The sequence below is a fragment of the Pleuronectes platessa genome, chromosome 15, assembly GCF_947347685.1.
Source record: "Pleuronectes platessa chromosome 15, fPlePla1.1, whole genome shotgun sequence".
NCBI classification, from domain to species: Eukaryota; Metazoa; Chordata; class Actinopteri; order Pleuronectiformes; family Pleuronectidae; genus Pleuronectes; species Pleuronectes platessa.
The window spans coordinates 13,652,791-13,785,379 of record NC_070640.1 but is presented as its reverse complement, the minus strand read 5'-3'; the positions used below and the strand labels follow the sequence as shown (position 1 = coordinate 13,785,379).

The following is a 132,589-nucleotide window of genomic DNA, read 5'->3' as shown; positions in this document are numbered from 1 at the left end:
CTGTCCTTCAGGTAATAGTATTTCTCAGATCACCATTACTTTCCCGCAATATTGTGTATTTCCACCGTACATAAACAGAATGCTCAGCAAAGTAGCAGAAAGCATGTTTCATTGAACTGAGAAATGCAGATTTATACTTGTTCCTCCACACCAGGAAAGTGCCATGTGAATAATGAAGTGTCCAGTGACATGTAGCTTCTCAACCCAATGCCTGAGGAGGAAATCCCAGGCGAACGTCGGAATCCTGTTAGTTGATACTCAATTGGAAAACACCCATGAAGACATCCGAGGAACAAGATTTTAAAATTCAGGAGAAGAGGTAACAGCGCCAGGAAACTTCAGATTGGCTTCTCTCTCACCTGGAGGATCATCTTATTAGTCATCATCACCAAGATTGTGGACACGGGGGCTTTTCTTGATGGAATACAACCCTAAAACAAACTGACTGTCAGTGGGACTTTCCACTCTTTCCCTCTCCAGTGTGATAATTTTCATGAGCCTTCTGCCCTGATATTGTCAACGGTAGAATGTTCAGATGGGGATGAAATGTCCAGCAGTGACACTGATCTGGAAACACCCTTGGACCAACGAGTCCTTACTTGCTCCTTGTTATAGCACGTAGGGTTTTCCCACCACATACAGTGAAGCGGGAGCAAAATGTGAAGGCAAGCGTGACTGCCGTCTCCAGCCTGACACAGACGTCTTTCTCAATCATACTGCTTACACAGAGAGCATGGTGTTTGAGGGTGAAACGCAAAAGCCTATTCTAAAAAAAAAAAAAAAAGTGATGTTTGACTAATCGGTGAAGCTCTTTTGACACAAATCATTGAACTGCTCGTTTCCACTCGTCAGATTCTTCAGCTGCCGCCTCCAGCTGAGCTGCGATGGGAGGTATCCCTTTTTTCCTCTCCTTCTCTTCCTCTCTGCTTTGCTGATGTCTGACAAGATGTGTGTTGTCCAAAAACAATGCCAGATACTTGAACTGCTGGCTGGGCAGTTTTTGTGCCTCTGAGCTAGAATGATTTGAGTTTCCTCTGCTTCATTGTTTGCATATACACCTCATGTCAGCAGACTGTACATGCTGTCTCTCTCTCTCACACACACACACGTATACACATGCACGCAAACAAACATATATACACACACACACACACACACACAAACACACCCTTGTAATGTTTAGAAACCTGCCTTTGTCACAGGGCAATGCAAAATTTTACAATAGACTTGCTATGAAATATTTCTTACTCAAACTATGCTACTTAGTAATCCTTATTATAATGCATAAACTTATGTGAGCATATAATCAATGATTGTACAGTGATATGTCATGCTGTAAACAAATGTACATTCGCACTTTTCAATGTATGTTTAATCTTTCTTTTTTTTTATTTGGATTCAATTTCCTTTTTATATCTATCTATGTGACGAGTGCTGCTTGAAAGTATAATGGGAAAAACAGCAACTGAATGTTGCATGATCACTTTAGGAATGAAGTTTATGAAATATGAAATTTCAGAGAATAGCATACCGAGTTTTACTCCATCATCCAAATGTATGTACCCTGCGGTGTTCGAGGAGACGCAAATCCTCTGCTTTCTGATGAGCGTTTTTAGAATCTCTGGAATCAATTGTGCATATCTGGTGTAGATAAAAAAAAAGAGAAAGAATCACAAGTTGTGGAAGTAAAGTAGAAGTAGGTTAAACATGCCCGATGGAAGAATAAACAACCAAAAGTATGGTTGTGTAGCTGATGACACTGGTGGTAGGGAGCAGCTGGGTCAGAGAGAAATCCCTGATCTGCCTCAGTGTGGTGGCAGCAGGTACTGATCTGCACCAAGAGTTGGCTGCAGCAGCTGAGGCTCGGATTCTGTCATTAATAGCAATAGTCACCATTGTGTAATTGAATTGTTACATGTATACCTCCCACTGCTGTGGCATTAGATGTGTATATGTTTTGTAGCAACAACTTGATTAGAGTCATTTTGTTCCTATAACTGTTGTTTTATTATGTGCAATAACCATCCAAAGTTTAACTCTGTGAGACCACCTTCATGAAGAGAAATGTGATGCTGCAATCCGAACTTTTTCATCTTTTGTTTTCACTTTGGTATCTGTTGCTTCAGTTAACTTAAAATTTGGTGGACATGCTGACAACATAATGATTTGACAAGGGGGGTGAGAGCACACGGGCCCACGCTGCCACTTCATTATCAGAACCTGTCAAAATAATTGGTTCTCAAGTCAGTGCAGGAAACTTTATAGCACAGGGAGAAGTCATGCATAAAGTCAGTTTTAACCGCCAACACAGCAGATATTAGATTAGATTCAACTTTATTGTCATTGCACAGTACAAGTACATATACAACGAAATGAAGAAATATGTGTTTTAACCTTCCTCAAATTATATCAAAAATCCATGAGCTCATAGCGGACCTTCAGCAATGACTTTGTAAAACAAAAAACGGAATTTAGAAAAGAGACAGCTCCAAGCTGGAAACAAAGCGGAGATAATTAGCAAGTGCTGAAGTCATTAACCAGTCTGGGAGAGTCTCTGCCTAAGGTCTCGAGGCCTGTGGTAACAAAGAAGAAACCAATCATCCTTCCTCTGCTGCAGGATTTGAACTCGAGTGGGTGCACGTCGCTGTGAGATTATGTCAAAGTGTTCTCATACATTTTCGGACCAAAGAGAGATCTGTGAAAATGCATCCACACTGTTTGAAGGGGACCTTCCCGATTTCTGGATTTCGGATCCTCTTAAAATGGATTGTGTCTATTGACATGTGTTTTCCAGAGACTGACAGACCCAGTTCAGATCCATGCACTAAATAATTTCATCTGATACAAAGTAATCCTGTGTAAATGAGTGATCATGGAGGTGTTTCTGCTGGATGTAGCTGATGAGCCTATTCACTTTCTTTGACGCTTTTATTCATCAAGCCACTATTTGCCTGCTCGTCATAATAAGCCACCGGATTCTAGTGCACTCATTGCATGGTGAATAATAATATGCAGGCGATCCTGACAGAAAACTGATTGAAAAGTTAATATTGCAATGGAAGGCTGTTTAACACATGTTCTTTTTGTTTATTTTTTGTCAGATATAATTTGTTTAACATTTGCATTTTAATTTATGGTTTCTCAACTGAAAAAATGCAAATTCTGTGTAATGAATGCTGTTCCAAGGATTATAATAAAGATTATTTATAACCTTTGCCCCTGATTAGTGAGATGATTTGCTCAAACACTGACATTTGTGAATTCACATTATTTACGATATATGTATAAATATATCTTTATTTTCAATCAGATATCTAACAAAAGGGACGGTAAGTAAACTGAAAGCTTTTGTCATATTTTCCAGGCCAAAGGGTTTCAATGATCAAAGATTTGGTTTGCTTTAAATGTAACATTTCATGCATAACACATTTTTGTTCACTTACCATGTATATTTACCACGAGATACTGATTTTGTTGCACTTAACCCAGACAGCATTCTCTCTCTCTCTCTCTCTCTCTCTCTCTCTCTCTCTCTCCCCCCCCCCCCCCCCCCTCTCTCTCTCTCTCTCTCTCTCTCTCTCTCTCAGGTTGTGTTTGAATTTATCAAACAAAATATGTGAATACATTTATTATATGTTTCTAGATCAAAGGGAGTTGTAAGAAGTAGTACTATGACAACTATAGGAGTTTAAAAGGTTTAAAAGTTGTTGTTACAACTATTGTTTGTCACCTGCAGACAAACATCATTTGACTTCAAGATCCCGACGAGAGCAGAAGCTTCTTGTGAGAAAGAGTCCTTGACAACCACCAACCAACAAGAAAACAACAAGCAACTTAGCAAACAAGAGAAAACTGCATGTGCATCAACTGTTTGAACTTGAGCACAAGTTTCTTCAGAGCGTCATCAAGGAAGTAATTAGTTCTGCTCTCTGCTGTGAATCATGCAGCATGAGACCTTGTGACGACCCTCAGAGCTGAACTCCTTCATGCCATGGGTGAATCATTTTGATGATGAAATGAGTCTTAATGTACAGATAAATGAATATAACTTTCTCCCTTATTTTTTCATTGTTATAAAAGTTTACTTGATCACTATTAGTTTGTAAATGTGATATAACATATAACATATATACATATTTAGATACTATTATTATTATGAAACCACAGGAACCCCACAAAAGATCTTAATTTAAAAACAATATAAAGTTCACACATAAACTAACATAATTCTGTTAAAGACATGTGGGAAGTCTGTTCCCTTTTTAGGACAGATTAATTTATAGACAACGTTGACCCCTGGTGGTAAGAAATGTATAGGACCAGTTCACTAAAAGACAAAAGACAATACGGCTTCTCAACCCATTCAGGTGCACTGGGTATAGTCAGAGAAATTATTAAGTTCCAACCAAATTCTGCATTAGAAACAACAATGTTGTCAACAACCCATTAGCAAGAATATTAGTTTTTGAATAATGGAGTACTTTAAGTTCTACACACACAGGTACAGAGTTGGAACATTAAAAAGTTGGATCTAAAGACAGATAACTAATACATAAAGCAAAAAAACAGCTAATTAACTAAATATAGATGTTCAGATATAGTTCGGCTATTATTGCCTCGTTTCCGGGTGCGTTTTTCTACTTCCGCTCACCAAAGTGGCCTTTCGATGTTTATCTTGCTTTTTGTTTCGTCTTTGACGTGGACCGGCATTTTCCCACAACACCCCGCTGCTGCTGCTGCTGCTGCTCTCACTGATGACGAAAATGGCGGACAGCGGATCGTCGGTAGGTTTCCTAAAGATGCAATTTTATATTAGACGTTTCTCACGCTGTTTTGGTGGAGTTTGACGTGTTGTCTTCCCACAGGTGGAGATTGTGGAGGGCTGTCGCCTGCCCGTTCTTCGTAAAAACCAGGAACACGAGGACGAGTGGCGTAAGTATTGTCCGGTTCTCTTCCCAGTGCTAAGCTAATGCTAATGCTATGTGGCTAATCTTAGCTGTTGTTAACGGGCTCCGCTGCTCAGAGCAGCGTAAACACTCCCAGGGACCCATGCTAGGGTAACGACTTTAATTTGAATGCTTACCAAGACACTGCTACATCCGATGAGTCGTTAACAAGTCATGTCCTGTGGGTGTTTTCATAAATAATACATTTTATCCCCAAAGAGAGGAAATCTGTGTGACAACTGGCCTTTGTTTACAAACGTAAAATACACCTGTTCAGGTGAAACATCAGTTTATTTGAATTCTGTCTGGCTCAGTTATAAATGTCAAGTTCAGGCCAAAGTTGTTGTGGTTGACTCTACTTGTTTCTGGCAAGAAGAGAGAAGTAAGAGCCCCAGTAAGATCTTAGTCGACAGCCCACTGGCTCTTCCTTGTATCTTATTGATACACTTCTACAAACTTATTATGTGGCAGTGTTACCATTCTTACATTTCGATACACATGGACAGACTGACAGTTTGTAATCTCACATCATTGCGGGGATTTCACAGTGTTGTGACCCGTATAACCTAAGCACTAACTATAGACATAGTCTTGTTTTAGAGCTTAATTTTATAATATATACACTGGGTGTGAAAATGTATAATTATCTACTCTTACAGAAAAGATAAAATAATTGAATAAATATTGTAAATAATTTCAATTCTTATTTCCTCCAGATTCATCTTATTGAGCTAATACTTTTCATAATTCTTTACTTAATAACATTTTTTTTAAATGGCAAAACCCTCTAAGTGCTTAAAATGAAGTCTTTAAATGGCTTGTTTTTAATCAGTCTTTCATTGAATAATACTAGATTTGCAATTATTTAAACAAACCAAACAGTCAGTTGCCATTTAGTTTTTTTCATTTAAATTTTCTGTCTCGGTGCCATTTACTATTACCTCTGACCCATACATGATGCTTCTAACCTATAATATTGGTTGTGAGATATTAAATCTAAAATGTTATTAACTTCTCTTCATACAGCATTGGCTGAAATTCTAAGTGTAAAAGAAGTCTCTGCGAGGAAGCTCTTCTATGTTCACTACATCGACTGTGAGTATTTGTGCATTTGTCTCGCTCCTTTGTTTATACTGGACTGTATAATTGTTATAATCGCTGTATTGGCTGTATTACACATCACAAAAACATCACAGCAATTGTGTTCTTGTCTGTGTAAAATGACTTGTGTGAAAAGTCAACAAGCGTCTGGATGAGTGGGTCACAGCAGACAGGCTGGACATGAAGAAGCTTCAGTTCCCCAAGAAAGAAGCTAAAACTCCAACTAAGAATGGTCTTCCAGGCTCCCGTCCCAGTTCTCCAGAAAGAGAAGTGGTAAGCGTGTATAAGTACTACACAACAAAACGTTTATTTTAAACCACAAAATATTGACAGTAACTCAGTAATTTCAAACTTTGTTGTGAATATTGACAAGTGCCTATACTAACCTGTATTGCTGTATATTAATATTTGTAAGCAGTAGTATTTACTTTAAGCATCTTAACACTAGTTAATGAGAATAATTGTTATCAGAACTTTTATAACAAAATTTCCACATGGTTTTGTTTGTGTGGTAGAAAAACGAAACAAACTACAATATATCAGCCACCAATCTTATGGTCACCCTGCTAATGACTTACATGCTGCTTGAATGAAATGTTGAAATCTACCCACAAAATGTATGAGTTGTTTCCGAGCCTTTATATGTTAAAACTTTTTGCCCATAAAACCCATGACCCTTTTATGTACAAAAAAAATCCCATGGTAGTGCAGCCTATAGAGTAGTCTTCATTCTTAAGTAACAGATTTTTTATATATTCCTATTTCTGTTTTACTAATTCTTCAGATCTAGTTTTGATTCAAATAACTGCCACAGAAACTGTTAAATGATCTGTTTATGTATACAGTGATTAATTATTATTTACACCCTCTGGTAACATAACTGTGAGTTAACCCCGTCCTTTCCTTCCTTTCTTTTTAATTCAGAGGAAGAGTCTAGATCTCAACGCTCAGTCTGCCACAGCCCCTTCCAGAGGCAAAACTCTTCCCACACCGGTACAACTTGAATTTACCCATTCCGGAAATGACTGAGACCTTGTCTAAGCCTGGTGTTTAACATGCATCTTGTATGATCATACAGCTTTCGAGTCATACCGAATTGCACGGAACTCCAGAGACAAACAACCATGACACAATAAAGGAAGAGGATGATCCACTCGTGCAGATCAAATCTGGAAGTGATTTAAAACACAATGTATCCAAGTGTTTGTCTGGTGTACGCACTGGACTTGTAAAGCCAAATGTCAGCTTCAGATCTTTCAAGGTAGCTGGCATCTTTTTTCTTTGTTGCAATCTTTTGTGTAATTATACTGAAAATGTATTGTTTTTCTGAGCTTTAATTGTCTGCAGACATAAAAAGAAACAATATAAAACCACATTCACAGAATGTATTAAATAACACAACAAAAAACAGTGGAGATTGGTTGATGCAGTTGGTATTTTAGGAGGGGTAATAGAAAATATATATTGATAACTTCTTTGTGATAACATATTTTTTGTTACATGATCTGTGTTTGTCGCATCTTAATGCCAGGATAACATGCAGATATTGGACAAAGTTTTATCTGACTATATCAATGAACAGATTGTAAGTAATATTTAGATGACACCCCTCTATGAACTAGAACTGGAACCCCCAAAATGTAATTATTACATTGGTGATACTTTAAACATAACCACCAGTGTTTCCCCTAGGTTTAAAGCTTTTGGGGGGGGGGGGTTGCTCGTGGGCAGGGGCGGATGCTAGGGGGGGGTGTCCGCTGGAGGGAGTGTGTTCACCTGTGTGTGCGCGCACGTGTTCGTGTGTGCGCATTGGGATGGAACTCCGCTGTGCGCGATACAGAGAGCAGAGGAGTAATCTAAACACGCGACTATGTAGAGACGGAAATGACATGCCGTTGTATAAATAAGATAAATAATTTAGTTTGTTTAGGAAATGTAAACTTCAATGATTAGTGTTGAGATCTGGCGCTATAAAAAAAAGATATATATATATTTTTTTTATATATTAGGGGCGCCCCCCTAATATAGTGGTAGGGGAATTACTGACCACATGCCTCTTGTCTGGCTTGAATCAAAAAATATCTGCAAACAAATATTTTCTGATTCAATAATGAGTGTGTTCTGTCTGAATTTCAAGCAAAGTGTCTTAACAATATTTGTCTGCTGCAGAAAAGGAAAGTCGAGCCTGTCCCCATGGTGACTCAGGTACCCCCAGCCCCCCCGGTCCCCTCCCTGCCAAGTTCAGCTGAAGCCACTCAGGCATCTGTTTTTCCTGCTGTGCGGGAGACCAACACCTTCAAGTCCCGCGAAGACCATGACCAGCTCGCCTCACTCACAACGGTACATAACATCTTCTTGGGCTCTTAAATGTTTGAGCTGAAGTGTTTTGCAGGTTCATGTGTAACTTTTCATTTCTATGCAACGATAGAACGGCACTGCCCGACGGCTCATCCCCCCTCAGCCCGGAAGGAAAAGGAAAGCTAATTGTGGGGGAGCTGATGAGGTATGAGGCTAATTATTTTCTCATTTCAAATGTCAGTCTCTTCATTATTTTAGTTTTGAAGATGCATCATTATATTTCAGTTTGAAATGTGCCAACTAAAATACAAACATATTTTATGCTCACCTCTGGTAGCTTTATCCATGTTAAAAAGTGAAAATCTATTTAATTGGTGCACAGTATTCAATTATACATCACAGTCAAGTAACAAACTATATAAATCTTAATGCTCATAATGTTTCTGATGAAACACATTTTCTTAAAGAAGTAAAACAAAGACATTTTTTGTTAATGTTTTGTCTTTTTGTTTTTACTCTTCACATTTAATTTTTCACCTTTGTCATATCTGTCACCATTAGTTACTACAAATATACAAGTGCCTTGAAAACATATTTACTAATAATATGTTACTAAGTAGCATGTATTGCTGGGTTACCGTAGGTTACTGTTTTAGTTATTCTCTACATTTTCTCGTGTCTTTAATTTTCTATTTATATTTAATTTTTGATTAAGGTTATATTGGCCTTGTAATTGTTGCAGGTGAAGAATTAACAAATTTAAACTAGTCATTTTCAAAGCTATTACACCCAAAAAAAACTCCCCCAAATTCATATTATTATTCATCTTAAATTTAAGCATTTGCAATTTGAATTTCTGAATGTTTATGATCTTTTAAAGAAATGTATGATGTTGGTTGCATAATCCAGAAGGAGAGCGGATAATATTTTGGCCTATTTTAATTCATACACATAGCAAAGCAGTGACTTGCACTGGAAAAAAACTAGCAGATAAGAGTTGCCATCACTCCATCAAGCTTCTCTCACACATTGTATGGAATGAGAAAGTTGCTGCAGCTGATATATCTGCTCACGTCTCTGATGACCATGGCCAGTGGGGTTGTCTTATAAGTGAACTAAACAGCCTCTTCAACCCACTTGAAATAATTGGTGGTTTTGTGTTTGCACTTTTCCTCACTGTTCATTCACAGTTTGACATTTCTATCATTGTCAGAATTGCTGGTCGGCTACTTATGAACCCACCCTGAAATGTACTATAACTACAATGTTACACTAAAGTCCATTATTGCTTTCAATCTGTCCCCTTAACCAAACTGTTCAGTGTAAAGAAGAATTGTTTTATTCCCCTCTTTAGTTTCCTAAATCCTGTGTTTTTGTCTTTTTTCCCTCTGCTAGATGATAAAGGTTTTGCAGTATAACAACCCTCAAAGTGCCAGTGTCTTTCTACCGCCACCAGAGGTCTGTTTAATTTCCTGTTTCAAGGTTGATTGTGTGTTGCGGTCCAAATTCAGCTGTGCCTTAGTGGGTCCGATAAACCTGACGGGAAAATTACTTCTGATCCAAGTTTAGTTTACAAATTCTGTAAAAATACATCAAATAAAAGCATCTGCTCATTTGATCGAGAAGCTTTTTTGTTTTTAAAGAAATAGCTTCAACAGGAGGGTCTAATATTTATAATGTCCACATTGTTTACTTCCAGGATTCCCAGGACAGTTCGGATGGCATCCCATCTGCACCCCGCATGACAGGGAGTCTGGTGTCTGACCGCAGCCACGATGACATCGTGACCCGGATGAAAAACATTGAGTGTATAGAGCTAGGACGTCACCGACTGAAACCCTGGTACTTCTCACCATACCCGCAGGAACTCACCGCCTTGCCCATCCTCTACCTCTGTGAATTCTGCCTCAAGTATCTCAAAAGCCTCAAGTGTCTACAGAGGCATTTGGTAAGAATCATCCGTTTGTTCTTTGCCTCTGGCGGCTTACGCAGATTTTACACAACACCACAGGGGACAGGGGGTCACACACTACACAGCTATCACCAGGAGAATCCACCAATTGGTCTCCAAACTATGTTCAATTCCTCCTGGTCGTCTCTGTCATGATACGTTGGAGGCTGGAGAAGAGATGAAACTCTCAATTTACGTGGATATTGGTTTTATAGAATAGAGGCAGCACAGGTTTTTCTGCCTGACCCGAACCAAACCAAGAGACAACGAATCGTTTTTTTGGTACAAACCCAAACTGACCCTAATGCAGGTAATATAAGCTGTGCCGAGCAGTCTTGGGCAAGTTACTGAAAATTTGTAATTAGTTACAGTTACTAGTTACTTTTTCTAAAAGTAATTGAATTACTTCACCAGTTACTGTATATCAAAAGTAATTAGTTACTAGGGAAAGTAACTTTTAAGTTACTTTTATGTCTGCTTTTTAAATGTAATGAATATGAATAGTACTGAACAGTTAAACACAATAAACATATTTTTTGTAATCAACAGGGCAACAGGCCTTCAAATAAAGCAGTAATACAAAAATCCCTTTTAATACTTAACTTAATACAAAATAACTGTCTCAGTCATTTAACAGTGTTTTTTTTTACCACATTAGGCCCAATGAAATAAAAGTGAGGAGAAGCTTCTCAAATGTATGATCTGAGAGCCTATTTCCTCTTTGGAGAGAGAATCAGGCTCACCTTGCGTACCTGCCTGTAGCTCTCACGGAGCGGACAGATTTAATACACACGCCAACGCTGTCAGTGTTTCCCCTAGGACTAGGTTTACAGCTTTTTTTGGGTGGGGGGGCCGCGGAAGCTCTCTGTCCGCTGGTGGGAGTGTGCCCACCTGTGTGTGTGCGCATCGGGATGGAACTCCGCCGTGAGCGATACAGAGAGCAGATGAGAAATCTAAACGCTCGACCATGTGGCGGGGGGGGGGGGGCGAAAAAAAGAAAAAGAGCTTTTACATGCGCCGGAGCGTCCTCATGACTGCCTCTTGTCCAGTGCGATCGTTCCACACTTCCTTCGCGGTCGACCGGTAGATCGCGATCGACGTATTGGGCACCTCTGCAAAAGAGAGTAACGCGAGTAACGAACTCATTTAAATTTCAGTAACTGTAACTGCGTTACTTGATTAAAAAAAATACCTCGTTACCGCTAAAAGTAGTGGAATTACAGTAACGCGTTACTTTGTACTGCGTTACTCCCAACACTGGTGCCGAGTCAGTGTTCCTGTCCCAAACACACATAGTAATCGCTTGATTTCCCAGATACCAGATATGTGCAGTGTAAAAAATCAGGGGGCACCTCACCATTGTCCGTTGCTCTTTTTGGCTGCTGGTGTCACCGACTCCGATCATCAGGTTGGAAATCTGTCTGCGACCTTTGTAATCGCATCTTTGACGAAGATCGACTGCTGATCCGGCGCAGATCAGGGCTTTCGTCTGTGACTTCCAAAACACAATTGAGACTGGCAAATCGGGCTGTAAATCATGTAGTGAACAAAACTTTTGAGATTGTTGGACATCGCTCTCATCCTCTCTCATCTTTACAGACAAAATGTAACCTGAGACATCCCCCAGGCAACGAGATCTACCGCAAAGGCACCATCTCATTCTTTGAGATTGACGGCAGGAAAAACAAAGTAAGTGACTGATATCTTTGTCTCTCCTCAACATTTGTAAAGCATTTATTATGTTTATCATTAATGTGTGCATTTATTTTTCAGATGTATTCCCAGAACCTGTGTTTACTGGCTAAATGTTTCCTGGATCACAAAACCTTGTATTATGACACGGACCCTTTCCTCTTCTATGTAATGACGGAGTATGACTCCAAAGGCTTCCACATAGTGGGATACTTCTCTAAGGTACATAAATCATGCAGACGGTTTTGAAATAACCTCTTTTTTATGTCCTTGTGTCAAAATCTAAACATAATGAGTATTTACTGTGTGCAGGAAAAAGAGTCAACTGAAGATTATAACGTCGCCTGCATCCTGACCTTGCCTCCCTACCAGCGGAGGGGCTATGGCAAGCTGCTTATTGAATTCAGTAAGTGTAGTAACAGAAACAGTGGCTGAGGAAATAGTAGTAGTATTTTGATTTGGTCATATCTGTGTTCTCATCTGCGCTGATTATCTCCTCACTGTGTTTGTCAGGTTATGAGCTGTCCAAGGTCGAAGGGAAGACGGGAACTCCAGAGAAGCCACTTTCTGACCTTGGTCTTTTGTCCTATCGTTCCTACTGGTCACAGACCATCTTGGAAATTCTCATGGACCTTAAACCTGACAATGGTGAAAGGCCGCAGATTACCATCAAGTATGTGACTGGTGCCATTTTATCTCAACTTAAATTCACCTCTTAACAAACCTTTCAGATAAAGAAATTCATAGTTTCCCTTCTGTCGTTTGACCCTTTCTTTTTGTTTTCTCAGTGAGATCAGTGAGATCACGAGTGTAAAGAAAGAAGACGTCATTTCAACTCTTCAGTACCTCAACCTAATCAACTACTACAAGGTGAGAGACCCCTGCTATCTGTTAAGAAATTGATGTTCTGATCTAAAATTATCTAAAAAGTAGAGCCGAACGATATATCGATATCAACATGCGCAATAGACGTATCGCAAAAGACACCGTGGCGCTGCGGTCGGGCTGTGCCCCTTCTCCTGGCCAAAAAGCTGCTTGTGGTCTTTGCCTCCGTAGCCAGGGACTGTTTATGTTTGTTAATCGCAAATCATATCGTCTTCGTGATATTACACAGCGTTCATATCGCATCTTTTCCTATTATAGTGCAGCCCTACTAAAGAGTAACATAAATGGTAATGGAAAAAGAGCAGAAGTTACTAACTGTGGCATTTTCCAGGAAATGTTTTTCAACTCTAAACCTTGAGTTTCCTATCATTGAAAGAAAAATTACAAGAGTATGGAGTCAGCAGAGGACTTTCATGAATATATATATATATATATATATATATATATAAAAATTTAAAAACATCCTGTTCTGCTGTAGTTATTTCAAATGCACTACACAAAATATGAACCTATATTAGAATTATCTCAGTGTGAACAAAGTGGTGTAAAGAAATCACTAGGACATGTTTTGAATTTTAAGTTCAAGAATGTTTTCAAAGTAAATATATTTTCAAAATCCGGTGACAAGGAACATTGCTGTTTGATTTAATTCGTAACTTAAATTATTTAAAATGTTATTCAATTTGCTGTGGAGAGTATGAACTGACTTTGTCTTGTCTTCTGACTCCAGGGACAGTACATCCTGACTCTCTCAGAGGACATAGTGGAGGGGCATGAGAGAGCGATGCAGAAGAGACACTTACGCATTGATCCAAAATGTCTTCACTTCACACCTAAGGACTGGAGCAAGAGGGGCAAGTGGTAGAGCCCGAGCCTGGTTCACAGAAAACCATCCCAGACTTTCAGATTACAGACTTAAAACAAATAATGGATCAGATCAAGTTTTTTTTTTTTCTCCTCATCAAGAACCTCAATCAGACCAGACAATGAACATAAACTGTGACTTGAGAAGCAGAAGCTTTTATTGTGAATATTCATTGTATATTGTGAGGATAGAGTAAACTGTTCAAACCTGCGGACAGCAGAGAGACGGTGACTGAACAAAAAATATAGTGTAAATTAATGGTTAATATGGCAAAACATACAGACCACCTAATGAAAAGGAGATTTCCTTTCCATGAATGCAACAAGGACAGTTTTAATTTCCTGTTTTGGCCGTCATAAACCTGAACGTGTCTTTTTTTCTACAGTCTTTGTATCTGCAACAAAGTTGTGGAAGTAGAATTAAAAAGTCATCCGAAATATTTATATATCCCAGAGAGTTTTCAAAATTCCCTCTTTGACCTAAACCAGAAAAATCCCTTTTTTTATACCAGCTATAGTTAGAAAACCTCGTTCACTATGATAACACTCATTAAACAATGCCATAACTCACAGTCCAAACCTTAATCATCACTTTCTACATAGGTATTTTTCTGGTGTGCAGACATCCGAACCTCTTCCTGTGTACAAAGGTTTGAGTAGTAATAATAGTGATTGGAAACAATACCCACTGATGATAGGACTGGTTGTATTTATATATATTTATATCAATGACTCAGTGTGATCAGTATTGGGATTGCGTTACAGGAAAGAAAGTACAAGAAATCAGACTCCACTTCTGTTTTCAGAGTAAAGTTCTGCCAAGTCAAGCTCCTCATGGCACACAGTGCTCATCTGTTTATTGTGATTCCACTGGCGACGATGCCTGAAGAGGAATAGAAATATGCTGCTAAAGGCTTCTGGATCCTTGTGTCAAATCAAAGTCGATTATGCTACACGTATCTCTATATATACAAATATATATTCAGAACTATTTGGAAACAGACAAATATTTAAAACTAGACATAAGATCCGATGTTTTAATGTTGTTAATGTTCAGTTCATGTTTATCTTTTACAATAGAAGCTCTGCTTTTCATTTCCATGTATTTTAAATTGTTGGAAGCGTATATGATTTCTGTTTGTGACCATTCAGGTGAATAGTTGGTTTTTCCTGTTCATCCCCCGTTGCGATCATCTGTACTCAATGTGCAATGAGACAAATCCATAAGTTAAACATGTTGCTTGTTACTGTACATACTGAACCTGATTATTAAAAAAACTTTAGAAGACAGAAGCCATGTTGATCTGTTAGAGGAATGTACATTTTCTGTACAGTTGTATTTCTTTTTTACTTGATGTAAACTAACAGGCCTCACAATAATTACAGGACAAGACCTTAAAGTGATATCTTACTTTCAAGTTTGTGTTTTTATGTTTACATGTGAAATAATTTAGCATATCTATGTGAAACACAGTTGGGAGTATGATTTGAACCTTTGATTTGAAAATCTTGTTGGATTGATAAAAAAACATTGTAAAAACCCCTGTAAAGTGTCTTTAATATTTGATTTTAAAAGTGTGAATTTCCCACCACAGCATCCTGTATTTATTATCCCAGAGTTCTGAGAACCACGTTGAATAGCCAGCGAAACTCGATGAACGTCACTTACATTAATAGTGTAGTGAAGTTAAAACACCGGTAAGTATTGGTACCTGCAAAATGTATGTAGCAATGCATAACTGCTAATTTCAAATTTAAAGAGATAGAAGTTAAAAAAGACCAGACTCGCATAGAAGATTGGAAAGACGACGTCATTGTATTGTACAAAACACAGTGAAGTTACAAATGCTACTTCTAGTTAGCACAAGAAATTACACTACATTAAATATCAGTGCTATAGCCAGCATATTAGTAGCTTCTGATCTCTAGCTTCAAATGTACTTTTTTTAATTTGTGTATTTATTAAATTGTGACCAGTCTTTGGGGAAAAAACTTAAGCGGGAAATATAATCTGGAAAAAAGATTCTAGGTATTCAAAATTTAAAAAGAACACTCGAATTGATCTTAGTCAACTTTTAAATATAGAGAAACATGCATTTTTTATCTTAAAAATAAATAAATCTGGCCAGTCCTAAATGCTAGTTCTCTCATTTCACTGTGTCTATATACAGTTTGTCCACCAGGCGGCAGCAGCGTGAAATTTCTTTCTTTTTGTGAAGTTGCATTAGCTGAGTTCAGACCGCGAGCTGAAAGCGGGAATGAGTGATGCTCGTTTGAAGCCAAATGTAAAAGTGCAACCTGATCATTGTGGCTGTGTTACAGGACTGACACTCTGCGTCTGATCAAATGTAGAAACCGAGGCTACAAGATGAAACAACTGGACTGAGGAGGAGAAGCTGCAGGACAGAGCAGGTGGACAAACACTCAGGTCCAGATTCTGCTGCATCTGCTCCTATTTGGATTGATGCTGTTAAATGGGTGTGAATCAGGTCTGAATCCTCAGCCTGTGTACTCGACATTTCATCACACACATGTTCCTACTGCACCTGGCAGAGCTACACCAGTCCCCATGAGGAGAGAGAGAGAGGAATTTCACACTCATCTAACATCCTCCTCCTCCTCCTCCTCCCTGTTAGGCTGTTTCTGCAACATCTGGACCTCTGAGAATAAATAATGTTTAATTCTAGCACCATGTGCTGTCATAAAGTATAACAGAAAATATTATATATATATATATATAGACTAGAGCCAAAATAATCCATTGATAAATCAATTAAGAGAAAAGTGATACAAATTGTACAATTCAATTGCTAAACATTCAGAATATCCTCGGGTTTAGGCCTCTTTATGTGAAGATTCCCTGCTTTTCTCTGTTTTCCATATTTCACAGAATATCACATTGTAATGAACAGATCAGGCAGTTTAAATATGACACAGTGTGTGCAAGAAAAAAAAATCAGATAAAACAATAAAAGAGAATCAGTGTTAACAGTCAGATAATAGTAGATAATCAAGATTATTGGGTGATGGAAATATCTGTTCTTCACACAGTTAGGAATGATGATTTAAATGGAGAGTTCATTGTCTGTCATTGTTTCAAGTAGCACACAGGACGTAACTTTAAAATGTCAACCATGTCTCTCTGCAGAGCTGCAAATGTGACTGCAGTCTCAGCGGGACACGTCCACACGGTGTCACTGTAGCACCGATCCTATGAGGCCTTTTCCTAAATGACCTCTAGTGAGATTTCCGGGTGATTTGTGATGGTCTGAACTTTTAAACTCTTGTTTACATCAGAGGTCGTGACCTTCTCCAAGGAGGTTACGTTTTCAGCCCTGTTCCTTGGTTGGTTTGGAAGCAAGATCACGCAAAAACATCTTAACTGATTTCCCCCGAAACTGTGTAAAAGAATGTGGTATGGGTCAGGGAAGAACCCAGAAATGATTTTTCACTTTCTATAACATTGTGAGATTTGGTGTGTTCTTTATAAGCCACGTTTAGGTATCAGATTTCTGTGAGTGTGTTAAATCTGGTGCAATTTGATTGAATTCAAGGCATCTGTTGGGCCCTGGCGGAGGTACACGTTCTAATGAAAATAATATGGCCTTTTTTCTACATCGATATAATGTCACACATATATAACTTTACATCCTCCAGTATATAAAGAGTACCAAGGAGTATTGGTGTTTGAATTTAGTTTCATGGAAATGTAGGTGACATCTCTCCTGATCTGAATGTTTAAAATGTGATCTTATAATGAACTGGTTATTTGTAGTGGCTTCTCTTTGTCCTCTCCTTTCTTTAAAACAACGCTGAACCCTGGAAGCCACAAACTCCCTGACGAACACGCTCTGAGGTAGGTTGGTTTTAAAAGAAAACTGTTTCACTACTATCAACCAGTGCCTGTGCTCTTATATTTTCTTATCTCTCCAAGACACACATCACCGTCAACACAGGCTTGTCCTCCTCCTACTCCTCCTCCTCCTCCCCACCCCCAACCCCAGACCAGAGCCTCTGACCTGGTAATACACACACACAGCCACACACACACATACACACACGGCCATATGTTACAGCCAGGACGAGCCTCCAACCAGTAATTAGGGGGATGGTGCCGGACACTTGGCTGCGCCGCTGCAGTGGAGGTGGAGCAGCATGATTCATCTTCTCCTCTCCTGAGCATCATGTCGTGGTGAAGCCGCGTTCACAGGTACTTGCTCTATGAAGATGCAGGGGGAAGGATAGAGGCCGAGCTGTGTTGTTATTCTCCTGCGCTGTCATTGTTCCAGAGCAGGTCGCTTGTTTGTTATGGTCTCGAATCACACTGGCTACGTTTGGGGAGTACACAGAGGTCTCTACAAGTAAACACACTGTCACACACACACACAAACACACACACAGCCATTTTCACCTTTGCCCTTCGGCCTTTATCTCTGCTGAGCAGAAATGTCAGCTTTTGGTATCAGAGGAGGAGACTTCAAATGAAGGTGCTGGATATTACGATCAATATTCATCTGGCAAAGGGTTCAGTTCAAGCCAAATATGAAGGTTGAGAAATTGTGTTCATATTGTGTTTTGATACAACCCTGGATCAGCGTCTATGCGGCAACACAGTCCACTTGTGCATGTCCTCTTTTGAGATCTTGAAATTCACGCTCTCTGGATATCAGTTTTAGACACAGAGAGCTTGGCCTGTCTCTCTCTGACTAGGAGCTGAGGAGGGGGAGGAAAGAGAGAGAGGCCGGGTAATGCTCTATGTGTCTGTGTGTGAAAGAGAGAGAGAGAGAGAGAGGGAGAAGGAGGAGGAGGAGGAGGAGGAGGAGAAAGAGGGGGTTGGCTCTGGTGTGATGTGAATGGAATAGAATCAGCACGAGAAAGAGAAAGAGGGAGGAGGACAGCACAAATCAACCTGCCTCTTGACTCCAACAGCAGAATAGAGGAGCCGGCACAGACACACATAGGGAGATCTTGAAGTGTGTGTGTGTGTGTTTAAATTGTATTTCTGGACAGAGGAAGGGGACGGGAGGAACTGAGGGAGGAGGAAAGCAGCCTCACCGTGGAGATAGATAGCAGAAACATGCTGTCATGGGGAGAGAAGGGGAGGGAGTCGGCGGAGAGGAACAGGATGACACAAGGCAGGGTCGAGCAGAGCTGAAATGTGGAGGTAAGCTTTTTCCTTTCCGCGTCGGGATTAATGGAGGATTCAGATTCCAGCCGCCCCGCGTCCTCTCTCTCTCTCTCTCTCTCTTGGTGATAATGAATTCAGGAGGATGGATGTGCGCACCGTGCCACGTTACCCGTGTACAGGCACGCGTGTGCGCACACCATCCAGCCAGAGACAATGTAATGAGAGCGACAGAGGATGTGCAGTCATGGCCCGGTGGTATCGTGTCCTCGTCCGGCTTCCACCTCCGTGCCCGTTGTTCAGTTGTCAGCTCTCTGTTTTATTCTGCCGCGCAGCGAGGCCCGGATCGGATCAAACCGTTTACGCGCAGCGATGTGGGTTTAAATCCAGCTTCCAACCTTTGTCGCATTTCATCCCTGGCCTCCCCCCCTCCCCTCCCCTCCCTGTCTCCCGACACTCACTCCCCCCTCCATCACCACCACCACCACCACCACCATCATCTCCCCTGTCTCCCTCCATTGTGCACCCTCTCCAAACCGGGCAGGGTCGTCTTTTAACACAGTGTTGTGACATCGCCAGGACGCCGGTGAGGAACCTGGTGGCTGCAGGACTCAGGGGGGATGAGGGCAAGGTGGGGGGAGGAGGGGGATGGAGGGACACTGAGAGAATGAAAGAGAGACGGAGTGGGGGGAGAGGAGATGCATGAACAAAAAAAAAAAGAGAAGCGGGGATTTAGATCCAGATACATATTTTAAAAGCCACCAGTCAGGGGGGGGATGTGCGGCGGTGGATGGGTGGATGGGTGGGGGGGGGGGGGGGGGGGGGGGATTTGCGTGGATAAAGGGGGTTGTAACGTCCCTGCATGTGACGTGCGCACACAATGATGGAATGGAGGAGCACCAGCCAGGAATTGGGGTGTTGTTTTCAAGGTGGCACAAAAATGAGGGATGCGGGTGTCGCCCCCCCCCCCCCCCCCCCCCACACTTCCCCTCCCCTCCCCTCCTCACCTTCCTCCCTGCCTACCCAACTCACCCACCCACCCCCTGCACTCTCTGGTTTAGGGATGGGGTTGTGTGTGTGTGTGTGTGTGTGTGTACGAGACGTTTGGGTTTCAGGGGCAGGACGAGGCTGCTGCTGCTGAAGGGAAAGAAAGGCAGGGATGGAGGGGGGGGGGGGGGGGGGGTATTAAGCAGCACCAGCTTACATAAGCCAGTGCACTCAAAGGACAGGCCATTTAATTTACATTGAGCCGCATGGTTCCTCGTACAATGTGGTATGCACTGTGGTTGACATGGGCAGTTTGAATGATCCAATGCAGTGGGTCCTGACGTGGTGGTTCGGGGGTGATGTGTGATGACTGGACGTGAATCGATTGTGTTTGTGTTGATGTTTTCCATCAGGGTCAACTCTAACTGTAGGGCTGTTACTGGTTTTCCGGAGGACCACTCACAGAACAGTTTTGCCGTTCACACCTACAGTCCGTCTATTAGCTGCTCTTTCTCTCTCATATACACATTCACTGCATTCGCAATTGTCAGGGGCAAATGTGGGATTCAGTATCTTGCAGGACGGAATCAAACTGCCGACCTTCTGGTCAGTGGACAACCCGTCCTATCTCCTGAGCCACAGCCGCCCTGTGTGTGTGTGTGTGTGTGTGCATGAAGTTCACTGACAGCAGGCTGCTAACAAGCTTATTCCTCCTAAACTTCACTGCTGCAGACTTATGTGCTGCTGCTGTCCACTGCCCTCACTGCATTTACAGTTTTCCTGTAAAAGCGCTGAGACTCTTAGTTATGTCTAAATAGTAAAAAAGTGCCGGTGTATGCCTGTGCACAGATATTGTATCGGAAACCGACTTAAACCAGAATAAGTGAAGCCTCTCTAAAGCATCATGGTGTAATTGTCTTTGCAATCCCCATAAATTCAGAGCGTCATCTTTATTCGGCTTAAAAAACTCAATCTATGAAGAATTTATTTCTCAGTTAAATTGATGGAATCTTTTGGTAAAGTAGTGGTTTTCATATGGTCACATAATTGAACCATCTCTAACAGTAACATGGATGACGTTTACCTGTCCGCCTGCTATTACTATGTAGTTACATCCTTGTTTGCCATAACGGACAATAGGCCTTTGGATTCAGATTGCACTTCGAGTGTCTGTCTTTATTACTTTCCCAATCAGTGTTTCCATCTCGTAGAATATTAGAAAAGATTTATAAGTCATTATTTCACCGAGCACACTCAAAGTCAGAGATATTCAGTTTACAGTCATTGATCATCACATTTCATCACCTCTTAAAAGCTAGAAGCAGAGAAAGTTTGGCATTTAAGCTTTGATTACTTAAGAGAACAACTTTCAAAATTGCTGCAGTTCATTGATGGACTAATTGTTTCATGGGGGGATACTGTGACTTTCAGGATATATTTTTCAGTCTGGACCCACGTTCAGTCCTCATGAAGTTTCTGCATGAACATGCTAGGACCAGTCTGTTGCTCCTAAGCTCAGGGGCTGTTATTCATTTAATATGTGAAACTCTCACCCAATTTATTTAAGTGGCCAAGGTCACCGATGGTCCATGAGCAAAAAACAACATACGTGCGTTAGGATACTGTCATTTCTCAGCAGAGTAATTTACAACCTGTGTGTCTTTTCTCAGATCAGTTTCCTCTGTGGGTTTCGTACTATTCCAGGTCGAGTAGGAGGGAAACAGTCAGAGGAGACTATTGAATCGATCGGCCTACTTTTATTTCCTGCACCACACAAAAGCCAAAAGAGCTCGACTGGGTACCTGTGTCATGTTATGGATTCTTATTGTCCAACACAGAGACAGAGCTGTGAATATATACTTTAATCCCCGACATCAGAAACCAGTGTAGAGCTCTAGGAGACGGCTCTGTTTATCAGGGTCCGTAAATGCAGGTGCAGTAGTGACTAACCTTTCCACTGAATAATGATAATGACAGTCCAGCAGCATCACACAGTCGTGCAGCACGACTGGGTTACCCTTCAGAGCCGGTAGCTAATATTATCTGAAGCAGTTTGTCGGGCAGAGTTTAAACTTCGCTTCTCGTTGTTTGTCCTGTTTCTGAACTGATTGATACTGTGACTCCTGAAATGACTCCTCACCCACAGAGCCTCAGCCTCAGCCGCCAGCTGACAACAGGCATCAGTTTGCTTTTCACAATAAATACAAAAAGATGGAGATGACATAAATGTTATTTCTAAAGGTCTTTGTTCTCACGAGGATCCTTATGTGTGTATTTTAGCAAAAACTAGAATAGATTTGAGAATAGTGACTCTAATGCGCTGTTTTGTGAAGATCACTGTGGGAATTTAGATGAACGAGTTGCAAAGTTACCAGGCAGATTTTGCTCTGCTCTGAGTCAGCATCCTATCAGTCCTCTCATTTGGAGCCATTTTGCATGGCTACACCCCGGCAGGCTCCCTGTGGTGGCTCAGCGAGGAAGGCAGTTGGACAGGCGGAGCCTTCCCCTCGTTGGATGGCAGGATGCCGGCAGAATAAGCCACTGGGTGGATCCTCTTAGCTTGTGCTTGGTTGTCACCTGGCCCCTGTTGGCACTGGCTCTAATGGAAGATCAGGCCTTATTGCTTTTATTTAAGTTTGTTGCCCTTTTGTAGCCATCCAGTTGAACTTTCCACTATTACAAAGGATTGGAAAAAACAGCACAATCACTCACTCCCAGTGTCAAAGTGGGATTGCAAATTTTGAGATAAATTAGTGTGACAAATATTCACTGAAGGTCTTTATCATTCGGGGGAATGTTAGTCACTGTGGAGACGCTATTCTCTTTCTGAAATGCAGCACTTAATGCTTTTTAAGCGTTTGCACAAACACAATTCTGTCAAATGCTCAAAATTACACGTGGGAATAGCAGCCATTAATGTCACAGCATCCAGCAAAGAAAGTGATGCGTTAAGTACAAAGAAAGTCATCGTTGTTGATGAATGATGTCGCTAAATAAATGATGTAGTGAGATCCTTGTACGCAGAGAGACAGTAACTGAACCAGGCACATCTAATAACAGAACCCTGATGTAATCGTCCGAAAATACGTGGATGCTTCCGTCTTTATGAGACATCTTTATGTAAGCATGTGCTGTTAATACTTGTGAATCTTTCGGTTATATTTACACAACCCACGTTAATAAAAAAAAAAATACTTGACCCGCGTTCACACAATGCCCCTCTCTGTTATGTCACACATACATAAAACCATCCAGTGGTGCAGCAGCTCCTTGCTATTGTCCACGTTGCTATAACAGGAAAAGTGCACTCACGGGTATTCAGAGGCATTGAAAGCAGACCAGGAACCATCATTCATGGTTGCACCACGTCATGGAGATAGAGATCAAAAAGGCAGAAAAAAAGGAGAGTAAAAATACCATCATGAAAACATTTCTGTTCTCGGGGCCAATGCATGAAATACTGCAGGTTATACATTTTCAAACCCAAGGGCTTCATTGTTCTGATACATCTTCGTGGAGGTGGTTTCAACCGTATCGGTTCCACATCGGTTCCGTCATGACGTCCACATAGACGTCATGACGAATGCAGAAGTGAGAGCAGTCTACCTCTCAGTTCTGCGTCGTGTGTTGACTCTTACGTGACCGAACAGCGACCGCGCACACACAGGAAACTGACTAAGAGATTTTACCTCATGAAGTAGCAGCGACGAGGGCTGGGGGGGGGGGGGGGGGGGGGTCTCATGTTTGCTTTGAAACGAAGGTCAATCTTATACCTAAGTGAACAAAAACAAAATTAGCTGCAGAAATAATAATAGTGGCCCCCCCAGCCTCTAGGCAGAAAGTTAAATTGAGCAGGTTCTGTGCATAATGGCTCAATGAATCATTTCATGGAAACCTTGGTGTTTTCATTCACAGGTGTAAAACCACAGACGCACTGAAGCTGTTCCTTCAGTAAAGCAGCCTATGATTACTCTCGTGACAAATCAGTAAAGAGAAAAGGTCAGAATTACCATTTGAGAAACAAACACAAGTGAAAAAGGATTCTGTGAATATGTTATAATCAATCCACATGATTCAGATGTTTACAGTTTAAAGCCTTTATTTGTCTCTTCATAGATTAAATCGGTTTTTAATGCATTTTTAATGGATGTGAAAGTTTTGCCAGACTGCCAACTTTTGAAAGCATAATGCAGTAGTGCTGCTTACCAACACGTCCACAAAAGCCATAATGGCATTAGGGTTCAGTACTGATTCATAACATCTTGATGGCCTCATGTTCTCTTTTATGAGATGTATTTGGAGATTTGTGAGAATATGTATGACCAGGCCATAGTGCTCTGGGACTGAGCACCCACCCAGACATGCCAAGCGCCCACATGCCACACTCAGAAGTAATATCTTGTACCAGAAGCAGTCAGAGTGGGTCACCATGAAGGGAGACCTAACTTCACCTAACCAGTGTGTAATGTGTGACGGGTTAAGTGATCAGCACCTCGTCCCAGAGAAATAGTTCCAACCTCCCTGTATGAAATTGTGCAATATTAGTGTATTTCACAGTGGAAGACATGAAGTAATAAAAATGGAGGTAGAGACTGAAAAAGGGAGAAGAAATACAAATCTCCACATAGAGAAGCTTTTTCTTCAAGGAGTAACAGGTGTAGTTTAATCTTCAACCTGGCCTTGATTTCCTCCGTCAAATGTGCCTGGTTTCGCAGCACGGCCGACTTTACCGATTGCCCAGCGCTGTGAGAGTCTATTTCTCCAATTAATGTGTCCTCTGAAATCCTAATGGATATGGACCGGACTGGTGCAGATTGTGAGTTTCATGACGTCCATTTAGAGCCGGCCTTTCCTCGCCGCCGCGCTCCCGAGTCGTCAGCAACGCTTATCGAGAGCAGCTGAAGACAGATTTGGGAGATTTTCAGCTGAGAAATGGGAATGAGTTTGGGCTCCGTCGGCTCTGCTGTCGTGTCGCCGCCACCCGGCCACATTTCGGTGGACAATAGTGATGGTCTTCCTCTGTAGGTGGGGGTAACATGCAGTGCCCTAAGAGCAGTATTGGGCTGTTTTCCTCGCCTCAGAGCTTACACAGATGACAGGGGGGGTAACAGTGAACCGTTGAGCTCGACATAATAGATACAGTCATGAAGCTGAGGGTCAGTTCCTTTCCCCGTCACACACACACACGCCTACTCACAAACGTGCACACACACACACACACACACACACACACACACACACACACACAGGGGGTTGCAAAGGGACAGCTGCACTTCCTGTCATGGTTAGGACAGTGTGCCGCATCTTTAAAGCTCGGATACTTATTTTATAGAGTCAGCAAAGACACAAACCATCTCTCAAATTTCGGCCTTAAATCTGCAAACACACACACACACACACACACACACACACACACACACAGACATGGCCTGCCACAAGGTGTATTTTCAGCTACACAGGAAGTGGCAGTGCTCTGCCAGTACACAGGGTTGATGTCATGGCAAATAACACGTCAAACAATAGTAGTGTGAGTTCGGTACTTTCTTTTAGGGAACATGCACGTAGCTTAGATGTCAGAAACAATAGCGCTTGATAATGTTTTTTCTAGAGTGCATCACTTTTAAGTCGGGCTATTTATTACAAGAGGAAGTGAGGTTTTTAATAAGAACAATACTATAGAAGGAGCTCTTCGGAACAGCTTCCTCTTTGCATTTATTGAAACTGGGGGGTCACTGTTAATGCATCCGCTTTGAGTAGAACAAAAATAATAATAATAACAATGTATGCACTGATTGTTCAACTATCAGATTAATTGCAGACTCCCAGTGACTCCCGGTGTCTGACTCTACTACACTGTAGCAGCTCATTTCTCCATAGAACAAAAGCAGCCCTAAAAAAAGAACTGAAACTGTACCAGATGACGTTAAAGGCACGTGGCGTGACCTTTTCCATATTAGTTTACTGTAAAACATGAGCCAGACGTGCACAAAGACACAGACGTTTGGATTTAAATCATAACAAATCAGCTCTAGTTTGTGTGCATCCTCGATGGTTCAGGAGTGGACGAGGGAGCGACCAAGCCATGAATAATTAACATCTTGGTAACCCTCGCCCCCTTTCGCCCAGCCTCATTCATAATGTATGGTGCGGAAGATTTATTTTCAATTTTTGAAGGACACATTTTAAAGGGGAGCAGCTCTCCTTGAAATTAAAGTTATTTGATTGTGCGGAGACGATGCTGTGGCCTACTGTACAGCCCGGGGGGAGGTTTGACCTCCACATACGACCATAACAACGATGCCATACAGCAGAGCAGATGCAGACAAAGACGGCTTTTCATTGACCCCTTTCTGCTGATTGGTCCTTCTGCGGGAAAAGGCATTTAACATTTCCTCTGCGTTTCCTCTTTCTGGAGCTAAATCCTGGTCCTTCTTTGAAATGGGAAATGACGTATACATTAAGGGGAAAACCCATTGTGTCCTTAAAAGATCCAGTCAGCATCAGTATGCTGTGACAAAACTGTTAAAAGAGGGGACAGGTGTTGTGAATGTTTGTGTTGCGATGCTCCAGTCGTCATATTTGAAGGAATAACTGCCAACCAGCCTGTGTCTGCTCTTTTATCTGTCACCTTGACAGGCTGTGAAAACATTGTTAAAGCAAGAATTCAGAAATCAACAATCACATTATCTCCACTGGTGATGATACATGCATAATATACATGAGGCAAAAAAATGTGTGGAGAATGGCTCGTGCAAAAAGGAAATTATTGTGACAGAAGGTTTTTTTGATTTTTTGAGATTTTTCAACAACCTTCTCTTTTCTCTGCCTCCTCAGCTGTTATATAGATACCGATATACCTGCATATACATATATTTAACCAGAAACCTTTTAATAAATATTTGCAGGTAAAAAGAAAACACATACACAACCAAAATAGACTGAAATTCACATATTTTTTCAACAAACATAAACACAGCTATCCCTGTGATGTAGCTCCCTGGCTTATTTAGTTTTTGCAGGTATTGCAGACAACTGCATCTCCATCTTTGCAGTATAAGTTATAGTCTCTGAACTGCATTAATTTGATTATTTAGTGTCGACCAATACCCACTTTTATTTTAATTGAATTATCGCACTGCTGAGCTGATCTGTTTCCTCTCATCACCTTTCATTGTACTGTTGTTGACCCTGTGTTTACTTGCACATGACAAATAAAAAGGTGAAACTAATATTTAACAAAAAAATATATATCGGCCAAATTCTTTCCGATGTCGATACTCACCTATGTTATCGATAAATCAGATGGCCGCTATCCTTATAACACCAGCCCATTGGACACCTGGTGCCAGGGATGCATGCTTGTCTTTGGGGACCAATAGCTCAGACTGACATTTGCCAACCGCTTGAACGAAGGAGGGAGATAAAACACATGACAAAAAAAGACAGAGTGCTGCAGTACCATCCACTTAGCAGCCTCTGGACTTGGCCCAGTTCACTGTCCGCAGTGTGGTGAAGAGGAGGGTGGGGCCGGGTAGGGGAGGGGGGGACGGAGGATGCCTGGAGCAAGTGTTGGGCTTCAGAATTAAGTCATTTCCTGAATCGTATCCAGCCACGTTAATACCTATTCACTCTCTTAAAAGCATCGCAACCAGCTAAAGTTCAGATTCTCTTCAGCAGCGAAGCAGGGATGCAACCTGATCTGAAATGTAACAGGGCTGCGACGGATCAATAGTGAGAGTGGGACTGAGTCTGGCTTTAAATTTCCCAAAATCAATCTCTATTAGGGAGTTGATTTAGACCTTGCGGTTGAGAAATCGGCAAGCTGGCTTTTAACTATGAGGATGGACAGTGACACTCGAGCAGCTGACCCCCGCACCTTCTGAAAGAAATATTCACTGAAGTGCAACAACATGTATGTCGGCAGATGTTGGTGTTAGTGCCGGATTCTTCAGCTTTACGTGTCATTTTAACATCACATGTCACACCAGTCGGCTGCTTTGAAACACTGCTTGCACAACACGTGGAGGCCTGCAGTGTATTTCACAAGTCTTTTGACACAAAGACGACATTATGGTGTGAATCTTAACAGCTGCTGCAACTTGACAGAGTGACGTGACGGAGTTGATAAGGCACAACTCATGTCAGCCATCACATCTAATTGCTGCTAAGCTGCTAAGCGGATTTCCACGGCCTCACCTGAAGGGGAAAACAGATCAAATCTCAATCGTCCTCCTTTTTCACCATTAATCGGTGGTGGATGTTAAAAGTTAATTCCAGTTACTGGCAGAGAGCAAACAACTGCTCATTCATGCTGCAGGGCAGCAGCACAGTCCAACATAGGTGTGGAAGTGTTGAGTTGGAACGATGACGACACCCATCCTCTCAGGGTTCAGAAGCCAGTTGTCTCTTCCTGTTTCACAGGACGCAGGCTTGCATGAGCGGGCGCAAAATAAGTCCAGTGGTCGTGACTTCCCCAAAACGGTGCAAGCCTAATGCAACTCTCTTCTGTCTTCGGTTTGTGTCCTGACGGTTTACGCTAGAGGCCCGTTGACCTTGTCCTGGGCTCAACGTGGAAGTGGTCGTCATTTGTTATCATTAGTTAAACCAAACACGTTTCCCAGGCAGCTGTGACCCGTCCAAGTGAATCTGGTGCAAAAAGGACAAAAGAATATTGTCCAAGCGACAAGATACAATCCTGAAAACAGATAAACTGATGCTGCTCCACCGGGTCATTTCACATTTCCTTCCTTTTCTTATCCAAGTGTTAAAAGCAGATCCTTAACTCTCTGTGATGTAACAACTTCAAGAACACGAAACTGGAGCTGAGCACGCAGAGAAATATATTTGATAAAATATAGATTTATATTTGTAAAACATAGTCTAGTTGATCCAGGACCATGTGAGCACGATACTGCGATCATTACAGTCGCTGCACTGGCTGAGTTGCAGGAATAAACACTGCTGTCTGCATGCATTATTGAGTTTCTCTGGCACAGAGACTGGCTCTGGTACCGTGAGGGAATCTGCAGAGGGCAGCCGGCTCCCAGTGGTCTTAGTGGATTCTCTAAATCTTAAAATAAAAAATCCTGGAGAGCATCAGTAGGATGTGTGTGTGTGTGTGTGTGTGTGTGTGTGTGTGTGTGTGTGTGTGTGTGTGTGTGTGTGTGTGTGTGTGTGTGTGTGTGTGTGTGAAGAGGAAAACAAAGTCAGTTTTTATTTTCTCTATTATTTTTCATTGATAGTTTCAACAATTTGAATAACAAAATCTGCAAAATATTGAGCAAACAGCTGTTATTATGAACGAGTTTGACCATGTGCCTATATGTCAGCGTTCCTATTCACGATTTCATTCATGTGACGTTTTTCTTTATTAGTTAAGATGACACATGGAAATATCAGTGATAATACAACCAGATAATAGCCAAATCCATCCATTATCTACACAGTTTATCCTTTGAGGGTACTGCACTGACATTGGGCGAGAAGCGGGGCACACCCTGGACTGGTCACCAACCCATCACACAGAGGAGTCCCACAGAGACAAACCATTCACACCTCCATTTAACCTAAGCTGAATGTCTTTGGGCTGTGGGAGGGAAGCTGGAGAAAAGTCACATATTCACAGAGGACACGCAAACTCCAGCTGACCCAGAGTCTACTTTCGCTGTGAGACAGTGCTGACCACTGCATCACCCTGCTGCTGCATGGCGTAATGTGAGTCAGGACAGAGAGGTCAGGAGGTCCTCCTTGAGGCCATTTAATACAAAGTGTTTAAGATGCTCCGGCTAACCAGCTGAAGTGAAGGAGAGGCCGTGTTGCTGTTGAAGTGGTGGTGGAGTTGTGGCTCAGGGAGCATCAGAGGTCACACACAGGTTTCCATCATCTCATCCGAGCAGCACTGTGGACATGGGGAAGCTCATCCAACTGTAACTGCGCCAGGTGTTTGTTTCCTAATGTGACCCTGTGGTTACAAAGTTATCCATTTAAGACCATATTAAGGTTTAGTTGATTAAAGCTGGTAACGTTGTTTGGTATCATTGACCTTTATGTTTTTTTCATATGAAAGCAAGATATTTGGATCAAGAGGTAGTTGTTTAAATGATGAAGCTTCACTGGTTTTGAGTTGGGAGGATGTACGGTGCAGTGACATTTAAAATGACTTACTGAAATCTAAACAATGGGTCCCCAAATAGACAGGAACCCATAGACAGCAACCATGAGGGGGCAGGGACAAAACCCAGTTCTGCTTTTCTTTGTACGTCTCTTTAAGGTATGTCACACACTTCTCTATAACACACACAGAGGTCAGCTTCTAATCAAAAGCAAGCCACTTTTGCAGGAATTACTATAATATATTAGTATTTAATATATATTTAACTGGAGTTTTCTGACTACCTGGTGAAGATTTTATTTTTTGCACATCAGAAATGGTAAGAAAATGACTATTTAGCTTTTTAAACGTTTGGCGCCTGCATGACTGAAACTAGATACCATCACTTTCTGTTCCCGTCTTTGATTCGGCTTCAAGCTGAAAGTGTGTATCACCCTCACCCAGCGGTAAACACAGATGATTACTAACTTCATAACACAGGACCAGATAGAGGCGGACACGCCAGTCACACCATGTGGATGTGAATTATGGAAATGACTTGGTGATTAAATAAAAGTTTTCTGTGCCATATCTCTTGAAATCAGGTTCAGATTCTGTCCTGAATGATAAGCCAAATATAACATGAATGATAACTAACTGAATGATAACAAACCTTTTCAAGTCAGTCAACATTAGTTGAGTGTTTTATGATCAGGCTGGGATTCGAAGTAACTTATCAGGAATACAAATGTTTGGCGCGTTGCACGTTTTGAGAGAATTTGTCTCATCACAGGCATAAAACAAATCAGAGTTTCACGCTTACATGTGGTTGTTTTTTTAAGCTTGACGAAACAGATTAAATCATGTTTATATTTATCTTTATCCACGACCTTTTTTCATGTGGCCGCTCAACCCATTCAGGGCCCTGACACACTTATGCCAATGACTCACGTTGAGCTCTTAGCGAAGCCACGCTGCGATTTGCCTCCCCACAGGAAGTAAATGTTTTCTATCGATACATTTACATGTGTGTGCGCCCAGGCCCTCGATACAACATCTGGTATGAAAGATGAAATGTGAATGAACCTGAACTTATTCCGTCAATCATCACTATCTTGTTTTAAACGGTTAAATCACGACAGGATCATTTTTTCTGCCTCGTTGCTTCTTGTTGTATTTTTGCTCAGGAGTAAAGACCAAGGTCACCGACACAGATATCATCCGTCCCGGGCCCATTTGTCAAAAAACCAAAACCTCTTCTCCTCCTGAGTGAGGAAACCAGGGTGGTTATAAAACACTGGTGGACTGGACGCCTCCTCCAGAGAGGGTGGCACCGGAGCGGTTACTATGGAAACAAGGACTGATTCACGGGTCGGGGTCTGAAGAAGCTCAGGAACATGTGATTGGTACAAAGGCAGTGATTGAGAAGTGTCCAAGCTCAACCCTCGCTGTGTTGCTGGACAGCAGGAGGGCTTCTCTCCGACCCTGGAAGTTCCGTTTGCTGTTGGAACAACATGAAGGCGATCTGTGATTTTTAATTAAAAGAAGAAGAAAAAAACAGTCATCCGCACCCCCGCTCGGAGACAGCGGAGAAAATTGATTGCTCACACTTGTTTGAGGGCTTTGTGAAACATGCAGATGATGCTGCGCCTCCCGATTGCAGATAAGCCTCGACACACACCAGCTGAACTTCTGCAGCATCCCTGTGTCATTTGAAGCGCATGTGACATGATGAAGATTAACAGTCTCTCAGGCACAAAAGCAGGTTATTCCGTCCAATGCTCCACATATTGATCATACATACATGACCACACTGTCACATTATAGCAAGAAGGGTCCTGGTTCAAATCCCAGCCCAGCCACGGTCTTTCTGTGCAGAGTTTGAGGTTTTCTCCCGTTGTCCCAAAACGTGCACATTGGGTTTTGGTTAATTGGGGTCAGACCTGTCCAAGGTGAACCCGCCTCTCGCTCAATGCCAACTGGGATTGGCTCCAGCCCCATGCAAGCCTTGAAGGATAAGCAGTATAGATAATGGATTGATAGATGGAGGGGTTATACACTTTCTCCACCAGACTTATATTCCATGCATTGCAGTACAGGTGTTATGGCCTCAATATCACAGGGATTAAACGATTAAAGATTTGGTGAGTTTCTTTTAGTCTGCTAACTTTCCTAAAATATTACATCTCAGCTCAAATGTGAGCTCAAGGACGACCAGTGTGGCTTCCATGAGAAGAATCAAATGAAAGTCCAATAAATGATCTCATTTTCATCTTCTATTAATATTTGAAATGTTGTATGACAGTGAAATTGAAAAAAATTAAAAAAGTTAGGGCTTCAGGTAAATTATGATAGTTTACCTACATATTTCATACCTTTTTTAGAGCTCTACACTGCTATTACAGACTGAAAGGAGAAAATAGACTATGTGAAACAATAACATGTAATGTAATGTCATTTTTCTCTTCTCAAAGAGCAGATATAATTCAATACAAAGAACCTTTAAGATAAACTGATTACATCTTCATCCAGTGCCACTTCCTGGTAACAGAGAGCAGCCTCGCGTGTCAGCGAATGTCTTCTATGATAGAAGTGCATGTTTAAACCTTGGCACGCATGATCTCCTTACACCATCAAAACTGCTGATAAATATCCACTGATTGTGCACGGCTTAGAAAATTGCCGTGTTCTCTCACTGTGATGAAACAGACAGTGTGAGAGCAGGGGAGGAAGGAAAACAAACAGTACTTGTGACTTCCTCACTTGCCTCTATAGCATTTTTTTACGGTATGTGTGTGTGTACGTGGTAGCAGCTCTGCACAACTGCACCTGCTCTTCGAGGCTGCAAACGCGAGCGAGCAGATGCGTGTTAAAAAAAGAAAAGACGCTACAGACAGGAAGAAGCCTCTCGTAGCTTTTTGAAGCAACAAAAGGTTCCAGCTCGAGCGGGCTGGCGTCAGTTCGGTCAGGGACGGGGCATCAGGGACAGATGATGACAGGAACTGGTTGATCTGTGCCTGACACGCAATCCACTTTACTGGTAAGTTAGAATGAAAACTTGTACTGCGACTTAAAAAAAAAATCAAAAAAAGGGGAAGCACACAACTTCTTAATCCAAATCTCTTGTCTCTTTTCATTGACTCAGTGAAAAATGAAAACCAGTCTTAACAACTGCTCTAAGACCTCATACTGATAGTTAGCGATCATGTCTGTGTGTTGTTACACCATAACACCATGGAACTACTACACTGTGTTAGTGTGAGTGAGGCTGAGAGATAGTTTACGCTTATTTCTCTCGTAGGTTGGCACACTGTCAGTAAGCCAGGAAGCCCCCCCCTCCCCTGTGGTAACACTGTCCATTGTGAGCATGTGCAGGGTGGACGCGGGGAGCTTTAAGTCTGGAACTATTTAGGGAAACTTTGGAGCGGAAAGTGTGTAACGGAAAGAATAATAAATGAAATAAAACAGAGGTACAGGGCACTACTCAACAACAAAACACATGGTGGACCGGCTCGCTGCTTTACTGCTGGACTTCAACACTTGTTTTCAAAGCCAGTCTTTTCTGTGTACTCACTGACAAGCTGCTATTGGGCTGAATGTAAAGCTGTTGATTAAGATAACAGCGGTTTGAGAGAGTGATATGAAAGACTGACACGTTTCATATCTCTTTTTTTTTTCTTTCTATACAGGTGGGCAGGGGACGAAACCAAAAGGGAAGCTGCGGACACTGAAGAGCGCAGGCGAACGGATGCCATGTTACAGGGGCTGATACACAAAGAGCCTCTTCTGCACGGAGGACAGAGAGTTTGGCTTCAGTGATGATCCCTACATCCTCACGCCACAGGAAGGAGCACCCCGCGTCCGGATTCACAGCAAAACACACATCTGCACAACGGGACGGAACCTTGCAACGAGAAACAGCCGAGATTTGCCTTCAGTCGTTTGCGTTTACGCCCATTGTGACTTCAAAGTGCGGCACCTCGCGCAGACGTCTATGAGAGCCCAGCGGGTCGAGACGTTTCAGCCATCTGAAGTGCTGTGAATGAGGACTGTTGATTTCCCTCAGAGGGGGTTTCATCTTCGTTAACACCAGCACCATAGAGACCAGGACAGAAAAGTAACTGGGAGAGCAGAAGGCTCTGGGCCAAATTGGAGGGACGGTCTGGTTTCCCTGGCACCATGCAGTCAGATGACCTCTTCATCCGCAAGTTTCGCCGTCAGAATGTCCGGCCGCCGATTGCCTCCGTCAGCTTTGACCCCAAACGGGAAGAGGGAGTAGTGGAGTGGCCGCCCAGGAGGGACGGCGACGGGGTGGACGGCGACAGCCTCACTCCGAGCCGCGTGGGCCTGACTCTGAGGTCAGTGGGCCGGGGCCACATCATGCAGAGAAGTAACAGCGATGTAACCCTGGGGGACCTGGACTCCTCTGGTAAAGCAGGGGGGAAAGCAACACGGGCGGTTGGTGAGAAGGTGGGTGTGGGGGCTCAGGGCGACTCAGGGATGCTAATACATAGGGAATACGGCAGCCTGTCCTCACTGGAGAGACAGATTCAAATCCAGGAGTTGAGCACAGATGACCAGGGGCCCCTGAGTCCAAATGCCCTCAGGTTCAAAGACCCTTTCCTGCTTTTAGGCCTGCAGGGCAACCCTCCGGAGCCTGATGGCTTCTTTCGGGGTCTGTCTGTTTTGACAGGGGACTCCCCAAAACCTGCCAAGCCACCAAAGCCTGAGGGTCTGGGCAAGAAGTCCAAACCTGGGCCCCTGCAGATCCCTCAGCCCGGCCCTAATGACAACATCGGGGGCGGGGCCTGGGTGAGGAACTTTGCCCACTACGATGTCCAGAGCATCTTGTTCGACCTCACCGAGGCGGCCACCAACAGAGACAGCATTGGGCGGAAAAAGAACATCACCTCAGGGGCTTCGGCCGCCTCCCAGCTGCGGCCCCTCACCCAGGCCACCCCCTCCTCCCCGGCACAGGGCGCGGGAGGCAACGGGGGGAATCCAGAAGACCCCGAGCAGTCGCTGCTGGACGAAGGGGATGGCAATGATAACGAGCTGCTGCTCAGCTGCCCCCACTTTCGCAACGAGACGGGGGGAGAGGAGCAGGTGGGCCTGGGTCGATCCCAGGACCGGCGGGGACTCTGGTTAAGCCTGCAGACCCCCAACGATGCCGTGTCGGTTCTGGAGGAGCCCAGAGAGAGTCACATCCAGCAGCAGGGCAAGAGCAACTACTTTATCGGGCATGCAGATCTGGGAGCCCATTACTATCGCAAATATTTCTACATGAAAGGTACGTGTCGATTCTGCTGATTCTGTTTACCTGAGTTAATTAAGGGAATAATATTCTACAATGTGGTCCTATTCAATCATTGATAAAATAACATTTTAACTCTTTTTTAATCTTTATCAAGGTATAAACAATTTTTTAATGTCAGTTTTATTTCCTTCCCTTGTAAAAGTTTATATTTTTCATCAGCTAGACCTCAGTTTAAAATTTGGTCAAAATATCCAAAACTCCTTGGAGGGTCTTGCTTTGTTTTAAAAACTCCAATACATTTCACACAGTCCCATATTGTATTTCTTTTTAACCCCAACACTGTCCCAGTTGCTGCACTTCCATTATCATTCTTCACACTTGTTATTGACGTGACTCCACTTTCATTACAGAACACCAGAATTTCTTCGGCATGGACGACCGCCTCGGCCCGGTGGCCATCAGCTTCCGTCGAGAGGAGAAGGAGGGATCCAGTGGAGCTCAGTACAATTACAGGATCATCTTTCGCACCACGGAGGTACGTCTGTGCTTTCCTCGCCTCGGAGCTCCCTTCAGGTTCAGTGTGTGTAAAATGGATTTTTGGACGGGATGTGATGAATGTGAATTCCCTCAGATGAAGACGCTGCGAGGTTCCATCCTGGAGGAGTCTGTGCCGTCTGCTGCTCGTCACACGACCCCCCGGGGCCTGTCTCCCAAGAGGCTGCTGGAGTTCATCATGCCCGAGCTGAACCTGCACTGCCTCCGCTTGGCCTCAAACTCGCCCAAGGTCAGGGACACGCTGCTGAAGCTGGACGAACAGGGGGTGAGTGAGGACACGCCTGTGGATGCTGGAGACTTTCTGCATGCACGGACATCTTATGTTGTTATTTTATTTGAATGTCCCACCTTAGAATCCAGAGTAAAGCATCCAAAGCAAGTACAGTTTTTTTTATAATCTCTCATCCACTATCCTCTGTGATCGATCACTGTGCTTCAGTGAGAAAGTGATGTCATTAGATCCGTGTATTCTTACGCTCTGGGCTCTATAGTTTCCTCCTGTTCACTCAGCATGTAGAACTACACCTAATGATTTTGTCTGATGTTACCTACTGATGTCAAATAGGTCATGTAGTGTAAAAAAAAAGCTTATGTGCAGTAATCTGGAACTTCAGCAACTCTACAACCTTTGGTCTACTACAGGAAGGATTGATGCTTTGTTGTTTTCTTTAATGTTAAATAATTTTAACAGGATAAAGTTATATATTATGAGAATGAAATTGAAATTTTATGAGAAAATCAAACTGCTGCAAGAATAAAGTCGTAATCTAACAGAAATTATTTTATAAAAGTGTAGGAATAAAATAAAAAACATTCTTAAACAAAAAAGCAGCAATGTGAACCCTTGCTTGCAGGAGTTCCACGCCAACTGGTTCTCAAACTTCGATTACCACTTCTTTGAATATCACTCAGACGAAAACAACAATTACCTCACACTCGACCTATACCAAACATGACTTCATCCACAAAAAAGACAACTTCCTCCAAGTCGCTGTGTTCATTGGAATAGACAGTTTCTTACACAATCGCTTCAAAGTCCAGATACTTGCTGATGAGTCAAAAGATGAAGTATTTGTTATTTTTGAAACCTAAAGATTAACTTAACAAGATGTTCCACATTTCTCGTTTATCACAGTCTTCAGGCTGATCTACTGACATCTTTCCTCTAAAATGACACGCAGCCTCTAATCGTTACTTTATTCTCTTGAAATTGCAACTTAATATTTTAAATAAAGACTAATTTCTGGTGAAATTACGACCTAATCTTCAAAGGCTGTGGCCCTGGAACTCAGTTGTAGTTTTCCTCTGTTTTATTGAGCGTAATTACCTTTTTAGGGTTTTATTCATACAGCTACATTTTATTTTATTATAATTTCAATTATTCTGATATGATAATAATGAGATTGTCCATTGCCATCTCTTTTAACTTACAGTTGTTTCTCAGAGAAAACATAAAGTGCTGCATTCTTTCACACGAATAGAGGCTTTATTTTGATGATTGTATTGCTGAGGCTGCTGAGCACTTAAACTCACCCACAACAGACAGAAACAAGCGGAAGCTTTGACATGAACTAGTTTAGAGAAGCAATGAACAAGACAGACAAAATAAAGTGTCTCTCTATTTGAAGCACTGAGCCGCCTGAATCCTGATGTAAAAGCTCAAGGCCGTTGATAGGGTCAGTAATATAATGTGTGCTGCCCAGCCGGGTTTCATTTCACCACTTATGAGCCTTTTGAGCTGCAACATAAGCTATCAAATGATGAGCATCCCTCAATATATGTAAAGTCTTGGTAGTTGGAATGAAAAGAAGGAGAAGATGTTATAAATATGCATATTTGACTCTTCTCTGTCTCTGGTTGCAGCTGAATTTCCAGAGAAAGGTCGGGGTGATGTACTGTCGGGCTGGCCAGAGCTCAGAGGAAGACATGTACAACAACGAGAGCTCCGGGCCGGCGTTTGAGGAGTTCCTGGATCTGCTCGGGGAGCGGGTGCGGCTGAAGAGCTGGGAGAAATACCGGGCGCAGCTGGACATAAAGAGTGAGCTGAAAACACGCGTCACCCCCCCCGATCTATTGGCTGCATCTCACCTTGTCGCAGGGCCGTTATCCGAAGGGCATCAGTGCGCTATTGAAAGCCTAAGATAACTCCTATCTGGCCACATGTAATCTGAGTAATGCCTGCAAATAAGCACAGCGACTGCTGATTATCTCCATGCTGCTTTCCCCTCACTGAGCTGCAGAGACGAGGCAGATCTCACCCTGACGGCGACACTTTGTTTTCATCTGCAGATTTTGACTGATTTTCCTTAATCTCTCCCTCTTTGTCTCTTTGCGTTTGTGCGTCTTGTGCAGCCGACTCAACTGGAACACACTCCCTCTACACGCGCTACCAGGACTACGAGATTATGTTCCATGTGTCCACTATGCTGCCCTACACAGCCAACAACACACAACAGGTAAAATAAACCTCTAATTGGAATGGAGGCATAAGGGTTCCTCGTCCTGAGCTTTGTGTTTCTCCAAAACCAAGTTCTACTCTTGGGAGGCCACGGTTCTCAGATGCTTCACCTCTGTTCTTTGAATCTGCAGCAGTGTGGGTTCAAGCTTCATTGACGATCTTTGTTCACAGTGTCATGCTTTAGTAAAAGCTTAAGGAAAAACCTCTGTGCTCTGCAACAAGCATGACATAAAAATCCTGCCCCCCAGTGTTCTCTCCCACCATGAAGGGATTCACTGTGCAGCCTCCCTCTTCAGCTGACTGTCACTTCTCCATGTGCCCCCTATCCAAAGGCCTGCCATTGTGATGCAGCTTAAAAGTTTATTTCAAAATAAACTTGGGGATTAGACAGTTTTCATCTAATGATATAATCATTCGGATTTTAGATTTTTTTTTTTAAAATTTTTTTATTTGATACAAGTGGCCTTTTTTCAAGTTATAAAATATTTCTAAATGTATCGTCATCTTGACCAAATCCACCCCTTGAATTTACAATATTAACTTTAATGAGTTGACTTCAACCATATTTGTTTATAAAGTTAACTTGTTTTTTATTTATATTATATGGTTTATTTGGACTTATTTCTCCTCCCAGAGTCTATATAAGACAATACATTCAATCACAATTACACCCTACCATTAAGTATTGCACAGTTACAATATCAACATTGTATCCACAATTATATTACATAGAAAACAGACAAATACAAAACGTTGAATAAAAAATAGAATGGTCTGAATGGTAAAACAGTAATCACAGTGATCATTTATATCATATTAATGATAACAATCAGGTCTTTTTTCAAGAATAACACAATTCTGCTATTTACCATAACCTTTAATTTGTCGATTATTGAGTCTTGCAAGCTGTTCCAGTGAGTTAAGGCTCGTTCTCCTCTTAAATTAATTTTACTGTGACTTTGGCCTTCCTGTTTAGTAAGATTCTGTGTCTTGGTTTTGTCTGGTCAGCTGCTGAGGAAGCGACACATCGGAAACGACATTGTGACGATCGTTTTCCAGGAGCCAGGCGCTCTGCCCTTCACTCCCAAGTCCATCCGCTCCCATTTCCAGCATGTCTTCATCATTGTTCAGGTTCATGAGCCCTGCACGGAGAACACCTACTACAGGTAGGATTCTGCCAAATGCTATTATTGATTCACAGGCCTATCAATCCAATACATTTTTAGCTCCCATTTTATGAATTTTTTAAGGGAATGAATTCATCGGACACATCACATGTGTCTTCATAGGCAGTGGTGAAGTAAAATGAGATATGGAAAGATCTGAACTCCAAGGAAACACAAAAAAATATATAGTTGACAGAAGATTTACTTACCATATCATCAACATCTATCTTCATATGAGTAGCAGTGCACCTCAGGGGGGGAAACAACAGCAACAGAGTCATTGTAAATGTTTGTTATTTAGGAGACATTATCCTGCACAAAGGAGACTTAGATTGACTGTTTCCAGAGAGCCTTTCTCTCACCCTGTCATTACATTTTTTCTCTTCTCCATCTCAGGGTGGCTGTGACACGCTCGAAAGACATCCCATTATTTGGCCCGTTGTTCCCCAGGGGCGCCCGATTCCCTCGCTCAGCTGCCTTCAGAGACTTTCTCCTGGCAAAGGCAGTGAACGCTGAAAACGGCGCAGAGAAATCCGAGAAGTTCCGCTCCATGGCCACGCGCACACGGCAGGAATACCTGAAGGACCTGGCGGAAAACTATGTGACCACGACACCCATCGACTCCTCCACCAAGTTCCCCCTGCTCTCCCTGGGTGGCAAGCGCAAGGACAAGCTGAAGGGAGCCAAAGGGGCCGAGTTGCACAGTGCCGGGGCGCTGGTGTGGGCCGTGATGGTCTACAGCAGAGATGAGGTGGAGGTGGGAGAGCTCAAGCTCCCCTGTCTGCTGGGGGTGTCGGCTGAATCGGTGGTGCTCATCGAGAGGTGCACACGCAAGGTGGTGTTTAACTGCTCCTGCAGAGATGTCATTGGCTGGAAAGCCGTGACAGAGACTAAGGAAGGGGGCCCTTGCTTGGATATATTCTATGAGCGTGGGGAGTCAGTGTCCATCAGTGTGATGGAGAGCCAGATGGAGGACATACGTGAGGTGGTGCAGAGGCTAGAGGTGGGTGATTGTGGCCTGATGGGAAATTATACAGTGAGTTGTTTATTGTGTTTCTGAATCATCCATACTTTTCTGCACGTCTGCAGCTGGTTACGAGGGGCTGTGAGGCGCTGGAGGTCACCCCTCTGCGAGACGGGGTCGGTCAGCCGGGCTTCCTGATGAACGAGGAGGGCTTTGTGACGGAGCTGCAGCGGTTCTGCTACGCAGAGAGCGGAGGCCTGCAGCTGTGGGCTCGAGTGGTGCGGCTGTGCGGACACTCGCTGGTTCACCTGAGCCCTGAGGAGAGGACGAGGCTGCTGCGCACGGCGCACAAGATCCACATCACTGTCATACCGCCGGACGAGAACGGCAAGCCTCGCAGGTGGGTGAGGCAGCAGATAGGCGGAGAGGGGGGAGGGGGAACACTAACAAGGGCACGCATGGGTCAACAGAAACAGGGTGAGAGGGGCCTTGTGGGAATAGAGCTGCGGAAAGTGAAGAGTGGTCCCAGTGAGGGGTGGCGCAGAGGTTGACAACAATTAAATGGGACAAATCAGTTGAGAACAACAACAGAGGTGCCACTCCGGGGTCACAGTTCATTGTGCTGCTGATGGCAGTCTGCAGTCAGTGTCAAATCAGCTGGCTAACAACCAATCAATCCCTCTAACGACGTTTAATCACACTGGCACAGGCTGTCCCACTGTTACCAGCACGCTCTCCTTTCAGCTGTCACACAGATGGAATGTTAAAATAATGTAAATAAACCCAATATTTAATTGAATTCAGTTAAAAGAAGAAACATTTGAAAGCAGTATAATAAAAGCTTTGACATTTTATCTTTCTTTTTGACTTCTCAAATAATGTATGACCATGAAATGAGGAGCTGGACAGAAAAAACAGAGGTGTGACAGTTTTTTTGTATGTTGTTGTTTTATGTCGTGCAGAAGTTTCTCTGAGTTGTACCAGAAAGCCATCAAGGATGCGGAGTGCAAGCCTGGAGAGGATCAGTCGGGAGAGGCTTGGGTGCTGGATGAGAGGGAAGATGAGGAGGAGGAGGAAGACGAGGATGTGGAGGAGGAGGCGAAGGAGGACGACCTCAAGGCAGGTGGGGTCAACGAGACAGACGCAATGGAGGTGCAGGTGGAGGCCGAGGAGGCGGAGGAGGCCAAAGAGGTCATAGAGATGCTGTGTGATGAAGGGCAGAGCGAGAGAAATCGCGACTCGTTCCTCACGCCGCCCAGCCTGCCCTTGTTACGGGCCACGTCTCTGCAGGACCCACCGGCCAATCAGAGCCAGGAGGGCAGCGCCTCGCAGCTCCCGCGCAGCTTCTCTTTGGAGAGGCAGCCATCCTTCAGGGACACCTGTGATGGGTGAGTGTTAGAGCTGATTAGTTCAATCAGTCATAACCTGTCATGTGAGAGCTCCAAGGTGTTTTAGAGAACAAGAGGGTTTCACGCTATAAAAACAATAAGAAATTTGCTTTGCTACATGCAACAACCGATCTAGACACAACTGCAGATGAGTCGAGTATGACCTCATCCAACATGGCCGAAATCCTCCAACTGAAGCTGAATCATTCCAATCAAATCTCAGAGTCACCGCGTAAGTTCTGAGTCACAGGGAAAGGAGTCCGTCACTAGACCTTAATGCTGTGGTATTTAAATTATGATTCATAACAAACTTTCATTTTAGTAAAGATTTCACTTTTTTAAATGTACTTTACTTGAGCGTAGATTTTTTTATTCTTCAAAGATAAAAAAAGTAGAAAGATCTTTTTTAGGGGCAATAATGACTGAAAACAAGAATAATAAATGGACTCAATTATTTACACAGAGCTTTTCCAGTTTTATCGCTCACACAAAGTGTCACATTGACCCATTCATTCATACAGTGCTTCTATATGCAGCACTTGTACTCTCACACACCATCCATACACTCCAGTATCTTTCCAAAGGACACTTCAGAATGCACAATTGAGGAGGCGGGGGTCAAAACACTGACCTTCTGGTTTTTAGTGGACAATCCTCTCTAATTCCATAATATCTGCACTGGGGGAAATAATATATCACTATTCCCTCATTTTTCTATGGTCACAAGAGTGTAATAAACATGTGTAATAACAGCACCACATATACATTATGTTCTTGCCTGTGAAACATTTTCGTCACACTGATTGGTTTCACTCCAACAAGTCACATCAGCTTGAAGAGAACATTGTGCATAAATGGAATATTCATGAGGATAATATCAAACTTTGCTGCTCACTTAAATGAATTTGACTTTTCATCAAAGTAGAACTGAGTCATTTGACTGAGCTGCATCAGATATGATATTTTTGAAAGATCGTTTTCTGAGTGCAGGATAACAAATGTCAATCAAGCCGGAATCTGGAGATTACTTTTCCAAGTGCTCCTGTTTCTGTTTTGACCTCTGGATTGGATTAAAATATTAATATAAATCTCACAAGCTATCAGCCACAGATTCACTTTGTGTTTTACCACAACTCTCCCTTTCCTCCTTGGCGGGCAGGCACGTGTACGAAAACGAGGAGCTCAAGCCGGAATGCCACATCTACGAAAACCTCGGCGAGCTGAGAGACGACACGCCGGATCTGATCTTGGCCGTCAAGTCCAAAGTTCCCCTGGAGGACGAACAGGTGACAGACTAAGACAACATGACATCTGAGTTTTCTCCCCCCCCCCCCCCCCCCCCCCCCCAACACGCCAGTTCCTCGCTGACAGTGTCGTTTCCCCTTTATCTCTGTCTCCATCTTGTCTTCAGTTCATGGGGCCTGAGTTTGGCGACGACAGGGCATCGGCGAGCGACTCCTCTCTCTCATCCTCCCGGTTGTCGTGTGTAGACCGAGCCGAACGAAATTCACGAGCCCTGAGTCTTCATAACTCCATCACCAAGAGTGAGTACTTCCCTCTGCCTATAGATTATTGAATGACCATCAAGTTTTATTTGGGCAGTGCTGATTTGCATGTTCTCCCCGAGACTGTGTGGGGTTTCTCCGAGTACTCCATCTTCCTGCTAGGGTCTAGTGTCAGTAATAACTCTACATATTTATTGTGTGGTATTCTTAAACATAAGGAATATTAGCAGCATGAGATGAGAAATAAACTATTAATCTGATCCTGGGTTCAGAACAATGCTCCGTACTGCTTGAATGATGCCAAAATGGAACAAACACGCACGTTTCAGCCGCAGATTCCTTTTCTCCCTAATTTCCTCCTGCCTTAAATCCCTCTCCTCATTGTCCTCCCTCCTCATCCCCACTGCATCCTCCCTTTGTCCCTCCTCTTTCATCCCCGCTGCCCCCTCTTCCGCTAATCTAATATCACCCCTGCTCCGCTGCCACCCCCTGCCAGGGCTGGGATAAAAGGGGGACAGATGGGTAGTGTGTGTGTGTGTGTGGGGGGGGGTTAGGCAGCCCCAAATCAAGGAACCCCTCTTCCGCCATCTGCTCTGCCTCTGCAGAGACTATGAGACTCATCATTTAACAGCCATAAGAGCACACTCATCATCACACACTCATCCTCTCTTCAGATGCTTTTAGATTTCTGTGGGGGAGGACTCTGAGGCCTCTGATTGTTTCACATTACGTTCTTTCACAGGAGGCCGGCAGGTTATTTTTATAACTGAATAATAAGATTCAAGGACTTAATAGATCTTAAAAAAGAACAATTGTAGATTCTTGAATATATATTATGTTGTTAATGTTTTTATTAAGTTTGCATCTGATAATTTACCAAAGCACACTGATACTAAGTCACATTATAAGCTCAATTTCTTATAATGTGACTTTTATCTTAATTTTTTTTAATGTTGGTCCTGCAGTTAATTTCATGTTCACTTATGTCTAACATCTCACAACCTTAGCAAACTGCTTCCATAGAAACCTGCAAGTGCATTACATTTAAATCGTGGCATTTCCTCCTTGTCCCTGAATTCTAATTTAACACAGCATCACCCCCAAGTGGTGACTCTTTGTTACTGACGAACCAAAGTGAATCTGTGCTCTGTTGCTGACTAAAATGTCCCTGTTCTCCTGAATGAACGCAGCTACATTTGACTCCTTCACTTCACTGAGTTATGATCCATAAACCACGGCCTCTCTCTCTCAGTTCTCTCAGAGACGACAGATTCAACGGAGGAGGAGTGGCAGTCCATCGCTAACCTGGCCACAGCCTGCCGAGGCATCCTGGAGGCTTTGTCACGAGACGGTGAGGATTACCATACTGTTTACATATAGATGTAAAATAATACAACATCATTTCTATATGGTCAACACAGTCACAACTTCCAGAGAAACCTGGATTTAACTGACTGATACCTTGTGTTTATCTCATCCTTTCAAAATCAAAAATTTCTAGTAAGACAGATTCGAACATTTGCCCCAATGTCATGTCGAAGGCTCTTACCTGATTCAACATTTAATGACAACATGAACATGAAAATAATGGTTTCCCCAGTTTGGGATGAATAAGATAAACAAGTGTGTAAAACTGAGTTGAATTTGTTTGTTTAGTTAACAGGGGTCATGTGCAACACAGTACAATACAACACAAGTACATCAAATACAAAACAGTCTCCATGTTATAAAACAGTTCCAAAGGTCAATGTTCAAATGTCTTATTTGTTTTGAGCCATATTTTCAGTGTTATTCTAAAAGTACTGAAGTTTGTGCATCCTCTGATATGGGTGGGAATTGTGAATTATCACTCAACGACAGTGACTGACCTCCGGAAAGCTCTCATGGCAGCAGCCTGATTCTAAAAGTATCCTTAAGTTGGAGAGAAAGTGAACATGCCCCATCTTTTGTGTGTTTTATGCTCTGCTGTTTTAAGGGTCAATAATGTATATAACATTCTTGTTAAAATAACAGACCGCAAAGCCGGAGACCCGTCAGACACAGGAGCCGACCAGACTGATGGCAAGCGGAGAGACTCAAAGGACAGGTGGGTTGCTCCACAGTACAGTCAGGGTGAGACAGTTCTAATGTCTCTGTCGTTAGTCTCCCTGTTTTCTTTACCTGAATCCCTGCACATGTTTCTCAGCTCGATCCGTCCTCTTCTCCTTTATTCTCTCTCTTTTTCTTATTCAGACTTTATTGGCTTCTTCCAACTGTTTGAGTCAATCCTCTCCCCTACAGAGAGACCTCTGATTCAGACACTCACTCACTCACTCGGATGCACTTACGCGTCTGACTCACCCTCGTTGTCATCTTTCTGTAGAACTCCCACCCTATTCCATTCTATTCTTCTTTTATTCTTTTCCCAGCTACTTCATTTCCTCTTTCATGCTGTTTCTGAACACGTTAAGTCCACAGCAGTGTTATCCTAAAGCATGATGAAGCAGATGCTTAAAAAGAACATAGAACCGTACACGCCATATACTGCACCCTTTTCTCACCCTGACCTTGCAAATTGCATTAACTATTATCAATTGTTGCCCAAAATCTTAACATTAAGTTTTCTTATTTTCAGTTAAAACTAATTGAGTAATAAATGTAAAGGCAAAATGAAAGCAAACAAGGGAAACTGACAGCATCTTTCAGGGAAATGCTGTCATGAAATCTCTTTAAATGCTGAGAGAACAAAAAGCACATGATCGAATTTAGAAATACACCACTTGGCCCAAATCATTTAACAACAACGCTGTGTTCTTTCCTTTTAAAGCATTATTATCATGATTCTCACATCACCAGGAGAGGGCCGGCACTTTGCTCTGGAGGGTCTAATCAGGATGTGTAACTGCAATCAGACGAAATGCATCATGGGAGGACTATACTCAGAATAGGTCTGATTGGCGGCCGTTGCAGTAATTGTAAATGGATCTCGGAGTATTACAGGTTACGTTAAAGGCAGTGGAGACCATGAGGGCGTGGGAGCGACTCTAATGACGATCAGGCAAATCAAAAAGTTCACTCTGTATTAGATCAAAGTTAGCTTTGATTATTTATATAACAAAAAATAAAGAAATAAAGAATCTTTCTATAAAATACAGCGGGTACCAGTGAAGACATCCGTCTGTCAAACAAAACCATGTCGACACCTTGGTTTCTATTTATACATTTTCCAATTACAAACCTCAAAGTGCTGCGATTGCTTTTGACGAAGTGTCACTGCGTCTCTTTGTTGCAGTGACTCTCCAGGCCACCTAGAGGAGAAGGTGTCCCAGCTGGAGGCCATGCTGAAGAAGCTGCAGGATGACCTGCAAAAGGTGCTTTGACTTTCATGACAGTTTTTCTCTCTATCTATATATTTCCAGCGAGCTGCACGGGAACAGTCAGCAGGTAGGAACAAGGATATAAATGGATCAGCTCCTGTTACTGGAGTGAGAGGAATTGGAGTTTCTGATCTGCACTTTCTTTTTTACTTGTACAAATCGTCTAATTCATACAACTATTTTCAATCACAGTTGATACACTCTAGAGACACGCACAAACAACAGACACCCAAAAGTTTTCTTTTTGAATATTCAGACATAATACTGAAAACATTTTTATAAAAACAAGCTAATATATTTCTGCATAAACTAAACTTAAATCTGAATATTCGTGTAAAACAATACTGGACGTGACACTGTCCACTGAACCACAGCTCATGGTCTTCTTCAGTGGATGAAGCTGCTCAGTCAATGACAGACGAATGGACATTGTGTTGTGAATTTCTTTCAAAACTGTGTATGTCTCTGTATGTATTTTTCATCCTAATCACATGGATACTTTTCTATTTTCAAGTCCTTGATTAGAGCTGAAACCTATTTTCATTTTTGATGAATCTAATGTATCTTTGTCAAATCAATGATTTAGTCTATAAAGACGAATTCATGATCTTAGTGACAATAACAATTCAGATCTCTTTCTGTTAAATTATGATCTTTGCTTATTCTGTTGTCCTCTTCAATGTGCTGGTTTGCTGCTTTTCTCTGTCTGATATAAGTATAAACTGAATATCATCAGTTAATAGAACAGATTTGAAGACATCCCCTTCTGAGACTTTGCTTAGACATTTGTATTCCCTTTTCCTAGTTGCATCCCTGTAACAATTGTAAGTGTTAGGTAACTAATTTACACGACAGAGTATTCTGGCCATGTTGAAGAAAACATTTCCTGGGATTTTGAGAATAAGGTCATAATATTACCAGAATAAAATAAAAATAAAAATATATAATCTTTTCAAAGTCCTGAAGCAATTAATACCTGAAATACCTAAAAGTGGTGCTGACGGGCCAAAAATATTAAGTCTTATGTTATTTATGAGACTTACTAAAGGAAATTAAATGTTTCTTCTCGTAAAAATAGGACTTTATTCTCAGAATCTCAGAATGTCTTCTCCCCAACACTGATTTTATTGAATGCTGTAAACAGTGAAAATATCATATAAATGATCCTTTCAGTGATTTATTTACTGTTTCTGTGCTCTTTAGATTGTGAGTGTCTTCCTCCTCACTGCAGTGTGATGTGCCTCTCGACACTTGTTTGTGTTGTTTTATTTCAAGCTCTGTGTTTATGTGTGCCCACTAGTTGCCTTAACGCCACCCGCTGTACCTGTCGCTCCCCTCCCGTTCCTGCCACAGCGATCTGAGCGACGGCTTTTGTTTTGTTGTGTGCCGATGTCTTTCAGGAGAAGGAGGACAAGGCGGTGCTGCAGGCCGAGGTGCAGAGCCTCAGGCAGAACAATCAGCGGCTGCAGGAGGAGTCGCAGAGCACGGTGGCCCGCCTCATCAAAGTCACCGAGCTGCTGTGCAACGTCAACAAGCCCTGCTAGCTCGGCCGCCGCCGCCGCGCACAAACGCATGAGCTGATCAGCAGACAGATGCAAATCGAACAATGTCCCTGTGCGCTCAGTGCACTTGATTTGTTCATGCATATCTGCAAAGGCAAACACACACCGATCCTCTTCAGTCTGTGTATTGGCACAGTCTCTGTCCTGAAACCTGCCTGTTGGTGAGGGAGTATGCAAAACAACATACAAAAGAAAAAAGAAGACATTTTTAAGATCCCATGACCCTCATAGACTGACCAATGAGCAGCTCTCACGCTGCTGTGTTGGCGTGCAATGCTGGAGTGCTTCTCTTGGTGTGTATAAGACAGTGTGTGTATGAATGTGTTTGTGTGTGTGTGTGTGTTTTTGTGTGTCCGTCTTTACGTGTGCATCTCTTACTGTACTTTGCTTCAAATACTTGACAAGCTGGGCTGAATAGCACTTGCATAAAAAGTGGCAATTAAGACTGACTGAGAGACACTGTATAGCATGTTTAGTGGTGTCTTATCCGAAATTACCAAAAGGGAACATATATATATGTATATATACATATATATGTATATGTATATATGTATGTATGTATGTATATATATATATATTTATATATATATCACCAATAATATATGTGAACAGTAGTATTGCTCTCCTCTCTCTGCCAGACGTGTAGATGCAGTGTGTTTCTGCCTGGTGCTGCCTGTTTGGAAAGCCTTGTATAGAAACACAAAAAGAGAAAAAAAGGGAGCATGACCGCGGCGAGGCTGTAGGCAGCCTTTCACTCCAAAAGATGTAATGATGCCAACTGATGTTAGGTCAGTTTCGTAAGGACCCACCACTCCTGCCCTCTCCACTTCTCAGTAGTACTGTATTAAAAAGTTTTTAAGGCGAACCACATAAAAAACATAAATGAAAGGGATGTAAACTGGAAAACATATACCTGGGCATGTTTTTATCCCACGTGGAGGTGTGTATGAAAACAGTGTTGAAGGAATAACGTAAAAAGGTCGATACCTCTCCCGAAGACACAGGCAGGAACTAGCTGCTTCAGATTCCTTCCGTTAACGCCTGTAGCTGTCCTCTAACCTCACTATTGTAGCAGCCATACTGTAGAAGATCTCCTGCTGGCCAGAACCACAACATGCCAAACGGCAGCTTTTCTTTTCAACTCGCAAAAATAGCTTTACATGTCTGGACAAAAATACCTTGGACTAATAGTGGAATACAGAATATTGTATTGAATATGTTTTTAGTGTTTGGCGGACATTCTACAGTGACTATTTTTGGGGTTAATAGTGAAGTATGGCTTATGAGAGGCATATCGGTGAGGACAGTGGGTGAAATCTTACAACCTGACGTGTGTTTTTGTGTATTTCTGTGTCATTCTTGCACTTTTTCTTTTCTTTTTTTGAAAATTGTGAAATCCGCACTGGACAGGGCCTACACTGTATTTTATTTAGCCTGCCCTGGTTATGTATTGTTCAACATAAAAAAGGAGGATAAGATCCCCCTCCCTCCCCCCCGACGCCACCTTACCTCACCCTTTTTTTTTTTTCACGGCTGACTGCGCCGTTCTATGACATGTGTTCAGAGGAGCTGGACTGCTTCTCCTCAGTGCCAACGAAAAATCCCAGGCAGCTCTCCTGAAACACTCCCAAACAGAACTGACTCAACCACAGACTAACCCCCCCCCCCCCCCCCCCCCCCCGATGACCACGAACTCTGAACTCCGACGGAAAAAAGGATGCCAAACTTTCGCCAGTCACTCGGACTCTCTTATTTCTTGTACAAACTTCCTCTTGTAATTTTATTTTAGAGTCACTGTGAATACCTGGTACCAGCATATTAAGATACAGTATATACAGATTAAATTATGAATCTAAAAACTTTATCAGTATGTGAAGATACTGTATGTACAGCCGAACTGTTCCATGTTATTTTGTGCATCGGGTTGTGCACCCCTGTGCAGGGTGATCATGCAGACGAGGGTTGTCTCATCCGTCTCATCTCCTGTACACACGCTGAAGCCTCCTGTCCGGACAGGGAGACGTTGAGAGGTGTGAGAAGACCTGTTTTACTGTGTCTTGTATAGTTATTTAGATTGTAGGAGGTTGGTCTAGCATGAGAATGTGCCAAGCAACTTCCAAGCTCCCCCTCTGTACGTGTGTATGTATAAAAAAAAAAATGTAACTTATTAATCATGCAAATGTGGATTTTCTTGTTGCTGTTGAAACTGGAGGGGAAAAAGAATAATGTGAAAAAGGGGGCAGAAAGGAAGGCGGGCTTGGTGATCAATTTTAGTTTTATTTTGTAGAAAGCCAACAACCGTGATATGACACGACAAAAAACCATCTGCAACTCCGGCTGTGGTTCCCCTTGTCGTTCTAGTATTGAGCTATTTCAGCTACAGCTCCTACACATTTAATAAGGTCTTAAAACACCATGAGGTACGCCTTAATGAGTGAAACTCTTATTTCAGAATGGATGGTCAGAACTGGTCGTATAAAATGTGAAGGCTTATTTCTCTGACTTTGTGCCTACCTGAAAATGTAATGTATGTTAATCCATCATAGAGATCTCCTCTCTTTGTCTTTGGCTGCACTTGCCGAGTTCTTTATTTGTTTTCGTGACCGATGAAGGATTTTCTCAGAGACCGTCTCAACATCTGGTCTTTCATCCGCCGTGCGAGGAAAAGGGATTGGGTGACACGTGATCTGAAAGAGCAGATGATGATGATAATAATAATAATAATGGTAATAGATGTGTGTTGTTGAGCGTCATTGAAGGTTTACAGCTCCATGAGTACCACAGATTGTTAAAAGAGCCGAACAAATATATCATTTTTAAAAGTGAATTAAAAGGAAAAAGGTGCTTTAAAAATGACTGATGATGGTTGAAATCGAGTTGAATTGAGATGAATGTGTTGAATGGCGTATGCAGGAGGGTTATTATGAGGTATTTTGAATAATTAAAAAAGAAAGAAAAGAAATAGCTAAATGTGCCTGAATGACCTAAAAGGGACAAAAGTTAAAAAAATACACGCAAAAGCTTTTTTTTCCCATTCAGGTTGTAGAAATTAAAAAAAAAACTCCATGAGAGAGAGAGAGAGAAAAATGAGATATTCCACAAGTCCACAAACAAGATCTTGAGAGTTTTAATTGGTGAAATTTGGTTTTGGAGGGAAGAGAACCCCATTAACTTACATGACACTCGACCTACACACAGTATGAACACCACTCTCACTCCACTTCTCTGTTTATCCTTTCATTCAGGTATCAAAGTTATTATATTTGGAGAACTGAAATCCTAAACAGGATTATAATATGCAAAAGGAAAAGTTCGGATATCATCTGACTTCTAAGAACCTTCCATCTCTTTACCACTTCATAACAATCAAGTAGTCAGAGATATTATATTGATAGTAATATATATCTCGGTCTGGACCAAACTGATGAGTTCAGAATCAGCCCTTTAATCTTATTTACATCTTCAACAACTTTAATATCACAATCAGCTGTTTCTCATGTCATCAAATTCATAAAACTCCCAAAATGCTTGAAGGTCCCCACAAAAGTCCCATCAGCAGCTGACATTCAGTGCCTGAAAGATAAAACTAAATCCAGCCTGCGTCGTCTCATAAACACGTGTAGAGATTTACAGGGAGATAACACCGATTTAAAGCAGCTTGAAATCCTGATTGTGTGCACATTCCCGTCTCCCTGAATTGATGCAAGATGAGGTAAGACAAATACACTTTCCGAAGCTCGGTCCATGATCATAATACAGCACGACAACATGATACAAACATTTCCCAGGACGCTGTCCACTGGAAGACTTTCCTAAACACTAGCTGGAGAAAAACGCTTTATCTTCCCTGCCCTGACACCAGCAGGGGAGCTGATGACAACAATGCACCGGCCTATGTCTTTATTTGGGGTTGGAGCACAGGACGTCTTCACTAGGGGCTATGTGTCACACACAGCTCAAGGGGCTTAACGCCAGTTTGACTCATCCGTTTTCAGTAAATACAGAGGCTGTGTGTGTGTATGTGTGTGTTTAGACTCAGGGTAGTTGCATTTTAAATGCCCACTGTTGTTCCATACACACAACTTGCAGATGAGGCCTATAATATTAGTTTGTCTGCCGAATACCTGTAAAAAATGGGACCTCACAACACTTTAGTTTAGTTAGTTAGAATTCGTTGGTTTGATCGATGTTGGGCATCCACAGATACAAACAGCAGATAAATATTTTATTCGAGAGAACCCCTGATGTTTAGATATACCCAAACAGCTCATTTTATCAGGCACAGCATGGGTTTAAATTGAGGATTTCCATTTTTTGGAAACTGAAAGCTTGTTTTTTTTGGAACAAAATCAATACTGTCATAATGTTAAATTAACAATTGTAAAAAAAAATCTAAATCTGAACTTATATAATAATTTAAAAGACAAGACCTCCTTGAGTTCTGCATTGCAGTGTTGTTGTCCTGCCATGCAACAACCCATGACATGCTTCTGGTTTGTTTACAATCCAGCCTGTTAATAAGTGATGCCTCCACCTCATATAACAATTACTGTGGCTGATAAATGAATCCCATCATAAACCCTCATGTCATAAACCCTGCATTCAAAGACATTCAAATATACAAAACTCCAGGGTGCTGCAGCTATGTATGAGGCTCCTTTGACCTTTATTACTTGATTTAAAGTATGCCTGATCCTATTTTTAGCTGTAATTTTTAACAGCAGACATTATCCAGGCCACTTCAACTTACGTACATTCTTTTTTACGCAAAAGGGGGTTTGTGTACTTTTGCTCTTTCTGGGAAACTGGCAGGGTAGATTATTAGCAGACAGCATCGAAGAGCTGTTCCTTAACCTTAAGCCTGTTTCTGGAAGATCTCTGTGTGACATTAAGTCTTTGTTTCCTAACACAGGCAGCATGGCAGGTCCCTGCTTGAATATTTTTGAATTTTGTCTTGAATGAGACAATTAGACTGAAGAATATATAGCAGAGAGAGAGAGAGAAAGAAGATTTATAGAATCAATTATGGCTTTATTTTGTCAATACGAGGATTAATCTAAAGGTCTGTATGTCATTGATTTACGTTGTTCCTAATGCAATCAAGCCATTTTTGCCACCGACTCGTTTATTTTCGTTAATGATAATAATAATGTCATATTTAGTTTGTAGTCAGGATGGACATTTCCTGCAAGTGGGCCCAACAGAATATAATTAGAAGCATCTACAAACCAAACAAGCAAAGTTTCATGCACAACTAGAATCATCCCATCGTCATCAACAATAGGTACAAAAACAACATTGCTGATTGTAGCAGAGGATTGGACTATTCCTCATACTTTATTATACAATGTGTATGGTGACTTAATCACCATCTTGTACCAGTATAGACAGTATACACTCCATCCTGGTATGATGTTACCATGACCAGTTGTTTCACTATTTGTTATATGGAGACAGTGTTAAATTAGACTCCGGCAACAGACGACTTAGAGTGCACTAAATTTCACACATTCATAGATATCAGTTCCCTTTAAATGCCAGATTTTTTTTAATAAGAAAGTTATCATCTGGAAAAAACAATGAAAAAGTTCAAAAAGCCTTATCTCACTAAGTTAAAGAAAAAAGAAAAATAATCCCTGGAATTGCCCCCTGATCCAGATCCAGACCATCATTTAATTGTTCTACTCTGACCCAGAGGAAATCCGTCCAGTTGTTTTTGTGTAATCTTGCTTCCAAAAAATCATACAAATCAACCAACACACAAACAGACAGGGGTGATAACGTGAGTGGGACAGTCGAGAGAATCAGTGGAGTCTCTCCCTCTAAGTAGATATAGTCTCCATAATAAAAAAGCACTATTTCTGCTCCTCTGACTGACTCCTTGACTCCTGCACACTCCTGATGAATGTACCATAGTCAATAAAACTAGAGTGCATGTTGATGTCTTTCCCAGACTGCTGAACACTCTAACACCCGCCCACACATCTCAAAACACATCTTAGTAACCTTGAATATATGTAAATTATTAGCCATTAGGACTTTGTACAGATGTGTGTATAATGTATATTGTATTGTAATAAGACATCTGTTACACTCACACCTTCATGGACATTTATGTATTTTAGAAGCTTTATGTTTGTAATGTTTACTTTGTAGTTTAATCCCATGCTCTTGAATAAACTATTGGACTTTAAATCATTTACAGGTATTTTAAGTTGTGAGAGTTTTTTTTTAGTGCATTTAAGCAACAAGTTGAGCAAGTACACACAGATAGAGAGTGTTGTATTCACTGTTCATTTTATTGATCATTTTAATACATCGTTTTTAGATCAGTTTTTCTCTATGTCTAGTAAGGTTCAGTGCTGTCAGTGTTGTGAAAGGCACCTGTAAATAAATGTATTATTATTATTATTTATTAGGGCCCGAGCACTGACAGTCACTGACAGACAGTGAGGCCCTATTGAAATTGTAAGGATTTTCATTTATTTTTCCGGCCAATGAATTTGCTTTTTTAATAAATGTAATTATACATTTTTTTTGTTTTTAATTTAGTTTAAAAAACATTTTTTATTTACTTCCTGCGCAGAAGCGCACCGCGCATCTCCTGCGCAGAACTGCGGTCAAGCCAGCTTTTTTTTCAGCATATACAAAATGCATAATTGAAAATAAAATGGATTGGATTATATTCACAAGAAGTATATATTATCTCACATGTCATTTTTATGAATAGCATTTTGACTGTATCAATTTAGAGATTTTACAAAATAAAAGTCACACATTTTTAGCTTCAAGTAGCTAATTTCTGGATATTTCAAAGTACTATAAAACACTTTGCTAAATAAGTTGAGAGAGACTGATATGCCTGTGTTCAGGACCTCTCTGACTACCTACATACTGAATATCAAACATATTTACTGTATAGATTAGGAGATTTTTTCAAAGTAAAGTCCAACATTTCACTGTGGAATAGATCATTTCAGGATACTTCAAAGTACTGTAAAAACACTTTGCTCAATAAGTTCAGAGAGAGACTGATATGCCTGTGTTCAGGACCTCTCTGACTATCTACATACTGAAGACCAAACATTTTTACTGTATAGATTAAGAGATTTTACAAAGTAAAGTCCAACATGTGTATAATCAAATCAGTTCATTTCAGGATACTTCAAAGTACTGTAGAACACTTTGAATATTTGATCTTCAGAATGTAGGTAGTCAGAGAGAGGTCCTGTTTACAGTTGATCGGATGAAAGCCCTATGACAAGTATGTTAAAGTAAAAATGCGTAATATGGCCAAAATGGGCACTAAATCCAAAATGGTGGGCTTCCTGTTGTGTTTTTCATAATGCTCCTTGATATTTTTTTGTATGAATAGTAATGATGCACCTTTGTTTCCGATTTTGGTGAAGATTGGTTATGTGGAAACCTAGGGGCTGCGTTCCAGGTGGCACTGTTGAGCCATTTTGCCACGCCCTTTTCCAAATACTCCAGAATACGTCAATTTACACCACTTTCTAATTTACTGCATACTTGCAGTACAATTTCAATAGGGCCTCACTGTCTGTCAGTGACTGTCAGTGCTCGGGCCCTAATAAATAATAATAATAATACATTTATTTACAGGTGCCTTTCACAACACTGACAGCACTGAACCTTACTAGACATAGAGAAAAACTGATCTAAAAACGATGTATTAAAATGATCAATAAAATGAACAGTGAATACAACACTCTCTATCTGTGTGTACTTGCTCAACTTGTTGCGCATGTTGAAGCCCTCAAAAAGCCCATTCACTACGCTGAGAATAATCCTTACAATTTCAACAGGGCCTCCCACCGTTCGGTGCTCGGGCCCTAACAAGTTAACATAAATAGAAATGATTTTTTCAAAATATTCAAATTAGGCAATGCTTCATTTGGAAGCACAATGCGTTTTTGTTTTTCAAGGTAACGATACACACATGATATTGTGGTGAGTGACTTTTGCTTTTTTCTCTGCATCCAACAGCCAGTACATGGAGGGTCTTTAAGAGCAGGGTGACTGTGGAGCTGGAGGCAGAGCAGGTCATCCGCTAATCACAGGGTTGGCAGTCAGACTGCCAGCTGTGAACACAACAGCTGTATTTATTTATAACATATATATATATATGTGTGTCTCCATGCGTCGCCCAGGTGTATTTTGCAGGGTAAACGAGGAGCTGTCACTCATTATCAGACGAGCTCAGCTGCAGTATAAGGAGGTGGAACTTTCAGGTTTAAAAATCATCTGCTCGTGAAAGTGGCCTGATTCCAGTGTCTGTACGAGAACAGGCTCCATCCACATGTTTCAGAGAGCAGCGTCATCATGCAGCACTCTGGGAGCAGACCTGTGATGTTACTGGTGTTTATTCATCTGCTTCATTCTCTTGTTCTGTTTTCCCATTGTTGTACAACACAACCGTCAGTATTCGGTGAATGCAGTTGCACTATGAGTGATGTTGTTTGGGCATCTCTGACCTGATGACTCACAATGTTGAATCACTTAGAAACCATCTCCCTGCTGAGTGGTTTCATGTTGTACTTGTGTTGGCTGACTATCTTCTATCAATTTGATGTTTTTCGATCGAAAGCAGATCTTGTAGTCACTCTTGCCCCTATTGCTCCGTTTAGCCCAATGCTAAATTAATGTAAAATATGAAGCAACTTTTATGATATCTGTCGTGTTATCTGGTCAATATGATTGTTTGCAGGCCCCGGACTGGTGAACTTAATACATAAACTCACATCTGATTCTGTTTGTCAAATTATAAGTGTTTTTGCAATTTTAATTGTAATGGAGTACACAGGGGACAATTTCCAAATATTGTTCATTGATGTGTGGCTTTGCACAAACAGAAAACAAGGAAGGGTTTAAATGTGCACCTTAGCGCATCAGGACTCATGGTAAATTGGGCCCCTTTATGGCCCCTGATTTGGAAAACTCCAAGATACGCCACTGCCCATATGTATAGATACCACATCCTTCCTCCAAGTTTCACGGGAATCCACTGAGCTGTTTTTCAATAATCTGGATCACAAACAAACAAACAAAAAAACAAACAAACCCATAAACGAACAGAGCTGAAAGCAAAACCACCCGCGCGCACCTCTGTTCATGTCCACTGACCGAGGTTTCCTGAGTTTGTCGCCGCCTGGTGGCCACACAGAGGTGGTGTCGGTGGGAGCAGGGGGAGGGAGGGGGAGTGAAGGCGCACGGAGCTCAGAGCATGTCGCCTCCTGTGGCTGCACCTCACTGCTGTCGACCTTTCAGACCGAGCACATGAACGCACGAAGCTCCTTTCACGCGTCTCCTCGCTATGAACCAGGCGGAGGCTCGGCGCACTGAAGCGGCTCGGCCTCTGCTCTGAGCCCGGGCAGCAGAACCAGGCTGGTCCCTGACACCAGCGGGGATTTCTGTTGTTTTTCTTCTCCTGTCTTTTTAGAACTCAACTTGGCAGAGAAGTCGCTCGCTGCTGTTGTCGCCCCCGCTGCCCTGCCGGGAGGAGGCTCGTCCGCGGACACAAAGTGGGGGACAAGTGTGAGAAAGCCGGAGAGCAACAGATGTTTCTTGGTGGATATGCGGCCGGCTGAGGAATGAGAGCTGCTGCGAGGAACCGGCGGCCCTTCCAGCGGTTCTGCTGCTGTGGAGTCGGGCTTCTCGCCGTCGTTTGGCTCGCTCAGGTCATCCAGGCACCAGGTGAGACCTTAATATAGACTCGCAGGCGGCGCGCGCCCAGTCATTTTAATCCTATACATTCTCATACATAGCCACAGGAACATAAACGATATACCAACGTAAAAGTATTTTAAAACAATTTATCATCATATGCACCACATGAATCTGTTTGAATAGATTTGATGTGTGTGTTTGCCGTGAAGGATGAGAAGAGGTGCAACCAATCAGGAGGTCGCAATTTACAAATAACCATATTTAAACCTTATATATAAAGCTCATTTAATGAAAGAGAAAAGCAAAACCATATATTTATGTATAAAATAAATCTTAAGAAAAATTTAACTGTAAAGAAAAAAAGAAGATGTATATGCTGTATATAAGAGGATGTGTATGAAATATTACCCTTGAACATCTATATAATGTTCTATATGACCTGTATGATCCATGTATGCAGTGTACAACATGAAGTGCAGCAAAATCTCTAATAGGCCTCCCCTCTTATCCATTGATCTCAAATTCCTCTTTGCTATGGATTTAAATATGAATGCATATGGACTCTGCCCTAAATTCTCCATCAAAATGCCTTTGTAGGTTGAACATATATGTTATTATAGCATAATAAAAGTAAGATAAGTAGGTGCAAAGGTTTCAAGGTGTGATTCTCCGGCAATTCTTAAAGCAAAGAATTTATCATCAGAGTGAGAAAACCATTCATCCTAAACACAGCGTTTGAATATTCAAACCTTCCTTCATATTTTCTAACACGCCTTCCAGCCGTCTGCCAGCTTCTGTCCTCCTGCTCATGGCTTTTACTCGGCTCTCTCCGCAGGAATGTGACAGTTTTCTGATTACATAAATCACACCCAATTTGTGGCTTATAATAAATCTGATCGCTGATGATAAGTTCAGTTTGGTCGTTGCAGGTTCAGCAGGCGTTGGTTCGATTCCCTGTGTGACTGGGCGCGTTAGGGATTTTGTCGTCTCGCCCCTTTTTATATTTCTGCCTCTTCCCAGGCTGTTAAAATAAGAATGTGTTTTTCATTCTGCCAAATAAATTCTTATTAAACGTAGACGAATATGAATGAATTCCATTTATCTTGAAATTATTTACGGTAACTGTCATTCCATCCTATTTATAACACGATGCCAAACACATGATTGACATTTTCCCGTTTTTTCTGATTTCCCCACGGTCTGATTCCTCCTCTATCCCCACGGCAACATTACACTTGACACAGTAAGAACAGCGCCATCTATAAAAGGACATGTGGTGTAAGTTCATGTCACACAAATCATCGGTTTTTATCACAGTCCATGTCCAGACACACCTTCACTATGCGACCCTCTCTGACACTCTCACACACAGACACACACAGACACACACAGACACACCACACCCCTCCCCCCAGCTCATTATCCTCTCATCACCTTTTCTGATGTGGTCACACTGTCGCACACACTCATCAGCAGCTTCAGTTACCCCCTGTAATCCTATGTTTGTGTGTGTGTGTGTGTGTCTGTGTGGGTGTGTGTGTGTGTGTGCGCGTGCTGTGAAGATTTGAAGCCGTGAACTTTTTGTTCCATCTGCAGTGTTCTGATTCACGTAACAGCCTCATCCTGGTATTGCAGGATGATGTCCTTCGCTGAAGAGTGTCCCGGTGAATGAGCCGTGTCATTAATATTTATACTTCACCTTTAAAATATGAGTGTGCCATCAACCAGGAGAGGTTTTTTGAACCGAGACCAAGGCCGCTTAACTTAAACCATGGAAGAGCTCCGGGCGAAGCGTGTGGTCTGCTGTTTGTAATGGCGACAGGCAGGTTACGCTCGCAATGTACTCGGAAAATATGACACATCCTGTAGCATCCCGAATACCACGGCTAGTATGACTATTTATGGCTGTGCTGGACACTGCCATATCAATGTTAGTCAGATCTAGTAAAACAACACAAAATGACACACCAACACAAACTGTTTACAAGTGTATTTTATCACCATCAACTCTCAAAGGATGATGACAAACTGTAAAAGCATCCACTGCCAAAAAAGCAACAAACATGGTGGAAAGCAGTGAGAAACTCTCTAAAGACAGAAGCAGCAAGGAAACACATTGGTTATTTCTGCACTTTTTGACCTTTTTCTTTATAAAAGGGAGGTTTTAATGCTTGATTGATGGTTTAAAGCCTTACTAACAACATTTTATTTCCAAGATGGCTGTGCGGCAGCAGTGAGTTGAACAGCTGACGTGACATGGACGTCACATTCGCATCTGGCAGCACACAAAACGCAACGTGGATCTTTTTTTTAAGAACTAAATGTCAAACATGGAATAGCATCATTTGGGATCCCTGCTGAGAAGTGGGAATGAGCTGTAAACGTACATCGGCATATTCTTTTTCTGAAGGTGAAATAGAAAATATGGCAAATGTGTTCGCTAATAGTTGCTTATTTGCACGTTGAGCAGAGACACATCACCTCTGTCAGTTTGTTTATTTGTTTGTTGGTGTACTGGGTATTTAGCAGGATTAAACATACAGTACTGGACCAATTATCATATTCTTTTCCTACTTTCTTTCAAACATTTTCTTTGGTTTCTGAGAAAATAATGAATTTGTTGGAAAATAAATCAGGTATGTTTAGGGGTCTGATATTTACGTGTGAATTACGTGTGAATTCTGTGCAGATAAAATACAAATTAGGATCTAATGAATTTAAATGTGGTTTCATTAGAGGTCTAGGCCTTGGCTGAGGTTTCCACTCTTAAGTGGTGTTCTTGCTGTGTTTTGGTCTCCACTGTGGGAAACCTCTGTCTCTTTGTCTCTTCAATGTTCTGCTGTGCTCAGTGGCTGGTTGCCTTGTCTGTCCCCAGTTTGGTGCTGGGGAGGTCGTGTGCAGTGGTTTCCATCAGAGCCAAAAATAAAAAATGCGTGCCTGAACGTGTTCAAATCCTCTGTAGAGCTGAGGGAAGCAGATCAGGTGCGAATGATTCTCTGTGGGGTTATTATCACATCCAGTCATGCTGCCCATTGTTAGAATACAAAGTAAATGGTTACAGCCACTACTACTTTGTAGTATCCATCCAGTGAGTGTATTGGTCTGGAGGCGTATACACACGAGATTGCACCAGTTTGATTCATTAGTTTGACAAACAAAAGCATTCACAAACCTTCGCGGTTTCAGCTTTCTGCTAAAATCAATATATTTCCCCCCTAAATCTACTGTGGATATCTTGTTGTATTGTTATTTTGTTGGTGTGGTTCTACTCTGTGCACTCCTGGAAGAGGGATCCCTCATGTCTGACTCCCCCTGAAGTTTGTATGTTTTAAGTTGAGGGTTCAGGAAAGAGGATGGTGCCCTATGTGGGCAATACAAATATAATTTGTTTGAATTTTTTTATGATTCTTGAAATCTTACATAGACATAAGTTTTCAGACCCTTTGCCATGACATTTTGAATTAGTCTCAGATATCTCCCATTTCTCCTTCGACCCTCTTTAATGCAGCTCACTCGTGGTACAGTCATGATTGGACGTGGTTTTGAAAGTCACACTCCTGTCTCTATAAGGTGTCACAGCTGACACTCAATATCACAGCAAAAACCAGGTCGTGAGGTCGTAGCGGCTGCCTGCAAAGCGCAGTGATTGGCCAATCGGGCCTTGGTAACAGAGGCGACGATCGCCTGATGGTCACTCGGAGTGAGCTGCGCTGATTTTGAAAACAAAAGAAGCACGTCAAGGACTCTCAGACGCCAAGATTGAACTGTCAGGACCTCGGACCAGACATCGACCCAATCAAACATCTCTGCAGCCTTAGAGATGGCTCTGCGCCCACAGTGAACTAGAGAGGACGGAAAATCCAGGTGTGCAACGCTCGTCCCCTCATATCCAAGAGGACTGGACACTATAATCATGGCCAAATGGTCTGAACAGATTATTAATATTTTTCTTTCAATCAATTATCAAACATTTCTACAATTCAAATTGGATTTGTCGTGGCAGGGTATTGAGTGTGGACTGATGAGGGAGAAAATTCATTTTGAATCATTGAAACTTTAAGCTGCAGGATAATGAGTCAGATATTTTTTTTCTAATGCACTGCAGATTAGTATCAATACTGGTTTGACGAGAAAGAAAAATCAATCAAATCAAGTATGAATATGTTATTGTTGCAGCTGGATGTGCAAACTCTCTGCAGTTAATATCAACAGGTTATATTCATTTACACATTAATATGAGAAAGTAATCCTTATTCAAGCTTTAGTTTTTCACTATTTGAACTCGGTGTTGGCTACGCTCAGATATTTACTCCCTTTTGATCCCATTTAAGGTCAAATCCAAAGCTCATCCTCTGTGTTTACTGCAACATGACACTGACTGAACGTTCGGTGTGAATGTCACAGCGGAGACCTGTACGACTGCTCTGTGTTCTATATGAAAATGCTGGATGGACTGAGAAACAGATATTTATTTTACATTAAGCAGAACCCAAAGATTCAGGTTTCAGATGCAGCCGTGTGCAACCTGCTTGTGGAGGATTTCCCAGTCAGAGACCAACACAGGTTCGCCACCACAGGCTGCAGGCGCTGAGTCCCTGTGGAGGCACTGGGCCTGTTTGGGGTAAGAAGTGAGGAAGCCGGTCCGTTCAGTCGATGTGTGATTGATGGGATCAAATGTCTTGTTTCTGCTGACGGAAGAGGAGGCAGCAGTGCTGTGTGTCTTCTGAATGGAGCTGATGACCGGGTGTATGGCGTCGGACTTACCTTCAAATAATGGTTTCTTCCTCAAGGCCAGGGAAAGTTAAATAGGCTTTATACAAGGATTTTTAGCTTGTATCATTCGGTCCATTTCCCGCATGTGTTAAGACTACAAACAAATCCATGAGTACATTTCACAACAAAAGGAATACATGAGTGGCACAGAGCTTCAATGCCAGTTCCCCGTGCTCTTTGTTACCGCCGCCAAATAGGTCATGTGCATTTGTGAGTTGGTTGGTTTGTTTGTTAGTTGGTTGGTTTGTTAGTTTAAAAGACTAAACTGGAAAATACTGGACAGATTACCGCAAAACTTGGCTGAAGGATGCAATATGGGAACTGAAAGAACATATATCATTTTGGTGCAGATCCGGATCAGGAGGCGACTCCAGGCACTTTTCTACGGTTCTTTAACATTTGGAGCATTTTCCTTGATTTTTTTCAGAGAATAATTTATGGACCTTGATGAATTAAATCGAGATAATTCATAGCGTGTGAAAGTCGGTGCAGTTTGATCGACTTTAAGGGGACAGTTGGGTCTTAGTGGAGGTTTGTGCTCTGCATATAAGAGCTACAAATGTGAAGAGAGATGAATTGTAGATTTTATTATTTATACCTAACATGATGGTATTTATACTTACCCTTCTTCGTTCAAGCAGCGTGTTTATGCTGAGGAAACGTGGAGGCGGGATTAAGACATTTCCACACAAACACCACATTTCATCAGCTTTCATCACTGATCCTGCTGTAACCTCTGCACACCATGTGAAGTGTCTGAAATCTACTGAATCTGAACCTGGCTAAAAAGAAACTTTTGAGAGATAATCACGTATTTTATTTCAGCTTTTTCTAATGAGACGAGATGTGGTTGAAGGTGTTGAAGGCTTCACCCCGGCTCAATGTGTGAAAGTGCTGCAGAGCCATCTGTGGCAGAAACCCATTTGAATTTCATACGAGTCGAGCCCCTCTTGATGCCTCAACATGAAAGCCTTCAGGTCTCCTCTCAGCCGCGGCCGCTGCCCTCGCCAAACAGGCTCAATGAGCTGCATGCTACAAAGAGACACTACAGCGCCTGGCAATCACAAAATGCATCAGACACAGGCAGCGAGCCGCTTCATAAATAAAAGGCCCCTGTGTAGTGCAGTGCGTAATAACCGTTTGGCTATCTTTTCGGGCCCCTCGTTGAAAGCATCTCTGGGTAGCAGAGGGGGAATATGTGTACTTTTCTCCCCCCACGGAGGAGAGATGATGAGATAGATGATGAGACAGCTCTATCTGTGGGGAGTTCCTCAGCTGTCACCCTAGTAAAGCTGTAAAAACTGGAAGCCACACGGAGATTAGCTTCTGAGGAATAAAATGCACGGAGCTGAAATACACACCTTTTAAAGATTTCATTGCTGATGGCTCAGGACAGCTGACGGCGTCATGGCGTGAATTACTGAACATGCTGTTATCTCCCATGGCCAGAAACATGAAACTACAGTCTGCTGAGCACTCGCTCAACGAGAGACCAGAATAACTGGAGACACAATTACGAGACGGAGAAAAAAGGGCTAATTGAGACTCTCAATGATGGTGGAGGATAGGCAATAATTTAATTTTCAGGCCATCAACGAATTAATTGTACTATACCAATAAAAAAAAGGATCAATGCTTAAACTATAATGGCACTTACAGTTCGTACCTCTGCCTAGGCCCAACAGTTACCTTTTGAAACTACATTTTAATTCACTAGATCCAGATTTTAATTTGGATCTGCACCAACTTGCACACACTCATAAATATCAGTCCCCTAAACAGGCCGGATTTTATCTAATCAAGATCAATGAACTATAAAACGAAATCCCTGCGTCTGTTCTGATCTACAGATCTGCACCAAAAGTTAGTTTTGCGTAATCCTGCAAACTAACACAGAGGAAGACATAACCTCCTTGGCAGAGGTAACAACAAACAAACCATAGTTTCTAAAGCCGGAGCGTGTGAAACTTTTTTTTTACATTAAAATGACCCTGATGTTTTTTTCTTCCTCCTAACAGAAACCGAATCTTCTGCTCTTCGGCCAGACGTGAACGGGGGGACGCCGCGATGGACGCGCAGGCTGCTACAGGAGAAGTCAGACAACCAGACCCTGGATCAGCCCCGAGCAGGTGAGTCACTCTGCTTTCAACCAGAAAGATCACTTCTGTGTTCCCCCAGGACAGAGCAGCCCCCCCCCCCCCCTAACTGTCTGCAGCATTCCCTTATCATTCATCATTCAGTGTAGACATGGGGTGATGTGGATAAGATCAGCTATAAATCAGAATAACGTGATATTGCGGGGGAAAATGATACGTCTTTTCAAAAATGTCAGTTTTTTAATGTATCCTGTGAATCAGCTCCCAAGACGGTACAGTAGAATTTCATATTCATATTGTCCAATTCATGGTATGATATTTGGAATGACGCACAAAGCCAGGAAAAAGGTGCATGGCGAGCCTGTTACTGGTGAGGAAGTGCTATAGAGAGTATGTCACGTGCATGTGTGTGAGTGTGTGCGGTGTGTGCAGGTAAACAAGGAGGGCGGAGTGTAACAGAGACTCCTGCCTCTCCCCCCTGCAGGTGAACTTGAAAGGTCATGTGGACGGAGCATTGTGTCGGTTGTCACTGTCGAGGCTGTGCGCTGAAAAACTCAGAGAGCAGATGAAGCACCAAAGTCAGATTAGATCATTTTGTTTTTAAGGTGGCCTGTTTTTTCTCTTTTTAGCAGGATACAAGTGGCCTGCCTTTGCTTCTCGAGTCTGGTCCCACACCCTGAATATTCTGCACAGATTCCAACTCTCGCATCTTTGTGAAATTATCCCCGAGCCGTGCCGCCAATCGACAGCACATAATCAGACCTGCGCCTCTGTGCTTCCCAGGCTGATTAGCTGGCTGGCTGACATGAGCTGCATTCATCACGGCTGACAGTTTTATTATAAAAAATTCAGTTCGGGGAGGAAATCTCTTTATTGTTGTGCGGAGATAATGAGACAGAGTAGATATAATAACAAAGCTGCACAAAGAGAGAAAAGAAAAACCCTTTGCCCCTTCTAGGAGGATTCGACTCAGTATCTTCATATCATTTGCATTTACTTTATGACTCTTCTTATATTGGGTTGTCACTCACAATGGAGCACTGTACTGGGTTATTGTTCAGCTCTGGCAGAAATGTATAGAAGTCAATGTTAATGATATAAAGTGCAAATAACATGTTAGGAGAGTGCAACCCTGAGTATTTTACACACACAATGAATCATTTTAATCATTTCAGGAATAGATTTGGGTAGAGGACCTGTGTCTGATCATTTCTGTCTTTCTCACTGAGATCGTGAAGCACAAATTCTCACATTTGTCTTTTTCATCACAGCCGTCGGGAATGATCAAGATGTCAGAGCAACTTAATTTATTCACAACAGGTTTATATAACACAGGCCCAGGCGGGGTTTTCTATTTTTATGTGAGCAATGTGTAATTTGGAATGATTTTATTACTGACTTTATCGAGAGGTTTGTTTATTTTGGAGGTCTGGGCTGTGACTTGGTCAGTTTATCCACCGTGGGACCATAGATGTCAGTTTTAATTCTCTTCATCGTTTTATCACCAAACCTTGTTCCCCTTAAGCCATTTTAATCTTAAAACCACTCTACGTTTTGATAATCTGATCTAGAAAAGTAATTCCGCGTCTCTGTGATATGACATAGTTTATATTTTTGCGGAGCTCTGCAGGAACACGGACTCAGAGGGAACAAATGATCAGACACCTCACTGTCTTGCTGTCACACATCCTCATCTGTGATGTTACATCAGATGGTTTTGTTCTCTTCCACACCTGAGAGCGAGAAATGAAATGAAATGAGAAAAAATGAGAATCGGTGCATCTCTCCACCATCGCTCCATTCGGTCGGCGTGGCCATTTGTGTTTTGCTACCTGATAACACACTTAACCTTTATGAGGCTCCTCGTTATCGCTCACAAAGACACGAGCGCGCCGCGGCGAGGTACTTCCCCCGTGGTAATACTCCTGAGACGTGCGAGGCGAACAAAAGGCTGAGCAGGTAGTGCAAGGCGCAGCAGTGAGCTCCGGGCTCAGGTTGCCGTCCTCCTCCTCAGCAGGCCGTCTGACAGTGATTGCATAATCTGTAGTGTGATTAAAAGCCTGGCCGGACCTCGGGGGATATTACCTTGGGGATTGCACGGTAGCGTCCAGCCCCAGGCTCTCCTACTGTCTTTTCATCCCCACTCCTCCAAACAAGATGGAGACGGTGAGATCCGCCTTCAGCTGACAAGCCTCGGAGACTGCGGTTGCTAGGCGACTGAATGCTAAATTTTTGAAACCCAGACAATTCTCGTCTTTCAAGCATTTCAAGTACAAAGAGCTAAAAATAGACGAGGAGGAGATGGAGGATGAGGAGGAGTGGGTGAATTAATCTAAATAATGTAAATGAAGTAAAAGGCTTGTGTGCTGCTGAGGCATGTTATGATGTTTATCTTGGCAGGCGACACTCAGCTGAGAATAGTATTTTTCCACTGTCGTGTTTTTTTTGTTGTTTTTTTGGAACAGCGTTGAGAAAGAGAAGCTGGCGGATAATCTCACACAAATGATCCTGGAATGGTGTCGGACATTTTTACGGGAACAGGCAGATTGTGGATGGCACACAAAGCAAACAGCAGTTAACACGAGCGTGATTTGTAATCTTGAGGTTTTGGAGCATTTTGAGCAGAGAGATGTTTGGATGTTACTCAATCCACTTCGCTTTCTGCCCACAAACCAAAATATGATCCTTGTCCACCAGGCTGAGGATGTGACGGTGCTGTATGAGTACGATTAGGCTGTATCAGATTTTGCGATCCCTTCTGTCACTCCAGAGTAACATGATGTCCGGTGTGTTTGCTGACGGGCGAGGTGATTGGTGCGGTTTGAAGCCCGGCTGTCGTTTCATCAACGTCGTATTCAAAGTGCCTCAAAGGAAAGCAAATCAAAGAACAAATGCATAATTGAATTTACATTACACACCTGGATGAAATATTTATTTTTTGATTCCTCATGTAAAATGCAGCAGCGTTGCAGAGGTTTGTGTGTGTGTGTGCGTGCGTGTGTCGATACACCAGTGGCAGTTCGGTTGGTGCATGATACGACTTGACTCAGTGTGCCAGTCGATACCGTAGCTTGATTCCAGGACACCCTGCCGACTTCCAGGTCGATAGCATTATTCCGTCCTGCCCACATTCACCGGCACTGAAGCCTCCTGAAGCAGATGGACTCAGAGAGACATCAGCCAACCTTCTACTCAAAGATCTAATCTGCTGCACATGCATCATTGTTCTGCACCTCAATAATAATACATGTATGAAACAGAATCTGTGAAACAACCATAAACAGTGCTACACATATAGATTTAAGTCCATCCCCTCCACCAGGGCCCAACAGTCCCCTTGTGAAACCACACTCAGATTCACTGGATAAAGATTTAATCTGCACCAAATTGCACACACACATAAACATCAGTCCTCTAAAATGTGCCTGATTTAAAAAAAATCAAATCATTTTTCGCTGAGTAATCAATGAAAATGTTGAAAAACATCCTATTTCACAATGTCCTGGATCCACATCAGCATTTTTTTGTTTTTGTGTAATCCTGCTAACTAAAAAGAAGAAACAAAAGTAGAATAAAACATAACCTGAGGTAATAAAGGACAGAAAACTGCTTTTCTTTTTGATATAGGTAATATCCAACCTCATACCAAAACAAACTATTTAATGCCCAGCTGCTTCTTCAAATAGGCAACAGTGTTTTATAATTAGAATGACACTCAGTATAGAACATTCCTCTGCCAAGGCTGAACAGACCCACACAGGATCGTCTAGTTCTTATAGTAGTAATATAAAAGATAAAAGGAAGTTGCCTGGTAACTTAGAGCTTTTATTTTTATCCATGTTTTTCATCAACACCAAAATGTGATGGGTTCTTCCGAGGCCTCGTCCCTCCTCTGTTTGATGAAACTCGGTTCAGTAGTTTTCCTGCGAACAAATAAACCAACAAACACACACGGGTGGAAACATAACCTCCTTGGTGGAGGTAATAAATGTTGGTGGTGCCGCAGCTAAAGGCTAATAAAGTTTTATTGAGTGCACTCAGCGTGTTTCGGCTAAAAGCAGATGCATTAGTCAAATTTACACTTTGCTTCTTTTTATATATTCACCTCTTCATGGAAAAGTTTAATAAACAAATAAATAACTCATATAAACAACTCATAATTGTTACTTTGCCGTCAGCAGGTTTGGATATTGAAAAATCAGGAGGCACAAGGGAACGAGAATAAATTGAAACCAATCGTTGATTCCTTCCCCTGCAGGCCCAGACTTTAGATGATGTTTCCTTAATTGTTCTTCTTCTCTAAGGATTAAAAAATGTAAAAGATAAAGTGTTGGTTGACTCGACATTAATCCACTTTTATTAACATGTAATTTACAAGATGTTCAACTTCAGTTATCTCAAGCCTTTTTGTAAACCGGGAAAGAATCAACATGGATTGATATATATATATCATTGGTCATCGCTCTTCTAGCGTACCATTGAAGGCAAATTTAAATTTTTTATTTTCTTTAACATTGAGAGATTGGGTGGGTTTTTAGATTTCACAGTTTTCCGAGGGAACAATGAATGGTTCTCGATGAAAAAATTAGGCACACGTAGGGAGCTGTGTGGAATTCAAAGCAGATTGATTGAATTTGAGGAGACTTTTGGGCCTTGGTGTGTGTGGTGTGTGCTCCACTGTGCGCCTAGCTGTCAAAATCCAAAACAACACAGGAGGTGAGCTACGATCTGAGGTGACACAAGTGGGCTCACATTTTAATGTCAGGTGTGAACACACACACTCAGACCTGCCGACTTGCGATCGGAACACAGAGACCACATGTTAAAACCTTTATATATACAGTCTATGGTTAAAACCAGGTGTGTACTGGGCCTAATACAACAATGTTACAAAGGGTTGTTTGGTTATTCTCCAGTTTAGTCTGATGTTCACACTTGCTACCGACGCACTTTGTCACTTCACATGCTGCCTCACACCGACTACATCACCAGATCAAGTGATCACACAGCTGCAGCGTCATGTGATGTGTCAATGATGTGCTTGTAAATGAAGGAGGATGTAAAAACGTACATTTCTCAGAGTTATTGAGCGATCGTGCTCAAGAAATCCGGCTCTTCTTTGCTGTTTCACCTTTTTATCAGTGAACGATGATTCAACCAGTTCATTAAAGCTTCTCTCATCACATCCACCCTCTTTGTGCTCTCTGCTGCACAGGAAGTGATGTTCCTCATGTCTGAGCAGACGCCACAGCAGCGGCTTCAGTGCAGCGACTGTTTGAAAAGGTTGAGGAAATACACAGAGCTTTAAACACCTGTGGGTTGTGGAGAAGTTCGGATGAAGCAGAGATACGTGAACTGATGTGACATCTGTGACAGAAGCAGATCAGAGGTGGAGGAGTTGTGGGAGCGGTTTGGGATCGTGGCAGAGGAAAGACACCAGGAGCAGTAAGGTTGGAGGTCTGAGCACAGAGGGACGTCTCACCGCTCCACTTCTGACTTCAAAACCACTGATTGTATCGAGATGATATCACATCTGGATTAAATCCCAGATTTTTGGAAGTTGCAGATGTGCGATTTGTCCTCAGCACGTGTGTTTCAGTTTGTGGCTTTGTGTTGTGAAACCACAGCGCAACAGTCTCGGTAAAGCACATTCCTGTCCAGCAGCCTTCAGTAAACCAGTACGCACTTTCTGTCCCTGTGTATCTTCGTGCGCCCCCCCCCCCCCCCCCCCTCGCTCTCTCAGACCTCTCCTGAGGGTTTGTGAGGAAAAATAAATATTTTTAGACATTACGGTCCAGAGCTGCTGTCACTTCTCTTTTTTTCATTTTTCATAAACCCCAACCATGGGAAACACAGATTCACCTCCCCCCTTTCTCACTGTTCATGCAGTCGCCTTGCCTTTGGCTTCCTACTGCCACCCATCAGAAAGAGGGGGAAAAAAGAGCTGCCCCCGGGGAGAGGGTCTCCATAGCAACTGCCTTCACCAGAGCAACTCCTCGAAGCGTCCATCTGAGCTGCATGTCACAGCCCCTGGGTTTCCACCTACTGCAGGACCTGGGAGTTTGTGTTGTGGGGCAGAGAGGACGCTGGGAGTCGTCCAGGGCTGTGAGACAGGACGCCACAGGCCAAACAAGAGGGGGGAAGAAATAGAATCACTGAGAGAGAGAGAGGGAGCGAGAGAGAGAGAGGGAGAGAGAGAGAGCACAGATGTCCAACAGCTGATCAGCGTGACAGGCCGCTTCAGAAGACGCACACAGGGACAGCCTCACATTCAGGCTCTGCTCCGTGCAATAAGATGACAGAAAGTTTACATGCTAAGCCTCGGTGATTTAGTGGATGAGCCCTGCCCTGCAATAACAGCTGGCACACGGATGAAATAGTTTTTTTTCCCCCGAGCCCACTAAGCAATCAGAAGACAAAGGCCCGGTGGCCCTGCCCGTGTTCATAAACCCACTCTTCTGCAGGCCTTCAAATTGATACACAAGAAGCAGCAGGCAGCACAGACGCACATGTGTAAACAGTGGTGCACAAACATTTACATTTTCCGACTGGATATGGCCAAGTCACTGTCCTCTCCCCGGGACCATATGGCCTCCTCCTCTCCGTCTCTGACACCACAGTGTCAAAGATTAAATCTCATATCCCTCATCGCAAGGGACCCGATCTTAATCCACGCAGTCTGTTGTTCAGTGTCCTTGCAGCCACAGTGTGCATCGTGACGGCTGCACTGGGCTTATTGTGTGCTTGTCGACCCACTGTTGTCTCACACAGCACAGGAGCTATAAATAGCTCCGTGCTCCCCCGTAGTTTAAATTCACCCAGCTCTGCTCCGAGTTGTAAATTGGAGCTGCACCTCTCTCTCTCTCTCTCTCTCTCTCTCCCTCTCTGGTAACGTGATGGGAGCAGGGGGGAGGCTGAGCTGTCATCAACAGTCTTCTTTATCTTTTACACTCGAGGAAGAACAGGAAGCAGCTGCCACTTTCACTTCAACCTCACTTCCTGTCTCGACCATGAGTGCAAGGCTGTGTCTGCAAGATGTTGTGGTTTCTTCTGCGTCTGAAATGGGACCAACAGGAGGACGACACTGCTCTTTATCTGCACATTCATTTTGAAATGATGTAATGAAAGAAGCAAACATCTTTTAAAAAATAAAGCTTTATATCAGAAAATCAGGAGAAACGACATCTTATAGAGAGAAAATAGTTCAACTGTGTAATATGTTCCCTAAATTTAAGGGAAACATTTTGTATTCCTGATTTATTTCCCCTAAAATGAGCAGGCATTTGCTGCAGGCACTTGCTGATTTTAGGGCATCCGACTTTGTGACTCACATCATTTGAACCTGTCAGCATCCATTTGTCCTTGGGTGTTCTTTCGCTGAAGTGATGTCACGTTACATTTAGGCTGATTTTTTATTTTATTTGCAGCTTCCAAAATCGACGTTTGTTTTTAATTAGAAAAGGAAATGGAAAAACTCTGAAAAACTAAATGAAATATTCAAATCCTCCCCATGTCCGCCCTCCTCCCACAGCCATCCACGAGTTTCCAGAGGACATATTTACCAAGGAGCAGCGGAGGAAAGGGGCTGTGTTGCTTCATACGCTCTGTGTGAGTATTTCACACAATATTTGGCTGTTATTTATTTTCCTTTGTGTTTACACGACTCATTATACTCATATTTGTCATGATATATTACAAACAGAGGCAGGATGTGTGTGTGTGTGTGTGTCCCTCCACTCTCTGATCTGTGCTCAACAACTCTACAGGCCATTTACATGTTCTACGCTCTGGCCATCGTGTGTGAAGACTACTTTGTCCCTTCCCTTGAGAAAATATCTGAGGTGAGCATCAAACTGCATTCCAATATACTTCCTTCAATCAACAGGTCTTTATTTGATTTGTTTTTTTATGGTCTGTTTTTTTTTTAATCTAACAGAACCTACAGCTCAGCGAGGATGTGGCCGGGGCGACATTCATGGCGGCAGGAAGCTCTGCTCCAGAGCTTTTCACCTCTCTCATTGGTGGGTTGCTCAGCCATTTCAGAGAGCACTGACTCTAGTTAATGAAAATACATTTTAACTTATTCAGATTCAAAGATATACATTTTGTTTGCAGTTGCTGCAGTAACAGACTCATCCAGGAGATGTCAGCAAAGTCCAATTCAAGTGAACTTCTATAACCCCAATTACATACTGGATTTTCACCCCCTCTCTATAGTCTGTGTGTGTGTGGGGATGTCTGGTCCAGCTATTACTCACGTTGTTGGAACCCAAATCTGTTTACACACTCACATGATGGGGACTTGTCTGCCTTATGGGGAGAAAATCAAGTCCCTGTAATGTAAAATAATTACACTTTAAATTGAAAACGTGTTTTAAGGTTTTGGTTAAGTTTAATATTAATATTAGATTATGTTTAGGTTAGAATGAGGGTTAGGATTAGTCAGTTAGTAACTATTAGGTTTCAGTGAGTCTCCAGCAAATCAATGTGTGTGTGTGTGTGTGTGCGTGCGTGCGTCTGTGTGCGTGTGTTTGTTTGTGTGTGTGTGTGTGTCTGTGTGTGTGTGTGTGTGCGTACGTGCATGCCAGGTCTCTGTAAAGCCACCCACAGAATCCGACAGGAGATGACAGGCTGCTGCATTGATTTTCTTCTCATCTGAAACCAAACAAAGCGAGACACTGAATGGACACATCTGACTCCCTCTCTTTCATCCCCCTGTCCCCCTGTCCCTCCGTGTCTCCCCCCCGCAGGTGTTTTCATCACTAAAGGAGACGTCGGCGTCGGCACCATCGTGGGCTCGGCCGTCTTCAACATCCTGGTCATCATTGGCCTGAGTGGGATCTTTGCAGGCCAGGTAGAAATTTAAACAAAATGTTTTTTTACTAACGTCTTCTGTGTAGATCTCACAGAGAATGAACACTAACATTTATAACTTCACTCCTCAGACAGTGGTCTTGACATGGTGGTCTCTGTTTAGAGATTCCTCCTACTACATCCTCTCTGTACTGGCCCTCATTGGGGTGAGATCTGCTTTCCTCCTCCAGAGTCAACCTGTTTGTAGCTTTGACTTTTCCACATTGTGTTTATTAATCTATTTTGTTCTCTCTGCAGGTTATCTATGATGCCAGAGTCGTCTGGTGAGCTCATACACTATGTTATATTTTGTATTCCTGTGTTATACAATTGTCTGTAAGGTGTCCGCATGTAATTTCTTCAAACTTGGTCCAAGCGTTCAGGGAAAGAAGATGTGATTCGATTTTGATGGTCGAAGGGTCAAAGGTCAAGACCAAACAAAAGTTTTTTTGCCTTGTGAACACGATACCTCAGGAAGTCCTCCAGGGAATCTTTTCAAATCTATACAGACAATCATTTGGACTCATAGATGAACTGATGGTTGAACTTAGTTCAAGGTCACCGAGACCACGCACATTTCCCCACTGTGGGACGAATAAAGGATTAACTTATCTTATGAATGTTTTATCTTAAGCCTTGTGGGAATCCTTTCAGATTGGGCCCACACGATCAGTTGGACACAGATGAACTGATTACATTTGAGTGGTCAAAGGTCACAGTTGCCTTTTGAACGGTTGATTCAAAGATGAACTGGTAAGATTTCAGTCGAAGGTCACCGTGACAGTCCCAGCGGGTTAAGTCCAGAGGACGTCAAAACTGGTAAAGATTGTTTGAAATCACATTTTATGAGTCTGGATAAAAAACGTTTTTAGACTAAAATTGCACTGGTTGTAGGAGCTGAACGACCACTGCTGCCTAAATGTTGTTGCTTTATTTCTTGCACCAGACGATGTTTTACAATGTTTTAACAGACGCTAAAGGTATAAATCAGTTGCGGTTTATCCTGGAGGCTCAGCTTGTTTGAAAGGTCTTTAAACTTCCTGCTCTTTCTTTAAACGTGGAGAAAAGGAGCTGAAATTCCTGTTAACACTAACTCACATTTACATCATCACTGAAACGTCACAGATTTACTTTTAGGCTCATTTAAAAAAGCAAATTCACAATAAAACTGTTCCATTAAAATGTATGAATAAATAGGATGCTCTGAATAATTGTTATTATCAAGCAGTGCTCATATGATCACATTTCTGTAGCAGCACTCCCACAGTGGCTGTGTTCTGCGTTCAGATGTGGGAATTCATCTCCTTCGTGATTGGGGTCGCGACCTCTTCCTCAAACCTGTGTCATCACAATCAGGAGGTTGAGGGTGTCAACAGGATGATTGGGCAGTCCGTGATTGGGCAGCACGTCAAATCGATTCAGTTCAAGAAAAAAACAAAAAAGCTCCATGTGTGTTTCCAGTCAGCCACTGGTCATTACAGAGTCGGCTCAGGATCAATTTACAATCTGCTGTCAGATGACTTTTCATTTGTCTACTTTGTGTGGAGGAGGTCTGTGTCATCTGTGGCAACCCCTCAGCAATTCGGAGCTTGTTAGATTGATTTAGAAATAGTTGTTGGATTGATTTCTTTTGTCCAGACTTTTCCTTTTAAACACGCTCATTTATGCTTCCAAGCTGCTGTGAATGTTTTCTTTTGGCCTTTAAAAAAAAAAGAGCTTTCCATTGTTGTATATGTCAGTGGTTTTAATGAAAGAGTAGATTTAATCCTGGATTTAATGTCAGTGCTTTCCTCAGTGATAAATGACAGACTGTTATTGAGTTGCAGCGAGAGGAGCCAAAGCCGCTTGGCTGTATTTCACCTCACCCCCTGCTCCTCTGGATCCACTGGGGCAGATTTGTGTTGTAGCTGAGTTTGCCAAGTCACTGCATGCTCACAATATCTGAGTCTGCACATGTGCAGCAGTGCATCCTGACCAGGCTCAGGGGGAAAAGCAAGAGATCAGTGTGGGTGCTTGTTAGGGAAGATTTACACACACAGGTAAAAGGGTGTGTGTGTAGAAGTGTGCACAGCTCCCTATGTGTTGTTTTGCATTTGTTTTCATTGTGGATAATATGACTAACCTCTCCTGAAGGAAGTCTCTCTCTGCAACTTTAAATTTTCATGACTTAATATAAATTGATATAAGTTCACAAAATAAACATTTGTAGTTACACCAACAATCGATAAGATTAATGAAGAAATGTGATTTTTTTTTCATCAAATTGCAATAACCATGCATAGTATAGTATAGTATAAGATAAGATAGGTCAAGATAAGATAAGGTAAAGTAAGATGAGATAAGATCTAAATATTGTAAAATAAATATATATTTTTAATTGTGTTTTCTAGTCTTTAATTGATAAAAATACGCTTTTTTTTATCCATTTGCAATAATATTTATAATAGTTTAGGATGAGCTAAACTTGATGAATATGCACATTTCACTACGTACAGAAATATTTTGTATATTTATCACATCTATATGGCAGGCATGGAAGACAGAGCTCTGTGCTCAGCAGGATAGTGAATTTTTAAATGGAGGTTCGGTAAGTTTGAGACCAAACTAACACAAATACTTTGCTGTGTGCAGGTGGGAATCCCTGCTCCTCATGACCATGTATGGAATCTACATTATAATCATGAAGTAAGTTGAAAAAAACAAAAAAAGGGCAAACTTCCCCATCAGTCATCATTTCTGACTCTGCATCTACACTAACAGCTTCTGTCCGGTCACAGGTTCAACTCCCAGCTTCGGGCGTTGGTGACGCGTCAGTTGAGCAACGCCGAGCCGTGCTGCCTCAGATCAGACGACCACAGAGAGGACAAGATGGGAGAGGACGCCTCCGCATGCAACACGTCCATGGTGCTGCTCAACAAAGGTCAGAGGAGGTTACTGCTCAGGCTGATGAACATGACCACGAGGTTTTCATGCCACTGCACTGGTGACAGGCGTTATGTTTACAAGTTGTCCATCCGTCTCATTCTTGTGAACATGATATCTAGAGAACGCCTAAAGGGAAGCTCTTCAAATTTGGTACAAGTGTTTTTTTGGGAGTTGAAGATGAACTGGTTTGATTTTTGTGGTCAAAGGTCAAAGGTCAAGGTCACAGTGGCCTCTTGAACATGTTATCTCGAGTCTGCCTGCATGGAATTTCTTCAAATTTGACAGTTTTCCTTAAGACTCAAACTCACATGCTACTCGGAAACATCCCAATACCTGAGTTGGGAAATCATTGTCCAGACTTCAGTGTGCTTTGAAAAACCTGGATGCTGGTATTTAAATAACACATTGGCACCCATTTGTAAAATATCTGTACTGGCCTAAAAGTCTCTTGTGATTTTAATTGTGCGTGATTTAGTTTGCAAGTGTAGCAAGTGACAAGTTGACATTAGAAGCTACGATTTAGAGCTGATTGTGAAATTATGGTTTATTGGCGATGATGTCAGCAACTCATAAACAAAACATTTGTAGATTTTGTTTTTTTCGCAGACAGAAATGTTTTTCCAACCTGAGGTGGCATTAACGTGAATTTTCCCATTCAGGAACTCCTTCCAATAATCCTAACACCGCATTTCAGAGGTCAAAGGCCAAAGTGGTGTCATATGAGTCTGTGAAAAAAATGTGTGTCCATTACATACGGGGATTTGTTACGTGTTTGATTCTTTTTTCTCAGGACAATCTCACGGTCAGGAGCCCCATCAAGTCGTCATGGTGGATGAGCTTCTGATCCTTAACCCCCACAAACTGTCCTTCTCCGAGGCCGGCCTGCGCATCATGATCACCCCCCACTTCTCCCCCCGCACCAGGCTCTCCATGGCAGGACGCGTGGTCATCAGTGAGGTACGTGACCCACACATCGCAGGTTATCATATCGCCACTGGAGCTCTCTGACAAACACGTACCGCTCTCCCCTCACAGAGACAGAGGCTGATCCGGACTTCGAAAAACCAGCGAGACAGCGAGGCGAGCGCCGGGTCGAGAGGCGGGTCCACCAACAACAGCCTGAAGAGGACGGGCTCCTGCGCCGTGGAGAACGGAGGAGGGAGGCCGGGGATAGTGGAAGCAGAGGTGGGAGACAAGCCGGGGGTCGAGGTGTGTCAGCAAGAGGAGGAGGAAGAGGATGATTATGGGATTTTCAGTCCTGTGCGGATACCAGGTGAGGAAGACGCAAACCTTTCTTAAGTAGATCAGAGTAGTTTGATTCATTTGTTTACCTCAAACTCGAGCCGGATGATTAAATCCCTGATCCTGTCGGCCCCGGCTCTCGTTCCTCGCAGGTGGCTGCGGTGCGAGGGTGAAGTGGGTGATCACGTGGCCTCTGGGCCTCCTGCTCTTCTGCACCGTGCCTAACTGTATTCAGCCACGCTGGCACCGCTGGTTCATGGTCACCTTCGTGGCCTCCACCCTGTGGATCGCCATCTTCTCCTACTTCATGGTGTGGATGGTAAGGAGGCAGGACCCAAGCACTGCACAAAGGGATTATGTGTCCCCTTAAAATGTTCCCTCCGTCTACACTGTGTTGTGAAAAGCTGCAGTTACCGTATAGCACAAGCACATCACTCCTGCAGCTCTGTAAAGATGAATTCTCATTTTATCAGGTCACCATCATCAGCTACACACTAGACATCCCAGACTACATCATGGGAATAACCTTCCTGGCAGCAGGAACCAGTGTGCCGGACTGCATGGCGAGTCTGATTGTAGCCCGACAAGGTAAAGAGAACAGCGTGCACTTTATTATTCTATATCTCTGAGTCCTGTTTCCATTCTTCAGTCACGCTTCCTGTCTCTTCTCAGGCATGGGCGACATGGCGGTGTCTAACTCCATAGGCAGCAATATCTTTGACATCCTCCTGGGTCTGGGTTTCCCCTGGGCTCTGCGCACCCTGGTGGTGGAAAATGGATCATCGGTATGCACTAACTTTATCCCCCCAATATCCAAATCATTGTTACCGGTGTCTTCGTGCACGTGACAGAGCTTTTGGATTCTCACGTCTGTTCGAGGTCATAAAATGGTGACACTTATTGTTTTTTCCTCACAGGTCTACATAAATAATAAAGGACTGGTGTATTCTGTCGTCCTGCTGCTGGCGTCCGTGTTCCTGACAGTGAGTGAACACAGCACACCAAACATTGCTCTATAAATGATTCATAACTGACAAATAAAATGTCAAAACCTCGATATGTATTTTTGCGGGTTCGATACTGATTAGTGAAAACCTTTCTGATGGGCGATCGGAATTAAGATGCTGTAATCCAAGCCTCGTTATTGATGCCTGATATTTTTACAGATTAACCTATAAACTTTATTATAAACAACTCTAAATAGAAAAACATTTTCTGTAGTTTTGCTATATTCTGCCAAAGATAAAAAACCACAAACACAGATGTGAAGCATAACCTCCTTGGTGGGGGTGATAAACAGGCACCTTGTGGATGGGAGAACACTGGTGGAGACCAGTGTTCCCCCATCCTCTCTCTTGAGCTGTCCCCTCAGCAAAGGCAAAATGCCCCCAAAATGTCTTTAGACAAATACATATAAGAAAATAAATGCACATCTTTTCTGTAGAGTTTATTCCGTAAACCTTTTCACAGTGGTGCACATTGTTGATCCCGGTGTATAAATGTCGAGATAGATTTGTCTGTGAAAAGTTGCTATAATCGGCCAACCAATACATCGGCTCTAATGAATGCAACCCTGAAATGGGCTAGATACTTTCTAGGTCATTTTTTATTTTAATTTTAAATATTTTGTAAATGAATAATTTAAATGATCTTATTATTAGTATTAGAAGTGTTATATTTCTAGATTTACAGTATCATTTCTTGAATCGTTTCGTCCCTCCCTCACCACTGTCTCTTCCCCCCCGCAGGTGACAAGTGTTCATCTGAACCACTGGAAGCTGGATCGCCGGCTGGGTGTGGGCCTGTTGTTCCTCTACGCCATCTTCCTGCTCTGCTCCATCCTCTTCGGGCAGATGTGAGGCCTTGAAGGGTCAAAGGTCGAGCCCTGTCAGACAAACACACCGAGGAACCTACCTGGCTACGACACGTTCTCTTTCCCAAAGCCAAATCAAAAGAGTGACAGCGTCGACGTGTTCCTAGTGAGAGAGTGTGTGCACCTCCGTAAGATTTGTCAGAGTAACACATACAACTACACACACACACACACACACACACACACTGAAGTCTTTTATCAATAGCACAGTTGTTTTGTCTTTTTCCTCCTTTTCGTGCAGTGCAGTGTTGGGAAGTCTTTAACGTGTCAGATCAGGAAACTGACTGTTCTGGTCGTAGTTTGGTTGTTGCACAGTGTTGTGGCTGTGCACCGATATTTGCTGATATTTATAAATCCTAAGTGAGCAAAAATGTCAATTCTGTAACAATGTGACTTTATATTTCACATAATTTTAATACACATACATTTATTAATTCCAAAGAATCCTGTTAAAATTAGCTACAAATCGAAACTGCTCGTTCTTGATAATGAATTATGTGCTATCAGTATTTTCATTAACACCCTTTGAGGCATTGACAGACTTATTATTGATTATCACATTCATCGTTAATGTCCCATGCATTGTGAAGCTCTTAACGACACAAAGGTCCGGTTCTGGTCAGGGACCGTCCTTGCAGCTCTTCTCCTCCGTCTGCTGTTCAACTTTATTTATTTCTATTTTTAATGTTTGTGTTCTGAACGCTGCTACGGCCGAGCAACTCATCTACGGATTATTAAAAAGTTGATTAACAACACAGTGAAAGTTCATTTTAACAGAGAGTTATTTTATCATCTCCGCCAAGGAGGGTTGTGTTTTTCAGCCCTGTCCGTGTGTTTGTTTGTGAGCAGGATTAGACACGAAAATTACAAAAAGGATTTCTACGAATCCTTGTCTGAGGATGGGATTCGGGTCAGGAAAGAACCCATTCAATTTAGGTGCAAATACAGGATAATTTTTTTTTTTTTACTCTTAACATTGTGAGATAGGAAATCTTTTTCATTGATTTCCCAGGAAATAATTTGTGGATTTTGATGAAAACCATCAGGCACATTTGGGGAACTAATATCATAAAGTGTTTAAAATTTGGTGTGGCCTCTAGTTTTCCTGAATCTCATTCTGCAATAGTAAAGGGTTAGGTAATGATTTACTCCTGAAGTTCTAAATGAGACTAGCCAATACAAAGCCCCACTACAGGCGACAACCCAGAACTAAATAAGTTGGGAACCATAATGTGACAGGATTCATCAGGCGGCTTAGGTGACTTTTATTTAACTCAATAAACATCTTTAGATGTAAAAAAAAAAGGTGATACTAAAACTACTTTGTTAAATACTTTGTCAACCATCAGATTATCAACTTTACTGTCGTCCTTAGGTTTGAATATGTATTGAATGTAAACCCTCGCTGTGGAAATATTTACATGCATTAAAATGTAGCAGCAAAGAACCTGTGAAAACATGACAAGGAATTTTAGCTGTGCAGCAAAGGGCACTGTGTATGTGTCAGAGGACTTTTAGAACAGAAACACTGATGTGAGAAATGCACATTATTGTGAGAATATTTAAAAAGATTTATGACTCATTACCTTAGAAGCAAGTATTGGTACAGGTTAGTGTATGTATGAAAAAGGATTAACCTACAGTTACAGTATTTTTTAGGAGGTCTTATTACTACGAAATGAATATAATGTTCTTCTTTGAGTGTCACAGACTTTGAGTGCAGGTTAGTTGTAAAACGTCACGTTTAGGTACGACAATGGATGTTTGTATTGTTTCTTGTACATTTAAAGAGATTTAAGTCACTTTGGTGGAACATTTTTACAAAGAGCACAAACTCGTATCAGCGCACACGCAGAAAAATAACAATAATATACTATATATTTATACTGTGTGTTTGTGTGTATTATAGCAAATAATGCTGCATCTTCCGCACATATATATAAACCAGCTGCTTTTCTGTTCTGCAGAGAAAAAAACATTTCATTCCTATGTTTTTTTTAGGTTTTTGACGACGACGTGCTGTCCGTTTTTGGTATTTGCTGTTGTTGAACCCATGAATTTCAAATCTGTTCCACCAAAGGGATGAGTTTTTTTTTTTTTTGGGATGGCTGTATAATTATGATTGTCTACTTGACTTAACACTTTGTACCGTTTGTAAATGTTAAATAATTGACATAGTTTTACAACAAATGTCCGACAGAGACTAGATTTGTGCTGTTTTTTGATATTTTCTAAGAAACTACATATTGTTAACCTGCTTGTGAACTATAATTGTTATAACAGAAATAATAGATATTTTGTCACTTTGTTTAGGGGAACATGAAGACTTTAACTTTGTTATGAATTCTACTGCAGTTGTGTATTTTCATATTTGAATCTTTTCACCGTGACGTTTTTCTTTTGTTTCAGTGTTGACTCATCGACATATTCAACCTCATGTCTCCTCGCTTCATGTGAGGGGAAACACAGAAAGTGAGATCCCGGTTTACAGGTTAAAATTAAGTAGAAAATATTGTTTAACTGTTTTAAAGAATCTTCAAATTTATAAGCGTTTAGTTTTTCTTGGACTGTTTTAATTGGACACATACCAATTAACGACAGTAAATATTTCCCCTTTTCATACTAAATTGTCAAGAAAACATGAATAGTATTTTTCCACTGTTCATTCTTTCTTTTTTTAGCGACACAATTCAAAAGTGTAGTCCAATTTAAACACACTATACTTCCCAATTATGCATTTTGATGTGGTTTCAGGGTAACAGATCACCTATAAAATGTCAGATCCAAAAAAGAATTATCCTCTCCGACAAAAGATGCACTTTTCTACTTGCACACTTTAAATGTTTAATAAAGTGTTGGTAAGTTGACGGACTGAAAGTTAACTGACAGTTAATGTGATCAATCAATTATTTGTTTGAGTTATACATTGGGAAAAAAAACAAAAGGAGGATTTGGCATTTTTCTCTTTGAGTCTGTGAAACAACCATTACACAACACTGGGTAATTTATTGAGAAAAAAGACTTGAGGTTAAAAGGTAATGGAAATAATCATTACTTCCCTTCTATTATGTTGGCATTTTTGGGAGCTCATTTTTGAATTTGACCTTGAGAAGAGCCAGTCTTCTGACATCCTCATTATCCGTCTATGTCATTGTGCCAGGTGAGGACTCACATACTCAGCTGTTAGGGTAGTAAGGAGTTGTGTTTAAATCTAGTAATAAATTCAATACACTCTTTGTGGCGAAAGAGGGACGCAGCAGCAGAACTTCTTGGGTTTCACGGCTCGCAGAGGACACTGCGTTTGTTCTGTTGCGACCTTGGAGCTAGACGATGTGTTCCCAGTTAAAATGTATTGATTTAGAGGTCGTGTTGGATCATAGAAGACTGTTGTATCTTGAGTGCAATAAAAAAAATGTGCAATAACAATTCATCTCCTGGTATTTTTATCAAGATAGCACTGATGATGAGACAGACGGCATTTAATCCATCTACTGCAGTAAGCTGCAATAGAACACATTTGTAACTTGTTCATTTTGCTCTTTTACTGTACAGACAATAGTTTTCAGGACCCGAGCACCTCCTATGGGAGGCCCTATTGTATTTCAAAGGTTTTTTATTTCCCTTTCTGGGCTTTTTCAGGGTCTAGACATGGTCATATTCCGACCAGGGTTTGCAGGAAATTCAAAACCCCAAAAAGTAATTGTATTCTGGGGTAATTCGAAATGGGCGAGGCAAAATGGCTCAACAGCATCACCTACGGAAAAGCCCCTCAGTTAGCTTTCACCGATCCTCATGAAAATGAGGACAGTTGTGTATCATTGGGCATTTCCCACACTTTTCCCAGGGATTCCATCAGATCATCTTCGAATTGAGACGAGTGTCACAACAAGGTGGAGATATGAACTCCCTCGAATCACGCGTTTTCCTCACACGGTGTGACCGTGGCCTGGCGTCAATGTTTGATTACACGCCATCAAAACAAGATGTTGTGTATCTTGGACATACATGCTGCAATCGACTCCAAACTAGACATGTAAGACAATATTCGCTGCCCGATGTCTAGACTGTAATTATAACTTAAAATTACAACGCCCCCTTTTTTAATTATTTTTTGTTTAAATTTTTTAATACAATTTTATTTATTTTATTTTATATTTAATTTAAATAAATATATATATATCTTTTTATTTAATACTCAAATAGTGACCTATGATCTGCCCTACTTCCATGTGTCTCCCATGCTGTGGTCCAATCATCACAAACGAAACAAACATTACAGCTAGTTATAGTGCTTAGTATTTTATTTTCTTGAAGACAAATTTCATACAATAACATTCCTTTAGAACCCAAAATGAAAGTCCACCCAAAGAGAATTCACCTACCGAGTAAACCTATGAACCCTTTTTAAATTTTTTTATTTTGAACCATTCTTGGTATTAAACTGAATTATATATAACCTGACAACAAAAGGTGATCTTCCTTGTTTCTCTCTTCTGTCTGAACGCAGCTTAGAAATTGCATTGGTCCATCATTACTTAACCATTCAGTGTTGAAGGTGCCGCTCCATAGTTTGCCTCTCATCACTCTACAGGCTTTGCTTCTCGTTTCGAGGTTTGGAAGAGAGCGGCTCAGTCCATCACAGGATTAACTAGAAAGCAACTTCCACCTAAGTCCCAAAATGTCCTACACGTCAGGTTTGCAAACATCCAGTACAAAAACAACCTGCAGGAATATTCTAGTAGCCCCTGTCTCCACATAACAGAGGGTTCAAAACGTGATGAGAAAAGAAACCGAGATATATTTGTGTAATTCTTTAGTAATTGTTAGTTGGCTATTGAAACAACATGACAGCATGGTTAATTATATTACACCACTTCCCAACACCATCACCAACCTAACGCTGAGACGACTACGAAGCGTATGAGAGTGCAGATGTTTACTGAGCATGCATTTGTTTTAAATGTAGAATGTGCAGATACTATAGCAAGACACTGCTCCGTTCATTACTATCCATCCGTCTGCCCTCAACCGATCTATCTACAGCATGTTTCAACATGTGTTTAAATACTATTTATCTTTGAGGTAAAGTAACTGCCTTAGCAGTTCAGCCACACATTTTGCTTTAAGCCTTGCCACAGAAGGAAACCATTGCATAATAAATCTATGAAAGCAGTGACAAACACAGCTGTCTTTCCATAGGACGAACACATCTTCATATATGTTTATTACATGGAGCCACCATCCACAATTGCTTTCACAGTCGCCTGTCTGTAATCATTTCTGAGAAAGATAATGTACAGTATCGCACATTATAGCCTGAGCAGACTGTATGTGAGTCACTCATCCTGGTATATTGCTTTACATTGTCAGCAGGTGACCATCTGCGTGGTCGCATAGTCCTCAGTTACATACAAAATAATCTAGTGGTGTCACATCTGCAGATATTGCATGAAGAGCAAACTGCTAGAACACAGCGATGAAGACTTTTTATCCATGAACCTGGCTGATAATGAAAGTAGATTTAGTTTTTGATTTGACTAGAATTATCATCACAACTGTTGCACATCTGTCAGAAAAGGGCCAAGTGTGCAGACTGAAGTCAAGTATCACCTTGAACTGTGCAGCTGCAGGAGTTTTGTCAGCAAAGGCCCCAAAGCCTGAATGAAGTGTGTCCTCTTGAACTCTGTGCATCTCAAGCCACCAGCAGCCAAGAGTCAACAACCAGATTCAAGTCTAAACTGCCATCCCTGAAGTCCTTCAGCCTTTGGAGCCACTCTGACTTGCATGTCAGGGTTCTTATTAGTCATCCCTGGTTCGGTGTGTGTCGCTGGATGAGATGGAAAGTCTCTTACAGTCTCAGCAGATCTCTTTGACTCTACACAGTTAATCTTCAAATATCAGCAGTGCCACAAAAAAGAAAATAAATGGTTGTGGATTTTACCATAATGATGGGATGGACACTAATTTAAAGACCATTACATGACCATTCTTCTTCCAATCTGTACATACTTAACACTATTATATACCATAGAAATATATAAATACTATAAAACTTTTTTTTTCACGCTAAGCAAGCATTGGCATGCTTATTTAATTTGACAAGTTCTATTTCTGCTCTAGTCATAAATCCAGTACACTGCAGAGTAGAGACAAGGGTTCAACAACGTTAAATCTGTGTATGTGTAGAAAGGCTGAACAATAAGTCATATTTTGCTGTTTATGCAGTGAATCCAAAAATTCTGCACTAATCAAATTGGCTATGTGGCAAAGAGGTGAAAATAAAAATCTCTGGGGCTAAATCTGAGCTTGTAACTGTGTAACAGTCATATCTGAAGCTAAGTGAGACCTGTTTGGTAAGGTGAACCTCCCTTTTCACTATTTTTTGCCCGTTCTGAACACACTCCCTCTGAAGTCAGCTTGTCAGGGGGAGCTCATCATCGGTGTTGAAGGGTAAACCACACATTTGCTGCTGGGACGGTTGAGTGATGAGCGTGTGCGGGGCAGGAACGGCCATCACGAGGGGGGGGCGTTCTGGGTCTGGTAGATGGACGCCTTGTCTTTTAACAGTTCCAGACATAGATGACAGCTCCAGCTCCCTGAGTGAGAACACAGACAAATGTTTAGTGTCAGAGATGGTTTAACACAGGGCTAAATGTCATTCTGCATATAAAATAAAACAAAACAAATTAAATAAAATATTTAAATGAATAGAACCAATAAAACCAATAAAACCAATAAAACCAATAAAATGAAATAGAACATTTATTTATTTTCTACCAACACTTTAATAATAAGTTCATACATTTTATTAAATTACAATTACAAACAGTGCTGACTAAGTAACACAAGTACACAAATGTCAGTGTTGTCCGACCTGAGGCTTTCAGGGTCTGAGAATGTTGTAAATCATGTGCATTCATTATCTTCTACTGAGCGGAACACTGTTTGTTTCATGTAGTTCACTCACCCTCTGGAGGCTCAGACATGGGTGGGTTGAGACAGTACATGTGATAGCCTCGATCGCAGTCGTCACAGAACAGAAGCTGATCCTGGAATGAAAGAGATGACAACAACAAACACTTGAGCCTTCGGTCCAAACAACCCGGAGTTTAGCATGCACTGTAATGTCTGACAGTAGGTGAGCTCACGTCGTTCTCCGAGGTGCCGCAGATGTTGCAGCACTTGCACTCGATGCACTGCCAGTGGTACGTCTTCACAGCGGCCATCATCACAGAAGTGAACTGCAGGCAAGACGGGTGGCCTGTATTGAGGGAAATGGTTTTATCACTCTATCTATGCAGATGTAACAGTGGGATTATATGTGGCATATTAATAAACAATTTTTCCTGTCTTGAATGTACCTGAGCGTCCACAGTCGGAGCAGGACACCAACTCCTCGGACTGACCAGTCTTCAGGTTGGTTTTGGAGTCTCCCAGGCAGAAATCACAGTACTTATTAGGCAACGCGAGACCATCCGGGCCTTTTTTGGGAGCTGAGAAGCAAAATTAAAACATCAGTAATAATAACAAGGAAACATACAGAACAAGTTGTGCAACAACCAGAGCAACTTAAAATGAAACCTCTGTTTCACTTACTTTTAGGCTCATCTGGCAGCGGCCTGGCAGGCTCGTTGATCTCCGCCTCCTCCTTCTGCTCACCCTCCTCCTCAGCCAGGTGGGAGTGGGCGTAGTGGTAACTCAGGCCGGGACGGTTCTTGTAGCGCTTCCCACAGACTGCCACCAACAGCAGAAACACAACATGTATGAAAACAATGAAAGCATGAGTCACTTCCAGGTTGTACAGAGTCAGCGGTAAAAGGAGGCTGACTAATGGAAAGGATGACTGGTCCCTCATGGTGCGTGTGTGATGTTTTTCACTTATGACCAATAAACACTAAAAGTCCTGCTGAAAGTAACAGAAACACCTGCTGTCATTGTTTATTTCCATCATCCAGATTGTTGGATCTTTTGTGTTGACACAAAGACTTGCTTTAAGAACCAGAGCGCTACAGTATCCTACTTCAAACATAACTATGCCTACTGTACACAAGAAGGGTCTATCCAAACTTTAACTTCTCTAGTTTGAAATCTGTGACATAATAGTTAGTAATAAATATTGTGTCAATATTTTGTGGTGGAAGCAGATACCAAGATATATTTAAGTCTAAAACAGTTTATTTAAACAGACTGTAAAGACCCTACAGACAAATATGACCAAACTTAATGTGATTTCTGATCTCTCTGCCCTCAGATACTGAAATAGTTTAGTTTAAATAGTTTAAAAAATCATCTGTAATGTGGTGAAGTGATGACACCCACAAAAAAATGTGGTATTTAAAGAATCCTGAAAAGGTTTTATGTGCTATGTACAAAATAAACATTATTTGATCCGATTGGTCAGCTGACCCACTTTCTTGTGATTGGTCAATCACCTAGAGCGTGTGTCAGAAATGCCATACCTCCTGATCAGCTGTAACCTCTAACCATAGGAACAAGGATGATGGCCTAGCTAACCAGTAGGTGGCCCTGTTACTTGATATTTGAGGACATAGACACTTAAAGGAAAAAAGCGAGCAATGCAAATAAAGCATTCAAGGCGGTTCTCGATGGGAGAAGCCTGGGGGCCGAATTTGACATGCAGACAAAACTGTATGACACGCTAAAGGGAGGGGAAAACCCTGAAAACACAATAAAGACGATGAAATATGTTGGCATGTACTGATATTAGAGGTGAAGAAGTCTGGGGAAATGTAGAACATGCTGTGAGGCGATGTTTCTATGCAGGTGTTATCACATCGTCTGTGGCAGTAATGTATTAGAGCTCAAAAGGATTAAAACTCAGGCTCCGAGTTACTGCAAAGGTGAGCAACACTGGTTTTAACAAAGTAACTGACATGCAGTATCTCACTAGTATTAATCATAAACAAACTAAGAAATGTATTGGTACTTTGTAAGGGAATATGACCTCAGCTCCATACCTTTGATATTAATGTTTCTGATCAGAGTTTACACCATCAGAGAGGCCAATGGGATAGTGTGAGGGGGATTATTTGACTTTAGGGAGGACAAAGACACCACTGTGAGCAGCCGTCGTCACAGGGGGTATGTGAGGTCTGTCATAAGATAACACCCAAGGACAAAGTACTTCTTCTTTCACTACCATCATTTTCTAATTTCATTTCCTTAAAGCCCTGTGCTCCATTTCTTCTAACTGCCATCTAAAGGAATAAGAACTCTATGGGACAGTTTTCTCCAGAGCATCTTGTTGCAGAAGTTACAGTGAGTCTCACGCCAATAGATTGTGAGGTGGCATGAAGTCATGAAAGAATATGCCCCAAAGGTCAAACTGGCCGTCAAACGCACAGGCAGCAGTTCACGCTAAAACATGGAACACTGAATAAAACCTAACAGGGTGCAGGTGTGGTGAGAAGCAAGAAGAAAAAGTATAAAGCAGTCAAATTGAGAATATTAAATAACAAGACAAAAGACAAAGCACAGAGAGAAAAAAAACAGGAGCAGGAGCAATACTCTAGATTATCTAACTCTGTGGAAAAAAAAAAAGGAGTTTATCTCTTACCGACTGCATCTGCTCATATATTTGTCTGATTAGAGACAACAGCTTAAACAGGGAGTATAATAACAGCGTTGACCTGAATCTAAATCTGGTTAATTACATTTAAGTAAATGGCTTACAACAAAACTTGTATCCAATTTACTGAGCTACAAAAGAGGGCAAAACTACTTGGTAACACACAAATAAAAAACAGGCAGTGAAGACAAAAGACAAGGCAGACAGGAGTAAAAAACGAATGAGAGAAATATACCTCTTTCAGAAGGTTTTGAAATATGCTTTTGTTTGATAGTGTCTGAAAGAGAGAAGAGAAGGAAAAGAGAGCACAGACAGAGACTCAGAGAAACAGGATCATAGACCGACAGGGAAGTGCAGGTGAAAGTGAAAATGCTTCATAAAGAGAAAAACCTAATCACATCAAGCAAGTACACAGTTGGACAAAACCGAAGGAGTCGAAGAAACATCCCCCCCCGCACATGAAAGATTTGAGATGCAAGTATAAGAGAGATTTGATATCCTAATGACAATCAGAAACAGCACAGCTAAGCTGAGACTAACTATAGAGACGCTCAGATACAGGAAGTCTAAAAGCAGAAGGGAATAAGGGGGAGGACAAGAGAAAAGGGAGAAGATGTATAGGCGGATGATAAAGAATGAGGTACTGGGGCAAAGTCTTGCTTGATTAGATTACAAACATTACAGCTATTAACATGTCTTTAACTTGAGTTCACATGTTCCGCTCTCCACCAGCATGACTCACTGTCACAGGCGAACGGCTTGTCCCTGTCCTCCTGTGCTGCTGTGTCCAGCTTCTTCCTGGTGCTGCTGCCCACTCCTCGACCCTGAGCACAGACACATCAACAGTCGGGCTGGTTTTAAACACAAACTCATTACCATTAATGGCAGTTGTTCTTATTCTTAAATCCCAGAATTGATCTTTGCATTTTCCTAATGAACAACAAATGAACTAAATGTTGTGCATGCAGTGTTTACCTGTTGTGAGTGGTACATTTAGGGCTGTTTGATTAAGAGATGTCGACAAATTGAACTATTTTCTGAACAGGTATTTTCCGCTCAGTGTAAAACAATAAAGCATAACATCCGTAAACAAGTGACAAAAAACACTCAAACAAGCATGTTGGGTCAGCAGGTAGCGATCAAATCTACATCACCAATCTGTCAAATACCAGAGAATAACATAGTGAGCATGCTGAGTGAGCTTAGGTCTAAGTGATATCGGGTGAGGCCTGTGAATGCCGGTAATGTGGTGCAGTTAAGTTAAATTTAGATTTAAAATTGTAATTGGCCCCAACGGTGCTGCTCCATCATAGAGAAACCGGTATATAGCCACCATTGTATCATTGCTCACCCTGGTACATGGAGGTGGATTGTTGATTTGAATACACCCCATGTCAGTAGCTGGTAGATGTTTGCATTTAAAAAAGTTAATATCCCATCCTGGAGGTTACATGATAGAATCTGACTGGACTTTGTGAATTGAAAGTGAATTGGGAGATCAGAGCTGATATGTGTAAGCCCAAAGGCTGTGACACACATGGAGTTGATGGACTTATTGAGAAGGTGTATTCCTGTCCGAAGATGTTATTTACCTTCCCTTTCCCTTTGCCTCTTCTTTTAGGTGTATCTTCCTCATAATCTTCATCGTCTAGGTCGTCCAGGAAGTCGTCAGGCTCGACGATTTTCTGTGTCGGTGCAATAAGAGAACGAGGCAAATAGTTGTTAAGTAAAAGGAATTTCTTAACTCTAGAGATATCTTGTGCCCAACGCCAAAAATAAAAAACCTTTCTGATCCGAGCTGCAGGGGTCACGACTCCAGTGTAATCACTCGTGTTTGAGTCTTCTTCAGACCCTCGGATCTCTGTGGTCGTACGTTTGTCCAAGGAATCTCCCTTCAGCAGGGCCTCCAGGCTGCTGCCGTCCGACGACAGCACAGTATCCTTCTTCACTGCTAAATCCACCTCTATGAATACAACAAAGATGCAAGAAGAAAAAACTAAACGTTGGAATACTTGTATATTGACGGACTAAGTCACATTTCAATACAAAAAAATATTTAGTAATTATTTTATTAGCCCATAAAATTACATAAACGACTTTTATAGCCTTTCATAAAGGTGACACGGTTCAGTGAGCTAAGCAGAGCTAAATTCTGTCCATTCATGTCAATACCTGACTTGACAGAAGGGAAGACAAGTCGGGGGTCATCTGGAGGATGAGATCGCCGTTTCTTCCTCCATCTCCTGGACGGGTAGGTGTAGAGCTGCCCTGGAGCCAGGCCTGAGGGACAGAATTATTGTGTTCAACAATCAATAGATAAATATAAAATCATTCTCTAAATCAATTTTTCGGTTTTATTAAAAAAGCTATGTGGGTATAGCTAGATTATATGCATTCACACTTTAGCTTGTTGTATGAATGTATATGACTTATTTTCCTCTAATATTCACTCTACATACATTTTCCCTCGGTTTTTTTCCATATGATTTACTCACCATCTTTCCCTTTCACTCATTCATTCAACTCTTACCTCTCTTAGAACACTTCTAATAATGACTGCAAGTGAACTTCATGTTCTAGGTCTTAGCCTTAGACAATGTTCCAGTGAACCTGCTTGGTATCTCACCTGGTCCCCTGTGTCTCTTCTCCATCCAAATGTAGCAGTTGCTCTGAGCTACGCCGGTCTGCGAGTCGAGGAACGGCATCCGGACACTCCTCTCAGCACAGAGCCTGGCGTTGTAGTTGTGACATTGCTCCATTGCATCCCTGTAGTACTGCTCCCCGAGCCTGACAGAACCAAAGCAGAGTCAGACAGCGGTTAAAAGATGAATCAGCAGGCTATTCCATAAAGAGAGAGGACCCACTTCGAACTTCTGAACCCCTCTGACAGTTTCTTTGTTGTGCTCCCACCTTAAGCTCATTCACCAGACAATGTCTATGTACTTCAAAAGGAAATAATTTGTAACAGTGCAACAGCAGGTTCCCTGTTTGTTGGTACATCAACAAAAAAAAGCCTGGTCGTCAGCACAGTCAAAAGTGAGCTGTGTTTTCATCATAAATAAAGTCAAACAGACTGCTTCTCCATATCCCTGACTATCTTCTCATCCAACATCTGCAGCTACAGAGGGTGTCAGGGGGAAATGGAGCAGCTTACATCGAGGTTATGTTTTCACTTCTGTCTGTTTGTTGGTCGCTCTCTGTTAGATTGTAAGTAGGATTACTCGAAAATAACAGAATAGATTAGCACAACACTTGGTGGAAGATTGTGGTATGAGTCAGGGTGGGAAGAACATTTTTCATTTTGGTGCATCACCACTTCACTTTGTTTAACATTGTGAGATAAGCGTTCTCCAACATTGTCACAGTTTTCCCAGGCACCAGCTCATGGATCTTATAGGGAACCGATACCGAGGTCGTGAAATTTGCTGCAGCTTGATTGAATTGAAGGGGACTGTTGGGTCTTGGTGGGGGTCTGGGCTCTACTTGGGGCCATCCTAGTTTAAATCAGCTCTTCAGTATTTAAAACTTCAGTGAACAATCTCAGCACTCATTTAAAAAAAAAAATTAAAAAATACATTAATAATGTTTAATACTCATAGCTGCTTGCGTTGCCTCTTGACTTTACTTGACATTAATACTGGAGACTTATACAACATAAGTCATACTAAACCAAAAATATTGTCATGTATGTACAAAGTCCTCATATCAATTAGTTGAACATTATGTTTATTAATATGTTATAGAGCCTGTAGTTTGAGTGTTTTAATATTCCTGTTTCTTACCTACATCTTATCCTTGGCACTTTATACTCCAGAATACTTGAATATATCTACTATACCACATGTGATAAGTGATCAGACATAAACATTATATTGATATTTTAAATCATATCCATATACTGTTTTAATGTATGTACATAACTATTACAAAGTGTGTGTATATGATGGTTATAAATACATATTTGACTTTATTACAACACTAATGCTACTGTATTATTACTCCTATAACTATTATTATAACTTTAAGCTGTGCCATTATTATTATTGTTACCATGCTATAACAGTACATTATTAATAGTATGTAACGTGTGCACTTTTATGATTATTATTAACATTACTATAAACATTACAATCATTTCACCAGGATGTCATTACCACCATTCTTTACACAGTATCACGAGTACCTCTGAACCTTGTGTATACAACATCTCATTCTGTTGTAGTTTGAGTTTTTATTTGCACTTCCAGTGCAACTTGTATATTTACTCTAGGTATGTTTACTTTGTATTTCATTTTATTTTGATATATCCGGCTGCTATGACAATTTAATTTCCCCCCCAGGGATCATCAGCATCATCAGCCCATCCATCTAGGGTCATGGCACAAGGACATTTAAATGATCGGTGGAGAAGAAAACAGAGGAAAGTTTTGGTAGAAACTTAAATAGTTTAGTTTGCACTGAACACAAAGTGCAGACAGCGGAAATGGGAGCTCGTTCTGAACCGGCTGGTGAGACTCAGTGGAACCTTCGGACACTTCCGCAGAGTAACTGCATGACATTCAGAGCTGTCACGCATCTCCAGCGTGACACGGGGCTGGGGGGGTGAAGCGGGCTTTCATTCATTCTCCACCGTGTGTCCGCTGACGACGTGGGCCACCACTACTACTACTACTACTACTCTTCACTTTAGCTTGTTAGCGTGCGGCTAGCTGCTGCCCTCCACTGACGTTAGCACCGAGCGTAGCGGGGAGCCGCGGACTTCCACGGACACAACAGGTGACTGTGCGACCTCTGCGGACGTGTTTACTGATAAACAACAACATGCTCCGTCACATAGACTCGTCGGTGCCTGTTTGACAAACGTCAAAACTGCGTGCTCGCTAACTTCCACTCCCACACCAGGATGTGAGCACACACGACGGCTCCCACGGGCTAACCCCGCTAAGTCACTGTGGCTAAACTAGGCTAAGCTAGGCTAGCGACACGCCGCGTGGAGTGTGGGGGAGTCGTGACGATGTGCGCGCGGTAGGACGAAGGTTAGGAAGGAATAAAGGTGCAGCACTTACAGTTTGACAACATTCTCAACAACAGCTGCCATCTTGCTTTGACACACGGGGGAAGTGGCTCCGGGGAACTCTGCCCTCTGCGAGGACTTGTAGGCAACAGAGAGCGATCAACGTGGTGTCGGGAGCCCCCTGCTGGCACGGATGCGTCACTGTAGGAGTGTTCAAAAAGCTGCTATTCTGCAGCTGAATTGTTCGTTTTTAATTTATTAAAAAACAGGATGAATTGTCCTCTAGTATCAAAACCTTGATCATGATGATACTAAAATGCTAAAGATACACAACATGCTTTTTAAAGGGCTGCACAGCAAGTCACAAAATGAAAAGACAATTTTAAGTCCACTCGAGTTTTCAAACTTCTTATCTAGACTAGGTGGAAAGTTGTTCAACTTCAAGTAGAACGATGCTAAGTCGAGTACTTAGCTCCGCCAAGGCCCAACAGTCCCCTTATAAAATTATATTTGAATTCACTAGATCTGGATTTCTATTTGTATCGGCACCTAATTGCACACACTCATAAATATTAGTCCTGTAACATATCAAGATGTATGAATCTCCTAGTGTCAAAGAAAGTTCCTGGATCTGCACCGTTTGGCCCTGATGATGTTACTAAGGTAAGGCTGCAATACAAACTCTGTTTTGAAAGAATCTGCTATTGAGAGGAGAGCTGCTTCAGAGTTTGATTATTGGAAATGGGAAAATCTTTGGATTTTGACTCACTCCAAGCTATCTTGACTGTTTAAAAAAAATGTATCCGACCTTTGTGATTCCAGCAACATCATGGAAGCACAATATTAACAATATTACCCCATTTAACCAGGTACACAACTTCTAAATGAACCTCATTTTTTTTCAATCATGTTTAGTTTGATTAGACATTTCCTTTCTTCTCTTTGCTGTGCCTGCTCATTGTGGGACCTAAGGTGTTAATCTCAAGGTGTAAACGGACTTAACTTAATACAAATAAAATAGAGTAGTTGAGGTATATTAAGACACTTATTTAAACAGTTAAGTCCCAGTTTAATAGTTTGCATTTTATAGATTTATTAAGTGACTATAATTCCTAACTTCTCTCTGTTTACCACATTTTTTCAACATACAAAAACCCAACATCCACATTTGTTTCATTAAACCATGTTTTATTATTCCTAATATTAGATGTAGATACACAAGTCAACAAACATTATTTTCGTTTCGTAATGAAAATGCTCCACAGCACACTGACATCGTGTGGAAGGGTCTGGTATTACAGACACGTACCTGAAAATGGACAGCAGTTATACTTTTTGCAATAGGTTGCATTAGTAACAGTAGTAGTAATAGTAACAACAGTAGCAATAATGATAATAATAGCAATTAATAATAGTAGTGGTATTAACAGCTCTGAATTACAGAGGGAGGAACAGACATTCGTCAAAAGTAAATCAGAAATGAAGGTTGTCGAACAGGCTTATCAAATGCTGCAAGACAGACTACTGGAGGAAAAAATACAAGCTCCCACTAGACAGCAAAGATCCTGCCTTCTTCTAAAAAAAAAAGGAAGCTAAAATTATCACCAGTCTGTTTTAACTCATATCTAATACTCAACAAGTAAAAGTTGTAATTCTTTCTTCATGAAGTTCTCCGTTGTGACAAGTTCTCTCATAACCAAAGACTCATCTCTTTGACATCAATAATACACACGTCCCATGTTCTGCTCGAAGCTCACCAGTAGCACAGTGTTACTTTTTTTTAAAAGGGTGCCATATGCAACATCGAATCAGCCAGCTGAGGACATTCCCACAAGACTGGATCGCCAAGGTCATTCTGCATTGAATATACAGTACAGTACCAATGTGTGTGTGTGAAAGAGAGAGAGCGCTTGTGTACAGTGTGTCAAGGACGTTTTTGCTTCACGTGACCAATTTGGCCCAAAACTAATTTGAATCTTCACACATTCAAATGAGCTGATAAGAAAACACACCTGTGTGAGCTATGAACTTGAACTCCCTATAACAGCGAATGGAGGCTGTGCAGTGCAGTGTTCACTACAACCAGCTCGTCCACTGGGGGAGAATGATTCATAGGAAATTGTGCACGATGTGCTAAACTGCGTCGGCTCACTCGTGTATGCCATGACCTCGTTGACCGGTTGAACTTTGAGTTTGAGGTTACTTAAAGTGGACTGTCTCTATAGGGAGCTCTGTCACGCACCCTGGATGCTAAGTCCCACTGACAGAGACAAGGCAATGTTAGGTGGTGTCAAATTAACCCTGATCCCTAATCGTCTCAAAGTGGATGTCGGGTGTCGGATTTGAACAGCGTTTGCACATTCGTTAGGAACTGGAAAAATAAGGCCGACCAGCTTAAACTGCAACCGAATGCAAGTTTACTTCCCCCTGTGTGTGTTATCACAACAGTTTGGTGTGACATTCCTGTGAACTCATCAGGCCTGCAAAGGCCTGTGACGCATCCAGGCTACTTTCAACATCGAAGACAAGTCAAATTATTGTTTATCTGCAAAAAATGCAACCCACTGAAGGTTTTCAAAAAAAAATCTTCTTTTTGCTTTTTGGCAGGTACAAAAGGCAAATTAACACTTGGATTTAAGTGAGTGACTCGACCAAACAGTTACCGACCCTTCCAATGGTCTCTAGATGTTTCTGTGTAATTGAGCTACTGTCTAGTTTCACAATATACTGTAAATGCATCTTTCCTATCAATTATGTTCAGTATTTGAGACTAAACACGGATCTTTGTTAGATTACCTTTATATCTTGGATGAATGTAAATGCCAATTACAGATAATTGGTTGCTCTCAACCCTGAATATGAAGTGATTACACCAACACCGAAGAGAACAGATGAGACACATCGAGTATAAACTTACACGAAGTCATGCCACATATGCAAGAGCGCAAAGCTTGTTTCAGAGAGAATTCAGGGCTTCTCTCTCTGTTGATTCATTTCTTACCTGCATATACAATCCACTGACATACATTAGATCATTGCCACAGGGCACACGTTTAACATTCTTATCATTAGTACTAAGAAAGCTTTCTTTAAGACTGTTTGAATGGGAGGTGGGTTTGTAAAAAAAAAAGGGTTCAGTGTATCTGTAGTGGGTTCAAGTTCAAACCATATTCTTCACTGCCTATCACTTCCACGCCCCTCATTTCACCTGCAATAAGACCCGTCAGCTGTCCTGCTCACATGTGCATCAGCTTTTTATCTACACACTGCCCCGTGCCTTCACAACAGCAGATGGAGAGAGAACAGAAATAGATATTGAGAGAAACAGAAATAATGAAACCGTCTTGAGGATCTTCATTGTTAATTTCTTCTTACATATAATAAAAAGCAACAAAAAAAAAGAAAAGAAAAAAGGCATTCTGATGAAATAATTCCAGTAATATTGTGAGTTTGAGTTTGTCTGGCTTTTGTCTACATTTGCGTACCGAAAAGCAGCATCAGCCTTGCCACGTTTAATTAGGAATAACATAAACGTGCAAAATCCACAGCACCACAACTCACACACGCGCTCACACACACACACACACATACTAGAAAACTAATCTTATCTGCTTTGTACAGAAAAAAAGCTGAAAATCAAGCAGAAAAGATCACTCAAAAGAAATAATCAAATACAGGCAAAATTATAGATAAAATAAAAAATAAAACCACTTATTAAATATATATATATTTATATATCATTTCCCAATGAAACGTGTGATCACTTACTGCACGCTGCTAAAATTGAAAGAGTTTTATTTTTTCTCAAAACACCTCAATAACTGTCAAAAGAAATACATACAAGGGCAAGCCCTACATTCTCCACTAGTGAAACTAAATTTATTTCTCTCCACAACATGAATCAAGATCATCTACTGTCAAATTAGTTTTCTCAAACCAGCAACAGCAAAAGATAAATAATAATAATAATAATAATAATAGCAATAACATTGGTCAGGTTAATAACATCAATACCGAGAACAGAAAAAAAAGACTGATGTGATCCTTCCCAAAGAGAGAGCACTTAAGAGTGAGGGAAATAAAACCATCATGCTGAAGAGGAGATTGGAAGTGAACTGGGCCTGGATCCCTGCTTACGACAACCAGACCTGTTACTGACTCACACTGAGCTCTGCTGGTTGGCTGAAACTGCCTTTGGATGAGGGCTTTCATTGTTGGGTGCAGATAAATGTGAAATAAGAACTGGGTGAACGAAAAAATAAATGACAGATAAAACTGGCGAGGGAGAGAAAGAAAAGAAACAAAGTTCACTGTGTGCCACGTACAGTAGCTGTGGACAAATTCCTTGGGGCCTGCACTGAAAGCAGTGTGTTAGTTTGACCTGTTTGTACTTTTCATTCTGCCTGCTTCACTGTGTTGAAATTTGACAAATCTAGTTTCCATCACTGATTTTACAAGTGTTTTATTTCTTCTTGCCAAAGAAGCTGAACCTCTTCTCTCGATCCTTGTCTTTCCCCTCTTTGTTGCGCATGGTGACGCTTCCAGTATCAACTGAGCTGGGGGAGATAGGAGGCATCGTCATGGCGCGGCTGAGGGCCCGCGGAACTACGGGTGAGTCTCCTGATCCTGTTGGAATGGAACTGAGGATGGAGCTGATCCAGGAGCTCATTTCCGACTTCAGACAGACAGAAAAACATTATTATACGTCAGACAGAGGCACGCAAACAAGATATTTTTCCACAAATTTATAAATGGTTTCATTTTATGAATGTAATACTGTCCTATATATCTGACCTCATCCTTGGCTTGGAACAGGTACTCTTTTCCATCCCCTAGCCTGCAGACACAGTCGAGGAGGTGAATCATTAGTCAGAGAGAAGCTATGTAGTCTAATACATGTCTCACTGTTTTGTTATTTTCTTGTCATTTCATCATGATCTCTTATTTTATCTATGAAATCCAGCAGTGTGACAGCAGTACTGTAACAGAAAGTATTACTGTTCTCTTACCTGAGCTTGAACACATGTTTCCTCTTCTTATAGCCGTTTGCTACCTCACACACAGCCTCGCCGAGGCTGATGGGTACCTCTCCATGATATGGAATTCCGTTGCTGGCACTCTTGCCATCTTTATAAAAACCCAGACTTCCTTTTCTTAAGACACAGTACACGTTCTGCCAAGACCTATGGGAGCAAATACATGGCATTGGAAACAGCACATGTTGCATACAAAAACAGAAAGTACATTTTTATATCTATAACAAGTTTTTAATTATCTTCCATTGTTATAAATTCTTAAAACCTCTCTTAGTGTCTGCCCTCTCCAAGGTCTATTGTGTTGTCTGACTCCCCTCATAAGAACACTCACCTGGTAGCTGCCTTTCTGCTGTGGGACTCCATCTCCTGTTTTCGACAGAGCATCCCCTCCATGGTGTCTGGCTCGGACTCTGCTCCACCCCTGCCTGGTAACGTTGCAGACGGCTCGAGGCGAGAAGATGCCAGCCCACTGTCTCTACCTGGCCCGTTCACCGACTCCGACTCTGAGCCCTGTGGTGCAAACCAGACGTGAATGTGGGTATAATGAGGTAGACAAAAAAAAACTTGAGTGGATGGAAGCAGTGAGCAGCAACGCAACCATTCACAGCCACACATGAAGAGACATGATGACGTAAGCGCTGATGGCAGTGTGATTACCTGAGGTAACAGCAGAGCATGGGTTTAAAGGATCCACATGACCACAGTTGCAGTACACTGATATTTAACAGGACATTTAAGTCGCTCATATGCGTAAGACATAGTTAAAATGAACACACATCTCGGAAAGGTGCATCCTATAATTAACACCAATATTTGTTTTTAGAAAAAACATAAAAATGTACCAAAGGAACCTTTTAATGTATTAGTGAGAGATTAATCTTAACACCCTCTCTGAGGTCCATTATGCTGTACCTGCCAGACTCACTTCATAAATTAATAAAGGATGACACCACCTTTAACAAAAAAAATTTACCATTTGAATCTTAAATCTTAAATAGTTATATACAATACTAACTCCTATAATACAATACACCTTGTCTACAAAGAAATGATAATTGACTCCATGAAACGACTCATCACAACAGTGTACACATAAAGGGACAGACTAAAACAAACTACACATAAAAAAAGCTTTGAACAGCTATGATATCACAACATTTACAACTCTGGGCTCCACATTAAAATTTACTCCTGTCCTGGTCAATATGAGCACAGACGCACCTGCAGGCAGCATATGTGATCCATGAAGACAATCCCCATGAATCTGCATCATGCTTTTAAACAGCAATGGGGCTCATTGTATAAACAAAATTAAAATAAAAAAGCAATGGATTGCATCTGTGATAGAGAGCAATGGCTGATCAAATAAAGAGGCACTGCAGTTGACCAGGAGCTGAGCAGAGGCTGTGAAGGGCACGACGGGGAAGCTACAGAGCCAAATCCACGGCTTGGTACTCACACGCTCCGGATGCTTTGGCTTACACACACGTTTAGGTTCTGATTTCTTTCCCACTGACAACGGTAGCGATAATGACTGCTGGTAAAAACGTAATAAAAACTTGTTAAAATGTCTTTGTCTGGGGCCAGAATCTGATCAGTTCATACAGATTGACTGATTCTTCTCTAGAGTATCAGCTGCAGACCTAAACATACTGTAGGTTTACTCCAGCAGCCACTGGAGGCTGTTTCCTAGTATCCTACCTCAGTCTCAACCCCCATCCTCACAGGTGGGCTCACAATGTAATTCTATATGTGTCCCTGGAGGGGGTGGGTGAGTGGATGTCACCCTGCAAACCTGATTCTTTTCAGAAATACCACTTCTTTGTAATGTTTATATGACAATAAAATGATAAGCAAAGCTCTACTGCTTGTCTCTCTTTTTTTCCTTTCAACTGTGTAATAGCAATTCATCTGATTATATGACATGTACTGAAACAAGTCTTTGTATTGGACTTGAACAGACAGCGACAGGGACACACACTGACAAAGTGGTACTTTAGGAATGACATATTTAGAGCTTTGGATTTCTTTAAATCCCAAAGCAAACCTGTTGTGTATTTTCATTTTATTCATGGTTTGCTGCAAATTCTTAACATATTTGTATAGTTTGCAGGGAATTGATAACAAGTGAATGTTTCGAGGCCAGTTACCAATATTTTAAACTATTGTTTTTCTGTTGAACTTTAAAACTGATTTAGTTCAGGGATGACAACCTGGAAAAAGCATTACAGTACTTTACACATAAGATTATTTGAAAATCTTTAAAATAATTATCAGTGCAACATATGTCTTACCTGAGATGTATCATTATCACTATGTACTCCATTCACTGACACAGTCTGATTGAGGGTGGTCTGGTCCAAACTGGTTCTGTGTTTAAAGCGATGGGAAAACCCTGTTAATAACAAAAAGATAAAATAGACCACAACTATTGTGCTCTTCTCATAAGCCCCCTTTAATTTACCTGGCTGCCGAATCATGTGGATGACTTTCTGCCTCAGATTGTGCCACTTCTTCGACTGGGGGTGGTGTGGGGGGTCGGCGAGCCCTCTCCTCTTCCTCTCGCCTCCTCTGGATCTCCTGCTCCTCAAGCTGAAAAATGACAACGCAGTGGTTATTTAAATAAGTATGGGCATTCTGTATGTAATGCATTCTGTATGTAATGCAACTACCAGGCCAGGCAGGAATCTAACCAAGATGTGAATTGTTGATGTAATTAGGATGTATCTGTACTTACTGTAGTGAGTTTCTCCAGTAGGACAAAGCGATCTTCCCAGGCTGAAGCAAGTTTTTCAAAGGCCTCGTGACGCTTTATAAGGCTCTCCACCTCGTCCACATTTGCGCCCAGCTCTGCTGCTCGCACCAGAGGTTCTTGACCTGCCAACCAAGACTCTGCCACACAGGCATCCCGTCCAAACTGCAGCACCTCCAGCACTGAGATGCAAAAACAAAGAGGGAGGATATCAATAAATAGATAGTGAGTCAGCTTTACATTCTCTAACTTAACAAACACACAACAGCTCTTAAGCTTCTTAGATTTCAGAGAGACTGTAGGTGAAAGGAAGGACACCAAAGCAAATGGGGCCACCAAAAAGTTAATCTTGGTACTGCTTTAGCAATAGTGTAATCAATAACAGAAAATACATGGAAGTACACTTGTATACTTGTAGAGTTTGTGTAGTATCAACCTTGGAGCATTGTGCAGATTACCTCACAAGTACAGACAGAAGAAAAAAGAATGGCTGCCATGATAATTTTGTACAGTTGAACTTTACAATTAGAGTATATAATTGGATTATAAATTGCTAGGTTGTTTCTTTGTCCCAGGCCATCAAACTGGACATACTGGTTTGCATTTTCTTTGCCATCTCTAACCTGTAGCAACCTGCCCACATTAATTGATCTCTTGAGTTTTCTTCCCAATCGCACAATTAGATTGAATGTCCCCTTGCACGCACTTTAACACATGTTAAGCATGCTTACCAATTTGTAGATGGTCCATCTTGTCTAGCCAGTTTTTATTGATCCTGTCTCTCTTTTCCTGGAGCTGAAATAGTTTCTCCCGAATCTGAGAATCAAAGAATATTCAGGAACATTAAATAATAACTTGTGATCATGTTTCTTCTTACTCAAAACATGCCTGAATACAACAATAGTGAAAGTGACCTATTGTATAATACCTCATCAGCTGCATAGTGATTGTTGTTAATGAGAGTATTTCCCATCTCAGTACAGGCAGTAAAGCTGTCAACCCTGGTCTCAATCTCTGACTTGATGTCCTGATGATTGGCAATGACCAGCCCTGCAGATGATACATCCCTGGAACAACAGAAAGGAGAAAGGTGAATGTTGAATATAAACACATACCACTGATTACAGCAGAATTCATAATAATAAAATGACATTCACCTTGGACTGTCATGTGCGTCAATTTGCAGGTTGACGCCATCCATCCATAGCATGAGGTCTCGCACCATGTTGAAGAAGCGGAACTTCTCCACCGTGTCCAGCAGGAGGAGCCTGCGGGCCTGACCAGCCTTGAGCAAACCCTCCCAGGCAGAAGTCACAGCATTTTCACTCCTGTTAATGTCATCAGCTTTCTCTCCAGCATAAGCCTTCTGCAACCGGGCTGCATCCTCTTGCACCTGGTTCACCTACAAGGTCAAGAGGGAATTGGGGACATTCAGTATTCTATTAAAATAGCTCTAACTCGAATCTTGCGTAAACATCTCTTTATCAACAGATAGCTGACCTGTCCACTGAGGGCCTGGATGTCATGTTCAAACGTGTTGTGCTGCCTGTGTAGATGCTGGACAGTGTTCAGGTCACGGCCAAGGTCAGAAGGCAGTGCTTCATGCTTTTCCTTGACACGTCCGAGCACCTCCATGGCATCCTGATGGAAGCGGTGCAACTCATAGGAGGCAGCCAACATTTGTGTGCGTGTGTCGATCAGCTCCAGCAGATCTGCCCAGGCCTCATTTAGACCATCCTTCCACTCAGCCACACTGGCATTCTCAGGATGACCCGACTCAATCAAGTCATCTGCCAACCCATTTACACCATCTACTCGCTCTTGGCCAATAGTGCTGGTGTCACGAGCAAACTCCCGGAACTTGTCTCTCAGCATCTGAAGAGAGAAAATCAGGGCGAATGTGAGCAACATAATTAATTCAGCCGAATTAATTTGTCTGAAAAAAGAAAAGAGACCCACTGTGACATGTTCATAGTCCTGTCCTAGTTCATGGGAGCCGGCAACCACCTCCCTCTCAGCAATCCACTGTTCTAGGTCATCCACCTCCCGCTTCAGCTGGGTCAGCCGCAGTCTCTCCTGAAGCCGCCCACGACGCTCCTCAGCGAGGTCTTTCAACCCAGCATACAGCTTGTCCACTTGTGCTTGCCGTAAGGTGATTCTCTCACTGTTAAATAAAAAAATCAAGGAAAGATTTGTCAGTGGTTGTTGGTGTATAACTTTTGCCTATGAAAGGCGTGTGTCACTGTCAATATTCAGATCTACTTCACCTCTCTGGGTGTTCACTGGTGACCATGAGACGGCTGCTATTGGCTAGCTGGTGAATGGTTTGGGCGTAGTCCTCAAGTGCCTGTTCCAGGATCTGGTGCTTCTTGACCATCACTAGTGCGCTTTGCTCATCCTGAGAGAAAAAACGGAAATTATCAAGTTTTCTCAATATATACGATTGTGAAACCAGGGCAGATGTCTTATTTTGTCTGTGTACCTTGGCCTTTTCTTCTGACATCATGTGTAACTCTTGTTCGCCCATCCAAGCTTCGGCCTCCGCTGCATCAGCATAGAACTGCTGGGCGCGATTGGCCTCTATTAAACGTGCATGACGTTTGTCTGTCTCGCCAATCAGTTGGTCCCAAAGGTCCTTCAGCTCAACGAGACGCTCCTCTAGGACAGACTGTCTCTCACCATCGACCTGGCTCTGAGTCTTCCCTCGTTTGTGGATGTCATCAATGCGAGGCTGGTGGCCCTGGATCTCCTTCTGTAATGTCTGATTCAGAAACAGAGAGGGTGTTCACTGACGTGTTGCAGCTACATTAAGATTAAGATAATTGTATGTCCCTTTAACTATGATTATATCATCCTGCATGCAAAAATCACTTTACCTGGTTCTTCTTGATAAGCAGCTGAACAGTAGGCAGATCTTTTCCATGGTCTGTGGAGTTAGCCAGGGGCATCCTCTCTTTCACCCATAGCTGATAGAAAAACAGACTGAGTAAAATTCCAAACTTCTTTAACTAATGTTAGTAGTCAGACAGGTAACCCAACTCACAATTTCATCCTCCAGATCTCTGTTGAACTGATGTGCTTCTTTGGAGGCGAGTAGTCTTTGTCTCCTCAGTTTGAGAGGCTCCTGGAGGTTTGAGAAGTTGTCAGTGACACGCCTTTGCTGACCATCAACCTCTGCTAGTCCAGCGTCCTCCTGGGACAGCGCCAGAGCCTGAGACTGCAGGGACTGCACCTCCTTCTCTCTGACCTCCATCTGGTGCTCCAGCATCTATACACGGACAGTAAAAAAATGTAAGAAGGAAAGGCATTTGGTAGTCTCCACTACACAGATTTGGCATGTTCCACCACATGCACTGAAAAATATATTCAACATAAAGTACAGATTCAATTATTTTATTGCTGAAGGACATTGAAATCCATCATTTTGACACAAGGTGTTTTTTGTCCATGAGAGCTACTAATTGTGCAATATGATATTAAAGCTCCATGCTACAACAGTAATTCTTGATTGTAAAGATGATATGGACATGTTTTGCTGCAGTGTCGTCTACCTGGTGCTTCTTGAGCAAGATGTTGACACTGGTCAAATCTTTGCCGTATTCGTCATTATGCAGCTGACCCTCGAGGTTCTTCAGCCAGACATCTAGAGAGGAGCAGCTCTGTGTAAAGAGCTCAGCCCGGTTAGCATCGAACAAACACTGGGCCTTGGTGCGTGTGGTGCCTTCCAGCTCCTCCCACTGACGCTGTAGGTCCTCCAGGGTCTGCTGGACAACAGGTTTCAGCTCAGGCTTCTCTGCCACCAGAGCCTGACCCTCCTGTTAGAAACAGGAAACATACACACATTTATATTTTAATTAATTACATTAGTATAGCTGTAATTGGCCACACGAAGGCAAGCAGACTGGCGCTACTGTATAATAACATCAATATAAATTATCCACTACAATTACATAACAGTCATGTAACTATCGGCAATCATTTCCACCACCTGTCCACATATCAAACACAAATCCTATCACAAAGTTTACCCTTTTTTAATTAGATTCATTTTAGTGTCACCTTGTCAATTTTGTCCAGCCAGTCTTTGTTAGAGGCCAGCTCTGCCATGAAGGCCTGGTGCTTCTGCCACTTGCTGTGAAGATTTCTGGCCTCATCATAAGACATGTCCTGGGCCGTCAGCATCTTCTCATTGATCCACAATGTGAGCTATGGAGGAGAGGAGTGGAGAGAATTTCAGAATAAGCATTATCAACTTCACATGTTAAAACATCTTTATTCATTATGCTATTATTTCATTTAATCTTTAAAAGATGTTTTTACCTCTTGCCCATCTTGGAGGAAGTGTTGAAGTTCACGATTGTCCTTAAGCTTCGTCAGCAGTTCATTTGCAGACTCCTTATTCTTAAAATGCCTGGAGAAAATTAAGGAGAAAATTAGCCACTCTTCAAATATCTATTTGAAAAAGAAAAAAAACATTTCTGCTTTCTTTTACCGTTACTAACCTTTCCTGGATAGAATCAACTTTTTCCTGGATCTTATCAGAGTTAGCATTAGAGTCATTGATGAGGCGCCGTCCGTTCTCCACTACACCAGTTATCTTCTCCTCACTGGCCTCTGTGGTAGTGAGGAAATCCTCATGCTTCTTAATGGCCTCTTCTGCTCCCTGTAGACTTGCAGGCATCTCTGTATGGGACAGAACATACTCCTACACAAAAAGGAAAGGAATGTTAAAACATTTATTGTATGCAATTATCAAGCCCCAATGATTTTTCTTTATTTTGTCACTTTGAGTGATAAATTGATGAAACAAGCAAAAAGTGATAATCATGTGCTGCAGCTTTTGGGTTATTGTGAACTTTAACTCACCATTTGATTTAGGTGTTACTAAGAATTAAACAGGAGTTGATTCATCTGATTCTGATTCTTAATAAATGAAAATAAACTTAATATTGTGGCTCAAACCTAAACAGATCGAGGCCTATGGGCCACTTACAGGTCAACACACTCCCAACACATTCATTATAAAAAGCAATACAGGGTGAAACCTGAACTAAAATATGTATAAAGAAGAAAATTTGTGCATCGGGGTTTGGTACTGGCTTCTGGACTTGACACTACCCAAAGAAGGTTGTGTGTTGATACATGGTTTTTGTTTCATTAAAGCCACAGCTCTCTGGCACAGGCTTTAATTTATTTAGTGCTTTTGTCTCTAACCTGGCTGTTAAGGAAAGCTTCCGCCTGCTTTGCATCTCTTAGAAAAGTCTGGAAGTCAAAGGCTTGGGCCAGAAGACTGTGGCGGTTCTCCCACATGCGACGCAACTCATGCCATCCAGTATCCAGTGCCTGGAGCCTCTGAGCCAAGAACATGTACTGGGCATCGGTCTGACCTTGGGTGACCTCCTCACCGACTGCACGCATCTTCTCATAGTCCTCCTTATAGTTATCCACCTCATTCTTTATATTCTCATGCTGGGCTAGTAAACTCTCAGCCTCAGTCAGAGAAGTGGGAATGTCCTCTGAGGCCACGGCTGTCTGGGTGCGGGACAACCAGGACTGGAAACCATCCAGGTCCCTTAGGAAGCCCTGCAGCTTGCTGGCTTCACCCAGTGATTCCTCACGTCGCTTCATGGTCGCGTTCAACTCCTCCCACACCTCTTGAATCCCAACCAGGCGGCCTTGGATCTCTCCTGCCTGATCTGGATGTTCCATGGCCAGTGTTTCTGCCTCATTTCTTAGGTCATCCAATTTGCCCTGAAAGGACAAGAAGATGGTTTAGATACTGAAATTTTTTTGGTATTTATTGTTTTTTTTACGGTTTCCCATCTTTATCCTATAAGTCACTGCATGTAAGATCTCCATACCTGAATGGCCTCCAGGTCCCTCTCCATGCCTGTGAGTTTGCGTTGCAGTGCCATCACTCCAGCCAGGTCATTGCCCAGACTCTGAGTAGATTCGATCACCTTGGTCTTTTCCTTCATCCAAGTCTGGATCTCATTACACTCCAGGTGGTAGTTCTGAATGTTGAGGGCAGACTCGAGGGCATGTTTCTTTTGACCAGCCAGTTGTTCAAACTCTGTCCATCTGAGGCCATATAAAGTGCAATATTTAGATCAAAACCATTAGTAGTAGTAGAGCATAAACATATTTCTTTGCAAAAAACATTTATTTGGCGTTGTTTGTTATGCTGACCTGCTGTTGAGTTGGTCTTTTGTCTGATGGATTTGGTCTTTACTACAGTTGTCAGAGCTCAGCAGCTGCTCTGCCACCTGATTAACATCAGTGACTCGAGTGCCTAGATTATTCATCTCAGGTTCAAGCGTCTCAAATCTGAAATTATTGAATAAAAAACAGTATTAATTTTCTAATTCTATAGAGAAAATGGCATTTAGACAAGATTTTTTTGTATATATTAAAATGACTTGTAAAAGAAATCATTGATAATTTGAATACATTAGAGCAACAAAATGAATATTTTTGGTGGATATGAACTGAGCAACATTCATCCCTTCTCTTCCTCACAGACTGACCTCTGCTGCACCACCTCCAAGTCTTCCAGTTTAGTTGGGATCTCCATGCTGTCTAACCACTGCTCCTTTTCTTCCACCCAGAGCTGGCAGGCGCCTGCTTCACTGAACATGCGGTAAAGAGCCAGGGCACCTTCCAGAGCCTGCCGCCGAGCTACTGACAGAGTCTCCAGTTCTTCATAACTCTGTTCAATAGCAGGTAGGCGGCCATCCACCTACAGTCAGCAGTTAACCATGATTTAGAACTCTAATTGGCAAGTCATCATTAAAGAAGAATGAAAATAAAGCACCCTACCTGAGGGGATTGTATATAGGCCTGCGGTAGTGCTTGAACCTGCTCTTGCAAGGAGTCGATGACGGGGCGGTGGCTTTGGATCTCCTCATCTATCTCCCTCTGCTTGCGAGCTATAGTTTGAGTGGAGAACTCATCGTGGCCCAACTCCTGACTTGACACCTGTCTAAGTGTCTCCATGATCCAGGCCTCCATGTCACTGGCATCTGTTTGGAACTGTTGCAGGGCCACAGCTTCTTTGAGTCTCTGCTCTCTCAGTTTAGTTGTCTGTGAAACAGGAAGAACAGGAGAATTACAAAAACAGAAATACATAACAGAAAAAATTTGTATTTGGAGAAAATATCTTTATACAGTGAGCAACCATCTAAAAAGAGTCATGATCATCACCCACCTCCTCAAGATATGCCCACTGTGAACGGATGTCTTCAATCCTCTCTGTGACCTCTGGGGCTCCAAAGTGTCCCTCGTTAACCAAAGCTTCCCCAGCAGCAATGCTGTTACTTAGGGGACCATAGCGGGCAGCCATCTCATCTCTGAAAGCCTCATGTTTACTGAGCAGGTGAAGAGCAGAAGTGAGGTCACGCCCACAGTCTCCACTAGCCAGGATCTGCTCCTGCTCTCGGATCCAGGCTGCCTCCTCTCCGACATCCCACATGAACTGCCACAGGCGGCGAGAGTCCTCCAACCGCTCTCTGCGTTTGCAGGCAAGCTGACCAAGCTCTTCGTAGGCTTGACCCAGCAGGTCCACCTTTTCACCTACTAGTCCTGGCTCACATGGTTTGTAGGCTAGCAAAAAAACGAAAAGTCAGAAATACAAGATGCTTAGATATAATGCACAAATAGGTCAAACTAAAGCTGTGTGATTTATAAATGGAATGATTTAAAGTATGTTTTAAAACTCACCCTGTTCATAGGAAGTGAAGCGCTGTGCTGCTCCCTGCACTGCTTTGATCCTCTCTGCCTGAGCTGAAATGTCAGCCTCTACCAAATTGTGTTTCTGAAGAAGGTCCAACACATCATGCAAATGTTTGCCATTGTCCTGAGACTGCAGACGATTCTGAAACACACAGAGGACACAGCTCATGAGAATATTTAGTTTTTCAACTTAAATGTAACTCCCTTGCAGCAGCACCCAGGTAGGGAACCCTGTCAGATATTGTGTCCACAAACAGAATATGACAGAAGAACCAGAGCAACATTACTCAAAAATCTATTAGACAGTAAATATTTATAATACATGGTGGCCTTTTGAAAACAAAAAAAAGATAATAGCTGACGACAATATTTCATCAATGATGTAGTCTGACAATTAACCTGAACACAACGGGAGCTATAACCTTATTCAGATGACAACAGAGAGAGTCATTAGATTAGGCCATTAAATGACAACAGGCTATAATAAAAACAGATAATAAACTGTATACAAGCATTTGATTTATATGGTAATGGCCTATAACTGAAGATTACAGAATAAACTGTAAGTGCAGACATATAGATCTTCACCCAGATGTCTGCAGCCACATTCCACATCTAATTATAAACTTTCTGAATTGAGGGATATAATGAAAACATGAAATACTAAGTGCTTGTTTGAAGTTAGGGATGAATAATGACGCAAAGTCCTAGGTGCTATGCAGACATTTGATCTGAGGCAGTGGAGACAGGAACATATCCTTCTTTTTGTTTCTAAATGTTTTAAGAAAAAGTATTAAGGCGGTGTGGCCTAGGGGGTAGAGTGGTCGTTCTCCAACAAGAAGGTTGGCGGTTTAATTCCCACTCTTCCCCATTTGCATGCCGAAGAGTTATTGGCAAGATACTGAACCCCTAAAATGGCCCCTCATAAAATGTTAACATAACATGAGTGTACTTATTGTAAGTTTCTTTGGACAAAAGCGTTAGCCAAATGACATGTAATGTAATAATGTAATTAATGAAATGAGCGTTGAAGCTTAATATTCAGTGCACCTATACAGTGCATTTAATGCCACAGCATATCAGCAAATCAACCTCTTGATACAAAGTCTAATAAACCCTATCAGATGTCTAGAATCATATTTTCTTGGAGTTAACATGTGCGATATTAGAGATTATATAAATTAAACTAACTGATACTGCACACTTTTTAAACATTTAAGCCAGTCAAGTGTTAAACTTTACTTTAATGGTTGCCTAATTTGTAAAATTCTGTATCAGTGGCTATCAGGGGATTACATATCGGGATACCACTTTTTGAGACACAATCAAAGTGAATTAATATCCTAGTATACGGAAATAGTGTCACTAAATTTAACCACCTAAGGAGAAAGGCTTGGCCATTCTCAGTAAAGCCAGCAATGACAGGCAACACAGCTCAGGCTAGGCCTATAAAAAGCTAATTACTCCTATTAAGTCCAGATACTAAAGCTGCTGTGAACATATGTGAACAACTGAATGGATTAGGAAATTCCTTTTTGTTAATTAAAAACAGATCCAACATAATGAATGAATGGAAGCAGTAGTTCACCATACGTTAAAACAGTGTAAACCTTGTTCAAATATTGGGGGCCACTTTAATGATTGTCTCTTTACCTTCATATCTGCCGTCCAGTCCATGATGTAGCACATCTCCTGGAAGAGCCTCTGTAGGGCACAGTGGGCATTCAGCCGCTCTCTGCGTGCAACCAGAAGCTCTTTCAGGTATTCCCAGAGTCGAAGCACATTATCCCTTCGAGCAATTACACGCCGCACATCATGGTATCCCTCTGCTTCCAGCTCCTTTGCAACAGCCTCCACAGCAGCCACACGCTCCCAATATGCCCCAATGTCTGTCTCGATGGCCTCGTGTTTACGGGTGGCAGCTTCCACTGCTCCCAGATCGGTTCCAAAGTTGTCCTAATAGAGGAAATGCAACATATTGCAGTAAAAGTAATCAATGTAATAAAGTCAGAATAAATGTTAATTTCTCTACCTGAGACACCAGCCTCTGGTTCTCACTCAGCCATGTCTCCCTCATAGCTGCTTTGCGGTCAAAACGAGCAGCGAGCATCTCCAGCTTCTCCTGTCGAATCAACTCATTTCGCAGCGCCAGCTCACGTTCATGCTCTGCCTTTTCCAGTCGCTCCCATGCCTTTTCACGCCAATGAAAACACAAAATAACTCAGAAAGTTGGTGTCCAGCAACAAGGATATGTATACTACATGCATGATGACAATTTAAAACAACCACACAGGCCTGTGGTCGACAACCAAAACGTTTAATGACCAACTTTGCCAAAAGCACACAGCCTAATTGAAAAACGTATGGTATGACATTACATTAAGAAACTTTCTCAATGGAAGGAGGTATTTATAACCTCTTCTCATACAAACTCATACCTTGTTGATGTCTGAGATAAGTTTGCCCTCTCTTGGCATGTAGACTTTCTGGTTGTTTGCTCGCATTTTGCTTTGGATAGTAAAAAGAAGAATCTCCAAGTTTCCTTTCTCTGTAAATCTGTAGAGATAAACACAAATGTAATATACTGTTGCTTCACACTTTTAGATCCTTTAGTACAGGATCACCACTGAGTTGTATTAAACTAGTTGTCTGTTACTTACTTGGGGGGTTTCTCCACAGTCCGGTAGGAGTTAAAAGCCTGAAGCTGGTTCTGCACAGCATTCAGTGAGTTAGCGAGCTGCCTGTCATTGAGCGTCCCTATGGTCTGCTCAATCCACTGCAGCAGCTCTGAAGCCAGGGTTTCGTACTTCTCTATCAGCTGGTCAGCTTCAATCGCATAGTCCAGCACCTGCAACAAGGAGAGATCTGTTAATGAAGACAGCTCATACTGCACACATTTACTCAACTGTATTACTCACATACATTCATACATACACGCACACGCACTCATGCACAGAGTGAGAGCTAACCTTGCCAATTCTTTTGCCCTCCACCGCCAGGGCTTTCATCTTGGAGAAGTAATGATAGTAGGTGGCCACATAGGTAATGATGGACTTTTCATCAGGCTGATCAACATTGACATCTGAAAAAGAGAAAGAATTATCCAACTGTACCCTAACCCCCATTTCTTGTCTATTTTTTTTATACAATTCAGCATGCACAAAGTATACAATGGCTTTCAAAATAGCCTGAATTATCAGTTTATTTGTTGCCAAACCATTACCATCTTTATACAAGGTTTTTGTGATCTCACTATAGCTGATATGTGATGTAGTGTTGCCTAAGCTATAATTAATTCCAGTAATCCTCTATAGTCCAACACCCGTCAGTCTTGCAGGGAGCAGGCATCAGCTTAATGTCTCAGTGGATGGTGTCATGTCATCAGTGTGACGTACAGGAGTGCTTCCTGTTTTTACTCACTAACCTTCTGGGTCCAGCAGCTTGGTAAGGCCCAGTTCCTTCTCAGCCACATTGAAGGCATTCTGAAGATTGTAGTGAGCATTGGATCTCTTCAGGTTGTCAAACTCAATCAGGTCAGATCTGCAAAATCAGGGGAACAATTAGGACTTTAATAAATACAACAACAACAAATGGCAATGTCATGCATTAACATTCAACCCAAAATAATATTTTGCAAAGCACTGAAATATGCGTTTCTATTTTCAGAGCAGGATACATATAAGAATCCACTAGATTTGCAAAAGTCTGCAAGCTAACAGGCTTTTCATATGTGGATTATGCAAACTGCTCCAGCAAATTATTACACAATTTTGGCAAAATCATGTTTTTATATAGCCTTACTTCAATATAATATTGGTCTGGGAGGCCAGAAAGCATGAATTGGCATTCACAATACATGGAAATGAGATGGAAAATTACTAGTTTGCCTTTGACTCTCATTGATCATTAACTTCTTAGATTTTGAAACTGTACCATGGCTATGGAAAAAGCATATTCTTCATTCCAGAAACGTAAGTATGATATTGTGAATAAGGGGAAAAAAAACATTCCAAATATTTTCATGCCTCCTGTGTTGGCTCCTCAGTAGTTTGAACAAGGGTGTGATCATGTAAACTGCATCGTCACAACTTACATGAATATCTAATGGTTCAGTAACGCCAGTGAAACCAGTATTATCATTCATGTATCGAGTATCACCTGAGTCATTCATTGTCATGAACAATGCTCTCTGTTCTACTTGACACAAAAGTTGAAGGTAAACCTTTGGCCTAACCCAAGCTGTTCGTGCTATTATTACCCAGCAGGGTGTGCAAGTGAGTATCCAAGCTTAGCTCTTCATAGAAAATAAGTGGGTTATTATTTTGGTGATCTAGGTCATCTTACTCCCTATTTTATGTTCATCCTTTTAGCCATACCGCAGACTGTGTGAAGGATGGGAGGAGTGGGAGGAGACCTAAATAGAAGTGTGATTGCAAATTGACACGCGCTCATCATTAGATAAAGATAAAAGAGCGGGGGGGATAATGGATACTTTGGCCTTGCAGGACAAAATTCTCATTTGAAAAGAGAACCGTGTTAAAAGTATAATTGTTAATAATTGTTACTGTTAATAATATACTTGTATGGGCCTAAAAGGGTCGGGTTGCATTCCACATCACACAGGAAGAAGTCAGTGACCTGTGTTTGTGCACGATGGCACTGAACGCCAGACCATCTCGCCAGCTGGTAGTGAAGTTGTGAATGTTGACGTTGGGATATCTGCAGAGGTCAGAACAGAAATGATTAATCATTAAATCAACAAAGCAAGATTAATCAGCTACACAACATATTTCACAGTATTGATCCTTTGCTATTAAGCCCTCTCTCTGTCTCTCCTTTCTCACCCAGCAGTTTTCATTTGGCACCAAAGCAGCAGGGCTTCTTTAGCTGACTTTTTCTCCTTGTTGTCTTCCGTCTCCACACTGATGTCCTGGATCTGTAAGCAGAATATTAATTTACTTCAAACTGAGTTGTACAAAATTCCAAGATTATTAGACGATCCCACATTATTAATATATTCTCTTAACTGTGTATTATACCAAAGTTAAGGAATAGTTGAAAACTTCACAGGTAATGACATCAGGTTCAAGACTAAAATAACGACATAAATTACCCCATAAATCACATCCCAGTGGCAGTAACCTTTTTACCCTATTTTGTGAGTTTGCCTGAGGATGGACTACATGCAGAGACCAGATGTCTCACAGTCAAACTTCTCTTTGAAAGGCCTGGAGAAATGTGGCAGCTGAGCTGAGAGAGAATATGAGCAGTGCTATATTCTGCTACTTTATAAGTTACCTGGAAGCGAAGGATAATGGTCCAGATGAGACCCAGTGTGAGGCGGTGATTCCCGTCCACAATGTCATGGGAGCCCATGTTTTCCAGATGGACTTTTTGCTCCTTGAGGAACTGCAGGGCTTTATCAACATTCTCCAGGCAGTGGATACGCATGCGTCCCTTGGTGGGCTTTGGCTGTGGGGAAAGAAAACCTATGTTGACATTGTTGAACAAATTGATTACAACATAAGTTGAGGGGAAAGGGAGCAGGAATTAAAAAAGAGGAAGTAAAAGGTCATGCGAGTGCCACGCTGGTGCCTGGGTCAGGTTTGGGACAGAGAATGGTAGTTTCTGTGTGATACTGACCAGCTGTTCTCCTGAGAGCACTTCCAGAAGGCGGATTAGCATACGGCCATCGCGTAGGTCAGTGTACAAATCACCAATGCGACTGGTCACTCGGCCTAAGTGAGAGTTCACCCATTTGGTAAAGGTCTTCTTCTGAACCGCTTCCCGCTCATCTGCAAAGTGCAAAAAAGAGGAGGTGAAGTTACATGCATGATTGCCTCTATGGAGGGTGATGCCTTTAGTCCAAATATCATTCCTTTCCTATTAGAGAAATAAATACTTACAGGAAATTAACTTTGCTCAATATAAAACACCATTGTCTACAGCTTTGATCAAATCTTAGGACAGACAGGTAGCAGTAAATCATAAGGACTTAAGCCCTTGCCCTGAGTAGTTCATAAGCTGCACCATTAAGACTCCAGGAGTCACTGTATTGACAGCTTAGTGAGAGGTTTTCACTCTTAACACCAACGTTTACTGATGGTTCTGCTCATGTGTGCTCTGCCAATGTGAGTTCAGAGGTGAAAAGTGACGATACTAAATTGGGCGTAGAGGCAATGACATTTAGTGAGCACTTTTGTTGTTACGTTACTAGAGAAGACTAAAAAAAGAATTACAATAAATTAAGCTGTAACAGCAGCTCAGACATATGGACCAGGGGAGTAAGAAGCTAATCCTGCTCCGCCACCTAACAAGGTGACCTTATTTCTATGACACAAGGTCTCCCCGCCTTTTGAAAACACTTTTCTAGCATTGTACTTAATGCACAGTACCTAACACACAAGCGTGGAGCAGACAGAAAATAGATCTGAGTAAACAGCCGTGTAATAAAGAGTTCAACAAAACAAAGCCTACTTACAGGCAAAGAAAAACTAAAGTAAAGGTAGAACAATATTAGATAATTTAATTACTAAAAACTTACTACCAGTTTATGAATTTGTATATATTATATTACATAACATGTTATTATGTAATATATGTAATAATAAAAGGTTATAATATTATGAAATATTATATCAAGGTAGATTTGATCAGGTTCCTACTACCAAAACACATTTGAATGTTTTCAAAGGTCTTATTTTCACTAAAGTAATGACCAAGTTTTAAAGATGTAATCATTTCAAATGCAACAATATTGAAAACCCAGCTTCAACCCAAAGTCAAGAACCAAATACCTCAGTGGTTTGTGTAACAGAAACTATAGATAAGCAAGTAAAATAAAGTCATTTTAAAAAGAGATCAACGAGATCATGCCCTGAGGTCAGTAAATGGCAGGTCTTCTGGATTATTATCTTTATGTATGTTTTAAATGGGGTGTTTTGAGGTGAACAAAGGCAGTATGTTGTGGAATCAACCACTGTGCCAACTGTCAGCTAAAAAAAGAACATTGTGAAATTACACACAAGCCTTCTAGGGTGGGGGAATACCACAGAACATGAAGCTGTTGCAAGCTGCAGGTGCTTCCGCTGTATCAAGACTAAAGATGTTCTCTCTTGAATTGATACAGTGACACCGAACTGCAGACTGCTGCTAATGGTTTAAAAAAAAGATAGACTGTCACTGATAATGTTTTAACATCTACATCAATGTAATTCAGGTATTAAAACGTATCCAGTGGAGGTGTTGACCTCTAGTGAAACTGTACAATGATATATTAATACGCCGGTCTCCATATTGTTTCTTATTTATTTTATGCTACACAAACATGCTCACATGTATGTTAATGTCTCGCATGAGTCCATCAGGATTGTGAAACACAGATACTTATTAACAAAAGAACGCTGCAAGACTCAAGTCATATAAGCGTTCATTATGAAACTATGCTTAAAATGAGACGTCAATGCACTACAGATTACCCCTTCCTTGCATGAGCTGTTTTTCTCCTAACAACACTGACTGTCAAAGAACAACACCTACAGAAGAATAAGAAGTTGCAAAAGAACGTACATGTGTGAATATTAACATATGTTGTGTATTGAAATCTCCAAATTCAGAATAGATACTGTGCATAATTGAATTTTGAATGTTAGAGAGAAAAATAATGATCTGGCTGCAAAGATACTGTATATTAATCAAAACAGGTGATAGTCATGGCCTACAGCGTTTGAAGAGCCTGAGCCGTGTAAAACTCAGTCAAACAGCCCTTCTTTATTTTAAACCCAGTTGGCTCTGTACACATTGTAATATGGTGTAATATGATGTGCTGGTTGTTTGGGGATGTATGAGTTTTGGGGACTTCTGAATCTGTTCAATGAGCCGGCCGAGGGGGATTAATAGGGCAGGTGGAGTAAAGTGGAGAAGCCTACATTCCTCCTGAAGCTTGGTCATGTTGTGACAGCACCCTGCACTGAGGTGAAGGTAGTGGGGCAGTGGGCTGGGAATCTAAAGAAGACATGCTGCTACCCTACTGGTGATGTACTAATAACAAGGCTGCTGAACAAGAACACAAGAAAGACAAACACAGATATCTGTCTCTTGTGTGTGCTCATTACAGCAAGCAAACACAAACTTGTCATCAGTCGCAAAGTCAGTAGATAAGGGCGGAACCGGTGCAGCGGTTTTCTCTAACAATGTGACATTTGTGGATTGGGTTCGTGCAATGTCATCTGTCATCTTACTAACCTATGAAAATGGTTACGGGAAGGTGAGAAAAGATAAAAAAGGACCAGGACTAAGCCTCCTCTAAACAGTCAGATCACGCTAAATGCCTGCCAACACAATTATAAAATGACATATGGGACAAGAGAGAAGAGTGGGAAAACACAGAATGAGCTTAAGACAAGAAGCCTAGTAATTACTAGCTAGTTTTGCGTCATCACAATCCCTCTGAAATGACTCTACACTGCAGCCTTTAAGTACGCACAATTCAAAATGATAGTTCTCCCACACTGAAATGCATTGTTCCAAAGTCAGAGGCAACAAGATGCAATACAACTGCCATATATTCTTATATTGACATCCCCATTGATCAGTACAGAATAGATATTGGCTGCTGTGAAAATGGTATGAATCTTAGCAAGTATATACTGTGTCTAACATGGATTAAATAATCTAGTTTAAGACACCTTCTCTACAACCAGATTACTTTGTAGTTCATTCAAATAAATAAAGATATTATAAAATAAAGAATTTTAGAAAATTCCCCGACCATACAGGAGATCTACCTCTCCTCCTTGAGAGGAATAACAAGTGAATCAAATTTTTGGTGCCACGTTTTTCTAAATGTTTCTAATAGTATATCAGAACTAGTGGTTAGAGGCACCATTGAGGGTTTCTAAAACTATTTGGACATGTCCAGTCACTTTGAACATGTTTGTCACTGGTATTAAGCTTTAAGTACACGTCAGAACATGGATTGTAGAGTGGGGCCTTGTCCTTTCCACTGCGTACTGAACTCACAACTGATTTTGTATTTAACCCCAAACAAACTCAAGACAGTGCTGATAAAGACTTATTATCTGCATGTAATATGAGAAAATATGCTGGCAGACTTAATCCTGCCTGGGGTGGAACATAGGGGCTAAGATCGTGTTTTTGAAGATACAGTGGAGAAGGATACAGTGCTAACATCGAATCAAACACCTAAAGAGAGCATAAGGACAACACGTGAGCAGTTAATAAAAGTCTGTAATCAGATGTACCATGTCCCGAGTTCATTGTTCACATTAAGCAGGTCATTTATTGTTACATGAACAGGTGTTGACTGATGGGAAGATCAAGTCGAGTTACATCATGGTTCAATAAATGAATTAACGAGTGAACAGACGTCACTGATGCAATGATATACTTTTTAATAAGGTCAGTATGGCTAGTAATGGGTCTTTGCTGTTTTGATCTGTAGTTTATATTGTGTTATTTCTTTTAATTAATGTTTTCTATAAAGTGTCATCTTACCAGTTTCAGACAGTACATGCTATGTAGCTGAGGCAGTTGTCTGCAGAAGGAGTCGAGCTAACACACAGTGGGATGACCTTAAGAAAAGGGTGTCCTTCAGACAGCAAGATACCATTTGTCATAACATTTTTCTAGCTGCCAGCATGCAAAGTTTATGGTCATTGATGACAAATTTTCTTGATTGCTATACAAATACAGAATGTTCTAAATATCCAATACTGCCAAAAGCTGGTTGGAAGCTATAGGATTCAACCCAAAGGGATTTAATTAACTCTGCAGATCATTGATCACAACTAATTGAAGATTATGTCTGTTCATTGTTCACAATGTTTGGATTGTAGTTAAGCTTTATTGACCTGTACATTTCAGTCTCCGTGTTGGCATGTGTATCTGTGTACACAACAGACATTGACCTGGTACAAGATGTCACCACTGCTGTCTCTACCAGTGATAATGCCCTGCCAGTGATGTAATCGTTTGTTTATCCATCACAGAGACAAAGATAATTGTGGTGGTAATTTCTTTGGAATTAAGAGCAAAAGTCAATGCCAGTCTTAAAAACTCCTCTGTGTCGAAAGATTAGACACAGACAGACTGAGTTTGTCTCCTGGTTCTCGTTAATGAATGCTCAGTTATTTCTCAATGACTCCTGCATCCCTCTGCTGTGTTGCATGACACTGCACGTTTGGCTCCCATTGGCCTCACTTCATCAGGGGGCAAGAGACTCCATTCACAAATTTATATATTAGTTTATCATAGTAAGCACTTCTTGCATTTGGCAACAAATGAATATGGCAGACTTAATTTTGTAGACTTTAGTCTCAACTTTTCAATTTGCGGATTTTTTTTAATCATTTATGTATTCGCAAATATGTACGTCACTTTCAGAAGAGAAATAGAAAAGGTCAATGGCTGTATTGGCTTGGATTCAGCAAAGACGGTTCACTCAAAGCTGCGAACAACTTCATCTTGTGTCATTTCCTGCTCAGGTCAAGTCCCTGGTCATTACTGGTTCCCTTTGTAGCTAGTAAACACCCTTGACTCCATATGCTTTTGATATTCTGTCTCTCACCCACCTATGACTCTGGTCACCCTGTGCTCAGAAAGAATGAGTAAACCACTTCCCTTAGTCTATCTCCTTTAATCAGCTTTAATGACCTTCTCTTGGACATTCCCACACAGACAAGATTATGGTATTGTGCCAAAGTGCGCAGAGAAGGGCACTGAGCAATGGGAGTTTAACTTCTTTCAAATGTGTGAAACTTGTTTTGAATAACAGCTTGTACAGAACAAATTAGGTATCAATGTGATGTTGTAAACATGAAGCAAGTTAACTAAAAACCACACTGTGAGGTGTGTATAAATATAGTGAGTAAAATGGACATTTTGGTTTGATACTTGTATATGTGCTTGACTTGACAGATGTGAAACGATACAAATTTTGAAAAGTGAAAATATAGAAGAGTTTTGCTTGAGATTTAACTGAGAACCTATGAACCTGCAATAATTTTGTTTAATGCAGCTATCAGACAGTTCATTGCCATATAGTTACCAGGAATTCTTCCAAATAAAGCTAAAAAGAATGGATTAAGAAACAATTGTTGAACAATCAGTACGTTCCAAACTGTCTGTTCCTTTTTCCGAGATTACAGAATAGATCCTAGGCCCTCATTAAAGGAATACTTGTGCATCTTTAATACAGTGCAGAGAAAACATAAAACATCAGACAGTCAATAGCAGCTTCTCAGCTTTGTGGTGCATAGTTGTCATTTGTATTGACACCTATGAAAGGTTTAATGGGAGACTATGGACATATCCATCAATTAATACACATTGTGAGCTGAGCAATGTAAAAAATGAGGTCAGGCTGTTTGAGGAGTTCTTTGTAAGTAAATCTTCAGCAACAGGTGGGATAAAATGAATGGCTTGACTCAAAAAAATGTCCAACTCCTCTATCTGTAAATGTCTAGATCTGTACAAAAAGACAGAATCACACATTATGACATTTCCTTTATGGGTCAGAGGGCATCTATACAATGCACCTTCAAATAGGATGAGCAATAGAACAGGCATAAGACAATTTTAGGTTATATATTAGCCTGTATAAGTTTGTGTAATGATTCAAATCAAGATTATAACGACTACATCTTGAAGTCAACGTGTGCATCAATTACAGTACTAGGAAATAGTAGAAAAATAAGATATTGAGTGTTACCGACTTCAGAGTTGTAGCATTCATCCCTGCTTATCATTAGACCAATTAATCTATGATAATCAAATAAACAATGAGCAAGTAATGAGTGTATGATGCAAAGTGAGCAATATGGCAAATATAGATGAACATTCGCTTTGACATTTCTCTCCCTATAAAAGCGCAATAGCCTTTCCTTGGCTTATAATTTTGAAATTAGGGCTGTGGTAGAAACCGCTGTGGCGCAACTTATTTTTACGCATTTAACGGTTTGAGGTCACAAGTAGAGAAACACATTGTGTTTTTTACCCAACTCTCACAGGTTTGTTCATACTGAGAGTTCATGCCTCTCTGTGCCATCTACAGCGGCCACTGATAACGGGGGGGGATAGGGAAGAGGAGGACTGGCCAAGGCCAATCCCATGAGAAAGGAGACAGAAAGAGGCATCTCTCAGCCATAACATCTGGACACAGGAAGGGTGTGAAATGTCAACAAGACAGTAATTGTCCCGATGCCTCCGGGACTGCACTTTCTTGTTGCCCTCCCAAGTAGGAAATTGTCAATATTAGTTAAACTGTACAAACAAAGCATCGTGCATGTGCGCCTACATGTGTGTGTTTGTGTGTGTACATATGGCAAACCCTGACCAAGGTAATGCGACTCTCTCTGGCTTGCAGCTGGAGGCCACTAAAGTCAGAGCTGTTGGAAATATCAATTTAGGGTATACAATTTCAAGACTTGAAACTTGACCCACAATGTAACACTGAATGCAAAAGTAAACTAACTTTTTCCAGTGTTTGTAAAAAAAAAAAAAAAGAAAATACTTATAGTGTCAAAGTCTGTCTGAATAAAGCCACCCTGCTAAAGCCTGACAGGCGAAAGTCCACAGCAGTGACTCAGAGGGGCCAGGTAAATGGGACAGTGACCTTTTGAACAGGGACCCTGCACCACACTAAACTCACATTCTATTTATCTTTAGACTGCAACATCACAGACATCATGCCGGTATCTTGGCACAGAAATCGATAACTTGAGATATAGGCCTAAGGCATTTGTCAATTAGATAGTACATGCAACAGACACTGTAAGAGTGATTTGTATTTTAAGAAAATACTAGGGTAGGGATTTAATGGTGCAAAGAATAATGCTGGGATGGGCTGGGGAAAAAACTATTAAACAGCAACTCTCCCTCTTTTATTAAAAATTGTTCCATGGAACAAAGATTACAGTTTTTTTCCCCCTCTCACAAACTTAGCTGCAGCCCGGTCTTTCATTAATCCTGTCTCCCTTGGCCAAAGTTATTTAGTTACTCAGTTCATTGTTTACTGGTTAGATATCACTTACCAGAGTCAGATAATGCTTAATGTCTTTAGTGCTGGTGTTAGACTTTTATAGGACCTGAAACTCTTCAACCATTTCTAGCCATTACATTTCGTTGTTAAGATCTTAAAATGTCCAAAATGAAATTAATTAAGAATACTGTATAGCTCAGGTAAGATTTTGTGAATCAGTGACTGGATACAAGTTGAAAAATATTTCAAAATAGAAAAAAACTCATCAAGATCCATTAATTATTCTGATATATTAAAGAAAATGTTGACCAAAGTGAAAAAGAAATTCATGGATCTGCCCTCTGATCTGAAGCAGCACTAAAATAGGTTAATGGGTTCTTCTCTGACCCATACCACATCATTCAACAAAGTTTTCTGGTAAGTGGTAATACATCCAGTAGTTTTTGCGTAATCCTGCTTATAAATAGACAAAGATGAAAACATTACCTACTTGGTTGAGGTAATGCACAAACACACATGAATCTTTTCATATCCTTACAAAAGTCAAGTCAAATCAGGATTATACACAGTAAACATGTAAGAACAGGATCTGGGCTGACATTAAACGACTTCAAGGAACCTGAGTCACATGGAGTCCTCTCCACCATGACGAAAGCCATGTTGGGAATGCTTCCATTTGTGTGAGGCATTTGTATAATGACGCCAAACGTGTCAGATCTTCTAATTAATAGTTTGAGCAGATTTAACACGGGGAGGCAGGGAGTAACATAAAGACTGAGCCTCGGGGTTAGTCAAACTGGAAATACAACTGGGTGTTGCCAAAATGTGTTTGTGAGTCTGAGTATGTGAGCGTGTGAGTATATTTACAGCAAACTTCATCTAGCATTACCAGGCACAGATAACCAACAAAGAATATAAAAAGTATTAAGTATAAGTATCATGCATAGTAACCCTAATACTTAGATATTCTTAAACAGCTCCATTTCACAATATTCTTAGGGAAGTGTGAATAAATCCTGTCAGCAAAAATGTGGTTGAGGATCACAAGCCCCCAAAATTACACTGCAAGTTTAAGGTTTTCCTGCCTGGCAGGTTGAAAAAGACGTGCAGGGGTGTAACCTTTGTTTCTCTGTACTTCACGGTTTACTTGGACAATGTTGTATATCGTGTACTTTCTTTGAGGTAGAAGATGCAATCTTTTCCATGGGTCTTATCTCCAGTCAATAGCACCAGTGCTGTCCGGGTGGAGGTGTACACATTTTTTTATTTAGAAAGGACTGCACAGACATATGTAAATATATGCACACATACATGTCCCATCAGGAGAACAAAGTCTTCTTCAATGGCCATGAAGATATTATCTAATATGGGAGGCGAAATATTGTTAGTTCACTAAAAGAATGTCAAACATGCAGAAAGAGTAGACTTGCCCCTGAAGTAAACTCAAAGACAGCTCTCCATACCAGACAGCAACCAGGGAGGGACAGGAAACTAGCAAAACAGTGATCTTCTTGCACACCACTGACTGAACGTTTCACACACTATTGCACATACACACAATGCTACTGGAGATTCTTTACCGCATGGCCTGTGAGTAAGATTTGTAAAGCTCACAGGAACAAGCCACAGAATGACGCAAGAATTCTTACAAGGTACAAATGGTAATAAGAAAATAGATTTTTTTATCACAAGCATTCCCAGATGTTAGTTTAGTACTTGGGCGATACAGGTTTGATTAAATTAGTAATGCAAGTTTAGCATAAAATGTTGTAACACTGACCATGTCAAAACTTTCACATTATTTCTAAACTCCTAAGTCACAACCAGTGGCCTGTGTGATTTCTATGTGCAAGACCTCACAGATCTAACAGGCTTTGGTCGAAGACAGAGCCATGTATCGTAATAAGATAAGAAAGGACAGGTGGCCCAGTGATCAGTGGCCATACTGCCTGCCTGCCTGCCTTAGAGCTGAGCTGAAGCCTACTGTGTATATCTACTATACACTGTACTTGATACCCTCTACATTAAGTTAAATAGGAGTCTTTCAAGCTCTCATAGATAATCACTCATGTCAGAAAAATGCTTTGTTATTTGGTGACTCATTCAGAACATAAAGCACCTGCTGTAGGACTACCACTTGTATAGAAGCCAAAAAGCCATATTTCCTGTTTAAAAACAATCAACAGGATGTGTTAAACAAGGGTAACAATTCTCAATCTAGCACAGTCTTATCAATAACCTGAAACACCAACAACTGTTTCCATAAGCCACACTAGAGACCTTGAGACTCTGGTCTGAGATGTCAATAGGACAACTGTATATTCAAATGAATTTGCTTAACTAATTTAAACCATAAAAAAAGATAACAGATAAGCATATTTCAAATTACCAAATGGAATAGAAGTTGGTCAGTACAATTCTTACCTTGTAGCTGTTTAAACCTTCCTTCCAAGATGTTCGAGTATTGCACCTGATTAACAAATGCTGCTGGGGACAAGGAGTGCTCTCTTTCCCTCTGGTCCCACTCCATGGCCGCTTTTCTCTCTCTTAAATATTCCTCTCAGATATGAAGTGAATGGGAGCTGTTATACATAGCACAGCAGAGCAGCCCTTTCCCACTAATATGTAACAAATCCTTTAAAGTGTGTTCCAAAAGAAAAAAAACTTGGCTTTTCCAGATTCCCTCAGAGTTGTGCCTTAGTTAGGCACAACACAAGCTTGAAAATATTGCCGCCCGTTCTTCTCTTCATCTACTGTATGTCCCACCTTGTCCAATGAAGACACAGCAGTGAGCGCTGGGGTAGAGGGTTTTGTCAAAGAAGCATTTCAAACAAAACCGAAGAACAAAATGTTCTCTGGTTTCACCTCCTCCTATGAAGAATTTCACCACAGTTGTGGCCCCTGAGCAAAGAAAAATCTTTTGGTTGCACTCCCTCGTGGTTCGAGTGGCAATTCCTTTCCCTCCAAACTCTGAACTCACACTTGCTGAAACAGAGCACAGCCGAGCAGGCTAACTGGCTGCGGTCGGATAGCTGTGTAAACAAAGCCTGCTGTGCCTTCTGAAAATTGTGGCATTTGCATAAGGTGTGTTTGAGGGAGGAGCACAAAGGCAGAACATGGTGGAAGGATGAGGGGAGGGAGGAGGTGTAGAGGTGGACTAAACCATTAGAATTCTTTGCTCCGTGTAGCTTGAGGCAGGATTATTAAACTCCACCTTAATTCCAAGGAGCAGCGGGGTGTGGCTTGCCAAATAGGTGCCTCACGAAAATCCCCGTAAGATTGTGACGTCTTATCCTCCTGTCTCGCTGTGTGGTTCCCTTTTATTATTCTTATCGCTTGCTAAGACAATGTTTGATCTCCCCTCCTTTGTTAGGGCGGTCTGCCATATGATAAGATGTTTAAGACAGGAAGGAAGTTGTTGAGAGTCTCAACACAAAAAGCTCGTTCATGTCTCAACAAGATTTGAAAGTGTGAACGTGCATGTCTGTATGAAAGGAAGGGTGTTATAAGCAGTAATGGGGGATATAAAGAAGTGAGTCAGTAAGAATAAAGGACCTGTACTAAATCCACACATTTATGTAGTTTCCGTTATGCTTGCACTTCAAAACTGCCAAATATTTGTACCTATTTGTACAACAATATTTTTAACCACCTTAAAAAGAAGTATAGAAACATGTCAGAAGTGGTTCATTAAAGTCAGAACAATCCCACTAATCTGTACCTCACAAGGTCCTTCAACAGCTATAGATGGACACAGAGAGAAATAAAAAAATAAAAAACGATAACAGCATTAAAGAGTGGGAAGAGGTTACTTAGGCAGATATTTACCAAATGACTGTATGTGCCAAAGTTACACAACACTATAAACACTGAGGTCTAAGGTCACAGCCTTTCTTGCAAGTGAAAGGTCCGCCTGATCAGGGTCCAGTAGTTAAAAGGCCTGGTTGTGCGCTTGATCTCTGTACTGCTGATGAGCTAGGAGCATCTGGATGGGTCTCATTAGATGACCAAATGCCCCAGGCCTTCTGTGACTGGGTGTTTATAAAGAGGAACTGGACTAATGAGATCCAAAGAGAACAGGCTTCCTTCTGAGGAGCAGAGGCTACGCTGTGGTCACATGCAGAGGGAGAACTAGTAAATCCCAGTAATGGTCATTTAAGATCCCAATGGGCATATAACAAACATTGCAATTCGAATTAACATGAGAGGCAGCTGCGATGGCAAGTTTGTGTGTCTGGTATATGCATCTTAACATGTTATGTTAGGGCAGTTTCCTCCCTTCAAAACCCATCAGTCATTCAGATATACTAATAAATAAACACACTGGGTAGGATTAACTGTGATTTAATGAAGCTTGTGAAATATGAAAACAAACCGTGAGAAAGGCTGCCAAAGGGGGTTTATTTGCATTGAGCAAACTGGAATTAATGATAATTTATGATGGTCTGACAAGAAAGAGGAAAAGATAGGAGCTGCTGGAAGTCTCAGCACTGCCAGAAAGGCATGATCTATTGCTGTGCACATTCATTTTATCCATCCAACAGCACCACCCCTTCTCTAGACCTGAGGGAGGTCGGAAGGGCGGACTTCTTAATAGAACCCCAAAAATCACTCGAGTGTTAATAACACTATTTCAAACGTGATAATTAATTGATATATTATTGGTGCTTCGTCGTGTTTCCAAAATAATATCATGTACACATCATATATGTGTATATTAATTTATGGTTTCTTAAGTGATTTGTCACATCTAAATGATGCTTTTTAAAGTACAAAATCATGCTCTTTCCCACTATGGAAAACGTCCACAGTAAATTTGTGTAACTGTTTGTTTTAAGCAGGCCGTTTCTGAAGGCAAATTTGCGTAGCTTGCCTTGCTACCTCCACAGTGCAGACGAGTAGATAAGTGGTTATCTAAGCAAATTACAATGATCTTAACACAGGGGAGGCGCTTTCTGCGCTTGTGTCAAGTGGTGCGCTGCTGTCACACTTAAAAGTATTCAAACACAAAAACTGCAGTGTGAAGGGTGTGAACCCGGAAATGAGGAAATCATATTACAGGGAGGCAGTGTCACTGAATGAGAAAGATGCGTAAGACAGTAGCTGCCTATAGAGTGCAAAACGTCTTGACATTTGGGTTTCAGTTTAAAAAGATGGGCAGGAGCTGGGGGCAAATAGCTGCTACAACATGTCAAAGAATGTGAACGTCAAGTCGACACTTGTTAAACAGAGATGGTGACACACACACACACACACACACACACACACACACACACACACACACACACACACACACACACACACACACACACACACACACACACACACACACACACACACACACACACACACACACACACACACACACACACACACACACACACACACTTTTACTGCCCTCTGCTGTTTTCTTTACATGACAGCAAAATTAACACAATCTTTAAATTCACTACAATAAATACAAGCAAGAAGAAAAGAACTGTTTCCTGTTAGCATGAGGCAATGCATAGGCTGTATTTGTAAGTAAAATTAAGCTTATCTTAACTTTGACTACCACCATGCTCAAAGATAATTAGAGCATGTGGTTTTTACTTTGTGTTCATGAGTATGTGTTTTGGTGCCCGTCTGCCTCTTACTCCCCTCTGCTGGATTCTCCATGATAATTAAACTTCTTAAGACTATTAATAGAGGGGATTCATCTCTTCCTTACAAGACAAATCAATAGGTGTCTAGACAAATTGGCCATAATAAGATTCAGGGAAGAACCATTGGGCCTAAGTATTTGTTGCAATTTGATTTAATCTGACAATAATTTGCCATCGTAAACTAGAATAAAGAGCTTGATATTTCATGAAATAAATCCATTATTTTCTGTTGTTTTATGACAGATATTGTTAAAATGACACTGTTAATATTCTGGGCTGTGTAAAGTATGGATGGAGGGTCTTCACCATTCCTAGCCTTGAGGCAGAGTCTTCCTTATTGCATCAATGCTTATTGCTCTTTGGTGGATTGACTTAACAGCTCTCTGGTAATGTCCTCCTTTTGGAGGTATTTCTGTCTTGCCCTATAAAAAATTTGCCTTTGGGAAAGAATCAATTAAAGTGTGTTCCTTAGTCTACAGAACCTAATTAGATTTATGCATATTGCAATTAGTCAGTGATTCTGTCGGTGAATGTGGTCTCTTCGTCAAGTCACATGCTTAAAAATGTTTTAAAACAAGTTACCATATCAGACTAAACACAAGACAATATTATAATTGTCATATTTACATTATCTTCTGATTTTATATATATATATATTCGGTACCATAAACCGAGAGTCTGTAGTGACATACCCGGAAATATAATTTTGTTATGTTAATGCTAAGGTCACATCTATGCAAAGATATCTGCATATGAATGCAGAATGCTTAATTGTCATCAAATAACAGTGAATGCCTTTTTAGATTACTGTTAATGCAAACTTCATTTTTTTCTAACTACTGGAGCTTCACAATTCACTTAACATTGCTTTCGTTTATCAAAAAAGCATATACAAATCAAGATGACGAGAATTTTCATTGGAACAGTTTGAAATATTACAGGGAGTAACAAGAAGGAGCAGCCACAGTGAACTGCTAGATGAAGAGCTGCAGGCGACAGGCTGCACACCCCTAATATCTCAGTGAGGTTAACACTCTTTTCATTGTGCCCTGCTATTTGCTGATTTATGCTGTGTGCAGCATTAAATCAGATCTTGGTTGCTCACTGAATGATGAAAAAAAGGTAAATTCTTCTCTAACTTCTTTATCAACATGACATGAGTCGGTTTTTCTGCCCATGACATTTTGTGACATTTAGTATTAGAATGCATTTGATGTAACCACCAATAAATACAGACGTGCTCAGAAAACTAGAAAGTTCACACACAGATGTTGTGATTGAGTGGTATGTATACCATCTAGTTTTGCTGGTGTTAAAATATGCATAATTTCTAGCCTTTTTGGTGCTAGACTGATGACTTTCTATACCTCCATCTATAGAGCACCTTCTAGCAGTATTCCATAAGCACTAACTGTCTGGACAGCCGGACATTAAAACATTTCTAGCTGACCATTCCGATATTGACTTATAGACTTTGTCATCATATCCTGCACGTCAGCAAAGAAAGTGTCGAGAAGATATGGTTACTACGAATCTATACATGTTGCTAATCTGACAGGAAGAAACAAAATTACACTTCTTCACATATTTGTCTGTCATCAGCTCACACATGCAGTCGGTGCATGATGACTTCATGCAGGCACTGTGCGTTGGTGTGGCCTAAAGTGTAGCTTACCTGCGAGAGCCTTGATTCGCGAGCGCTCAAAGAGGCGTGCTGAACTGTTCTCATTATCCCAGTCAGTCTCTGCTGCCAGATCCCAGCGGTTGTTGATGTCATTATACTGCTGCTGGATCTCCAAGCTGTCAAAGTCTGTTGGTGAGATGGTGCTCATGGTGTCCAAGCTGGAGGAAAACACATTCAACCTACAAATCAAAAGAGACAGAAAAACATCCAAAAATCAGTGAAAACAGAGGGGAGAAGACATTGCTTTGGGAGGTTCAGTTTAGAAACCAAGAATCTATTTCTATTTTACCAGGAGCATGAAGATGCAGAGTAACATACATCACCCACACTCTCCACACAGCCTCTCAGCTTCACTTTAGTTTTACATTCTCAGGTGATAGAGAATATGCAAATAGTAGCTTGGACAGCGCAACTGCCCGAGTATGTAATGAGATAAAACTTTGTGATAAGTTCAGCAACTGCTATAAAGACATTAGGTTAGCCAACCAGTAATTGAATATAACTGCTCCTCTAAGCCGGGGCAGCGCCAGTAATTTCATTATAGCCTCAGTGTCAATGGCAGAAACAACCTCAATCTACATTGATTAGATCTTGACTTGCACACGTAAAAACCTAGGAGGGCACACACACATACACGCACGCACACATAATATTGATATGCATTTTAAAATGAAAGATGGCCAAATAACAACATTAGAAGAAGCATGGTTCAATGTTGAGTTGCCACAACAGCAGCAGTGTTTAAACCACTGTTATTAATTAATGTTCTGGATAATAATCATTGTAAAATATCAGGCTTGGGTGGGAATGAAAAGTGAACAAAACTGTGGTGTCTTGCTGTTGTTATGTCTAAAACAAAGAGCTTTTTCCTCTCAGGTGAGTGTGCATGTTGCACTGCTTTGATAAGCCAGCTCCAATTTGCAGAGCTACGGTCTCTGTCTATATTTCTCACTTTAGATTATTTTCTGAATGTTTTTGTGGCTGCAGCTTGCATTGTCTGGGCGCAGCCAGTTTTGCAATCCAACCTTGTCCTAATCAATGATGTAGGTTACATGGATGCTTTGCCCCTGCTCTATCTGTCAACAACCCATCGAAAAAACTAAACACTGCACATCCATGGGCCCTCAGCAGTACACCCACCAAGGTCAAGTCAATCTCATGAATGTGTTGAGTGATAGCGGTAGCTTACGGAGATATTTGACAGTCAACTCAAAATGTTATTTTTAAATTTCTCTAGTGCAGCAGTTTCCTGCAGTTTAACATATCTCTCCTCATGTTCTCTTCTACATCCCGACCCCTCGCGGTGATGCTGCAAGCCCTGCAGCACAGACAACACAGATCAAGACACTGACGCGCATTTAATACCTCTTATGTGTTGCTTCTGGAGCTGCTGTTTGGGAGAGGCTTATTACAAACATTTTGATTTACTTACAATACAGGAAGTCATTAGTCAATAAGTCAAGTAAGTAAGGTATTTAATGGCCCATGCTAATTATATACAAAAGTATAACTGGTCACACCTTTTACATATGCACTAACATTAATAGGGCCTAACAACTTCATCTAATTAAATGGACGAATGGATGGATCAATATCAATACTGGTATTTTACAATCAGAAACAGGCTGTGATAGCAGCTATTACAGAAGATGGAGTAGGCTATGGTGATGTTTCACTCCAATACATATATTCAATTTTAAATTAATTTTTCAATAAAACAGATATTTCAAACATCAAATCATATAAAATACACAGAATTGGTTTGCAAGACTGCACAAATGACTGAAAGTTGATGTTTGCTTTTAAATCCTTTGAATGCTACTGAACTATTTGAAGCCACATGACTCTCATGACCCTCTCTGTTTTTGACCCTTTACACACAACAACTCTCATCTACAGGACTAGTGCCTTAATAGCTTGAAAACATGGATGGATCCTCAACTTCCCACATATAAATGATGTTAACTCAAAGGTTAAGCTGGTGGCAGCAGGGAAATAACTTTTACACACGTTCAGATAAAAATATCTTAGTAAAAAGTGTCAATAGATTTGCAAAAAATCCCATGTCAAATATGTTCTATCGGTAATAGGGCTTCATCTGTTAATAATTTCACTCCATTGTTTAAAAGAGAAAAAAAAAAAAGGTATGGTAAGCGCATATGACCAGACAGCCTAAGTATTATGCACTGACACCGAAAGGGGGATCTACAGTACATCAAGATAAACCCCTCCAGAGACACATTAACTAACTGGGGCCATTTGTTTAAGAGCATTGGACAGATTAATAGACGAGGTTGAGGAGACTTTATCTTTTGTTTTGTCTAGCAGCTGTGGCTGTGTTACCGTACACAAAGATGATGGAAGTAAGGTCATGGTGATGTGTTAAGAGGCATTCTTAAGCCAAGCTCCACGGAGGACTGCCAACATCGTGCTTTCATTCATGGTATGAGTGAGTTTAGTCTATGTTAGAATATATTTTGCTATAATGAGACGAAGCAGGAAAGAGAATCCTTGGGAACAAAATAAGTGATACTCTAGA

General features: G+C 41.5%; 5 protein-coding genes across 12 annotated transcripts; 3 read left to right on the top strand and 2 right to left on the bottom strand.

The window, feature by feature from the left end:
* The first annotated feature begins 4,711 nt into the window (after positions 1–4,711).
* LOC128457074 (histone acetyltransferase KAT5) lies at positions 4,712–15,326 on the top strand. Its single transcript, XM_053441596.1, has 16 exons — positions 4,712–4,784; positions 4,866–4,932; positions 5,973–6,041; positions 6,184–6,320; positions 6,972–7,040; positions 7,126–7,308; positions 8,217–8,387; positions 8,476–8,550; positions 9,741–9,803; positions 10,045–10,293; positions 11,896–11,985; positions 12,070–12,210; positions 12,301–12,394; positions 12,502–12,661; positions 12,777–12,858; positions 13,604–15,326. The coding sequence occupies exons 1-16, from the start codon at positions 4,755–4,757 to the stop codon at positions 13,736–13,738; spliced, it is 1,815 nt and encodes a 604-aa protein (XP_053297571.1). The 5' UTR covers positions 4,712–4,754; the 3' UTR covers positions 13,739–15,326.
* Positions 15,327–17,741: 2,415 nt separating this feature from the next.
* On the top strand, positions 17,742–51,006 carry zmp:0000001168 (signal-induced proliferation-associated protein 1). Of its 5 annotated transcripts, none has more exons than XM_053440984.1 (16): positions 17,742–17,947; positions 33,629–35,229; positions 35,607–35,731; positions 35,828–36,016; positions 37,615–37,789; positions 38,104–38,207; positions 39,218–39,375; positions 39,772–40,378; positions 40,465–40,739; positions 41,302–41,727; positions 42,887–43,013; positions 43,139–43,271; positions 44,485–44,583; positions 45,246–45,318; positions 46,504–46,582; positions 47,989–51,006. In XM_053440984.1, exons 2-16 carry the CDS (start codon positions 34,119–34,121, stop codon positions 48,130–48,132), a joined length of 3,825 nt encoding a protein of 1,274 aa, XP_053296959.1. In that variant the 5' UTR covers positions 17,742–17,947; positions 33,629–34,118; the 3' UTR covers positions 48,133–51,006. The 5 variants fall into 5 exon arrangements, with proteins under 5 accessions (XP_053296959.1, XP_053296957.1, XP_053296958.1 ...); XM_053440982.1 differs by lacking the exon at positions 17,742–17,947 and adding an exon at positions 18,548–18,901; XM_053440983.1 differs by lacking the exon at positions 17,742–17,947 and adding an exon at positions 29,899–30,279.
* A 6,392-nt stretch (positions 51,007–57,398) lies between these two features.
* Positions 57,399–81,005, top strand: LOC128457127 (sodium/potassium/calcium exchanger 3). Its single transcript, XM_053441674.1, has 17 exons — positions 57,399–57,864; positions 64,629–64,739; positions 72,238–72,314; positions 72,473–72,547; positions 72,643–72,727; positions 73,457–73,560; positions 73,652–73,726; positions 73,818–73,843; positions 76,191–76,244; positions 76,337–76,479; positions 77,275–77,441; positions 77,520–77,757; positions 77,879–78,045; positions 78,200–78,314; positions 78,399–78,511; positions 78,644–78,709; positions 79,475–81,005. The coding sequence occupies exons 1-17, from the start codon at positions 57,762–57,764 to the stop codon at positions 79,583–79,585; spliced, it is 1,830 nt and encodes a 609-aa protein (XP_053297649.1). The 5' UTR covers positions 57,399–57,761; the 3' UTR covers positions 79,586–81,005.
* A 2,877-nt stretch (positions 81,006–83,882) lies between these two features.
* Positions 83,883–94,376, bottom strand: dpf2 (double PHD fingers 2). 2 transcript variants are annotated; one of them, XM_053441361.1, is made up of 12 exons: positions 94,255–94,376; positions 91,815–91,975; positions 91,361–91,468; positions 90,973–91,151; positions 90,781–90,873; positions 89,931–90,012; positions 89,424–89,465; positions 87,196–87,333; positions 86,961–87,092; positions 86,748–86,860; positions 86,567–86,648; positions 83,883–86,195 (listed from the first exon to the last, which is right to left on the bottom strand). In XM_053441361.1, exons 1-12 carry the CDS (start codon positions 94,284–94,286, stop codon positions 86,113–86,115), a joined length of 1,245 nt encoding a protein of 414 aa, XP_053297336.1. In that variant the 5' UTR covers positions 94,287–94,376; the 3' UTR covers positions 83,883–86,112. The 2 variants fall into 2 exon arrangements, with proteins under 2 accessions (XP_053297336.1, XP_053297337.1); XM_053441362.1 differs by lacking the exon at positions 89,424–89,465.
* A 3,604-nt stretch (positions 94,377–97,980) lies between these two features.
* On the bottom strand, positions 97,981–125,827 carry LOC128457134 (spectrin beta chain, non-erythrocytic 1). 3 transcript variants are annotated; one of them, XM_053441683.1, is made up of 39 exons: positions 125,146–125,827; positions 115,365–115,516; positions 115,020–115,193; positions 114,566–114,657; positions 114,360–114,440; positions 113,146–113,261; positions 112,691–112,803; positions 112,382–112,569; positions 112,160–112,277; positions 111,754–111,912; positions 111,375–111,677; positions 109,710–109,863; positions 109,198–109,592; positions 108,810–109,073; positions 108,518–108,729; positions 108,180–108,317; positions 107,852–108,071; positions 107,205–107,741; positions 106,493–106,695; positions 106,311–106,401; positions 106,050–106,196; positions 105,542–105,805; positions 105,034–105,258; positions 104,867–104,956; positions 104,473–104,751; positions 104,258–104,388; positions 103,950–104,154; positions 103,491–103,865; positions 103,148–103,392; positions 102,919–103,057; positions 102,722–102,806; positions 101,976–102,172; positions 101,703–101,830; positions 101,533–101,608; positions 100,698–100,775; positions 99,570–99,748; positions 99,212–99,385; positions 98,997–99,039; positions 97,981–98,877 (listed from the first exon to the last, which is right to left on the bottom strand). In XM_053441683.1, exons 1-39 carry the CDS (start codon positions 125,249–125,251, stop codon positions 98,665–98,667), a joined length of 7,089 nt encoding a protein of 2,362 aa, XP_053297658.1. In that variant the 5' UTR covers positions 125,252–125,827; the 3' UTR covers positions 97,981–98,664. The 3 variants fall into 3 exon arrangements, with proteins under 3 accessions (XP_053297658.1, XP_053297659.1, XP_053297660.1); XM_053441684.1 differs by having other exon boundaries at positions 100,698–100,772; XM_053441685.1 differs by lacking the exon at positions 100,698–100,775 and having other exon boundaries at positions 125,146–125,826.
* Positions 125,828–132,589: the final 6,762 nt, after the last annotated feature.

Bases quoted from the DNA above. Each gene is read 5' to 3' on its own strand.
- LOC128457074 (XM_053441596.1), top strand. From the start codon at position 4,755: ATGACGAAAATGGCGGACAGCGGATCGTCG. The intron at 9,804-10,044 runs GTCTGTTTAATT...GTTTACTTCCAG, and splicing joins TCTTTCTACCGCCACCAGAG to GATTCCCAGGACAGTTCGGA. The intron at 12,211-12,300 runs GTACATAAATCA...TACTGTGTGCAG, and splicing joins TAGTGGGATACTTCTCTAAG to GAAAAAGAGTCAACTGAAGA.
- zmp:0000001168 (XM_053440984.1), top strand. From the start codon at position 34,119: ATGCAGTCAGATGACCTCTTCATCCGCAAGTTTCGCCGTCAGAATGTC. The intron at 43,272-44,484 runs GTGAGTACTTCC...TCTCTCTCTCAG, and splicing joins TCATAACTCCATCACCAAGA to TTCTCTCAGAGACGACAGAT. The intron at 46,583-47,988 runs GTGCTTTGACTT...GATGTCTTTCAG, and splicing joins TGCAGGATGACCTGCAAAAG to GAGAAGGAGGACAAGGCGGT.
- LOC128457127 (XM_053441674.1), top strand. From the start codon at position 57,762: ATGAGAGCTGCTGCGAGGAACCGGCGGCCCTTCCAGCGGTTCTGCTGC. The intron at 64,740-72,237 runs GTGAGTCACTCT...CTCCTCCCACAG, and splicing joins CCTGGATCAGCCCCGAGCAG to CCATCCACGAGTTTCCAGAG. The intron at 76,245-76,336 runs GTAAGTTGAAAA...GTCCGGTCACAG, and splicing joins ATCTACATTATAATCATGAA to GTTCAACTCCCAGCTTCGGG.
- dpf2 (XM_053441361.1), bottom strand. From the start codon at position 94,286: ATGGCAGCTGTTGTTGAGAATGTTGTCAAACT. The intron at 90,874-90,972 runs GTTTTTTATTTT...GCACCGACACAG, and splicing joins CTGCAGCTCGGATCAGAAAG to AAAATCGTCGAGCCTGACGA. The intron at 89,466-89,930 runs GTGAGTCATGCT...TCTCTCTTTCAG, and splicing joins CAAGCCGTTCGCCTGTGACA to ACACTATCAAACAAAAGCAT.
- LOC128457134 (XM_053441683.1), bottom strand. From the start codon at position 125,251: ATGGAGTGGGACCAGAGGGAAAGAGAGCACTCCTTGTCCCCAGCAGCA. The intron at 107,742-107,851 runs GTATGGAGATCT...TTGTCCTTTCAG, and splicing joins GGGACCTGGAGGCCATTCAG to GGCAAATTGGATGACCTAAG. The intron at 103,058-103,147 runs GTGAATGTCATT...CTGTTGTTCCAG, and splicing joins GACGCACATGACAGTCCAAG to GGATGTATCATCTGCAGGGC.